This window comes from Elgaria multicarinata, chromosome 5 (genome assembly GCF_023053635.1).
Source record: "Elgaria multicarinata webbii isolate HBS135686 ecotype San Diego chromosome 5, rElgMul1.1.pri, whole genome shotgun sequence".
Classification (NCBI taxonomy): Eukaryota; Metazoa; Chordata; class Lepidosauria; order Squamata; family Anguidae; genus Elgaria; species Elgaria multicarinata.
The window spans coordinates 136,263,276-136,407,454 of record NC_086175.1 but is presented as its reverse complement, the minus strand read 5'-3'; the positions used below and the strand labels follow the sequence as shown (position 1 = coordinate 136,407,454).

Here is a 144,179-nt window from a genome sequence, read left to right as displayed (position 1 = left end):
ATACATAATGAAATCATGGAATTGGCCACCCCAGGAGGTCGCAGAGGCCACCAGCTTGGACACCTTGGCATTAGGCAAATCACAGAATCATAGAATAGCAGAGTTGGAAGGGGCCTCTAAGGCCACCGAGTCCAACCCCCTGCTCCATGCAGGAATCCACCTTAAAGCATCCCTGACAGACGGCTGTCCAGCTGCCTCTTGAAGGCTTCCAGTGTGGGAGAAGAGCCCACCACCTGCCTAAGTCACAGGTTCCATTGGAGGAAAGCCTGTCACAGGCCTCTCTGTAGACGAGTCGCTGGGGGACATGAGCAGGAGGCTCTTGTGCCCAGCTTCTGGTTGGGGGCTTCCTAGGGGCATGTGGATGCTGGATGTTAGAAGAGCCCTGAAGCTGAATCGGACCCAAGGTCTATTGTGGTCCAACATCATTTTTCTCTTCAGCACTCCTGTGCTGCCAGTGGTGCAAGTCGGCCATTTTAGGCCCTGTTCTTAATGGCCTTATGGGGCCCACCCCTTCTTTAGATGGTCACGTGCCCCAAGGAGTTCAGTGTGAGCTGCTTAGGAGGGATTGTGCAGAGGAGTGCAGCTCTCCCACCCACCCACCCCCCACACAGAAGAGGCATAGATACATATTTAAAGGGCCTAGTCTAACCAGGCTGCTCCAAGAGACCCTTAGGCTTTAGGCTTAAGGTTGCAAGCCTGGCCATAGAATCACAGAATGGTGGAGTCGGAAGGGACCCCAAGGATCCTCCAGTCCAGCCTTTCTAAACCTGGGGCGCTCCAGATCTGTTGGACTACAACTCCCAGAATGCCCCAGCCAGCTCTGCTGGCTGGGGCATTCTGGGAGATGCAGTCCAACACATCTGGAGTGCCCCAGGTTGAGAACCACTGCTCTAGTCCAACCCTCTGCAATGTGCAGGAAAACTCATTAAACCACCCATGAGAGGTGGCAGCCACCTCCAGCCTCTTAAAAACCTCCAGAGATGGAGAACCCACAACCTCCATAAGTAGACCGTTCCACTGGGGCAGGAACGGAGTCTGATGAACCAGGCTGCCTAGGGCTGTGCTGTGACGCTGTTGTCAAAAGGGGCCGAGGGGAGCCTGCGCTTCCGGTCTCCCGCCGGAATCTTGCCCTTTCCACCACATGTGCTCTTTTGGTGGCCTTGGGCAACCTGCCACGTGTCTTCTCTTGGGCTCAGTCCCCGCACCTGAACTGAATAAGGGTTAAGGTTCTCCTGCCTGCAAGTAGTGTCAGTAAGAACGCGCACGTTCAGTCTCAGCATTGGTTTTTCATACCAGAACGGAAGCTTGGATTCTGTGAGCTAATGCGCCTAGTCCCTTTCCCTCAGCAGCGTGGAGTCTCCAGTGGCTGATCCCACACGCGCTTTGGGCCAGGGAACGGAGCCTTCCTTCCAGGGCAGGGAGGAGGGACCGCTCCCGGGCAGGCTTCGGCCACCGGCACCGCTCTCTTCGTGAGCCAGGGAAGGGCTCCCGAGACAAACGCCTAGCTTATGTGTGTCCCTGGATTCAGTCACAGGTTGGAAAGGCCAGTAAATGGCCGAAGCCAGAGGTCGCTTCACACGTTCAAATTCAGCACCACTCCCCTTCTCCTTAGAAAGTAACCAGCTCTAAACACAAAGCCATCGGTTCTGGTGCCCACTAACTCCCCACTAACCTAGAGAAAGAAAGAAAGAGCGGCCATGTTTGCCTGACCCCACCTAGAGCTGTGTGTGCACACATGCGTCCCCACCCCCTTTGCCAAATGTCATGTGCCTGCAACCACACTGGGCTGCTTTGCTCGCCTTTAAATGAAAAGGCAAGAAGGGGTTTAACCCCTGGCATACTAGCTTTGGTCCTGTTTCCTAAAAAAAAGAAGGGGGAAAAAAGCCTGCTCCGTTCTGACTCAAAAGTCCTTCATGTAGCAAACTGCTCCTCTACCAGAGAGGACAGGAGGCAAAGGGCAGAGAATGTAGTTAAACCTTGGAATTTGCTACCCCAAGACGTAGTGACGGCCACTTAAGCATCTCCTTTGCGCCGTCCTGAGATGCACAAATAGCGAAGGAGGGTGTGGCAGAGGTGGGTGCTGTCCTGATGGCTGGCTTTGGGGCAGGAGTGGAGACATGGAAGGGTGGAGCAGCGCTTCCAGATGTGCCTCCATCATCCCAGTGCCTCTCTGGGGTTATGTTTGCCCCCCCCCCCGATGCTGCACTTCAGTAGCATCAGGAAAAGAGCCAGCGGCTCGATGACCCCCCCTCCCTCTGAGCCTGTCAAGGGGCCCCCACTTGGACCTGGGGTTGAAAGCCTCTCCAGCCAGGGCAGGTTGGATCAAAGCGTTCTGGGGCTGGTTCACAGTCCTTTTCCTTGTTGGCTAAGCGTGGAAGGACGGACAAGTGAGGTTGTCACAGCTCATGAAGGGGTGTGTGTGTGTGTGTGTGTGTGTGTGTGTGTGTGAATGCTTTATTTGGTCCAAGGGGCAGGGGCACGGGAGGTGAAGCAGGCACAGATTGGGAGCCGCCGCTTGGATCGCTTGGGCCTCGGCGGACAGATGGGTCTGGGCAAAGCTGGGTTCAGTGGACGCAACCAGCGGCGGCTACTGACAGTCGCTCCCGCTGTGCCCTTCTTCAACCTCTGCCTAGGTACTCGCACACGGCCCATGTGCATCATGGGAAGTTGCTACTGGTGGGCGGAGTCTGGCTCCATGCGCCTTCGGTGCCTGGCGTGGCTGTGATCGATCTGGCAACGGGACTGGCTGTGGAGTATCGCATCGACACAGTGAGTTGAGCTGCGGCAGAGCGGAGAGACGGGGACAAGGCGAGGGAGGGCCGTGAAGGGGAAGGCAAGACGTCGGTGCTGGCCTCCGAGTGGACCCGTGGCCATCTCCGCGCCCCTTTTGCCGGCCTGGATCCTGATGCCGACGCTTCCTCCTCTTCCCCTTCTTTTGCAGGCGTCTCTCCCAAGGCCTCTGATGTTGCACAACCACAGCAGCATCTTCCTGCCAGATGAGAAGGAGGCGCTTCTCCTCGGGGGCGGCGGCAACTGCTTCTCCTTTGGGAGCCACCTGAACTGGCCACCTGTCTGCCTGGCCCTGGGAGGCATCTGGAACGGGCATTGATGCTTATGGCCGGGGTGGGGCAGGAGTGGAGACATGTAAGGAAGCCGGATGCTGAGCTGCAGGAGGAGGAGGAGCCCCCCTCCGGGTAATGTGGCTGTGGGGTGGGGCCCTGTCCTTTCAAGGGTGCTTCTCAAGGCTCTGGAAAAGAAACCACATCTTGCCAGTAGGCCAGAGGGCTGTGGTATTGGGAAGAATACGTTCTAACCTTTCGGTGCCCCAGAGTCACGCCTGCGGGTTACAAGATGTGGACTTTGGGCTCTGCGAAGAGAGGACCGATGGCTGCAGGATGTTTGCTCAGGCAATGAGCACAGCGAAGCGTCTTCATGTCTTCTCCAGAGCTGAGGGAGCCACAGAGGACTAGTAATAGAGTGATTCCTGCAGCTTCGACCAGGACTCGTAGCCCCCTCCATGAATTTGTTTAATCCCCTTTCAGAGCTATCTGCTTTGGTGGCCATCACTGCACTTGTGGTAACAAATCCCACAGTTCAGCTGTAGCCGGCCCACCCACCCCCGCAAGAGCACGTCCTGTTAGCATCCCCCCCCGCCGCCCCCAACTAGGAGGAGAACAGAGGGGGGCTCTTGAGACCGTCCCGCCCACCCTTGTCCTCGGAGCGCTGCTCGCCTTCCCTTCCCTGGCAGTCCTCCCTTCCGCTTCTGACTCGGTGGCCGAGGCGCTTCGATCCTGATGGCCTGGCAGGGTTTCTGTTTCTCCTGCGGCTCCTGCTCCCACCACCCTGCTGCCAAATGCTGGTTTGCTCACAGCTGTCGCTTGCTGCCCAGAGATGGCAAACGATTGCCAAGCCAGCAGCCATGCTTTGCGCACGGAGGACCGAGGGCACGGGCAGCCCTTTCTGCTGTAGTGCAAAACCACTCTTGGCTTCTGCCCGATACAGAGGCGGCCTCCTGCAGGCAGCGCCTGGCTGCTGCTGACCCCCCCCCCCCTTTCACCGTACCCTGGGATCTGGCAGAGTCTCCCCCATTTGGTTGATGGCCGGGAATCCCTGGCCTCCACAGGGTAGGTGAGGTGCCCTGTTGCTGTTTTGCTGAACCTCTTTTGAGGTGGGGAGAGAAGGCTGCTGTGCTGATATCCTTCACTTCTCTTTCTAGGGAAACAATGCAAGCATTGTTCCTCTTTATTTTTTCATGTGACTCATGATATTTTTTTCATTGTACTCCCTGGGTACTATTGATTTGTCATGTGTTAAAATATTTACAAGTATTCCAATAAAAAAAATGTCTAAAAAACAACTCTGAATCTGTTTGAACATTAGCTTTTAATCCACACTATGTGTATTTAATTGCATTTATTTCTCAAACAAGTATTTCAGTTTGGGGGCTATTTGAAATACTTTTGCGATAGTTGTACAGGATTTAGAATTAGAATTATAGAATTGAAAACTCGTAGAGTTGGAAGGGGCCTAAAAGGCCATTGAGTCCAACCCCCTGCTCAGTGCAGGAATCCACCCTAAAGCATCCCTGACAGATGGTTGTCCAGCTGCCTCTTGAAGGCCTCTAGTGTGGGAGAGCCCACAACCTCCCTAGGTAACTGATTCTATTGTCATACTGCTCTAACAGGAAGATTTTCCTGATATCCAGGAAGTTACTGGCTTCCTGTAACTTGAGCCCGTTAATCTGGGTCTTGCACTCTGGGATGATTTAACACAACATGCTTTTGGGGGGCGGCTGTTTACAGTAAAGCATGCTACATCAGGCGTCCATCAGTTCATGGCAGAGGTGATTTTTCCAGAAAGTTTTCTGAGACAGATTTTCCCAGAAAACCTGCCAGGAAATACAACGGGACTCTTTTGGTGGGAGGAAGGTTCCCCCAGCTCTTCCATTTGGTTTCTTTGTTTTCTCAACATTATCCTGTGCAGAGTATTGCCTTGATCCAGATGGGGAGGACGGTAAGAAATTATTGGTGTGTGTGTGTGGCTTCCCAGTGTATTGCACTGAGTGCCACATGTAGGATTATCTGTCTGCTGGACAGAAATCATGGGTGTGTGCTCGGTGTAATGAGCTCCTGGCTCTCGGGGAACAAGTCTGTTCTCTTGAGGCCAAGGTTGCTGACCTGGAGAAGCTAAGAGAGGCAGAGGTTGCTAGATGAGACCTTCAGGGACCTAACGGTGACGTCCCACTCCTTTGGTGACAGCTCCTCTCCAGTCATGGAGAATGAGGGTCTCAAGGAAGGAGGGCGTCACTCTGAGGAAGAGGGACATGATCCATTAGAAGGGACCCGTTCCTCAGGAGACGTGCCTCCGAGGGGAGGGGGGCTTGTGGTAGTGGGAGATTCGATCGATAGACACGTACACAGCTTGTTTTGTGACAGGCGTATAGACCACATGGTAAATTGCCTGTCTGGTGCAGAGGTTGCAGATACCACGTGATGTCTATTTATTTATTACATTTCTATACCGCCCAATAGCCGGAGCTCTAGCATAGTAGACAGCCCCGCTCGTGCTCTTCGCTCCTCTGATGCCATGTTTCTCGCCTGCCCAAGGGCCTCTACTTCCCTTGCTCGGCTTCGTCCATTCTCTTCTGCTGCCCCTTACGCCTGGAACGCTCTTCCAGAACATTTGAGAACTACAAGTTCAATCGCTGCTTTTAAAGCTCAACTAAAAACTTTTCTTTTTCCTAAAGCTTTTAAAACTTGATGTTGTGCGGACTTTATACTGTTAGTTTTACCCTACCCTGTACCTGCTTACCCTACCCTGTGCCTGTTGGCACTCTCTTCCCCTCCTTATTGTTTTCTATGATTTTATTAGATTGTAAGCCTATGTGGCAGGGCCTTGCTATTTACTGTTTTACTCTGTACAGCACCATGTACATTGATGGTGCTATATAAATAAATAATAATAATAATAATAATAATGGTCTATGTTGGTACCAATGATGCGGGGAAATGTCGTCGTGAGGTCCTCGAAGCCAAATTTAGGTTGCTAGGCAGGAGGTTGAAATCCAGGACCGCAAGAAGGAACGTTTCCCCTATAAAACGTTAGCCTTAAGGGGCCATAGCACAGGTGATTCACCTCACCCTTTATGCCTTTATAAATAGCCCCACTCCAAACTAGCTTTCAAACGCTTGTTACGAACCTACAGGAGTTGGGGCAGTCAATGATTTATGTAAGTAGATATCAGCAGTTAGAGCTTCAGTTTTAAGTTTGGCATTGTGCCTAACGATGAGATGCCTTCTGGGCTTTCTTGTTTTTTAAAATAAAAAATATTAGCTACAAACTTATTTCATTCCAGGAGGCACCACTCGCCGTGTTATAGGGAGTGACAGACATCTTTATATATTCCCTGAATTTGGGATCAACTGAGTCAGCCCGCATATATTTTCTTTTTGGGAAAAAATTACCTGAACTGAAGTGTTTAACAAACTATGGTATGTTCCCTTGATTGTATGTATTTTCAAAACTGATGAAATTACCAATCCCATGGCTATCTCTGAGACACATGATTATTATTGTCTTGCGCATGTTAGCTTTATTTTCCAAAGATGCACATTGTAATTTCTGAGAGAGTCCAGTAGATGGCAGAAGAGCATTGCGGATATTTTCGATCCAGTCAGGAAGAAGCAGGCTTTCCACATGTGGCTTGGCTGGATCTGGATCTGGGCACAAAACAGGGCAGCGCTGGGCATTTCCAGGTCTGGGTAAGAATTGGGCCTACAGCTCACACAATGCAGAATGGTGGAGGTGGGATGTGGACCAGTGGATGGACCTTCTTTTCGTTGGTAGGCGGTTCCCATGGTCATTGCAACGTTGGAATTGCGACGGGCCTTTCCCATCCCTGTGGTGTCGATGGGGGAAACATTCATGCTCAAGGAAAACAAAAAGCCATATGAACCCCGAGGGCTGAAACACGCATCTGCCCTTCCTTCCTCCCTCCCTCCCTCCCTCCCTCCCCAGATTAATCATAGAATCATAGAATAGCAGAGTTGGAAGGGGCCTATCCCACTTGGCTCTTTACACAAGTGGAACCTGAATTTTTCAGGCCACACCTGTTGAGTCACATTGAGGCAGTTTCTGATGGCATCTAGAACTGCGGCTTTGCCTTGTGGGCAAGTCAGATTTCTCGTCACTTTGCAACCAGCATGCAGCTACAACCCCCACAAAAGAGGGGCGGTGGGTGTGCAATTCCCCTGAGTTACGACCATCGTGGTTCAGCGCATGGCCAACCATTTCGACAAGGATGTCACAGCTCTAAAGAACGAGGCAGCGTCAATGATGCTCCCCATGACGCATAATCAGCCCCACTAGCCCTACTTGGGAAGGGTTTTGCCTTTAGCCTGCGGAGTTGTGGGTTGCCTGGTCTTGGGGTCTGATGTGAAGATTCGGGGCTTTAGCATTCTGCTCAAGATCTCCACGCAACCCCGTCACCCCTCGTTCCACAGCTCCGTTCCCTCGGGATTAAGCTGCAACCTGAGAGAGATGGGGAGGAATGTAGGCCTGATTCTGGGATGCCATCACTGGGCCTCGGGCCTCTCCTGAACTTGTGCAGGCTCCTACCGCCTGTGCTATTTGTGGCAGCTGTACTGCCTGCTGGCCATTAATGACTGAATACTCTTTAGAACCCTGGACTGCATTGCAGGGTTGTTGTAAATCACTATTTCAGCCTCGGGCCAGATCTACAGGAAATGACACTTTGAAAGCGGTTTGAGAATTGTATATGGAGCGTGTCCTGGGCCCCATCAGTTGTCAATACCGTTTTAAACGGTTACAAAGCAGTAGTGTAAGGGAACAATTCTATGCTCCCTAGATAGCATCTGGGGGCCACAGGAGATTGAGGATTCCAGGATCATGGAAGGCAGCACTCTGACCTCAGATCTGGGAATCAGTCCTCTGCCCCCCCCCCACCTCCCTTCTCCTTGCAGCCAACACAGAAAGAACCATGACTGATGCCTCTCCGAGGTCAGGAACTCCCCCAGTGGGCGGGGTGGAGGGGAGGGGATTGGGGAGGTCAGGATGGGGGTTATCTTGAGCACCAGCTAGAGACCCATTTCTTCCTTTGTACTGCAGAGCAAGTAGGCACAAATAACTCAAGCAAGCGAGCCAGACCACATACCACAGAGCATGGCTAAAAGCAACTGTCTATGTTGGGAAAGAATTTCCTTCAAGAGTCAAAATTCCTGATCCCAAGCAAGTATGATGACCCAGCAAAGATTTTAGGAAATCTCATTCCTATTGGCATAGGTTGAGATATTGTGCTGGTCAGAAGTTTGATCAGTAGGACTCCAATGGAAATACCTTAATGGGAGACTTGCCAGTGTGATACTGTGGCAATCCTATACATGTCTACTCAGAAGCAACTGCATGGAGCTCAATTGGGCATACTTCAATTGGCTAGGGAACTTAGGACACAATCCTATGCATGCATGTTCAGACAGAAAAAAGTCATATAGCTTCCAGAATGTCATGCATATGTTGTTCTATTCTGAAGTCCTGTCTAAATGCTAAGTTTTTATTTTAAAAATCAGCTGCTTGCTTAAGTTGCTCAGTTTCACAGGCATTACACTGCACCAGCTGTGAACTTTTTTATATATAATATACTTACAAAACCTTGGCTGAAGTTTTAGATTTTTTAAAACATTTTCGATCTATTGAACATCTAAACATTGCATCCCTACTCATTCAAAAGAAATCAACCCATATTTCTTCATAGATTTCATGACAATATGCTCAGATGCTTACATGAAGCAACTATGCACATGGGGTCACTTTTCATTTCAATGAAGGGATCCAATTGAGGTCTTCAAAGGAATGTGTATGTGGATCTAGTCCCTTCTTTGAAATGCATCAGTATGTTCTTGTAGTTAGGACCATTCTATGCCTATACCGGAGCACTTGGATCCATGAGCAAGGGCCTTGCTAGACGAGGCCTTAGCGCGCCTTCTGACCCGGTTTCCCTGCTGTGCGTCCAGATGACGCACAGGGGAATCCGGAGGCAGGCCACGCTGAGGCCTCCTCCAACGCGCCATAAGCGAATGCGCTTATGGCGCGCCTTTTCCCCAGCTCCGGCCTGAGGCCGGAGCTGGGGAACGTCTAGGGTCTTCCGTGGCTTTTTGCAGCTACTCGCTTACGAGTAGCCGCGAAAAGCCGCGGACCTGCCTGGCACAGTGCTCATATGAGCGCTGTGCCCATCGGCCCGGGGGGGGGGAAGAGAGGGGAGGGCGAAGGATGGCAGGGTGGGTGGCACGGGGGCAGGGCGGGTGCGATCGCGCCGCGTGCCGCCCGAGCAAGCAGGCGAGCAGCGCTTGCCCGGGCAATGCCGCCCCATGCCAGGCATTGCCCGGGCAAGCACCGCTCGCCTGCTTGCTCGAGCGGCGCGCGGCGCGATCGCACCCGCCCTGCCCCCGTGCCACCCACCCTGCCATCCTTCCCCCCCCGTAAAAATAACCCCCCAAAAACGGACTTACCAGTCCGCCGTCTTCGGGCCGCACCCGGCCCCTTTAACAACAACAAAAAAATGGCGGACGCCGCAGGGACTCGACGTCCCTGCGTGTCGTGCGTGTGGAAGCCTGGGGGAGGTGCGCTAACGTTAGCGCGCCTCGGCCCTGCCTCCCTGCCGGCGTAAGCCGGCAGGTCTAGCAAAGCCCCAAGTGTGAGTCTCAGGTCTCCTGTACTCATTCTCATGAATGTAATAAAACCAACTGTGCCTTTTCCCCTCATTGCCTCTACTTTGAATACAAGAGGACGAAGCTGGCCACTCGAAAGAGGGCAGGGCTCCTGCAGTAACACACTGGTAATGCAATCATCAGATTCTTACATACTCTGTGACTATAACCCATAAAAAAGAGCTTAAAGTGGAAATAACAACTACATTTCATACAAATTATTTACCCCAAGCTCTATATTTCAGACTATATATAAGTGAGAAAGGTGGGGGGGATGTTGTGCCTTAAAAACAGCCTGCCACTCCCAATGCTCCCTGCCTGGAAGGCTGCACTTGTGAGCGCTTCTGGCCTTGCTGCTGCTGCTGCTGCCACCAGCACAAATGCTTGCTTGCACGGTGCAGGAGGGGCAGTCCATGGAGGGGTCATCTTCACCACCCCACATTTCTCGAGGACCCCACAGCTGCCTGCTTCTCCAGAGAGCGCTCCTAAGCCTCAGTAAATGCAGCCCTCCAAAGCAGTGCATGCTGGGAGTTGTAGGCTGTCCATTGCCTGCTTCCCCTGAAAGCTCTGTATGAACATCCTACAACTCCCAGCATGCATGTCGTTAGGAGCAGGGGAGAGAGGGCAGGACTGGGGAGGGGGGGGGAGCTTCTCCAGGCCTCCGGAAAAGCGCCCCCCTCCCCCGGCCCCTGCATTGCGGGACTTCAGGAAGTGCCTCAGGAAGGGCCTGTTTGGGTGGATGCCAAAGGGAAGCCTTTTTTCTTCCACTTCCGCCATTTGAGCGGGAGGAAAAACAACTTCTTTATGGCATGTGCCCGAAACAGGCCCTTCCTGAGGCCCCGCGTTTGGGGCGGGGGGGGCGTTTCTCCAGGCCTCCGGAAAAGCGCCCCCCACCCCTGCATCACAGGGCCTGTTAGGCAGACACGGGGGGCGGGGCGGGGCGGGATCATGCCAGGAAGGCGGAGCCAAGCAGCCTCCAGAGCCGAGCCTCATCCCACCTCCGGACTACCACTCCCAGAATGCTCTCTGCTAGTCCAGAATGCAACATTCCTCCTTCCTTGGTCTCATCCGCGTCCAGGTCCTGCCACTCACCCCCCAGACTTCCTGGAAAAGCAGAGACGGAGCGTTTTCCTGCACATTTGAATAAATTATGAGATCTCTCAACCTGGATCTCTCAAATGGATCTCGTTTCCAGACATTTCCTGTCAGATGGTCACCTTAGGCTAGGGTGACCATATTTGGGAAACCAAAAAAGAGGACACCTAGTGTGTGTGTGTGTGTGGAAGCAGCTTTCTGAGTCCTGCAGAAAGTATGTTATTCCCCCGCCACCTTAAAGAACCCGATTGGAGTGGAGGAGGGGAAAGGATTTCATTCTGCACCACCACCATCCACTCCAATGGGGGCCTTTTCTATAATGTCCACGAATGACCCACTTACCCCTTTAAGACCTCAATTGGAGCTCGGGGTGGGGGAATGATGTGCCTCAAGAAAGCATGTCACTCCCTCCTGCCATGCTAATGGCAGCCTTAAAGAGGAAGGTGTGTCATTCCAGGACATTATTGAAAATTATAGAAAATCCCCCCTGACACAATGGAAAGAACAAAAAACAGGACAAATCCGGGGAAATCCTGACAGTTGGTCACCCTACCTTAGGCAGGAAGGAGCCCGTAAGGCTACGGGTTGGGAGCAGCAGCTGGCAGCAGACAACATAACCGGGGGGGGGGGGACGGGGACCAGGAGTGCGCCGGCCATAGAGGAGCTCGGGCCAGAGCGGCGGCGCCTCGCTTGTCCTCCCTCCCTCAAGTGGCTCATGGGGCAGGAGGGGCAAACATGGCAGCGGCAGATTAGGGCGTTCAACTGAACCCCTTGAACCTGTTGCCTGCACGCCAATGCCTGTGAGGTAGGTCAGGCTGAGAGTCAGGGACCGGCCCAAAGTTTCATGCCCGAGTGGGGAAACCAGATCTCCTGAGTCCCAGCCCAACACTCTAGCCGCTGCACCACACTGCCTCAATGCCCCTGGAAAAGACACTGGAATCTCCGCTGAAATGTCCAGCCTTAACGGCAGTGAGGGAAGACGTCGTTCTTCCTGCAGTCCTGGAGACATTCACGGCATCAGCGGGGAACTTAAAACCTTGCCTGCGTGAATGAGTAAGTTTATTACGGTATAACAACCAGCACTCCAATCAAACACCATACAATTTAACACATTACATTACATAACATATGTAGAACGTGCCTATATTATTATTGTCTCGCCTCTTTACGGCGTGAGACGGCTGCAGCACAAAATCTGGCTACTTTCACAGTAACTTGGGCATTCATGCCTGACAAAAGGTACTCTAAACAAAATTTGTCTGTTCTGCCTGGGAATTTTTTTATGCGTGGTGTTATTAAGGAAACTCTGAGGTCTTTATACAGGTGGCAGTAAAGTAAAACATGGACTATTGAACCTTGCCTGAGTGTTCAGAGCGCAAGTAGTGGATTCTGTGCAAGGAAATGCTTCATAAAACTATATGCAATATAAAAAAAAAACTTTGGAAGTGGTTTAAGCTGGTTCAGAATGCCAATCTAATAAATATCCCTGCCCTCTTTTAGACATATAGTAATAATGATTTATGAATTGATAAAATATAAGGAGGAGGCTTTTATTAAGGAAGGCTGGTAGGGAGGGTCATTCCTCACAAGAACTGGACTGCCGTATTACACGAACAACGTGGAAGGATTTTGGGGGGCTGACTTGCTCCCTCCATTGCTGGCCAATGGCCGTCTGTGATAGCTGATGGAATTAAGTCACTCATTGTGCCAGTGAAAAGCAACGCAGCCCAGCATATCCCCCACCCCACCCCACCCCATTAATTAAAGGTCATTGTTGAATGGTGGGCACCAGTATTGGCATCACACTATATTTACACTGAAGTGTCTGTGAAAAGCTCCAACAGAGTGGAGGGGGCAATATTTATTTATTTATTTATTTATTTTATTTATTTATCATACCCCGCTCCTCAGCCAAAAAAGGCTCTCAGAGCGGCTTACACTTAGGAAAAAAGACAGTCCCTGCCCTCAGGCTTACAATCTAATAAAGACATGACACACAAGGAAAATGAGTCAAGGAGGGAGGGAGGGAGGAGAGAGAAAGAGAGAGAGAGAGAGAGAGAGTCCAGCAGGAGCAGGCCCCGATGTTACTTCTGCCTGCTCCTGTCCCCTCGGTCCTTCTTCTTCCCCACAGGGCCAAGATGGCAGTTTGCCCTGTGGGGGGGGGGGGGGAGAGTCCAGCAGGAGTAGGCCCCGATGTTACTTCTGCCTGCTCCTGTCCCCTCGGTCCTTCTTCTTCCCCACAGGGCCAAGATGGCAGTTTGCCCTGTGGGGGGGGGGGGAGAGTCCAGCAGGAGTAGGCCCCGATGTTACTTCTGCCTGCTCCTGTCCCCTCGGTCCTTCTTCTTCCCCACAGGGCCAAGATGGCAGTTTGCCCTGTGGGGGGGGGGGAAGAGTCCAGCAGGAGCAGGCCCTGATGTTACTTCTGCCTGCTCCTGTCCCCTCGGTCCTTCTTCTTCCCCACAGGGCCAAGATGGCAGTTTGCCCTGTGGGGGGGGGAGAGTCCAGCAGGAGTAGGCCCCGATGTTACTTCTGCCTGCTCCTGTCCCCTCGGTCCTTCTTCTTCCCCACAGGGCCAAGATGGCAGTTTGCCCTGTGGGGGGGGGGAGAGTCCAGCAGGAGTAGGCCCCGATGTTACTTCTGCCTGCTCCTGTCCCCTCGGTCCTTCTTCTTCCCCACAGGGCCAAGATGGCAGTTTGCCCTGTGTGGGGGGGAAGAGTCCAGCAGGAGCAGGCCCCAATGTTACTTCTGCCTGCTCCTGTCCCCTCGGTCCTTCTTCTTCCCCACAGGGCCAAGATGGCAGTTTGCCCTGTGGGGGGGGGAGAGTCCAGCAGGAGTAGGCCCCGATGTTACTTCTGCCTGCTCCTGTCCCCTCGGTCCTTCTTCTTCCCCACAGGGCCAAGATGGCAGTTTGCCCTGTGGGGGGGGGGGGAGAGTCCAGCAGGAGTAGGCCCCGATGTTACTTCTGCCTGCTCCTGTCCCCTCGGTCCTTCTTCTTCCCCACAGGGCCAAGATGGCAGTTTGCCCTGTGTGGGGGGGAAGAGTCCAGCAGGAGCAGGCCCCAATGTTACTTCTGCCTGCTCCTGTCCCCTCGGTCCTTCTTATTGGTCCCCATATATAAAATGGGGGGAGAAGAGAGAATCCAGCTGGCTATAGACCTATTCTCCTGGATTTGTTGGAAACAGCTGATTCTGACAAGACTAATCCATCTGTCTTAAGACAATGTAAGAGGTCTTATGATGAAATGCAAATGACAGGTGTTTAATGAGAAATAACTCAGAATATGAAAATGTAAATAAGTAAAAAGTAGTAAAATTGTATGAAAGGGAAGGTACAGGCTCACGATCAACCAGATTCCTGTCGCAAGGGGTCTTGGGCCCCCTGAAAGAGCAACAAGTGTTGTATAGCATAAGAAACCTGGGCTTCCGGATGCACTTCATCAGCTGAATGAAGTGTTACCTTCAGACAGCAATTCCTGGACTCACTCATCAGGCAGCTGAATTCCATTCATTCAGGTCTGCATAGGGACTCCTGCAGATATTAACACCATCACCTTAGCAGTGCTGAAGAAATGACCACCGATCACTGCTGTTGCGAAGGGTTGCTGTGCTTGTGATGTCGGTGACTGCGTTGAATAATCAATGCAGCACCACTGCGCAGCCACTGCAGGGCAAAGAAGACGTATAGACAGCTAGGATTATGGCTCATGGGGGAGTGGGGGTGGGGAAGAAGGCCCCCTTCACCCCCCTGTGGTTGCCCATGGTGTTCACTGCCTATATCAAAATCCCATCCATTCCAGAGTCGGATTCTCCACAATGCCGGAGTTCTAGCAGCCATAGTGACGCAGGATTCCAACCCCGAGAGACCGTTGGTTTCTTGAGAGCAGTGTGGCGGATTGGCGTGGGAGTGTGGCGGATTGGCGTGGGAGTGCGGTTGTTTAGCGCTAGCAGTATTTATTGTTCATTTTTCTTACTAATTCTAAAGCTAAAGTTTAATATTTTAATAGGTTATTAGTTGAGAACTTCATAGTTTAATAGTTTAGCCTTCCCTTCCCTTCCCTCCCCTCCCCCATCCCAGAGAGCCGACCCCCTTCCCCCTCCCCACACCGTCTTCCACCCACCGCTGTCCACGATGAGCAGCAACAACAACCCAACGCGGCGCAAGGTAAGAAGGGTCCCATCTTGGTGGTTTAAGTTTTTTATTTCCCCCCAACAACATCTAAGCAAACATCACACATGGTGCATACAAACAAGGGTATACACATCACAACTACAATTACACTAAAAACACGTAAGGGTGAGGTTAAAGTATATTTTTCTTTTGCCCTCTTCATGCCAAAAATGCGGATTAATTTCTTCATTACCCTTTATAGATCCAATTCAATTTTTCTTATAATCTTATAATTTATCTAAATCTCCTACATTGGATTCACAGAGTCATGCTTCTTTCTGTTGGATCCTGGATTGGATCCTGGTTTTTATTTTTCCACTGTTTTTACAATTACCTGAGGACCTGGAAGAAGTGAGGAGTCAGCAGAACATAATCACTTAAAGGTCAACATTTCAGCTGGACACTTAATGAGTTATTGAATTATTGTGGGGAATGTATTTCAGTAATTAATCAATTAGTGATTGCATCAGTGTACAGGTCTGCCTATATAAGTAGCTGTGTTTTGCATGTTTCTTACTTCCCTCGTCTTACCCCAACTTGATGTATGCTGTATTGATTGATCGTCTGTGAGTATTTGTATATGTGCTGCCATAACTAAATTATTACAACTGTCAGTAAAGGATTTGCTTTTAACTTACAAGGAATCCTTTGCCTCATTGGTGTTTGCTGCATCCTAAACTGAGAGCCGCTGCTACTACTAGTCACTGGTTCAGCCTGTGATTTTCCAACACTTTCCTCCCTTTCCCCACCTTAATACTAAAATCCACAAACAAATCCATCATTTTTCTCAGTCTCTTTCAAATATTCTATCAAAGGTTTCCATTCCAACATAAACATAGCTGTTGAACTTTCTCTCATTATTGCTGTACGTTTTTCCATCTCTGCAAGTTCCAACATCTTCAACATCCATTCATTCATTGTTGGTGTTATTTCATTTTTCCAGTTCTGTGCAAATAGCAATCTTGCTGCCTTCACCATATACAAAAACAACATTCCCCCTTCTCTTTTATTTGTTAGAAAGTTTCCGGTTTCATTTCTATGTTTGTCTTTAATATTTTTTGGATTAAGGAGTGTATTTGAGTCTTGGCTTTTTTACAAGTCCACCAATGATGATAAAAGGTTCCTTCGTCTTTTTTACATTTCCAACATTTACTTGAAGCCCCTATAAAGATTTTAGCTAATTTTACAGGTGACATATACCATCTGTACATCATCTTATAAAAATTCTTTTTAAGATTTGCACTTTCTCCACATATTTTCCCATTCTTCCATTAAGATATTATGCCCAATATTTTGTGCCCATTTTGTCATACAGTCTTTTACTTGTTCATCTTCAGTCTCATATCGTAACAACAATTTAGGGTCCCATCTTGGGAAGTGTCAGCTGGTGGCTCTGGGGAGAGAGGGCCAGCAGGGAATTGGGGGCTTTGCTTCTCCCACAGGCATTGGATTTTTATTTATTTTTTTGGAAAATAATTTTATTTATTTTTCCAATATATATATAAACAAATGTTCATAAATAAATGAATGTGCATTATACAGTAACGTTTTTACCACCCAAAGTTATAAGCATAATTACTTTCCATTTCAGGTTTTATCTTTTAGCCCTTTTAGCCTGTTCCCTCCCCCCAGCCTGGTACATTTCTCATAAATTGTCTCATTTCTTTTTCTGGGATGTTATATCACTTCTGTTTATCTCTTCCTTTATTGTATTGATATTTATTTACTAACATTACTTCTTTTCAGGAGTCACAGAGTGTCCTATAGGCCTCTGCCAGAGTTGTTCTGTTCATCTCTTTCTTCATATATTCTATATATTTTCCCCAATGTCTCTTAAATATATCTTTTTGTTTTATTCCTCTTTGCAATGGTAATTTCTGTGTCAATTTTTCACTAATTGCTATTTCCCAAATTTTCCTTTTCCATATATCTACTGTTAGCATCTTTGCTGTTTTCTAGTTACTTGCTCTTAATTGCCTTGCAGCTGTGAGCATACATCCAATAAATGGTTTTTCTTTTATCTCTTTATTTTCTTTGATAAAAAAATTCAATAATGCCACATATATATATATATATGCAGTATTTCCCCCCGCAATTCCTCTAAAGAACCTGTCCCAAAATTTCTTTATTTTCCCACAGTCCCACTCATTGGCGTGCAGACAGGGGGTTCAGGGGGTTCAGCTGAACCCCCTAATACGCTGCCTCCGCCATGTTTGCCCCGTCCCTGCCAAAATACCGGGGTTGTGGTTACTGGGCCCGCAGCAACCACAACTCCAACTTACCGGGCTTAAATTTCTCCCGTGAGTGGTGGCGGCCATCTTGAATCTTGCCCGAACTCACGCGAGATCTCGGCAGCTGGCTGGGAACTCTGTGAGACCCAGCCAACAGCCGAGATCTCGCATGAGTTCGGGCGAGATTCAAGATGGCCGCCGCGAGGGGTCAGCAGTGAGAGTGAGGTGAGGGGTTGGGGGCTGCGTGCAACAATGCAGCCTCCAGCACCCCACCCCCCAGCTCAGAAGAAGCAGAAGCAGCAGCAAGAAGAAGCAAGCAGGAGGAGGAGAAGATAGAGGAGGAGGCAAGACTGAGGCTTGTGTGTGAGAGAGAATGTGGGGGTGCATGGGGTCTTTGAGTGAATGCATGTGTGCATGCATGTGTGTTTTTGGAGTGAGTGATGCTGAGTGTGTGTATGTATGTGCTGACAGTGTGAGTGTATTGATGTCTGAATGGGATGCCTGGTTGTTTGACTGAATGAATGCATGTTTGTAGTGGGGGTGGCTGTAGTTTTCTGTGAGTTGGGGGGATGATTTGGAGACAGAAAAAGTCCTACAGCTCCCAGCATGTCTTAGCCAGCATGTTTACTTCTAAGTAGACATGCATGGGGTTGCACAGGGCTCTTTTTAGGGTTAAGGTTAGAACTAGGTCCGAGAGAAGTCAGCTTGAGTTAGGGTGCAATCCTATATACAGAAAAAGTCCTACAGCTCCCAGCATGTCCCAGCCAGCATTTTTACTTCTGAGGAGACATGCATGGGGTTGCACAGGGCTCTTTTTAGGGTTAAGGTTAGAACTAGGTCTGAGAGAAGTCAGCTTGAGTTAGGGTGCAATCCTATAGACAGAAAAAGTCCTACAGCTCCCAGCATGTCCTAGCCAGCATGTTTACTTCTGAGGAGACATGCATGGGGTTGCACAGGGCTCTTTTTAGGGTTAAGGTTAGAACTAGGTCCAAGAGATGTCAGCTTGAGTTAGGGTGCAATCCGATAGACAGAAAAAGTCCTACAGCTCCCAGCATGTCCCAGCCAGCATAGATGGCTTGGGCATTCTGGAAGTTGTAGGACTTTTTTTCTGTCTGAACAGGCAGAGAATTGAGCCCAAGGATGGTAACAATATATCATAGAATCATAGAATAGCAGAGTTGGAAGGGGCCTCCAAGGCCATCGAGTCCAACCCCCTGCTCAATGCAGGAATCCACCCTAAAGCATCCCCCACAGATGCTTGTCCAGCTGCCTCTTGAAGGCCTCTAGTGTGTTAAGGTTCCTATGGACAAATAAAAGAGGACGTATTAAAAAAGGGAAGAGTGGCATGAAGATTGCAACCCTAGTTGCTTTTTATATATGTATATGGCCTGTATAGGTTGGTCTCAAGGTGGCTTACGTCTGCACAAAAGCAAAACATAGAATATCAGAGTGTAATTGGCACTAAAGTTATCAAAAAAAAAGCACCAAAATACAGAGACCAGTCAGGGGATAGTCTCATTGAAATTGGTTGGGCTTTCTTCTGAGGAAGCAGGTGTAGGATCACTCTATAAGTCTTTGCAGTGCAATCCTGGAGTTGTCTAGTAATCATTGATTTCAGTGAGACTTAATCCCAGGTAAATGCATATAGGGTGTTCCATGTTGCTGTCATGACTAGTAGCTGTTCACAGATTCCTTCTCTTCCATATCTATATTGAATTCCTTTTTAAAGCCATCTAAGCTACTGTACTTATCACTCACTCCCAATATCTAACTATTTTTGCCTTTTTCATACTCTTCCTCTTCGTCGTCATCTTTCACTTAACCCCCCCCCCAAATAATTAAACAGTTGTGGGGGGGATGACCCATCAGTTGAAGATGAGTGGAGGCAAAGGACTGAGCAATTTAAAATAATTTTAAAATAAATTTAGCTGTTTTAAGTTTTGTGCTTCTTATTTTTTCTACAAAACAACTGTTCTTAAAAATCGAAGTGGGCAATTTTGGGGTGTGTGTGTGTGTGTGCAAGTAGCTCGCCTTGCCTAGGGCGCAAAATAGTCTGGCACCAGCCCTGCAGCAGTTCATTGATCGCACTATGGTGCTGATTCTCTAATGGTGTATTTTTGCTGAATGAAAATATTAGCTCAGTGTTGAACTCTTCTTTATTTTTACTGTTTCAGTGAGCAAGGATGGTGTAATGCTTTAAATCTGGCCTCCAGTATACATTTAGTGGCCTCTGCTATTGGTTGACTGGCAGACTACAGGAGAAACCTTAGCCTGCATGCATAAGGCCTGTCAACAGCATTGTTGTCACATCGGGTGTCAGTGGCAGCTTGTCTGATGCTGGCTTGCTTTACGCCTTGATGTCTCCACCCATTGGATATGGTCAGCTCCACTTTTGGATGTGTGTGCATGCATGTTTATTTGTCATTAGAGGTGCTTCTTTCATTGGTAGAAGTTGAGAAGTGGATATGTTAGGGCGTATCTACATCAGCAGGTGTGTGCTTCTTGGTGGGATGCCACATTAACATTGGGTACAGTGTATTGATGTCTGAATGGGGTGCATGGAGTATTTGAATGAATGGATGTGTGCATGAGTGTGTTTTTGGAGTCGGTGATCTGAGTGTGCGGGTGGGAGTGCACGTGTGGGGGTGCTGGCAGTGTGTGTATTGATGTCTGAATGGGGTGCATGGGGTGTTTGAATGCATGTGCATGTTTGCAGTGTGTGGTGGGGGAGGGCTGGAGTTTTCTGTGTGTGAGTTGCGGGGGATGAGCTGGAGGTGATATTCCTATTAAATAATGCATTTTGACTCATAGACCTTCCTCTCCAATTTGTTTGCTATAATTGGCATGACGTATATTTTGTAACAATGGCTGTTAATTGTTCATCCTTCTTTAAAATCTTTTTTAAAAAGTTACAGGGTAACCATTACTATTATTATCATCATCATCTATCTCTCTTTTCTTGCTCGTGGTGGTTTTTCTAGATGAGCATGATGGGCTTCGCCAAGTCATGCTGTCTTTTATTGATTCAGAAGTTTCCTGACTACTGAACATGTTTCAAGTAAGATTGCTTTCTGGATGTTGGTGTGCATGTAGGTTTTCTCTAAAAATAATAATAATGAAGTGATGCTGGTGAGTGATGTGATTAATGAAATAATTGTAATTTTTTCCTCTTGCCAAAGTTCTTTAACTTCCATAGCCAGTGGTGTATATTTTCCTCTCTTTTCCTCTTCCCTTTCTGCAACATTTTTGTCATCAGGTATTGCTATGTCAATGAGGTAGGTGTGTTTTTCTTGGTTGTTTCTGACTGTTATGTCTGGTTGAAGCTGAAACAAGCTAAGAGATGCTAGCCTTTAGTCCATTTTGTTCCATGGCTAATGTTTGCAGGGTAGTAGTAGTTTATACTATTTCTGAATGCTTCGTTGCTTGTTCGTTGTACTAGATTTTTCTGTACTTGTCAACTACTTCATTTGTCCAGTGGTAGCAGTATGCTGAAGACGGAGGCAGCTTTGTGCCGCAACGGCTACACTTTTTAAATGGGGCCTTGGGGACCATGCGGGCGGATAGGAGAAGAAGAGATTTGAGGTAAAGTAAGAGGGATAGTGATAGTAATAATTTCTTTTTTTTCTTTTTTTTTTCCCTATATAGGAGAAGTAGAGAAGAAGGAAGATACGTGAAGAATAAGAAGGATAAAGGTAAGTCTTAGCTATATACGTTAATTTGTTAAGAAAGCGTTCCCGACGAGGCTGTCATTAAGACGGTCGAAGAAGAACTGAGGGAATCTGGGCGGGAACCCCTCTGCAGATGCGCAGTAGAGGGGGAGGGGTTCCCGCCCAAAATGCCTCTTAGCTATAGAAGATTCCCGAAGCGGGGCTTCGCGCAGGCGCAGAGCATATATGTGTGATGCACAGAGACCACGAAGAAGAACGAAGAAGACTTTAGAGTTCGAAAAAATAATATTGGAATGGTTTGTAATTTTCCACAAATAATGCCTTTTTAAATTAAAAATAAAGTTAAAATTTTCTGGAATATTACCAAAACATTCTCATTTTGTTTCAAAATAAAGTGCACTGATTATTCCCAATTTAACAAAACTGAACAGTACTGAATAACAATCTTGTATTAACACACACACAAAAATGATCAACAACATCTCATAAATATTCTAGGCCACAGTCTTTCATTATTTTAATTATGAGATGCCTTACCCAGAATTAATGAAAGCATTATTAATTAGCACACACATTTCCACATATGACATACAAGGTTATTTGAAATAAAAAAAATATAATCACATTTTCAAACATTTCTACGTCACTATAATAGCTTTTTTTAAAAATCCTATTTTAAATTCACATTGAGGTTTTATGATTCACCAGCATTCACAAGTCAACTGTACTAAAGAATTACTATTTATAAAGTAATATCTATATACATAGCACTCTACAAAGAACGGGTAAGAGAGGTCCTTATGCAAGGGGCTTGCAATATAACATAAGACAAAGGAAAACAACAGAAGACGAGAAAAATGGAGACGTGGATATGCAGGGAGAGGACTTGTGATATATTTGATTACATATACTTTGGCTTAGTTACAATAGAAATTCTACTGCCTTGCATCTATATTACATCATATTTTGCTTGATGAGAAAAGCCTCTCTTGAGATATTAATGACATCACAGAAGCTTTTCTTATCAAGACCTGGAGCTCCTTTATGACATCACAGAATCTTTCAACAGCTGATGGACCTATGATATTGCTTGCCTTCAAGTCTTCCCAGTGCTCAAGCCAGAAGCTTGGTTACGATGGAAGGATTTATTTGAATAGAAATCTTTTGTGACAACCAGTATGAACTTCAAAGGCCATTTGCTGCAATTCCTTCAAAAGGAACATCAATTAATGGGAGGCATTTCTGGCTGAAAAATTCAAAAAATGTTTCTTCAAGGTCCTCACAGTTTTGTTCTCTTGGGGACTCTCTTGCTGTTGCACAATGTTCTTGGCTTTTGCGAACGACCAGCCTGGACAAGAGTTGGTTGGGATATGACTCCAGAGGATCTGGAGCAACTAACGACTAAAGAGGAATCCAATTATCTTCATACCTCGATGTGCCAAATATGCCATTGTTTTACTGGCATGGGACTATCCAAATGGTGCCTAGAAGTTTTACATGCCAGTTGTAAGGTGGCATTCCTTATAGTTGTAGGTTTATCTATAAACTACCTGTTATCCAAACTGAAACTGGCAAAAAAGACGAAGGTAAGATTCAGATACCAGTTGTGTAATAAAGAATATTGTCCACCTACTCCAAATAAGACTATTATCTGTCCCTAGCTTTAGGGTGGATTCCTGCATTGAGCAGGGGGTTGGACTTGATGGCCTTGTAGGCCCCTTCCAACTCTGCTATTCTATGATTTCCTACCCTAACTCAGATTCCTATGCATTCAGGGCAAAAAAACCAAACCATGCATCTGGTGTTCCCTGTCAGAAGTACAGAAGTAGACAGGCCAGTGTGATTAAATCTGCATTACAAACCTATTGGTTTTATTCCACTTGATTACCTCCACAGAATCCTGAGAATTGTAGTTTGGCGGTTTTGGTGAGAATTCTGTTAGAGATCATTACTCAGTGTTCGGAGAACCACAATTTCCCTAGTTAGGACAGCGAAACCAGGTATAGTGAGGTATAGATATGCCCTGTATGTATTTTGCAACCAAAAAACTAAATTATGATCAAATGAATCCAAATCCTACACTTTAAATTTGCAAAAGTGGCTAAATATGTGCCAATTTGAATTCTGAGAAAAATACATACACATAGCCTGTGTATGTATGCTTAGATCGCAGTTGACGAAAATTTTCAATTAAAGCTGCCATTCTGTGTAGAGGCACTGATTAAGGGACTCCTTGCTCTACTTTAAAGACTTTCACATCTGCACTAGGGTTGGCTCTCAAGCACCAAGGCAACAGATGACAGAGGACCAATCTGCAGATAAGTGGAACGCCAAAAGCGAGGAGCGGATGATGTGATGTTTTCAAGCCAAATCCAGGACAGCAGTCTAAGACTGGAGAAAGAAAGGAGAACTTTGGGGTGAAGCCAGGGGCACAATTGGAATCAGGGATTTTATGTGGAAATAATCAAAAGTAGACTTAACAACCAGGAGATAGATCTAAGAAAGATGGGATGAGTAGAATCAGGAAATGAAAGCATCAGTCACCAAAACCTGATGTTATAAAGTTATCATAAATATAAATAAAATAAATAATGCATAAAGACAAGAAATGGGATACTGCTGGTATATCAGTAGATATATATTGTTCCTCCAGGTATAGAGGTAAGAATAGTATAAGAGTGCCTAAGGCAGCCTTCCAATAGGGCTTGAAGATAACTCTTTGGGCATGAAGTTCAAATGTTATTTGAAAAGTGGTATATATACACAAATAAATAATAACTGTGAAGGACCCAGAGGCTGCCTTCATAGCACCGAGCTGGTGCCACTCTGTCACCAAACCCCATGGTATCACTGGTGTGGGGTGGCCGCAAATAATCCCCACTTGGGGAGGCAGCGTGGGCTTTCTAATGTATTTTAGGATATTTAATTTGGGTAGTTTTTGTTCATAGAGTTCAAAGAGTTGGTTCTTTTGACAGTGACGTGAGCACTCTCTCTAAAGGGTGCATTTTGAGACTTAACATGTATAATTTCTGTCAGATTCTTTAATAACCTGTGGGGTTTGGGGATAGGGAGGATATAATTGTTTAGCAGGTTGTGGCTTTGGTATAGACATCCACTTCCAAAAAGGCTAGGAATACCACAGTTTAAAACATTATAAGGCACAGTGTTTTGTGTTTTAAAACAGAGCTTTCTTCATAACAAAAAACAAACACACATCCCTTGTCCAAGGAATGTAAACGTTTGATACACAGACTTTACTAACAGCGTAACAATAAATGCTTTTAGAGAGGGGGAGCCATAAAAAGTAGGGCTTGCCAGATTGCACTCTGTGGAACAGTCAGATATCGGTTGAAACTCATTTAGATGTAGCAGCAGACAATACAGCTGCAGCTCACCTCTCCCCTGCCCAGGACTGTCATTCACCCAACCTGCCCTGCAGCATGCCTGCAACCCTGGTCTCTACAGCAGAAGGGTGGTGCTGGATTGCAGGATTGAGGAGGGAACGGCTGACAGATGTCATGCCTCCTCGCCTCTTTCATTAGGGGATTTCAAAGTATATCACCAATCTCTTGGTTGCAAACTGGCAGCCCTGCATGAAACTAGTGGGTGAGCTAGCTTTTAGTAAGAGGATGCTGCCCCATCGCCCTCCCATGGCTTTTGGTGACCGATGGGAGGTTGCTTTCCACCCAGAAACACCCTCAGTGCAGTGCTGGAGCCAGCCAGGTGGCGGAAGAGCTACGCTGACCTCACTCGGGCAGAAAAGTTGGGGTAAATCCCTGATGTTTCTGCTGCGGCTCTTCAGATCTTTGCCCCGAGGTGGCTCTGAATAGGTGGCTGCATCCTACAACTGCTGCAGCGCTGATTCAGAACCACCCCAGGGCAAAGATGACATTTAGACAGCCCCCAGTTTCAAGATATAAACACTGCAACTATTAAGGTTGACACCATTTTTACTGGCCTTGCTCCTGTGCTTTTAGTAACAGCTTGATAGCAAGAAATTAAGTAGAAGAGTTTCCCATCATTTTTTATCTCTGTGTGAGGAAAAACCTCTCCTGCTTAACATGTACACATCTAGCTCCTGTTAAAAGACAATACAAGCACGGTCAATAAAAAAAGATGCTTAACCCCTACTTATTTTTTGTTACTCTTGATACAGAACGTTAACCTTGTTTTGCCCTTTTTCTCAGCCCTGTCAGGCAATGCTCCAGACATCTACAGTTTCAATTCCTACAGAACTGAAGGATGAATACACCTACAACAGGAACAAAATGCTCTGCAGACTGGTAACCAATACCTCCAAGATGATGAAGTACATGAAGCGTGTTGCCCACCATCAGAAGAAAGAAGTCAAATACCATAAATTAAGCAAAAAGAGAAAAGGTGATGACAATGATGAGGACAAAGAGCTCTTCTCAATTTGTCCCCATAACCACAGCTCCGGTGAAGACACCGCAATGCATGAAATCTAAAAAGCCCCCAACAAGATTTTTTTCTTCCCATGGTCACCCTTTCATAATAATACTTGTAAAGACACTGTTAACCCAAAAGGGTACAAAAGGCTAAATATGGTTGCTCAATATGTTTGAGATGGATTCTGTGGAGAATCTTATGGATAATTAAGGTGAAAGAGGCACAAAAGAAGGTGTTTAAATGTATTTTAAAAGCCTATCCAAAGTGATTTGCATTTACAATATCAACAATTAAAGACTGCATTTGGTAGATAATGCTGTGATTCTTCCATGTGAATCTGGTATATAGAGCTACTTCAAGTATACAAAACGGGTAAAAAATAAATACATTTGTCACAGCCTTCCTCAACCTGGGGCGCCCCAGATGTGTTGGACTACAACTCCCAGAATGCCCCAGCCAGCATTCTGGGAGATGCAGTCCAACACATCTGGAGCGCCCCAGGTTGAGGAAGGCTGGTAACAGAAGATGCCTGTTTCATAAGTAACAAAGTGCTGTGTTGTAGCAGCTGTACACCAGGCCTTCTCACTATATTTCAGATCCAGTCTTTCCACTAATGTTGTACTACTATGGCAACAGAAGATAAAAAGAGATGTCCCATCTTAGTGGTATCTCCTGAGGAATAAGAGGAATAAAGGAAGTTCAGAGGGCCTGATAGAGAGAAAGCAAGGGTTGGCAAATAGGCAAGTGATCCCAAGAAAAGTAGAGGGCAGGCAAGGGGGTCAGTGGTTGAGGGCCAAGCTTATCTGAACTGTTATTCACTAAAGAAAAGAGTGGAAGAAAGTCAGGGAAGGAAAAGGATCCCTTAGCAATCAAGCAAACCCCGATCCTGATACATTTGCTTTCCTCTTAGGCCTCCCTCCCTTTCCTCGGAACAGCTGTGCCTGCTGCCGACTGCTTCAGAGCTCCTGCATGGCAGGCAATGATACTTCTGACAGCCCTTGTTGAGGACACCATGACAGGAAACAAGGAGGACCTCTTCCCTTTAGTGCAGATGCAGCCATGCAAGCTTCCCATAGAGTAATAAAGTGATAAACTCATCAAGAATTGTGTGTGTATGCATTAGGAAGAAGGGTTTACTACATGGCGTCTCAAGCCATGCTAACACATGTGGTTCAACTCTTCCTCTAAAGCTAATACAACAGTAAACTCAAACTAAACAATATCCAAAACATGGCCAAATGCATCTCTCAAGAACTAGAAAATAGCAAGTTATCCTGGCTCAGCTAAGAACGGAACATGGGTTCCAAGTTATCTGTACTGCTGAAGGTGGACACTCTGCAGTGCTCCCTTCACTGTTAAATGTGTGTGTGGAGAAACTAAACAGCTGCTGAACACCCTCTCTCCCCCTTCCCCCAGGCCCTCATGTCCTAAGGCAAAGGATGACTAGCTCTGTCTCCATGGAGCAAGTTCTTGGCCTGTCTCCCATATTCTGCACTGGCCTTTACGGTACCATGAATGCACACTCAGTCAATATCACCCCTCAGTCGATACCAAATTAAAATTTATTAAAGATAGGTTGGGATTACAGATAGATTTAGATTAAACAGACAGCTTGCAAATAAAACAAAGTGTAAAGCTCTAATTTGCCTTGTAAAATAATTCGAAGCAGTATCTAGTATTAGAGTCCAATATCCACTCACATCTGATATGAGGGATAGTCTCAGGTATTCTGGAAAATGCATATCTGACATTTCGAATGGAGAAAACCCCTAAATTTTAAGAAAACCCCGGGTGACGGAGATACTGATTGGGTAACTTGGTAATCAACTAGCGTATGAGAGGGGCGAAGAGACTTTCAGACAATATTCAACGGAAGGGAGTTCAGGGTCTGTTTTCCTATGACCATGTGGGATTGGACACAACTCTTGGGGCAGAGACTGATTGCTCAGGTTTGGTATTTAAGTCATAAAGGTGGCTATAGATAAAGAGTAGAGAAAGTTTTAGCTATCTCCTAGCTAGACAGAACAATGATAACAGATTTTCTGTTTGAGATGCATGTCAGACGCTTGGATGGGAGAGATATACTAATGTCAAAATGTTGAACCATTTTGAGAAGAAAAAAATGTGTCTTAAAGAGAAAGGCACTAGTTAGAAAACACATTCTCTGCAACATTTATTATTATAGAGTCAAAAAAGTGAGAGGAAATGAGCACCTGGGAGGGAAGGGGATGTTTATGTTATTTTATACTGCAATGTTAAAAATGTATGAACTTTTCCTTAAATAAAAAGTATTTTATAAAAGTGTTGACTGTCCACATTTTTAAAAGCTTTCCATTTTTAAATGCATTGGCATCTCCCCACTTCCTCTAACACTGGACATATTCCTATGCTAAGATGAGGGTAGTTTAGCTGAGCAGGCACCTGGTCTTATCTTTGCCTGCCTATTTGTCTCTCCAGGAATCCTTCCCGCAGGGCAATTAGTGGTAGATGGCCCTGGGGAGTAGAACAGCAGTGGGAATGACAGCCCAACTGGAGCACTCTCTCTGATGCCTTTTTTGGCCTTCCTTTCCGGCAGAAATGTTTGTTTCTGAAGCCATGCTATTTACACCTCTCTAGGACTACAACTGCCTAATATGTGGCAGAACATATTTATCATGTTTTAATGACACGAAGCATAATGGAACATATTGTCGGATCTGCCCCACCAGGCTTACATTGACTGTTCTTACTGGAGCTCTGGGAAGTTCATTAGGTAGCAGCTGGGCTCCAGCCCCAACCTAGAATAGGATAGATCTATACCAGGACAGGTTAACTGATTAAAGGGCTGCAAGAAACAACACTTTGAGCTATATTAAGATCAGCAAGTTGAGGATCTATGGCCTATGATGCAACTCAGTTTTTGTAGCTGATATGAGAGGCAAACCTAGCTTTCCCTAATTCACATCAAGCACTGGATTCACTGCATCACATTAACATGATCTTCACGTGTTTCAATTCAGTGCTGTACTCATGGTCATTTATACCTTTTCCACATCTGGCTTAATGTAAGTAAGAACAGGTCTACATCTCAAAAAAGGCTCCGGAGTGTGTGTGTGTTGAGAAAGAAAGATGAGAGGCTTTGCATGCTTTATTTGCACTTCGTTTCTTTTAAAAAATGTACTTTTAATGTGTTTTTATTCCATTTGCCTACTTCTCCAAAATTCTTGAATGGGGAGCGGAAGAGAAGAGAAGATTGAGGGGAGACATGATAGCACTCTTCAAATCCTTGAAAGGTTGTCACTCAGAGGAGGGCCAGGATCTCTTCTCGATCCTCCCAGAGTGCAGGACACGGAATAACGGGCTCAAGTTAAAGGAAGCCAGATTCCAGCTGGACATCAGGAAAAACTTCCTGACTGTTAGAGCAGTACGACAAAGGAACCAGTTAACTAGGGAGGTTGTGGTCTCTCCCACACTTGAGGCCTTCAAGAGGCAGCTGGACAACCCTCTGTCAGGGATGCTTTAGGGTGGATTCCTGCATTGAACAGGGGGTTGGATTCGATGGCCTTGTAGGCCCCTTCCAACTCTGCTATTCTATGATTCTATATAAAAATTGTAAATAAAAATAAATAAAATAATTGCTGCATTCAGTAACAAATTGTGCCTTTGTACTGTTCTCTGAGACGCTCATGCTTCTCATTTCCCCTTCTGAATCGGACGTTTTGTTCTACAGATGAACCACTGAGGCAGCTTAGGGCAAGGAGAAGCAGCATAGCAAGTCTTGTAGAAACACCAGTTCTTCTGCACTTTATCACTCCTTCTAATGGTGCATCCAGGTGCTGTGTGCCGACAGCCCAGGACAGGGCCACTGAAAAACAAGGGGGATTGACAGCCTGTTCATAGCAACGCTCGAGGCCTGCAGATGTATTAAAGCAACCTTGCTCAGTGGTCAGTGAATGATGGGCACCTGCTGAAGTTGGGGTGGTGGCGGCAGATATGGAATGGAGAATGCCAGAAGAGAGCCTTGTTAGTTGGCCGGCTGGAACACTGAAGAATTTGTTGCAGGTTCTACTTGTAGCCTCTTCAGGTACTGAGGCCACATGCTGGCACCCAGTTGGGCCTGGAAACATAAGAAGCGCCCTGCTGGATCGGAACGAGGGTCATGGAATCGCAGAGTTGGAAGGGGCCCATAAGGCCATCCAGTCCAACTCCCTGCTCAATGCAGGAATCCACCCTAAAGCATCCCTGACAGATGGTTGTCCAGCTGCCTCTTGAAGGCCTCTAGTGTGGGAGAGCCCACCACCTCCCTAGGTAACTGATTCCATCGTCGTACTGCTCTAACAGTCAGGAAGTTTTTCCAGATGTCCAGCTGGAATCTGGCTTCCTTTAACTTGAGCCCATTATTCCGTGTCCTGCACTCTGGGAGGATCGAGAGGAGGTCCTGGCCCTCCCCTGTGTGACAACCTTTTAAGTATTTGAAGAGTGCTGTCATGTCTCCCCTCAATCTTCTCTTCTCCAGGCTAAACATGCCCAGTTCTTTCAGTCTGTTTTCATAGGGCTTTGTTCCCAGACCCCTGATCATCCTGGTTGCCCAACTCTGAACACGCTCCAGCTTGTCTGCGTCCTTCTTGAATTGTGGAGCCCAGAACTGGATGCAATACTAAAGATGAGGCCTAACCAGGGCTGAATAGAGAGGAACCATCTAGGCCAGCACTCTGTTCGCACCATGGCCAACCAGCTGTCAACCAGGAGCCCACAAGCAGGGCACGGGTTCAGCAGAAACTTGGAACCAGCCTAGTTGTTTAAGCACCATTAAAACGTGTCCTCTTGGCCTGGTCCCACTTAGCAATTTAGCAGCTGTGTTTTGAACTAACTGCAGCATCCAAACAGTTTTCAAAGGCAGCCCAGCGCACAACCCATTACAGTAGCCCAATCTGGAAGTATTGCGTCCAGTTCTGGGCTCCACAATTCAAGAAAGACGCAGACAAGCTGGAGCATGTTCAGAGGAGGGCAACCAGGATGATCAGGGGTCTGGAAACAAAGCCCTATGAGGAGAGACTGAAAGAACTGGGCATGTTTAACCTGGAGAAGAGAAGACTTAGGGGAGACATGATAACACAATTCAAATTCATTCTGTTTGTTTCCCATGCTCTGGGCATTAGTATATAGACATCGAAGACCATGTGTTTTATAGTCTGGGTTTGTTCCTACATTGTTGCGGACACTATTTTGGGGAACTATTGGAGGTGTTCTCTGTACTGTGGTGTATCGGCCTTCATCCATTGTTGCCTCGAAGTTTACGTCTCCTGCCCCCGTAAGATTCTTATTATATATTATATTATAAAATATAATAAATAAATAAATAAATAATAAGGAAGAATGAGTTTGCTGTTTGTACATAGGATATATAGGCTGGGTCTATAGTAATTTGCCCAGAATGTGTGTTAACAGGGCAAGAAAAGGAATTTTAGATACAAGCCTCCCTGCAAAAAACCCACAATGAAATCTTCTTATTTAAAAACAAGATTCCTTTAATCATCATCATCATCATCATCAATATTAGCTATAAAGTCATGATTAATGTTCTAAGGGTAAAGTGATTAAATAAATTTAAATCTCAAAAAGCCACTTTATTGCAAAATAATAGTATATATAAGCATCATTCGTTGACAAGAGTCTGATAGAAATATTTTAATATAGTATAACAAAATGCTTAAACATTGTTTATTACAATGGGTTTTATATACAGTTAGCTGCTGTTTCGTGATACAGCCACACAGTATGTTCACCTGTAAAGGATTTTTTTTTAACGTCAATAAACCCACAGTTTAGAACAAATAAAAGTGTTAACAAAAAGCTTGGTCACTTTACACACACAAAAATATCCCATATCCCTTATGGCAGGCTGGGTCCATTTCCGTTTCACATGGCAAACGCCACATTAAAATCAGTGCATTAAATATGCTCAATAATCAACATTCATTTGGCAGGACAAGATAAAAGCAATAATAGTTTAGAGGACTTTGTGAAGGGGTATGTCTAAAGAATGCTCCCAACAGTCTACAGGTCTTACGCGCACGGAGCAGCTGACATGGCAGTGGTGAATGGCACCGACGAAGAGCTGGTTTTGGGGTACAGGAGGAAAACTGAAAACAGCAACACCTCTAATGCAATACACTTTGCACATCAGGAAGTGAGGTTCATCAGACGAGCGTTTTATCGCACGCTCACTACTGCTCACTTACGGATGTGCGAGTATCCTTGAGACGCTGCCGTCCGGCTACCATTCGTTTTTCCGTTGCGAAATAGACCCTTTCAAATCCGACCTTTTTTTAAAAAACACACACACACGAAATGTGCCATGTTCTCCTGCTGTGTGCAGGAAAAGCATCGCGATAACAACAGCCCCTGAATGGGCCACGTAATCTTTGTTTACTTCCTCTTTCCCCTCCGGGCAGAAAGAAGAAGTAATGAAGGACAAAAGCGGGGGCAGACAAGCGGCAGTAAAGGAAGGTGTTTCCTCCCCATGTGATGACGCTCAGTGTTGCTAAAAAAGAAAGAAAAAGGTAAGTGAACAGCAAACACAGATCCCAAAGACCAGAGCGTTACATTTGTGGAAAGAAAAGTTAAGGCAAGCGGGAAAAGTTCAGAAACCAAGGTTAGATTCAACACAAAGAGCAGAGAAGTTAGTAGCTACCAGGGTGAATTTGATTTAAATCATGATTTAAATCACTACTCAGAAAGACTCGATTTAATCATATGACTTCCCCTTCCCTCAAAAGTGCACTCTATTCATTGATTTTTTTGGAAACTTAGCACTTAAGAGGTAAGGGGTTGATTCTGTGTACATAGATTTGCAAAGGAACAATAGGATTGTGAACTCTGCGGGCACAAATTCACAGTTTCGGGAACTGTAAAACCAAGCATCTGTGATAATATCTTCTAGATAGAAAAATTGCCCAATAACCTTACAGACACCTCCGGAAGAGCATGACGTTGTGGATGGATTAATGGAATTCATTTACCCAAAAATTTAAACACTGCATAAATATACAACCTCATGCTACATAATTAAAAACTAATCCTTATTTTATGATGAATAACCTTTGGACTAAAATGTACCTTAAATAGAAAACTATCTTCAGATAGATTTTTCCTCAAAAAGCATTTTATCAAAAAAATCCGATTTAAATAATAATAAAAAATCCGATTTAAATGAAAAAAAAACCTATTTTTTTATTTTTATTTTTTTAAAAAAATCGTTGATTTTTATCCGCCCTGGTAGCTCTGCTCCTGGATTGTTATTACTTCAGCCTCTGAGTGAGGAATTTGAATAGCTGAACGCTTCTCCATGGAGAAATGGGAGAGATTATTCTTTCCACATAGAAAAACTCCCTGTCCGGGAACAGGTTTGCCAACTCAGCTAATGTTTGGGCATTTCGGCACTTCACTAATCCCCAATCTCCTTTTTTGGGGGGTGGGGGCACCCGTCGATCCTAAGCACCCACTCAGCTATTGACTTTTACCAACCCACCTTTTACTTCACTGCACAAACCTGATCCGCCATCACTGGCACATGCGCTTGATTTTATTTTTATTTTTTTGAAAACCTGCCAACGGCAGCTTGGTTCTCCTTGGAGCAGAATTAAAAACGTTTAGCTAAAGGCGTGCATAAGAAGTCTAGACAGAGCAATTCAAGAGGGAGGCCTCTCTTTAATACTGTTCAGTATTCAAATACCAAGAAGCCAAGTCTTGCTTTAACCACTTATATGAATCTGCCGATAATTACATGGATGTCCAAGTCTGACTCATGGTGCATGCTGCCGCAACGGAGATAGCCTCTTCGTAAGAAACGGCGTTTGCACACTCACTGGAACGCTGCCCCTATACTGACACAAGTCACACGCACAAATTGAAGCGATGTGCTATCTCCAGTAGCAGAGGCAGTAAGCCAGTGGACACCAGTTGCTGGAGAACATGGTCAGGGGAATGCTATGCCACTTGTGTCCGGGGGGCTGTCTTCACATCGCCCTCTTCGGTGCTGCACTTTCTCTCTCCCGACACTGAGGAGGGAGTGCGGGGTCCCAGAGCTGCTCCCATTCTTCCTGGTGGAAGGCGACCAATGGCTGGTCGCCTTCCACCAGGCTCCGGCCCCTGGTTGATCCCGGAGCGACGTCACAGGGCGGAAGTGCCGTGTTGGCATCGCTCCCTTTGAAAAAGTCGGGGTAAACCCCCGACTTTTTCCTTCTCGCAGTATCGCGGGGAAGCCCCCGCCGTGACTGTGAAGCTGCACCTGCGTCGTCTAACCAATGCAGTGCAGATCCATAGCGACCGCGGGGCTTCCTCTGCGTAGAGACGCCCAACCCCCTGCTTGTGGGTTCCTGGTTGACAGCTGATTGGCCCCTGTGTGAACAGAATGCTGGACCGGATGGACCCTTGGTCTGACCCAGCTGGGCTCTTCTTGTTCTAATACACTATAAATTAGGAGAGGGCAGACTTCAGGTATATGGGATCACCTTCTTTACTAGAAGTCTGAGGTCAGATGTAAACTGATGGCTCAGGAAACTGAGTTGTCAGTTACCTACTGCGCTCCGGGGGATAACCAACCCAAACAGAGACACATCTAGAGGTATACAGAATTATGCATGGTATGAAGAATGTGGACAGGGAGACATTTTTCTCCCTCTTTCAAAATACTAGAACCCAACGGGGTCATCTCATGAAGTTGGTTGGTGGGAGATCCAGGTCAGATAAAAGGAAGGACTTCTTCACACAGTGCAGAGTTGAACTATGGAACTCACTCCCACAGGATGCAGTGAATAGCTTGGAGAGAAAAATCAAACACTTTGTAAGATCTTAAATTAAAGCCACGTGATTAACCTCATGTATTTTGGGCCCACAGTTCTGGCATTTATTCATTCATTCCACTTCTCTTCCTTCTGGGTGAAGGCAGACTGGCTTTCATGAGAAACCATTTTCCAAACAGACACAATATGCGGCACTGCACAATTAGAATACAAAGGCCGCAGAGAGGCACACGGTGTAAGAAGTACAGTCTTGTAAGTCTAAAAAGTACAGTCTGTAACAATGAATCAGGAACATACACGGGCGCCTTTGACTTGGAGAAGAGACGGCACACCCCACGAAACGTTTGCGTTGCCTAGCGGTAGACGGTGACTCCTGTAGAAAGGGTTGGCAGCCGAGACCGGGCGCAGTTTTTGAAGATCTGAACGTTTCACTCCGACACCTCACCCCAGCACAAAAGGGTTTGCTTTTGCTGAAAACGCCTTGCCCGCAAAAGAGGACACGCCCCTCCCTGCGGTCGGGATCACATTTTGGACGCACCTTGCGAAAAAGACCAGCTCGGACTTGTGCAATCGCACCAACTCGAGGCCACTTCCTTGGACAGAGGGCAGTTCTGCGACATCCCCCATTTGGAGAGCCATCGGATACTCCCAGTCGTGCCCCAAATGGGGAGATGGTGAAGAAGTGCCTGCCTCCAGCAAAGGCTGGCTAGGAGACTGAGCCAGAGCAGTGGCTCATGCAGAGATGCAGCAGGCAGGCTCACGAGAGTGCCTTGGCTTGTTTCACGAGGCTGTGGCAGTCATCTCACGGCAACTGCGTGATCTCAGAATTGCCTGCATGAGACAAAAACGTAGGAAGGAGGGAACAGCCACTCAGACGCTCCTGTACCATCGTAGGTGGTTTGAAGAGTCACGGGATTTCTCTCGACAGAGCTCTGAATGTCACCTGTTTCTCCTCCTACACTGCTGCAACGCACAACCGAGGAATGCCCAGGGGTTCCTCCCAGTGTATGTGTGTGTGTGTGTGTGTGTGCGTCCCCTTCTCAGATGGCAAGCGGCTTCATCAGCTCCAGAAAAATACAGAGGTTTCTACCTACAGTGGCTGCTTCTGCAACCGGACAAGCCCAGCTTCTGCAAAGCGAAGAGAAACAAGCTGGAGATAGTTTTGCTTGACTAGTAAATTGCCCCTGATTTTGCCATGAGCAGAGAGCAGCCTTCCCTTCTTAAACATTTAAACACGTTAAGACGTTTATAAGGAAGACCGACGAGCTTTGGACAAGCGGGCAAAGTCGCCTCTGAACCCCTTCCATCCCCTACGCAGAGAGAAAGGGCGTTTGCAGGGTGTGGTGGGGTTCTCCCTGTCAAACAAGACCCCAAACTAAACCGGAGAGAGAAACACGAAGACTCTTCAAACCGCTTGCGAGGGCGGAAGATCTGAGCGGCTGTGGAGCCCTTCCTGCACTTCTGTCTCATGCAGACAACCCTGAGATGCTCCGGATTCCTCGAGTGACTGCAGCCTGGGGCAGAATTTGCATTCTGGGGGGAGGGGGAAACCACTTTTAGAATCATGGTGTTTATTCTATGTAGCTTTGTTAGGTAACCCCCAAAAGCTACTGGTCTTGCAAAAGGATTTCCACTCAACGGCTTTCTACTAGTAAGTACATCTGGGGGAGGATGGATGGAGCGCCACAATCCCTCCTTTTGCCAGTCACTCTTATGGGTAAAAAAGGAAATGCTCCTTGCCTTTCACATGGTTTCGATGCTGAGCATGTGGGAAGAGGCTTCGCCCTCTGCACATCCAGGACAGAAGCTCAGTGGGCGGCTCTGTCCCATAGAAACATGGCTAGATGCTCAGGAGGCAAAGTCCTGCCCTGGGCATCCGGCATGGAAACGCAGCGGGCTCTCAGAGGAAGACCAAGTGCTCTGCACCTCCACTCTGTGTGTGCGTGTGTGTGTGTGTGTGTGTGTGAGAGAGAGAGAGAGAGAGAGGGAGGGAGGGAGAGGGAGAGATTATATACCGTATTTCTTCGATTGTAAGACGCCATCGATTGTAAGATGCACACTAATTTCAGTACCACCAACAGAAAAAAGCTTTGATTCTAAGAATAATAATTGCACCCGCGATTCTAAGATGCACCCCGTTTTTAGAGATGTTTATATGGGAAAAAAGTGCGTCTTAGAATTGAAGAAATATGGTATATAATTACACACAGGGACCTGGTTTGCATGTCAAGACAAGTCATTGTGAGTTAATTAACCCTCAAGATCATAGAATCATAGACTAGCAGAGTTGGAAGGGGCCTACAAGGCCATCGAGTCCAACCCCCTGCTCAATGCAGGAATCCACCTTAAAGCATCCCTGACAGGTGGTTGTCCAGCTGCCTCTTGAAGGCCTCTAGTGTGGGAGAGCCCACAACCTCCCTAGGTAATTGGTTCCATTGTTGTACTGCTCTAACAGTCAGGAAGTTTTTCCTGACGTCCAGCTGGAATCTGACTTCCTGTCACTTGAGCCCATTATTCCGTGTCCTGCACTCTGGGAGGATCGAGAAGAAATCATGACCCTCCTCTGTGTGACAACCTTTTAAGTATTTGAAGAGTGCTATCATGTCTCCTCTCAGTCTTCTCTTCTCCAGGCTAAATATGCCCAGTTCTTTCAGTCTCTCTTCATAGGGCGTTATTTCCAGACCCCTGACCATCCTGGTGTGTGCCAGCCGCCATTTTGAATACGTGAGCTCAGGCCGGTGATAGCAGTGGCTTGTCATGGTGTGCAAACCCAGGCGGCGAGGGTTAAACACAAGCTTGCGTAATCCACAGTGGCTTGTGGTGCCGTGCGAATTGGCTCCGTGTGGGTAATGGGCAGAACACATCGTTTGCATGCAAAAGGTTCCAGGTTCAATTCCGGGCATCTTCAGGTAGAGTTAGGGAAGACGTCTTTCCAAAACCCTGGACAGCTGCTGCCAAGCCGTGTAGCCGACGCAGAGTGAAATACACCGGCAGCTCCCTATGTTCTCAACATTACAAATCAAGGCTGGGAGTGGAGGGAGACCTGGATTTGGGGGCTAGCAAGTCTAGGATCACAGGGAGAAAAATGCCATTTTGCCCTGCAGGATCATATCACATTCTTTTGAGATGTAGTTCAGTGCACGGACGAGATATTCTGCCACAAACAAATCAAGCTAGAGGAAAAACAACAACCCAGGGGACACTCTCCCTCAGAACTGAAAGAGGGGCGATTTCGAACCTCTACCATAAGGATTTCCCCTTCCAAGACTTTCCTTGACACACAAATATGGGAGCTGGGAGGGTGGGGGAGGAGAAAGCCTGCCGTTTGTGAGACTTCTGCTTTTAAGTGGTGGCATGAATTGAGAAGAACACGAAGGCAGCAAATGAGTGTATGGAGGGAAGTTAGCAAAGAAAAATGAATGACTCCGTTTTGATGTTTTGATCACAGGGCGGGGATCCAAATTAGAAATGGGTTGGACTGTTTTGTTTAGGAGAGCCTTCCCTGCTCAGGTGCCGTCCGACTGGCCGTGCAGGCTCGGTGATGGGAGTTGTAGTCCAACCCATCTGGGAAGCCCATTAAGGAATGTGGATATGTTGGGTATCAAAGCAGTTCATGGATTTCAGCATCAAAAGATGGGGGAGGTTACCTGGCTTTTGAGAGGGGGCTGGGTCACCTTGTGGCAAAGTATGCAGGAGGGCGCATGGAAAATAAGTTGCGCGTGCAACCACGTTTTCATCGCAATTAGACAGAAGTCCAACAGGCTGCTTTGAAGCCACTTCCAACGGAAGCAATTACCAAGAGCAAACATATCAGCATCTCTTCATATTCTGGGATGCTTACTCAACTGCAAAATACACACACACACACACACACAATCAATCAATGTGCAGGGTGTGCGCCTGCAGAATTAGACGCACGTCAGCCAAGAGGTGGTCAGACCATCACTTCTGGGTTTTGGGGCGGTGGTGGTGGCTGTATTTGTTTGCTTTTTAAGAGAAAGGCACAGGCCTTCTGGATTTATTTTGTACATTTCAACCTCGCCTATCCTCCAAGGAGCTCCAAGTGGCTCACATACCTATCCTCTCAACAAGCCGGCGAGGTACGTTAGGCTGAAAGATAGCGACTGCCCCAGGTCACGGGCACACCTTCCATAAGACATGACACATATTTTGTACTCTGGCAAGCAAGCAGGAATGTAAAGTTGTTGCTTTTAAAGAAGCGCTAGACCTTGGCTGCTTCCGAGTCGCTTGTTCAGACTGGAAGTCTGCCTCCAAAGTTCACATCCCAAACTGGTGTGGCTAAGGCAGGCGTGTCCGTTAGGGAGTGGGTGTAGCCGGCGTCGTGGCTCAAGCGCTTTCCTGCTGACACAGCCTCCAGGCTGGCCCCAAATGTCCCCACGGTGCCTGCGCAGAGAGGTCAGTGGAATGTGTCCCAGGATCTTCCTCTACACTGCCAGGGATCTTGGGTTATATCTCTCGAGTTAATACTGTTTCATCGGTGCCCAAGTAACTACTGGACAACTGGCCCTCCATTCAAGGCAAGAGTATCTTAGAAGTGAAAATGCATTTTAAAAATCCTGGGGAGGTTGTTACTTATTTGCACATGGAGCAAACCTGCAATTTACACCCGATATTCTGAACAGAGATGGGACACGGTACTTGTAACAAGGACTAGCACTTTTAACCACCTCCCTTTCATCTGTGCAAGTCACTTAAGAAGCCAGTTTTGAGAGAGTGACAAAATAAAGCCCGGTTACGATGTACCAGCGGCCGCACAGAAGGCATTTCAGAACATGGGAGGTCTCCTATAAATCAAAGGGGCCGTCCTTCGTAATTTGGCTCCGGCGTTTTGCACAATTCAGTTACAAGCATTTAATTTTCAACCACAGAGGAGAAGCCCGGTTGACCGAGCGGCAGCCCCGGCGACTCGCTTCCAAAAGGAATGCGTATCTGGCGTTCGGGCAACGGTGGGATTCTGCCCGCCCCGGCATCTCCAAGCTACACAACATGTATGCAGAAAGATGGCGCTCTCGTTTTGACACCTCGGACACGGGAGGGGGAAAAACCTCTAGCCGTGGTTTCCGTAGACGCGTCGGCCGTTGGTTCTACGTGATCCTCCACGGCTCCAGGAGTAGAGAGAGAGGAAAAAGAAATCCCTTCGCAGAGCCGAGAATTTCCAGCGTGTCAGTCAAAATGGTTGTGGAACATCTTTAGGCATCCAGGGTAGGTGCTCCCCTCGTCATTGCTTCTTGGTCGATTCTACTAAGAGAATAGGCCAAATCCCAAAGATAAACTATTGGAAGGAAAGAAAAAGAGGGTTTGTTAGACTGCTGGGTAGAATACAGAAACACACACACACACACACCCCTGGCTCCAGTGTGAACAGAGTGCTGGACTAGATGGACCCTTGGTCTGATCCAGCATCAGGGCACTTCTGATGTTCTTAGGCTTTTAAGGTGGATTCCTGCATTGAGCAGGAGGTTGGGCTCAATGGCCTTATAGGCCCCTTCCAACTCTGCTATTCTATGATTCTATTAGTGATTTAATTGGTTATTTCTAAACTTCCCCCCATAGAAGCGAAATAATAATAGTAGTAATAGTAGTAGTAGTAGTAGTAGTAATAATAATAATAATAATAATAATAATAATAATTTATTTCTTACCCGCCTCTGATTGGATTGAGGCAGGAAACAACAATAAGCATAAAATACATAAAATGCTGATTAAAAACATAAAAGCATCCTAAAAACATCCTAAAAGCACCCTAAAATTCTACTGGATAGGCCTGCCGGAAGAGATCAGTCTTGACAGCCTTCTTGAATGCTAAAAGACTGTCAAGCTGACGAGTCTCCTCCGGCAGGCCATTCCACAGCCTGGGAGCAGCATTCCGGCTGGACATCAGGAAAAACCTCCCGACTGTTAGAGCAGTACGACAATGGAACCAGTTACCTAGGGAGGTTGTGGGCTCTCCCACACTAGAGGCCTTCAAGAGGCAGCTGGACAACCATCTGTCAGGGATGCTTTAGGGTGGATTCCTGCATTTATTATTATTATTATTATTATTATTATTATTATTATTATTATTATTTATTTATTTATTTATTTATATAGCACCATCAATGTACATGGAGCTGTACAGAGTAAAACAGTAAATAGCAAGACTCTGCCGCATAGGCTTACAATCTAATAAAATCCTAGTAAAACAATAAGGAGGGGAAGAGAATGCCAACAGGCACAGGGTAGGGTAAAACTAACAGTATAAAGGATTGAGCAGGGGGTTGGACTCGATGGCCTTCTAGGCCCCTTCCAACTCTGCTATTCTATGATGCTATGCTAGGCAAGAGAGAGTAAGGTATAGGGTTGCCAACTGACTAGATAACCTGGTCTGCTCCTGTGCTGTTAAAAGCGGCTTGATCTGTAAAAATCAGTGTGTGAGGCTTTTCACAGCACAGAGGTGATCATCATCACCTACTAATGTGCTAAAGACATAGAAGCCACTGAAAAAAATGTTGGCAATGCTAGGAAAGAATAATTCAAGTTTATTGTGTGTTTAGAGTTTTAGTTAGGTGTTGTAAGCCAGTTGCCATCCGTGGACATTTCCGCTTGGATACATGTCTTGCATGTTATTTCAGAACGGCATCTGGGGCAGGGAGGGCGTTTCTCAACACGTAGGACCCAGTGAAGCACTTTTCCGTCCCACTGATATTACCGGCAGAAAGTTACACAACTATCTTGCTAAGGCTTAACAGTCATTTCACTTTGGCTGGGTTGTGGACTTCGTGTTTTAAAGTGCACAATCTGTTTTACGCTTGCTGTAAAGCCACCCTGAAAAGCAGCCGCGAGACCTCTCGAGAAAAAAGTCGACACGCGCAGGTATGACTTTTGCCCACCGGAGGGCCTTTTTCTTAGTGCGCAGTTGGCCACAAAATGTGCAGTTGTGGGGGGAAAATGTGCAGTTGTGGGGGGAAAATGTGCAGTTGGAAATCTGATAACGCGCAGCTGAAAAAAGGGGTGAAAAAAATAAGACACGTGTTATGTGTTACGTGTATGGGTTTATTAAGAACTTAACAGCAGACAAAGTCAGGGATGGCATGTAACACAAATTATAGAAGGATGCAGGCGAAAGAGCCCTTGATGGTGTTGTTGGGTCCTGTGACAGTGTTGCCTGAACAGATGGGGGGGGGGGCAGAGCTGTCCCTTGGGTCTGTTGCATGGTCTGGTCCCTCTGTCTGTGTCTCGGTCCTGTGTACTATTGCTGGTTAGCATCCGCTTCAGGTTAGGAGGTGGTCTGTAGGCCTTCAGGTCTGCCTCCCACGGCTTGTGAGAGAGAAGTGTCTGTGGTGATGATGGGCTGGAGTCCACTGATGATCCATTGCCGTGGTTTCAATTGGGGGCTGTAGGTGGCAACCAGTGGTGTACTTCTCTTGTGAACCACCCAGAGAGCTTCGGCTATTGGGCGGTATAAAAATGCAATAAATAAATAAATAAATAAATAAAAATCTTTCCGCATGGCCCTGTCAATCTGTCTTTAAGTTTAAGGTGCTACTAGTGTGGGTGATCATCTGTCCAGTTGTGAAAGAGAAATAGTGCGCTTAGCTTGAGCCGAGCGGGACGTGTGTGTGTCCGACAGGGCATTTTGGACCACCAAGTCACCTTGCTTGCTCACCATAAGCACTTTTTAGGGCGCAATCCTAGATACGTTTCGACAGTAAAAAAAAGCCTCACAATTTCCAGCATTCCCCAGCCAGAATGCTGGGAGTTGTAGGACTTTTTTCTTGTCTAAACATACATAGAACTGCACTTCTAGCCTGGTTTTCTGAAATTATGCCTAGATATGTGAAGACCCCGGGGGGGGGGGGGAATGGAAACATTTGGCAGGAGGGAAATAATTTTTCCCACCGAGGAATGTTTTTCTCCCCCCCCCCCAAATTTTTTTTTAAAAAAAAATTGGAAAAATTCAACGGCCTTGGATTACAAAATATTTCCTTTTAGAATTTAAGACAAAAGTATTTTTATATTGTTACCCAGCCTTTATTCCCCCAAAATGATTTCTAAAAACTATGCAACGAGAACACTTTTATAGAAAGGCTAGAGATGTAAAATGCCTGGAAATAATGAAGCCATGGAGGGAAACTTTTTTTTTTTAATCCTTTCTGTAAGATTCCCAGCATGGTTATTTCTTTTATTCCTTATTAAAATGATTGACCTAAAGTATATTTTTCTGATACACATTTATGCTCAGTTTCCCAACACGTGGGTAGAGTCACCACTGCCAATCTCGACAGTAAATGTGCATTCTTGACAATTTGGGTTTTGTTCTATGGCAGCCTTCCTCAACCTGGGGCGCTCCAGATGTGTTGGACTGCAACTCCCAGAATGCCTCAGCCAGCTGGCTGGGGCATTCTGGGAGATGCAGTCCAACACATCTGGAGCGCCCTAGGTTGAGGGAGGCTGTTCTATGGAGACCTGTGTTTCTGGGCTTGTTCTGGTTAGATGCTGTAGCAATCATTTAATGCAGTTCTAATTTATTCAGACAATAACTACAAATTTACTGCGTTTTTAAAGTTCTAAAATATAACCAAAAGAGCATGAGCAAGCGAAGTTATACATAAAATAACTTTAAGAACAGAAAGCTTTCTCTTCCTAAGTACCAAAATGGCTTTAGATCTGTAATGAGCGTTAAATTTTTTTTGCTTCTTTTTCCATTTCCCCCCAAACTTCTGTTTTTAACCCTCTCATGTTCTCAAATTTTCTGAAAAAGTTTACATCTCTCATTGTGCCCTGAGATAAGTTTTAAAATCTACAGTTGCTGGATTTTTTTATATATATATTGTCTGCCTTAATTTGTTTCTTTTAAAAGGCTTGTTTTGAAGACATCTTTTAGGACCAGACCAGATGTGAAGTTAATTGCGTGAATGCAATTAACATCCAATTTTACTTAACATATTATTGTTAAATAGTTAGCAGCCTCAGGGTAGTTTAAGCAGTCTTGGGAAGGTGGAGGTAGGGAGAAGTTTTGTATTTTCATAGCCTATGTTAGAGTTTAAAATGCTGCAGTCTTTATGGAACGGAAGAAAAATGGCATGGTGTGTGTGTGTGGGGTTTAGTGTGGAGGGAGAGAGCTGCCACTTAATTCTATTACTGTCCATTGATATTAAGAAAACAGTCATTTTGAATAAAAAGCCCGCCTCTTGTTTAACGCAACAATGCATGCATCTGTCCCAGCATACACCCTCAGAAGAGGCATTCCCTGACAGGAGAAGAAGCAAGAGGAACACCTCTTCTCAGATAGCAAATAACAGCAGTTAAGATCTGTTGCCTGATTAAATCAGGTGCATCTTTTTAATTGATCAAAAGATCTTGAATTGACTATTTTCGTTGATTCACTGATGAAAGGCAGCCCAAGCGACAGAGAGAGCAAGGTGAAGGAACATGCAATCCACGCACGAGGATCAAGGTGCTGGTTTTGACCTATAAAGCCTTACACGGCTTGGGACCACAATACCTGACGGAACGCCTCTCCCGACATGAATATACCCGGTCACTACGTTCAACATCTAAGGTCCTCCTCCGGGTGCCTACTCCGGGAGAGGCTCGGAGTGTGGCAACGAGGGACAGGGCCTTTTCGGTGGTGGCCCCCAGACTATGGAATGATCTCTCTGATGAGGCTCCCCTGCGCCAATGCTGCTATCTTTCCGGCGCCAGGTTAAGACTTTCCTCTTTGCCCAGGCATATGGCGGCACATTTTAATCACCCACATGTTTAGGTTTTTTAAAACGGTTTTTAATGCTTTATGTGTGTATGTTCTGTGTTTTAGAATTTAAAATTTTGTATACTCGTTTTTATCTCAATTTTAGAATTTCTGTAAACCGCCCAGAGAGCCCTGGCTATGGGAGCGGTATATAAGTGCAATAAAATAAAATAAAATAAAATAAAAAGATTTCCAAGGAACTGTTTCACATTTGATCAATTAAATGGCTGGTTACTTAATACCGGAAAAAAGGGGGGAAAGGCACCACAAAAACTTGAATCATAGAATCAACTTTCCCCAACCATGTTTCTACAGTGGTGGTGGTATTATTATTATTATTATTATTATTATTATTATTATTATTATTATTATTATTATTTAAATTTACACCCTGCCTTTTTCCCTCTCTTGCAAAGAGCTCAAGGTGGGTACATAATCTTCCTTAAAGAGACATGAGAGCACTCTTCAAATACTTAAAAGGTTGTCACACAGAGGAGGGCCAGGATCTCTTCTCGATCCTCCCAGAGTGCAGGACAAGGAATAACGGGCTCAAGTTAAAGGAAGCCAGATTCCGGCTGGACATCAGGAAAAACTTCCTGACTGTTAGAGCAGTACGACAATGGAATCAGTTCCCTAGGGAGGTTGTGGGCTCTCCCAGACTAGAGTCCTTCAAGAGGCAGCTGGACAACCACCTGTCAGGTATGCTTTAGGGTGGATTCCTGCATTGAGCAGGGGGTTGGACTCAATGGCCTTGTAGGCCCCTTCCAACTCTGCTATTCTATGATTCTATGATTCCTCCTCTCCTCTACCTGTGAGGTAGGTTAGGCAGGGAGTCAAGTGCATGGCCCAAACTCCCCCCAGTGAAAAGCTTTCATGGCCAAGTGGGGAATAGAACCCGGGTCTCCCCAGTCTCAGTCCTCCACTTCTAACCACCACAGCACACCGGCTCTCCAGAATCATGCTGGCCGGGGATTACGGGACTTGCAATCCAAATCATCTGGAGGGCACAAGGTTAGGGAAAGCTACCTTATAGTAGCTTTGCTGTGCTCCCTTCACAGATCAAGTCGTAATAAAGCTCCTTAAAGAAAACAGCTAACTGTGAAAAGCCTCAAACTCTGAACTTCTGGTGTGGACTATTGTGCGCTTGACAAAATTAACTTGCTACGAAATGACTCAAGAGCGTTTACAACTTTATTGAGTGTGTGTGTGAATCGTAAATGTAAGTAGGTACACAATTATAAAACTTTGAATAAAATAACATAAATAGATTTCAGGATCCTGTGCACCCTTTAAATCTTCTCCTCAATTTTATATTGACATTGCAAGTTTTAGGTATGTGGCATGTTTTGGTTTTTTCTGGAATAAAGAAAGAAACGAAACGAAAAATATATATGGGCATCGCTACCACTGTTGCTTGCTTTGCTTTAACAAGCCCCAGTCATAAAAAGGGCCCTAGTTCTGCTGCACAGGAGTCAAATTAAAAGTCCCAGTGGCTTACCTTGACCTTTGGCCTGTACTTCAAGTAAAGGGTCCTTGAGTATAAGCTAGAAGAGGGGGGAGAAGTGGAAAAACAATTAGAACAAGCATTCCGGTAACTTGCAACCTAGTCCATTAAACACAGCCCTACTAAGGAAAACGCTTAAGCCTCATGTTTTTGCCACCTGAGATCTAAATTATTAAGTATTTATTCATTATTATTATTTCTCTTTCTTGGTCATGGTGGTTTTTCTAGACGGACATGACGGGCTTTGCCAAGTCATGCTGTCTCTTACAGATTCAGGAATTTCCTGACCACTGAGCATGTTTTAAGTATGACTGCTTTCTGGATGTTGGTGTGGGTGACTTTTTGGTAGGCCCAATTTGTGAAGGTTTTCTGTACAGTTTTTTGATGTGATGCCGGCGACTGATGTGACGATTTTCTGCCTTTTTCTAACATGGCTTGGGACCACAATACCTGACAGACCGCCTCTCCCGACATGAACCTACCCGTACACTGTGCTCAACATCTAAGGTCCTCCTCCGAGTGCCTGCTCCGAAGGAAGCTCGGAGGATGGCAACAAGGGAGAGGGCCTTTTTGGTGGTGGCCCCCCTGACTGTGGAATGATCTCCCTGATGAGGCTCGCCTGGCGCCAACATTGTTATCTTTCAGGCGCCAGGTCAGGACTTTCCTCTTCTCCCAGGCATTTAACAGCATTTAACAATGCTAAGTTTGTTTTTTAACGGACCCTGGAACTGTTGTTTTCAAATGGATTCTGCTGGTTTTATACTGTTTTTTTTTAAAATGTTTTTGACCGTTTTAAATTTTGTATACTTTTAATGTTCACTGTTTTTAACTTTTGTAAACTGCCCGGAGAGCTTCGGCTATGGGGGCGGTATATAAATGTAATAAATAAATAAATACTGGGCCTCAAGGAACCCGGAATGCTGCCGAAGGATCACAAGACATTATGGAGGTCTCCAAGCCCAGCACCTGGCGATGGGGAGGGGGACATTGTGGCGTTACATGTCAGTTCCCAAATGTATGTCTGGAGTTTGTAAGTCTGTGGTTTCAATTGTTATTGGACGGCAATATTCCAAAAGCTCCTGCATAGTTGTCATCTCTCTGAATTGAAGTTTGTTCTAGCCATGGATAAGAAGCAACTAAGGGATTGGTGGTTTTGGGTAGATTCCAGGAGGGACCTGCAACTTATTAAAAAATCTAAATTCTCTCGGTGGTTCCCTCTTCTAAAAACAGAACACTATAGAGCATGTTATCTGTCCAAATTGAGGCCACTGCCCCTGAGAAATGCTTTCATTGAATTGAGGTTTCAAGTGATGCCAACTGCAGTGCTGGATGGATGCTACCACAAGGTACCATTTGAATCGAGATTATGTATCTGTGGTCAACAACAAGTGGAAGACATGGCACACTACATGTTAACTTGCCCTCTGTATAGGGACGCAAGAGAGAGACTCTTGAAACCGCTGTTGACATATGGAGGCATGAATGCCCAAGCAGAAACAGTTCTCTTCCTCCTTAGCGATACCAACAGTTATGTCACTCATAAAGTGGCCCTGTTTGCACTGGCAGCGAAAAAGATTAGGAAGAGAGAACTAGATAAAATTGCTATAAACTGCCACAGAGACTCAGAGTGCGGAGCGAAATGAGAGCTTTAGTCACAGTAAATTTAAGGTGGTCTGTATGGTTCTCTTGGTTATTTTAAACTGTTGTGTACTTTTATAGAATCATAGACTAGCAGAGTTGGAAGGGGCCTACAAGGCCATCGAGTCCAACCCCCTGCTCAATGCAGGAATCCACCCTAAAGTTGTATGCTTTTCTATGGATGTATTTGTCATGGCCTTCGGCTAGCCCAATAAACTGATGATGATAACAAGTCTGTGGTTTTTAGAATGTTGGCCTGAATGTACGGGGAGGAGGGATATATAAGGGAAGGACTGAGGGGATTGAGGGAGACTTTTTAGGGGCTCTTAGGGCTCTCTGTGTGTTAGCTCTTGAGGTTTAGAGTACTTGGGTCTGGAGAATTTGAGGTTCAGTGTAGAGAGTGGTGTCTTTGGAGTGTGGTGTGCACATAGTTTCTATATAGTTTCATAGTTTCCTGAGAGAGCGCCTTCTCCCTTACCAACCTGCCCGGTCACTGAGGTCATCCGAGGGTCTGCTCCTGGTGGTCCCACATAGATCCATCCTCCGGTTGGAGCCCACCAGGGGAAGAGCCTTCAGCGTGGTGGCCCCCCTCCTGTGGAATTCCCTGCCTCTGGAGGTCGGGCAGGCGCCAACTTCGTACTCCTTTCGGCGCCTCCTGAAAACATCTTTATTCCAAGAAGCCTTTCTTTAACACGCAGCCTTGGATTTCTGTTTTTGCTTCTTTTAAATTTTGTTCTAACTCTTTTATTCTGTTTTTATTTTCATTTTACCTTGTACGCCGCTCCGAAATTTTTCAATGGGGAGCGGTATATAAATTTTCTAAATAAATAAATGAATAAATAGTTGATGTATATTAAACAATACTGATAATAAAGAAAGCTCAAGAGTGATTGTGTGAGAGAAAGGAAAGCGCGTATGTGAATGGGTGGCAGGATTGGATGAAAGGTTTCAAAAAGGTTTTTAAATGTTTTAATTTGAAACAAAGCTTGTGAACTTTTAAAAAATAAATGTTAATTATTTTGTTTTTAACTACCACAAAAATCCCACGTGTCTGTTTGGCATTTATCATCTGAAGATTATATACATTTAGCACCCACTCTGACAATAATTCACCTCAGCACATATAACTCACAGTGTATTATTTTACATATTGAAATCCTTCTCCATTTTAAACCCCTTTCTCCACACAGTTTGGAGGAAGGTGGTTTTTATCCCTCACCTCAGGCGTATCAAGCAGTGGTGCTTGGCTTGAGCAGGGAGTGTCCGCAGCCAGGCCTGGTGTTCAGAGCCTGTGTCGTAGCAGACATTGTAGGGCCTCTTGGGTGGTAGCAGTGAAGAGGAACAGCATTAGCTGCTGCCCACCACCATCTCATATCCTGGACTGAGCCCAGATGGAGAGGGCAGTACACAGCCACCTACCCACTCACCCCAGCTGGGGTTGGCAAGGAGAAGCCCAGGACGTAGCTGCAATTAATAAATGGGAACAGAACAATTTTTTTTTACCAAGCAACTGGAATCTTCTGGAAGGAAAATGGCATACAGGTAAACACCTGGCACAGGCAAGAATCCCCCCCACCCAGAGCCCCACAGGAAAGGAAGGCCGTCACACCTGAACAAGATATGAAGGTAGGAGCCGAGGCCTGTAAAAATGTGCCACCAAGCGTGAAACTGAGTCACGACGCTCACAATCGGAGGTAGCCTCTCGCGTAAACCCCTGTGGAGAGAAACAACACAAACAAAGTCACACTCTTCCCCTTAGAAGCCGCCCAATTATAGACTTGCCAGACCAGAAATGACACGTTCCAGTTCCCCGGGCTTCCACGTCAGCTTTCTAGGAAGCCCTGGTAATTCGAACTCAACCTTTTCTTCGCTCGACCGCTCGCTGAACTCAACCTTTCAGGCACTGAAGCCCAGTTACGCCATCAAAATGTGACCTTCAACAAGCTGCGCGCTCAGGGAAAAGTGAATCCGCCTTACAGGCGAGGAAGTGGCAAAGTTCTTGGATGGCTCACCCTGACGACCTTCCAGTGCACTAAGGGGCTTTGGCAGGGCGAGACAAGCATCGCTTTTTGCAACTGCGGGTCAATTTGAGATGGAAGGAGTTTGTCCTGGCTCCAAGGCAGTTTCTGCGCTAGTGGCTATGAAGGAGACCGCGGAAACGCGCTCCGGCTGCATCTGTCCAAAGACATCATACCGTCCATTTGCAGGCCTACGCGGTGGCCGTGGTATCAGTGAAGCAATCTCATCCAGCTAAGCTCTTCTTGGGATGCGCTGATTCAGGTGCTCAGATTCAGTCTATCCTGGACTTTGCCGTAAACACTGCTGCTATAGGCACAGCATCAATGACACCCATCTTCTCAGAACTGCTCAGTGGGTTTCAGGGTTCAGTTTTGGCCAATTTTGGACTGGCCAAGGGAAAAACTGCACTCAAGAGGTTCTTGATCCATTTCCTGGCTTGGCTCTGGAGCAGGAAACCTTGCTGGTTTGGCCCTTTGTGGCTGAGGAGCTTTGGCTGCCTCGGCCATAAAGCTGCCAAACAACCCCGGCCTTCCTCCCAAGGATCGCGCACGGATCGCTGCACAACCGCGAGGAGGATCCCAGCCGAATGCTGCAGCTTCAGACTGAAAGGGAGGCGGGCTGCTTGTCGCATTTGCCAAAGGCGGGCCGGCACTCGCCACCGTACGCAGGACAAGTGGCAACGTGGGTGCTTGGTCCCTTTAATCTGCTCTTCCTGGACAACATATAGCCAGGGTCCTTGAGACTGTGATGGTGTCCATGTACTAGATGTATCCGTGCCCGTCATGCCTGGTTCCATCTAACTGAGAAGAGCTTCCCTTATTCATTTCCGATAAAATGCGAATAGACGGGAGAAAATCCAAATAGAAATATATAACCCAACATAAACAGACAGAGCAAATATAAACAGAAGGTCCACATGTACATTTGGGGGAAGGTGGGGGAGGGTTACCTTCGGGCAAAGTAGGCCAAATGCCTTTGGTTTGAGCATGAAACTGCCTTTGGTTTGAGCATGAAACTGCCTTTGGTTTGAGCATGAGTCAAACTGACAAATTTAGGGCTAAAACAAAAACAACCGCCCCCCCCCCCCAGCTACAATACTGTAAATTTATGCTGAATGGGCTTTTGACCAGAATTGTCAATGCCTCCTCAAAGGGGGTTAGACTCCTTCACATTGTAAGAACATAAGAACATCGGAAGAGCCCTGATGCTGGATCAGACCGAGGGTCCATCTAGTCCAGCACTCTGTTCCCACAGTGGCCAACTGGCTGCCGACCAGGGACCAACAAAGCAGGACATGGTGCAACAGCACCCTCCCGTCCATGTTCCCCAGCAACTGGTGTATATGGGCTAACTTGTAGAGGCTGCTGTGCTGTGTGTCCACTTTTTGAAGTCATCATTGCTAGCTGCAGGCTGGAGAGTGCATGCACACAAATAGACGTAGCACAGACTCCTAGCAGACTTACTCAAATTGCTAGAGCAGACTTCCCCTAACCTGGCACCTGCCAGATGGGAATGATGTGAGTTGCCATCCCAACACATCTGGAGAATGCCAGGTTGGGAAAGGCTGCTGAGGTACGTCCACCAGAGCAGGAGCTGCACCTAGCTATCTGGGATGGGTGAGATTAGGGACAAGATGCCCCATAACATGCGGAAATGGTTCCAGTACCAACGTACTCATAAATTTGGAGGAACTAGCCTTCATATTGAGCCTCGTGTGGCGCAGAGCGGTAAAGCAGCAGTTTCTGCAGCTGAAACTCTCCCCATGGCCTGAGTTCAATCCCAGCGGAAGCTGGTTTCAGGCAGCCGGCTCGGGTTGACTCAGCCTTCCATCCTCCCGAGGTCGGTAAAATGAGTACCCAGTTAGCTGGGGGAAAGGTAATAATGGCTGGGGAAGGCAACGGCAAACCACCCCGCTATAAGGCCTGCCAAGAAAACGTCAGCGAAAGCTGACGTCCCTCCAAGAGTCAGTAATGACTCAGTGCTTGCACGAGAGGTTCCTTTCCTTTTCAGCTTTCATATAAATATGCCCATCAGGTTCTCATCACCACCAAAACGGAAATGTTCGAAATGATTTTTCAACCGTTTTGAGGGTTGAAAAAGCAGTTACAAGAGTTCTAAAAGAAATTTAAATGTGAGAGTCGTAAACTGACCTTTTAATTAAAAGCTGCTTTTGGCATTCAGGCCTGTGCAATGTGACTGGGTACAGTTTGCAAATACGGCTACAGCAGAACCAAAGAGGCAGTGCAAGGGTTGCCTATTTGACCAACGGGCTCTGAGAGGTAAATCCCCAAAGGATCAGAAGATTGAAAACTAATAATAACCTTACTACAATTCACTCACCTCAATTTATCGCAGAAAATGTTGTCTATGTTCCAAAGGAAAAAACCCAGCAAAAAAACGGTCAGGGACGTATAGCCCAGCCCCCTGAGCCATGGGTATACCCTAGATTGAGGCAGAATGAAATCTTAAGTACCTTACAGCACTTTACAGGTTAGTATATACTCACCACATCTGCACCGTTAACGCTAAGGGTGGAATGGAGGAGAAACTGAGGCTGTATTGCTCAGTAATAGCCACTACACCAGCTGTTTTGCCCCGCTAAAGACTCTGACTAGATTCAGACAATCACGGGGGTCAAAGAAGCCATTGTGGCTTCCCCCCCCCGCCCCCCCGAGACCACAATGTGCATAATTACCTGTGGGGCAGCCCCTCCTGGTAGGAGGAGCGTCTTACTCATGCTACAACCCAGGGCTTGTAGTAGGGCTTGTGGCGTCGGTCAGAAGCCACCCCTGCCACAGACTGTTCCGGGTTCAGATGACATGGCAACCCGCGCTGCATCGTGGGTAATTATGCAAATTGCAGTCGCATGTGCGGGGGACGGGGAGAAGCCACAATGGCTTCTTTGGCCCCGGTGATTGTCAGAACACAGCCACTGGCATTTTAGCCCTGGGGATGGCTGAGTCATTTGTATTTCACGCGGTAAGTGCGGACACAGGTCAAAATGAGGTTCCGGTTTGTCGTGCAGAGTGCACACCCCGGCCAGGCTACCCCAGGCCGAAGGCTGTACAGGCAGGCAGGGAAAGAGCTGTTTTAAGACACCAAAATTGAGCAAGAGTTTTTACACAGTCACAAGATGCAAGTTCAAAAGCCGAACCAGCTTTCTTGTGGAAAACTGGTCACAAGTCAGGCCTCAGCAAAAAAATTCCTTTCCTGTTTCAGTTTTGATACTTGTGAGATTAGTGACGTTCCAGTCAAAGCACCACATGTAAGGGGGTTGCAGCAATATAAGTAGGCCAAAGGCACTCTCCATTTCTCTCACTTCTGCTGGAAGGTTAATATTATGTTCTAACTCAGCCGTCCCTAGCCTGGACTACAATTCCTATCACTCCCAGCCAGCTTGGCCAGGCTGTTCTACTAATCACTCCACCCACTAATCACCTGTGTCCCGACCATTTCCTGTGATTTAAAAGCCTCATCTGCACCCCTGTCGTCTGCTTAGTCTAACTGCTCTTACTTGTGAACAAGCTCTGTCTAAACTCAGGGTGGGACTTCCATATGCAGGATTGGGGCGTAAGTGTCAGCATCAGTCTTTTACTATACAAGGTAATAGTCCTGGCTACTAACAGGGACTGGCCAACGAGACCACATCACGCCAGTCCTTTTCCAGCTTCATTGGCTGCCAGTCCAGGTCCGGGCCGATTCAAAGTGCTGGTATTAACATTTAGAGCCCTAAACGGCTTGGGGCCAGGCTATCTGAAGGAACGCCTCCTCCCATATGTACCTGGGTCATCCTCAGGGATCCTTCTCTATGAGCCCCTGCCAAAGGAAGTGAGGCAGGTGGCTACAAGGAGGAGGGCCTTCTCTGCTGTGGCACCCTGGGTGTGGAATGAGCTCCCTAAGGAGGTTCGCTTGGCACCTACATTATATTCTTTTAGACGCCAGGTGAAGACCTTTCTATTCTCCCAGCATTTTAACAGTCTATAAATTAATTTAAACTTGCTGTTTTAAATTTGTATTTTTGCATTGCTGCTGTTTTCATCTGGTTGAGCTTTTATATTGTATTTTATATTATGGTTTTATACTGTTGTTTTATACTTGAATTGTCTTAATTTTGTGAACCGCCCAGAGAGCTTCGGCTATTGGGCGGTATAGAAATGCAATAAATAAATAAATAAATAAATAAGGCCAAAATACATGATGCCAAAGCAGTGAAGCTATTTTCTCGTAGACTGCAGAAACATGCACAGACAGGTTCATTTGCCGAGCGTACGGGACTCAGTATGGGGGTCAACAACACAGTTGCCGGGGGGCAGGAATCCCAGCAGAAATTGTACCCTGGCAGTAGCTTGCCACAGGGATCACGAAAATGCTTCTCTGCGAACCACAGGAGTGGCTGTTGCTAACGACGGCGGTGGTGCGTGGACACACCATTGCTCCTGCCCCAAATCTCCCAAATCAACAACACCAGAGAGACTCCAGAATCCAATATAAACTTCTCCTGCTGACCTTCAAAGCTTTTCAAGGTCTAGCTCCTGTCTATCTCTCCTCTCTCATCTCACACTATTGCCCCGCTCGTGCTCTCCGCTCCTCTGATGCCATGCTTCTCGCCTGCCCAAGGACCTCCACTTCCCTTACTCGGCTTCGTCCTTTTTCTTCTGCTGCCCCTTACGCCTGGAACGCTCTTCCAGAACACTTGAGAACTACCAACTCAATCACAGCTTTTAAAACTCAGCTAAAAACTTTTCTTTTCCCTATAGCTTTTAAATGTTGAGTTTGTTCTGACTCTATACTGTTAGCCTCACCCTACCCGGTGCCTGTTTACACTTCCCTGTGCCTGTTTGCATTCTCTTTCCCTCCTTATTGTTTACTACAACTTTATTAGATTGTAAGCCTATGCGGCAGGGTCTTGCTATTTACTGTGTAATCTGTACAGCACCATGTACATTGATGGTGCTATATAAATAAATAAATAAATAAATAAATAAATAATAATAATAATAATAATAATAATAATAATAATAATAATAATATTAATAATAGAAGTCCAACGGCAGTTTAGTGTACGAGGACTTTGGAAAGCCAACAGCAATTCCAGCTGATTTACCCGCGGATTAGTTGCAAGGGCAACCTGCCACTTCAAAATTAACCCATTACTTACCATAACACTATATATACGGACCGTAGTACCAGAACAGCCACCAGCGCCCCATACATCACCTGTGGGACAGAGGAAGAGAGGTGTGTGTGTGTGTGGGTGGGAGAAGTGTTACATTTTCTCTCTCTAGTTGAGCCCGCGAGGCGCCGTTCCCCCCCCCCCCCTTTTTCAACAAGCTACGTTACGTGTCCTTGTATGGAAGGTGTTCCGCGTTAGGCTAACGGATTCAAGGCTATTGAGTTTTGCCTCGATGTTCTTAAAACGATAGCGACAACAACCTTGAATAAATCGTGGCATGAGGGCTGAGGGAGAAGCCAGGCTGACAAGGGGAGAGAAAGATGAATGGGAATACGTTGACCTGGATTCTTTGCGGCCTGTGAAACCACACACACACACACACACACACACACACACACACACACACGACGCCTCCTCGGTTCAATTCAAGCATCAGATGGATTTCGCTTACAAAACCCCCTAACGTTAGCCTTCAAGTTACACGGGGGGTCTGCTGTTTGACTTCAACTGTTAGCACACATTTTCTGTACGTTTTCTTATGGTATAATGTATCCTAGGAGCGGCTGTTAAGGCAATATTCCAATTCTCCGCCGCATGCCATACAGCCAGGTAAAATATTTTCTCCCATTCTTTTTTGGACCTACTTCTAGCTCTACCTTTTTTGTTCAACATCCCCTTCACCCCTAAAGCTGCAGAATAATAATAATAATAATAATAATAATAATAATAATAATAAAAAATTTATTTATTTGTTACCCGCCTCTCCCTCTGGATCGAGGCAGGGTACAACACAAGTTTAGATGATCATCACTTAGTATCTTTGTTCCACAAAGGCTTCCCAGCTTTTAACCCCATGACACACGCTGCATTTGTTCCCCCCAAAGCTACGAAAGGAGACCCTAATATCTTCCAGAGCTGCTAGACTCTCTTTTATTTCCTCCGTACACAATACATCACACTCTGTGGAACAAACTACCGAGGAATGCAAATTAGCCCACACATATACTGTATTTCTTTGATTGTAAGACGCCATCGATTGTAAGACGCACACTAATTTCAGTACTACCACCAACAACAAAAAACAACCCTAAGACACACCCACGATTCTAAGACGCACCCCATTTTTAGAGATGTTTATATGGGGGGAAAAGTGCGTCAGAATCGAAGAAATAGGGTAAAGTACCAAAGGGCAAGTAAACATATTGGTGATTGGTAGCAGATCATGGGGGACCTTTTTTCAGCCACAGTTCTTCACAGCTAAGTTTCCAGCGCACGCATGCGCACACACACAGAGACCCTGTTCAGACGACACGCTAAGCCATGGTGGTTAAGCATTTTGAGCTAAACGTTAAGGCTTAGCGTGTCATGTGAACCATGAGTTAGTGTGTAGCGTGAACCATTCCTAACCACGGTGGCTACACAGCCATGGTTTAAACACCCTCACTAACCATTTCCTGCAAAAGGGTTAGCAGCCTAACCGTGGTTTAGCATGGTTTAGGCCCAGACTGTCAACTGGGCAATCACCAGAAAGATACCCCCCACACCCTGCAGCCAGGGATGGAAGGGTTAATCCTCCCGTCCTGCTGCGATCCGCCGCCACCACCAATGAGGCTTGAGAAAAGCCTTCCATTGGAGCCAATGGGAAGCTATTGCCCCCGGGGAGGGCACTCTCTCTTGAGATCCTTTTCTCTCCAGCTGCAGTCTTGAAGATCTCCCACCTCCCAGCGCAGCGATTGCGATTCCCCTCCACCGTCAAAGCCTAATGGCCATAGAGGAGGGGGAGGCGATGGGCCAGAACTGACGGCACTACAGAATGGATCCAGGCCCTTGAGTTGCCAGTGTTCCACCTGTGTTTTATCATCTATCTGTGTGTTCGCACCAATATCGATCACACCAAAGGAGACTTGACAAACTAGGAAAAAGAGGAGGCAAAGCAACCAGCAGCAGAAGCCGGCAGAAAGCAAGGGGAAAAAGCAGGTGCCAGGTCTGGTGTTCATTTATTTGCACGTACTATTGTGCAGCCAGGTGCTGAAATCCTAATCCGCAGAAAAAATACACAGGCATATACAGCTTCAGGAGAGACCTGTATTAGCCTGCACATTTTTTCATGATCTTTTGGCTGGCCCAATAAAGGTTATTACACCAACATGGATTTCGGACTTTATTTATTATATTAAATCAACCTTCCCCAATGATGCCCTCCAGATATAGACTACAACTCCCATTGTTCCCCAGCTAGCATGACCTACGGCACTGCTGGCTGGGGAAGATGGAAGTTGCAATCCAACAAACCTGTAGGGCAGCAGGAGGGAATCTTCACGTCGTACTGAAGGCGCCTGCGTGCGCCTCCAGTGCGCCCTCAAAACGATGGTGTAGGCAGAGAAAGAAGAGGCGGAGGAAGAGGCGGAGGAGGAGGAGGCTGGGGAACCGGCCGCGTCCTTGCCGCCGCCGCCTCCCCGCCGGTCTCAGAGCCACCCAGGTCGGAGAGCTCGGCTTCCGCTTCCGCCAAGCTCTCCAACCTGGGTGGCTCTTACCCCGGCAGCAGGAGGCCGGCGGGGAGGCGGTGGCGGCGGCAAGGACATGGCCGGTTCCCCAGCCTCCTCCTCCTCTGTCTCTTCTTTCTCCGTCTACACCATCATTTTGAGGGCGCACTGGAGGCGCACGCAGGCGCCTTCAGTACGACGTGTAGATTCCCTCCAGGTTGGAAAAAAAAAACCCTGTACTAAGTAATGAGAGACTGCAAAACTCTTGGAACGCAGTCATGACGGAATGTGCCCTAACTATTGAGCGTGGAGAACGGGGAGTGTTTTCTGCCCCAGTCTGTTTAATGAAGTTATTTATACCGTGCTTGGAACAAAGGGCTCGTGGTGTAAGAATACAATGTTGCCGCAAGGCTAGAATTTACGAGCGTTTAATCAGGCAATGACTCCTACCTGCCCTACAGCCTCTAATGAGGCTGGAAGGTGGATACCAGACTGCCAGAGCCTTGCCAAGACAGGCAAGATATTGCTCAATATCATTTGAATTTTAATACCTTCCAAAAATTGCCACCACCCAAAGGCACAGGGAAACAAATAATCCAGATGTGCAGGGTGAATTGGGGGATGCAGGAAGAGGAGATAAAACAAGCGAGTAAAGGGAGAAAAAGGTCCAGCCAGCTGGTTGCCTTGGTGTATTAGAAATCTGATACAGGCACCAGATTTTCTCAGAGTGCAATCCTATGCCTATCTACTTTGAATCAAGTCCCCCCTGTATCTAGTACAGGCTGGCAAGCATGTTTAGGGTTGCGCCCTTAGTCTGGCACGAAAAATGGGATCTCCATTCATTTTTCATACTCCTTCATCTCAAGGCCTAAAGCTATTGGTATTTTATTTTTATTTTTTTGCTCCACCAAACATAGATGCACCAATATTCTCCACTGCAATATTAGCATGAACACATGCGTCCCCCACTGCCCTGCGGGTACTGCATCAGTTGAATTGGCAGGGTTGAGAGGGTTTAAACCATACTTCTACCCTGAGGAATTCAGAAATGTCTAACATCTGGTTCCCAGACGATTTCATCAAGGCAGCTAACGGGACAAGACTGGATTAGACCACATCACGCCAGTCTTTTTCCAGCTTCATTGGCTGCCAGTCCAGGTCCGGGCCCGATTCAAAGTGCTGGTATTAACATTTAAAGCCCTAAATGGCTTGGGGCCAGGCTATCTGAAGGAACGCCTCCTCCCATATGTACCTGCCTGGACCCTAAGGTCATCCTCAGGGGTCCTTCTCCGTGAGCCCTTGCCAAAGGAAGTGAGGCAGGTGGCTACCAGGAGGAGGGCCTTCTCTGCTGTGGCACCCCGGCTGTGGAATGAGCTCCCTAAGGAGGTTCTCTTGGCACCTACATTATATGCTTCTAGACGCCAGGTGAAGACCTTTTTATTCTCCCAGCATTTTAACAGTCTATAAATAAATTTTAACTTGGTGTTTTAAATTCCTAATTTTGCATTGCTGCTGTTTTTAGCTGGTTGAGCTTTTATATTGTATTTTATATTATGGTTTTATACTATTGTTTTATACTTTGAATGTTTTAAATGTTGGTGAACCGTCCAGAGAGCTCCGGCTATTGGGCGGTATAGAAATGTAATAAATAAATAAATAAATAAATAAATAAATAAATAAATTAGCTTCAGGGGTAGATTTACTACATCATATGCTTGAGTCCACCCTCTCTCAAAGGTTATTAAAGGAAGGGGAAACAGGAAGGAGAGAGGTGGACTGAGAGGTGGGGTTCCTGGTCATAGATTTCAGCCACAAGAGGTTTGCTGTATTCTGACCACCAACTTTTAGCCACCCTTAGTATAATGAACTTGGCAGTGACATACAACGGGGCGGGATTTCTTTGTTTCAAGGTACGGATAATCAATTCATGGCCTGCGGGCTGGATCGGGCCCCAAAAGAATACCTAACTCCTGGCATGCCTACTCAAATCTTACTCACAGGATGATGAAATGTTTGGCTAAATGTGTGCGAGGAAAAGAAAAACGTTGTAAGAAATAAAGATATTCCGCATTTGAATACCGCACTTTCTTTTTTGATTTTGTACACAATGACGTGGTTTGCACGTAACGACAACCCATCAGTTAAAGAACCCATGGACTGTCGTACACGAGGGGGGGAGAGAGAGCGCGCCGCCCGCAGTGCACCCACCACTTCTGCTTGTACCCCACAACCCACAATAAGCTCCATAGTAGCTTGTGGAGTGTGACGTCTGAACCCAGACTGTTGGATTGTTTAGGGGCTAATCAACCCAGCAGTTAGTCCATGTTTTTTTGTTGGGTTAACCGCTTAGTTGTTTATCCCCGAAACAACCCAGCAGTCTGGATTCGAATGTCACACTCCACAACCTGTGAAGGAGCCAACCGTGGGTTGTGGAAGTGGCAGCGCCTGTCACCGACAACCCATGGTTTATTTAACCAATGGGCTCTTGTTACATGTGAACAAGGTCACTACATATAAGAAATTTTAATGTATGTTTTTGTATGCAAAGTTATGCCAGAGCACATCTGCGCTCCGTAACTGCAAAGCCCTTTTTAGGATGACACCAGTCCACTTGTGAGGAGACCGGGTTGTGCGGCAAAACATGAAAAATATGCTTCCACCCACCCACCAAGAATACAAAAGCGTCACCAGAAGTGCCTAGGAAATGCTCCCATGATAATCAATTACACCCCCTATGTTTAAACTGGGAAAAAAAAAGGAGCAACAATTACCTGATGAAACACAGGCTGTTTCCAGTTTAGGTATACCTGCAGACAGTAAACACAGAGAATTATGTAGAGGACATCGCTTGCTGTCTTAGATCACAGGGAGCCCATCTGTGGCAGGAGAGCCACAAGCGGCCCAGCTGAAGATGAGGCCGCTTTGGATGTTCGTACGGGTGCAGCTACAGTAGCTTGCAACTTTAAAGGAACGTAGGAAGCCGCCTTGCACGAGTCAGGCCATTGCTGCACCACTGTCGGCAGCGACCCGCTCTCCAGGGTTTCAGGCAGGAGGTTTTCCAGCCTTATCCAGAGATGGAAGGGATCAGATCTGGGACCTTCGGCATGCAAAGCGGGGGCCCTATCACACTGAGCCACACCCCCACCCGTTCTGTATTGTGCCATTTACACTACAGTGCAAGGGTTACGTTACCCTGAAATTTAGGGGTGCAGTAAGCTATGGACAATTAGATGAGCAGCAGCCCGCTTCCCCTGATGCCTATCATAGAATCATAGAATAGTAGAGTTGGAAGGGGCCTACAAGGCCATCGAGTCCAGCCCCCTGCTCAAGGCAGGAATCCACCCTAAAGCATCCCTGCAAGATGGTTGTCAGGCTGCCTCTTGAAGGCCTCCAGTGTGGGAGAGCCCACCACCTCCCTAGGAAACTGGTTCCATTGTCGTACTGCTCTAACAGTCAGGAAGTTTTTCCTGATGTCCAGCCGGAATCTGGCTTCCTTTAACTTGAGCCCGTTATTCCGTGTCCTGCACTCTGGGAGGATCGAGAAGAGATCCTGGCCCTCCTCTGTGTGACAACCTTTCAAGTATTCGAAGAGTGCTCTCATGTCTCCCCTCAATCTTCTCTTCTCCAGGCTAAACATGCCCAGTTCTTTCAGTCTCTCTTCAGAGGGCTTTGTTTCCAGAGCCCTGATCATCCTGGTTGCCCTCCTCTGAACACGCTCCAGCTAGTCTGCATCCTTCTTGAATTGTGGAGCCCAGAACTGGACGCAATACTCTAGATGAGGCCTAACCAGGGCCGAATAGAGAGGAACCAGTACCTCACATAATTTGGAAGCTATACTTCTATTAATGCAGCCCAAAATAGCATTTGCCTTTCTTGCAGCCATATCGCACTGTTGGCTCATATGCAGCCACAATGTTATTTGTACCTTTGCCACAATGTTATCCTTCTCAGGGCCCGGAGGGTGCCCCGTGTTGCGGCGAGGTTCACGCCAGCGAAGCCTGGTGGCTCCAACATCAGTGGGGTGGTGAATCCGCTCCAGGTTTCAGCCAGAACTTTAAAGCAGCTATCACAGCTTGGGTAGCTCATCTAGAGTTCTGACTGGCTCTGACCAAAAACCCGGAGCGGATTTACTGCCCCACTGACATCGGAGCCTCCAGCGGTTGACTCATTTGCAATTGGATGCATAACTGTGTTTGTATGTGCACTGGATGGAAAGGGAGACAGCGGATAAGCTGAAAAATAATGCTAATGGCAGAAGGGAAAAGGATAACTTACTATGGTGACACCAGCGCTGTAGGCTGTTAGTAGGAACAGGAGTGGATAATTGATCGTTTTCTTGTACTTGAAGCATTCGGACCTGAGAAAGACACAAACGTGAAAGGAGATGAGGCACGGGAGCGACAAAAGAAATTAATTAGGCAGTTAACAACAGACGCTGAATTTTTAACTGACCCCAGAATAGTTGTTTTTAAATCGATCTTGTTTTTAAATCGATCTTGTTTTTATTATGCTTTTGATGGTTTTACATTTTTGCATATCTGTTTTTAATGTTCATTGTTTCAGGCTTTTGTGAACCGCCCAGAGAGCTTCGGCTATGGGGCGGTATTTAAATGTAATAAAATAAATAAATAAATAAATGAGACAGACACACGCATGAAAGGAGATGAGGCACAGGAGGGACAAAATTATTATTATTATTATTATTATTTATTTATTTATTTATATAGCACCATCAATGTACATGGTGCTGTACAGCGTAAAACAGTAAATAGCAAGACCCTGCCGCAAAGGCTTACATTCTAATAAAATCATAGTAAAACAATAAGGAGGGGAAGAGAAAGCAAACAGGCACAGGGTAGGGTAAACAGGCACTGGGTAGGGTAAAAAAATTAATTTCTTAAAAAGAAATTAATTACACACTTCGTCTTCTGAGGATTGCAAACAGGTTACTAGGAGGACTGGAAAGAACGCAGAAGCTCCATGTGCTTGGACCGGTTCAGTGGAACTTAGAACCACAGAGCTCAAAAGACCTCAAAGGTCATCTAGTCCAACTCTGCCAATGCAGAAACTGTGTGGAAACTGTCTCAGGACAATCTGCTAACTTCGGGCTTTCTTGGACGCCAGTCCTTTTCCAGCTTCATTGGCTGCCAGTCCAGGTCCGGCCCGATTCAAAGTGCTGGTATTAACATTTAAAGCCCTAAACGGCTTGGGGCCAGGTTATCTGAAGGAACGCCTCCTCCCATATGTACCCGCCCGGACCCTAAGGTCATCCTCAGGGGTCCTTCTTCGCGAGCCCCTGCCAAAGGAAGTGAGGCAGGTGGCTACTAGGAGCAGGGCTTCTCCGCTGTGGCACCCCAGCTGTGGAATGAGCTCCCTAAGGAGGTTCGCTTGGCACCTACATTATATGCTTTTATACGCCAGATAAGACTTTTTTATTCTCCCAGCATTTTAACAATCTATAAATACATTTTAACTTGGTGTTTTAAATTTGTAATTTTGCATTGCTGCTGTTTTTATCTGGTTGAGCTTTTATATTGTATTTTATATTATGGTTTTATACTGTTGCTTTATACTTCGAATGTTTTTAATTTTTGTGAACCGCCCAGAGAGCTCCGGCTATTGGGCGGTATAGAAATGTAATAAATAAATAAAATAAATAAATAAATGTCAACCCAAGATGGGAGAGAAAGGATAGGGTTCTACTCCCCACGTCCAGTTTAAGATGTTGTGCAACCCACCTTGGGGTCCTGTGGATCTGAAGGGCTGTTCATAAATAGTCAATAAATGATTTGAAAGAGGGACGGTTGCTCACGCTGTGCACACTCATTACACTTCCACCTCTGCCAAACAGGTGTGGCAGCTTGGTGTTTCCAAAAACATGCCAAACGTCTTTCACTTTTGTGCCGGATCAGACCGATCAAACCCACAAACATAGGGCTAAAAGAAACCCACCCACCCCAGCTAAAATGGATTGTGTAATCCATCTCCGTTTATAAAATGGTCCACATCCTTGCTGTACGATACTGTAAATTTATGCTGAATGGGCTTTTGACCAGAATTGTCAATACTTCCTCAAAGGGGGTTAGACTCCTTTAAACTGTAAGGACATAAGAAGACCCCGGCTGGATCAGTCCCAGAGGGCCCAACTAGTCCAGCACTCTGTTCACACAGGGGCCAACCAGTTGTCGACCAGGGACCAATAAAGCAGTCCACGGTGCAACAGCACCCTCCCGCCCATGTTCCCCAGCAACTGCTGTACACAGACTCACTGCCTCGGATACTAGAGGCAGCACACAACCATCAGGGCTAGTAGCCATGGGTAGCCTTCTGCTCCAGGAATTTATCCAACCCCCTTTTAAAGCCATCCAAATTGGAGGCCATCACTACATCTTGTGGTAGTGAATTCTATAATTTAACTATGCAGGGTGTGAAGAAATCCTTCCTTTTATTTGTCCTGAATCTCCCACTAATCAGCTTCGTGGGATGACCCCGGGTTCTAGTATTTTGAGAGAGTGAGAAAAATGTCTCCCTCTCCACATTCTCCACACCCTGTATAATTTTGTACGCATCTATCATGCCTTTCCTTTTTTTTAACTTTTTATTAAACATCAATATAAATCAATACAAATCAATACATCAATACAATAAAACAATACTACATAATACACAAGAATATAAAATAAACATTTGATAAGATATATTCTAGGTTAATTCTATTAACATAATCATACTTAACATAAAAGTGCTCCCCACACCCACAGGATCTTATTCATGTTTCCAGAATCTCATTGCTTCCTCTGGGGGTGTTTTCCCTCTCCCCTTTGATAAAACAAATTCTAGGAACTGTGTCCATATTCCCTCAAAATCATTCGTTTTTATCATCCCTCTTCTAACTTTTATATTACATGTTAATTTATCATTAATAGCAATATCCCATATTTCTTTATCCTCAATCATGCCTTTCCTTAGCCTCCTTTTTTCCAAGCTAAACAATCCCAGCTGTTGTAACCTTCCCTCACAGGGGAGATGCTCCAGACCCTTAATCATTTTAGTTGCCCATTTCTGCACTTTTTCCAGCTCTATAATATCTTTTTTTTAAAAATGTGGTGACCAGAACTGTACACTGTATTCTAAGTATGGTCGCACTTGAGATGGCCGTGTGACAGCGGTGTGAACTGAATGCTGGACTGGAACGCTGGTCACTGTAGGAACAGAACTTGGGACCAGGATACCTGAGAGAGCGCCTTCTCCCTTACCAACCTGCCCGGTCACTGAGGTCATCCGAGGACCTGCTCCTGGTGGTTCCCCCCAGATCCATCCTCCCATTGGAATCCACCGGGGAAGAGCCTTCAGCGTGGTGGCGCCCCTCCTGTGGAACTCCCTGCCTCTGGAGGTCAGACAGGCTCCGACCTTGTATTCCTTTCAGTGCCTCCTGAAAACATCTTTATTCCAAGAAGCCTTTCTCTAACATGCAGCCTTGGATTTCTGATTTTTGCTTCTTTTTACATTTTGTTTTAATTGTTTTATTCTGTTTTTATTTTCATTTTACCTTGTACACCGCTCCGAAATTTTTCAATGGGGAGCGGTATATAAATATTCTAAACAAATAATAATAATAATAATAATAATAATAATATACGGGGTTAAGAATAAATTGGGCAAAATCGGAATTGATGTTATTTAACTATACTAAAAAGGAAGAAAAGGAGTGGGAAGGGAATGTTACAGATTTGAAAAGTAAAGAAAAAATTAAATATTTGGGAATTAGGATTACTAAAAATTTAGAAGATTTAGAAAACGAGAATTTATGTGGTTTGAAAAAAGAGATATTAGAAAAAGTAAAAAAATATAAGAGATTGAACCTTTCTAAGTTTGGAAGAATAGCTTTAATAAAGATGAAGATTTTACCTAAGATTAATTTTGTTTTTAGGATGCTACCAATAAGAATCTCAGATTTAGAGTTAAAAAGTTGGCAGAATATTATAAATAATTATTGTAATGCAGAGAAGAAATCAAGGATTAATAAAGTAAATGGTATTTAAGCCAAAGAAAGGGAGGACTGGGACTCCCAAACATTAATTCTTAATATGTAGCAAATAGGTTAAGACATATTGTTGAAGCAATTTTAGGTGTAGGTGATTTAGATTGGATGAAGGAAAAAAGCACAAGTAAATAGACCCTTGGGGAGTGCTAGACTTGGCCAAGTGATAGACCCTTGGCCTGATTCAGCATGAACTCATGACAAAAGAAATGCATGTGCACACGCCATGGAAAGCAAAAGCCTTTTTGAGCCACTCTCAAAAATTGTCATCTTTCCTTATCCTAAGTGATCTATTTCACAATTTCCCTTTTAAAAAATTATGTCATTACCGTAACATAACCCAAAGGCAAACATATAGCAGAGGAAAATCCACTTTAGCAAAGGAAGACACTTGGGATGGTACAAAATATCTTGACTCACCTCACAGGGAAAGCACCTCTAAACTACTACAAGGTGTGCTTGTGCGGTTGTTAAGGTGGAGGCGGGAATGCTCAATTACCTACTATGCAAATTATGCTGGCAACGTAAAAGGAGGCTATAATTGTACTTTGTACGGCCAGGCAGAAGCTCTGCGTGGAGTCTGGACGCAGCAAGTTTTGTTCCAAAAATAGACAATGGAATCTTTTCTAAGAAATGCACGGGCTCTACATGGCCCCAGGACTGCTATGAAAGCACAAGACTATATAGTACCTTGCTGAATTCAGCGTCTGAGAATCTCACAATCTATTTAAGGAGAATTCTCCACCCAAGTTATTCCATTTTATCGTTAAAGGGAAAATGTGCTGTACGAGGCATCTGCACAGGAATTACTGGAAGCCAGAGGGGTTGGACCAGATTTCAGTGCTATTGACAGACTCTTGTTCCTCTCTTATTATTATTATTATTATTATTATTATTATTATTATTATTATTATTATTATATTTATTTATTTATTTATTTATTTATTTATATAGCACCATCAATGTACATGGTGCTGTACAGAGTTCATCTCTACTGCTACCTGGCTCCAGCCTACAGCCCCGTATCCATTTCTCTTTTCAGGAAAGCTCCCTCTCCAAAAACCCGAATACAGAAAATTAAGAATTCAAACTTTGTCTTGCTTGCAGAATCTAGATTCCTCTTTGCTGCACAATACACACAGCCCTATTGGTAGCTCTAAGAATCCCTGCTGCCTATGCTGAGACCAATGCCTCTGAAAGGCTGGATTTCCTTAGGTTAAATTACATCAGTCCATTAACCACCTTCATTGACTGATTGCAGAATTTTCCTACCAAGTGGAATGGGGATGGGGATGATGGTATAGGAGTACAGAGAGTTGTTTTCTACCAAACCAGACCATTGATCCATCTAGCTCAGGTGTTGTCAACTGGCATAGCTTTGAAACAACATATTCTCCCTTATGAGCCTGCCCGTGCTTTGAGATCTTCTGGAGAGGCCCTTCTTTCACAGGCACGCTTGGTGGGAACATAGGAGAGGGCCTTCTCGGTGGCTGCTCCGGTGCTCTGGAACTCTCTTCCTGGGGAAGCTAGGCTGGCTCCCTCCTTGATGGGCTTTCGGAAGCAGGCTAAAACTTTTTTGTTCCAGCAGGCCTTTGGAGAATAGTCTGGCCCTCCATCTATGTTACTGTCTTATAATTTTGTTGAGTGTTTTAAACATTTATGGTTTTGTTTCCCTCCCACCCACCCCACGTATGTTTTAAACTTTGTAAGGCCGCCTTGATATTTATATTTATACAAATAAATATAATAATATAATAATAATACTCAGACAGGACTCCTTCTCAGTCCTAACTGGAGACGCCAGGCAATAAAACTGGGACCCTCTGTATGTAAAGGGGACACTCTACCATCTTTCTGAGATATAATACAGAGGCATCAGGTGCTTTGGAGAATGTTGCCCTGGGGTAGGGAGAAAAAGCAATACACAGTTGAGATTAGGAGCCAGGGCTGTGCATACTCTGTGCTAAACAAAAATGATAGGAGGTGGGCATTTATCCTTTCAAGCTTGGAGTATAAGTCTCTTTGCATCTGTAATGGTTCTCAGTATCCACATTTGCTGGCCATCTGTTAATCTCCACATTTATTTATTTATTTTAGCATTTTTATCCCGCCTTTTAGCTAAAAAGGCTTCTCAAGACAGCTTACAAAAATATTTCTTAAGACATCACAGAATCATAGAACAGCAGAGTTGGAAGGAGCCTACAAGGCCATCGAGTCCAAATTACATCGTAGGGATGTAATTTAAAAGTGCATAGACACCTGCTATTCTCACATGTTTTTCAAGAACGAAGTGGCTTCCAATCAAATTTTATTTAATTTGTTTATTTATTACATTTATATACCACCCCATAGCCGAAGCTCTCTGGGCGGTTTACAAATGAAGCCACAACAGGACACGCCCTCATCATATGCCAACTAGGCACTGCCTTCATTACACTGCAGCATCTGGCAGAGATAACCAAGCCTCTCCAATGTATGTGAAACATCTTTTTTTGGGGGGGGGGAGGGGAGGAGAGGAATCAGCCTCAGGTTTCTATCTACAGAAATAGTACATATGGAAGTTAAGGCAACTTCCCATTGATTGAAATTGTATAGAGCAGCCTTCCTCAACCTGGGGCGTTCCAGATGTGTTGGACTGCATCTCCCAGAGTTGTAGTCCAACACATCTGGAGCGCCCCAGGTTGAGGAAGGCTGGTATAGAGCATTTCAATTCCTTATTCCATCACTTTCTAACAATCTGAACATCTACTTCACTACATCCCAAAAGACTTTATAAATATCTGTGGTAGGCTTAGATTTCTATAAAGAATCACTTGATTCTTCCAACAGTGTAGGAAGCTCGGAGTCACTTATTGCTAATGGCCCATGGAGAAGACTCTAACCAATACATAGACTCCAACGAAGGCTGTAGCTGAACGTACTGCCAACTTGCACTTGCCAGTAAAGGACATTGAATTGGCAATATTGAAAATGATAACGCTGGTCATCCGATCCTATTAACTGATCTAAAGCATAAATTCCACTATCAGCCCAAATCCTAATGGTAGCCCTGTTAGCACTGATATGTGGGAAAATGTAATAGCAACCCCTCCCCACCAAAACTGAAAAATACCAAACTGAGGTGATTATTAGATGCATTTTTTAATAATATGCTGCTTTTAATAATGTATTAGTTTAAAATGTTTTAATTCGTTATATGTATTTTATGGTGTTTGTATTTGTGTTGTACCCCGCCTCGATCCAGAGGGAGAGGCGGGTAACAAATAATAAATAAATAAATAAATAAATAAATAAATAATAATAATAATAATAATAATAATAATAATTTCAAGCTGCTGTGCACTGCCAAACCTGAGTTTACCATCATGAGCTGATGCAAGGAGGGAGGGCACAGAGGGATCCTATGAAAAGCCCATCTCGTCTAGGGTGACCATATGAAAAGGAGGACAGGGCTCCTGTATCTTTAACAGTTGCATAGAAAAGGGAATGTCCGGTCAATAGGGCAGGGTTCCTACAGCTTTAACTGTTGTGATAAAGAGGGTATTTCACCAGGTTCTGCCTGCATACAAACAATACCTACCAAAATTCCCTTTTCTATGCAACTGTTAAAAGATACAGGGGCCCTGCCCTCCTTTTCATAGGGTCACCCTACTCTAGACCAACAGCTGGTTTCCCATGGCTACCAAACAGATGCAGCCAAGAATCCAACGAGCAGGACATGAAGACAATAGCCCTTTCCTGCTGATGATCCTCGTCGGTGCTGGCTCCAGACTTTTGGGGGCCCTTCTGCAGAGGCCTCCAATGAGGGAGGAAGCAGCAGCCAGACACCTCTCCATCATGCCTGGGTCCAGCTCCAGCTGAGAGCCCCCTCCCTCCTGCTACCAACTGTCACTGAAGAGGCCTCCAATGAGGGAGGAAGCAGCAGCCAGGCACCTCTCCATCGTGGCTGGGTCCAGGTCCAGCTGAGAGCCCCCTACCTCCTGCTGCCAACTGTCACTGCTGAACTTTACAACTAAGATTGTAGTGCCTGAATTTACTTTCCTTTCCCCCCTCCTCCTCCCTCCCAAACCCCTTTCCTTTTGTGTCATGTCTTTTAGATTGTAAGACTGTGGGCAGGGACTGTCAAGAAATACTTTTGTAAGCCACCGTGAGAGCCTTTTTTGGTTGAATGGTGGCATAAAAATGCTTAAATAAATAAATAAATAAATAACAAATAAGGCACCCTCCCTGGGCCTCCTTCCTCAGTGAGTCTACCTTCTCGCTGCCATTGCCCCCAGCTGCTACCGCCCCTCAACCTCTTTTTCATCATTACCCCCTCTTGCTTGTTTGACAGGCAGAGAGAGCCAGAGATCAGGCAGGCGGTGGCGTCTCTCCTGCTCACCACCGCTGTCTGGGCCAGAGCAAGAGGCAGGTGAACAAGCAGGATGCAATGGTGAAGAGCTGGAGCGACTCCAGGGGGGTGTTGTCAGTGGGCCTCGGATCATTCAAAGTATAAAACAACAGTATAAAACCATAATATAAAATACAATATAAAAGGCTCAACCAGATAAAAACAGCAGCAATGCAAAATTGCAAATTTAAAACACTGAGTTAAAATTTATTCATAGACTGTTAAAATGCTGGGAGAATAAAAAGGTCTTCACCTGGCGTCTAAAAGCATTTAATGTAGGTGCCAAGTGAACCTCCTTAGGGAGCTCATTCCACAGCCGGGGTGCCACAGCAGAGAAGGCCCTGCTCCTAGTAGCCACCTGCCTCACTTCCTTTGGCAGGGGCTCATTTATGAAAAAGAACCATGAGACTATATTTTTATATATGACGACAGCAGCAAGATTACTATATGCCCAAAGATGGAAGGGCAAAATAGCGCCCACAACAGAGGAATGGCTACTGAAGATGTTTGAGCTACCGGAGATGGCGAAACTCACGGCAATAATGAACATTTTATTTTTGTGTTTTTTGTTTGTTTTTGCTTTGTTTGATTTTTGTGTGTGTCTGCTTATATGTATTATATTTGGCACTGTAGTGTGTTTTTTTAATTATTTATTGTAGGGTGACCCTATGAAAAGGAGGACAGGGCTCCTGTATCTTTAACAGTTGTATTGAAAAGAGAATTCCTGCGGGTGTCATTTGTATATATGGAGAACCTGGTGAAATTCCCTCTTCATCACAACAGTTAAAGCTGCAGGAGCTATACTAGAGTGACCAGATACAAAGGAAGGCAGGGCACCTGCAGCTTTAACTGTTGTGATGAAGAGGAAATTTCACCAGGTTCTCCATATATACAAATGACACCTGCTGAAATTCCCTTTTCAATACAACTGTTAAAGATACAGGAGCCCTGTCCTCCTTTTCATAGGGTTGCCCTATTTATTGGTGTTTGGAAAATAAAAAGATTAATCCCAGAATATGGAAGTTTCACTTCATCATCACGACTAGCAGACATCAGCAGAACTATCCACCATAGGAGAAAATCAACAATTCAGGGATGCTTGACCCCTCCTGCCCTCTCAAATACCCTTTGCAAAGGCCCCTCCCAAACTTTACCCCCCCCACCATGTACATCCAAAAATAGTTTAAATAGCAGGGGGTTGGGGGAAGAAAACGATACTGCAGGGAAGAATCGATGAGCAGGGAAGGTGTTAAGAACTCTTTCTGTTTGTCAATGCTCTCTGCAAGTGGCTTCAACTTCCCGCATTCGCCTTATGAAAAACAACAACACATGGTTTGGAATCCCAAATGTTCTTTTAAATAGGTAGTTAAGAACATTTGTAGCACTCGGAAATGGCCCGCAATCTGATGCTGGTATCGTGAACATTGCAGGCTGTATGCCCAAGGACGATTTTAGGATCATTTCTTTTCATGTAAGCAAGATAAACATGTCTGTAAAGATGAATTAGGCCGTTTCAGTTATGGAAACGAGACTAATGACAAATACTTACAGGCAGTAGACAAACATGCAGCAACTATAGATCATGGGTAGCTCATCCAACAGCTGCAAAAGGCAGAAAAATAAATATGTTAGAATTTCATATCTAGAGGATTCAGAAGAGAAGCTGACTCAGGGCTGCCATTTTCAATGGCAACCCTGAATCAAGTGTCCTATTTAGTTCTATGTGAAGGGATCTCAGAGAGGTCACAGAGACGGGATTATCTCCCGCACGGTCTGCATTGTAAAGACACAGCCAAGTCTTAATTAACTTAATTTAACTTAATTAAAAATCTGATAGATTTTTATGCCATCCTTCACTATACAATTATCAGGGTTATTTACAGACGTTGAAATAAGCGTACAAATACAACAAAATGTCAACAGAATAATAAAAACAGCAGGATAAACTCAGCAGTAAAAATGCATGAAAAAATTCCCTTCAGAAGGTAAAAGCCCAGGAAAATAAAAGGCCTTTGCCCAATTCAAGAAAGATGCCTTACAACAACCCTGCAAGGTACATCAATGTTATCCCCCTACTATGGAGGTGTGTGTGTGTGTGTTGAGGCTGAAAGAGCACCAAATGAATTCGTGGCACAGGATTCAAACTAGAGATTTCCACGCAGCTCATTTTCTTGGCTGTTCTTGGTACGTGACATATGAAGCATAACTGTTGTCAGGTATAGGCCTTGTACCTAGTGGGTAGATTTCTTAGGAAATGGTTTGAGAATGTCAGATGTTCTCTGCAAGCTTATCTATGTAAGAAAAAGCTACTCCCATGGGAACATCTTATATGCAGAGAACATTCTCAAACTATTTCCTAAGAAATCTACCCACTAGGTACAAGGCCTATACCTGACACCTGTGGCCCAACAAATTTCAACAGGACACCCTCTTGCCTCATGTTATGTGCTTGTATCCCTACTGTTCACATTTATTTATATTCTTGGTTTGTCTAGCCTTCTGTCTTATTTCTAGGACTCCTGAATGTACTTTATACCAAGTACCTTTTATCATCTGCTGCAGTTATTACTTTGCATACTGGAGCACAGATATTTCCTTGGTTAAGATTCGTGAATCGTACAAACATAACTAAACCCAAAAAGAACTCCAGGACCAAGACACTCAAATAAAAGATAACCATAAAAAGTTGTGTGCGCACTTAAACGCACGCTACTGACCTGCATTTCATACTTCAGGGTCATGTGAAAGCACCACGAGCCCAAACCCACAGCTAAAATCCAAGTAAGAAAGCATTAGCGGAGGAAGCCACGTTATGGGATACCAAAAAACAGACAAATCCCACCCAACCCATTCCCCTACCACATACACACATAGATTTCACATTCTGTTAATGTATGACATTTACTCTGAACAAGAACAAACTCCGCTCATGACCTATGCTAAGGGATCTACCATGATTCCTTTTAGTGCCGGTAGGCCACAGTTCCATGTTCCCCAAGAGGCAGCCGGACGAATTTCCAAGTCGCCCGTGTATCCTTTCCTATTTTGTACCATACAATCTCCCCTTGGAGCGGGGCCGCAGCTCAGTGAAGGTCCCAGGTCCAACCACAGCAATGCCAGGTAGGGCTAGGAAAGAATCCTGCCTGAAACCTTGGAGACCCACTGCTGCCAGGGCCTGACTCGGTATACAGCAGCTTCCTATGTTCCTCCCTCCCTTCCTTTTGTAGCCAATGGTGGCCAACAGGGCATGTGCAGATTCCCAGGGCCAATCCTTGGCTTCTCCAGGGGAAAGGAGTTCAGGTCGCAGGACTGGAAGACCCTGGAGAGGCACTGCTAGTCAGAGTAGACAGCATGGTGCTAGATGGTCCAATGTTCTTTTTGTTGTTTATTCGTTCAGTCGCTTCCGACTCTTCGTGACTTCATGGACCAGCCCACGCCAGAGCTTTCTATCGGCTGCCGCCAACCCTAGCTCCCCCTAGGTCGAGTCCGTCACCTCCAGAATGTCATCCATCCATCTTGCCCTCGGCCGGCGCCTCTTCCTTTTGCCTTCCACTTTCCCTAGCATCAGCCTCTTCTCCAGGGTCTCCTGTCTTCTCATTATGTGGCCAAAGTACTTCAGTTTTGCCTTTAATACCATTCCTTCAAGTGAGCAGTCTGGCTTTATTTCCTGGAGTACGGACTGGTTTGATCTTCTTGCAGTCCAAGGCACTCTCAGAATTTTCCTCCAACACCACAGTTCAAAAGCATCTATCTTCCTTCGCTCAGCCTTCCTCATGGTCCAGCTCTCGCAGCCATAGGTTACTACGGGGAATACCATTGCTTTAAGTATGCGGACCTTTGTTGTCAGTGTGGTGTCTCTGCTCTTAACTATTTTATCAAGATTTGTCATTGCTCTCCTCCCAAGAAGTAAACGTCTTCTGATTTCCTGGCTGCAGTCGGCGTCTGCAGTAATCTTTGCGCCCAGAAATACAAAGTCTGTCACTGCCTCCACGTTTTCTCCCTCTATTTGCCAGTTATCAATCAAGCTGGCTGCCATAATCTTGGTTTTTTTGAGGTTTAACTGCAACCCAGCTTTTGCACTTTCTTCTTTCACCTTTGTCATAAGGCTACTCAGCTTAAAGCTGCTTTCATATGTTCAGATTCATGTGAGTTTCAGGTTAGGTCGCAATCCTAGAATGGCTGATCAGGAAACAAGCCAGGTCAACCTGATAAGGTAATGGAGAGACACCACCTGCATTGTAAGACAACTGCGGCGATTTCCCCCACAGTTGGTCTGCCTCCAACAAATCCTCTTAAGTTATTCCCATGAGGGCTTTTCAGTCCAGCTAACTCAGAGATGAACAATTTGTGGCCTTCCAGATTCTTTGGCATGCAATTCCCACCAGCCCTAGTCAGCATTGCCAATGGTGAGGAAGGATGGGAGCTGTCAGCCAAAGCATTTGAAGAGCCACAGGTTGCCCACCTCTGGGCTAGATGGATTGCCCAAAGCCTCATGACGTTGATAAGGGGTCCAGGAGAAAGGTTTGACCAATTCCGTCAGACGTGGACCACGCAGGAACCCCACGCAGCCCAAGAGCGGATTCTGCGATGCATTGAGGGCCTTGGACAGAGCAAGGCATGGAAGATGGATAACCTGAAGGTGCATGGCACGGGGCTGCTATGGAAGCCAACTGCTGAACTACTAGGCAAGAAAACTGTCTTGGAACCCAAGTGCTCCAAACCCTTTGGAGGAAGTGTGGGTCACAAGTGTGGATCACAAGTGTATATATGGGATGGGAATGAGCATGAAGAGAGATGCAATCAGGAGTCAACCAGGTTCCCTGTGACAAATGTAGCACCAGCCTCTGCCAAGTACTAGGAGTGACCCTAACTTCTGAAGTTGAAGAGGTGGGCAGGGATCATGGCAATCCCCAGTCCACCCCAGCACCCACATTAGGATGAAGGCTGGGGCTTCTCTGGCAGCTTTACTCCCAACTGTCTCGGTTGCACAGGGGGCCTCTTTGTTTGTTACATTTATAACCCGCCTTTCCTCCAAGGTGCCCAAGGTGACGCACATGGCCTTCCCCCTCTCCATTTTATCCCCACAACAACCCTGACTGGCCCAAAGTGAACTTCATGGCCGATCTTCATGGCTTCACAGGGCCAGAGCAGGAAGGTCCAGTGGGGAGAAGGGCTTACATGGGCACAGTGGTGCCCAATCTGACATCCTCATCTTGAGGCTTGCAGGGAGAAGGGGACAGTCAATTACAATTTCTGACCTTGCTAGCAAGACCAGCCAAAAACTATAGAGCTTGGGATGGGATGTGCTTTAAGGTGGATTCCCGCGTTGAGCAGGGGGTTGGACTCGGTGGCCTTATAGGCCCCTTCTGACTGTACTGTTCTATGATTCTATGATGCACATACTTTAGGCAAGCTTGTCCATCACACTACATTGCAGCGCAAATTTATTTCAACTCTCTTCTTTGAGCAAGAGTTGGCTTTGGAGTTAAACAACGTGCACCGTCCTGCACTCCAGCCCCCACTTCCACTGTGTTCTGGAAAATAAAGCTGTGATTGTACAAAAGGATAATTAGTTTGTGAAAGTACAAAGTCTACAGCTCTGATCCAGAATGCCCCCCCCTTTTTTTTTTGCTTCCCTGCAGCAATTCAGAAACAACATGTAGTATCTCAAAGGGGTCTAGAGTATGTTGAAATGTGCTCTTTAAAAGTTGGGGTCTTAGTCCTACAGCAAGGCAAGGAAAAGGCCGTGGGGAGAGACAAGCTGGGGAGAACAGCTGCTGCCAGGTCTTCCTGCTCATAGAATCATAGAATAGCAGAGTTGGAAGGGGCCTACAAGGCCATCGAGTCCAACCCCCTGCTCAATGCAGGAATCCACCCTAAAGCATCCCTGACAGATGGTTGTCCAGCTGCCTCTTGAAGGGGTCTAGTGTGGGAGAGCCCACCACCTCCATAGGTAACTGATTTCATTGTCGTACTCCTCTAACAATCAGGAAGTTTTTCCTGATATCCAGCTGGAATCTGGCTTCCTTTAACTTGAGCCCGTTATTCCGTGTCCTGCACTCTGGGAGGATCAAAAGCAATGGTCAACAGAAGGTACCTAATGAATTTCTAATAGACACCAAATACATTTTGAGTGAGGGGCTGTTCTTCAGAAGTAACCATTCAAAGTGAGGCTTGCTACCTTTATGGATTTCCTAACGTGTCACATAGAAATCTTCCAGTAAGAGCTGTTAGGTGCCAAAGAGACTTTAAGAGCTCCCACTGGGTTACAGAGCAGAGCATTTAACAATGTCTCACAATTTCAGAGGTTTTCCTTGAGCTACCATATCAGAGAGACACAGGCGGGTGACGGCAAGGCATTTTAGCCACTGACAATCCCACCGAACTCCAACTTGGTCTGCTACACAGTGTGGAAGGGTAAACACAGGATTAAAAATTCCACCACTTCACCATTACAAGGTTATCTGAGCTCCCCATAAAATCAAAGGGGGAATTAAAAAAAAGACCACTTACCTGTGACACATAAATAAGCTATTATGTACCGTTTCTCAAGGCCATCTCTATAACTCTGAATTGCACCATAGATGGGAGGTAGAATGAAAATCAGGTTACTAACAGTGTTCCCTGCAAGAAAGAAGCCAAAGCAAAAAGGGATTAGTAATGACTAACAAGCAAATTTTACATGATTTAAAATTGACTAAGCAAAACAAGACTTTGAAAATTCTGAGAGGAAAGCAATTGAAGTTATTCCAAGCTTTACTTTTCAAATAATTAGCCAATATGTAAGAATTCAAAACTATTAATTACTCATCTGTTTTGGTTGTCTAACATAGCAGCAGATAAGTAGCTCCAGGTTAACTTTCATGACATAATATTTGCTCTTAAAGTAAAGGAAGGAATTGGCCCTCCCAATGATTAAAGATGAAACTCATGTAGGTGGTTTTTTAAAAGGATAAAGCAGTTTCATGGATATCGGTCTCTCAGTGACTACTAATAATGACAGCCAAAAACACAGCCTTCCATATTCAGTGACAGACAGACTTCCCGGGGGAGGTAACAGGACCTACCATTGCCACCTTTCTGTGAAATTAATTAGGATCCAGAAATAGATTTTGCTTGGGACAGAACCCTGAACTCGACCAAGAAATTCTTACAAGAACGTAAGAACATAAGAAGAGCCCTGCTGGATCAGACCAAGGGTCCGTCTAGTCCAGCACTCTGTTCACACAGCGGCCAACCAGCTGTCGGCCAGGGATGAACAAGCAGGACATGGTGCAACAGCAACTTCTCACCCATGTTCGCCGGCAACTGGTGCACATAGGCTAACTGCCTTGAATACTGGGGATAGCACACAACCATCAGGGCTAGTAGCCATTGATAGCCTTTGCCTCCAGGAATTTATCCAACCCCCTTTTAAAGCCAACCAAATTGGTGGCCATCACTACATCTTGTGGCAGTAAGTTCTATAATTTAACTCTGCACTGTGTGAAAAAGTCCTTCCTTTTATTTGCCCTGAATCTGCCATCAGTCAGCTTCATGGGATGACCCCATTGGGTTCTAGTATTTTGAGAGAGGGAGAAAAAGGTCTCCCTGTCCACATTCTCCACACCATACATAATTTTGTACACCTCTATCATGTCTCCCCTTAGCCTCCTTTCCCCCCCACATCTTAGCCTCTGTTTTTTCTAAGGTTTTTAAAGACAACAGTAACTAAAATTGCTGGGTGAAATGTCCAGTTCCAAGCCAAACTTTTAAGCTTACAAGACACTTGTTTTTTCCCCCAGTTGTGATAAACATTTTTTTCATATGAACACACTATGGCCACATAACCTCTGTGGCAAACATTTCCACCCTGTCTTAATTACTAGGGGTGTGTGGAGGTGGGAGGATAAAGGCATTCTGGAACTGTTTGGAGGGAGTAAAATCAAGTCTAAATCTTTAATAGCTTACATGACATTCCACAAGGAGGTTTTAAGAGGAAGGAAAGCTCTTTCTCCATGTGTTAGCAGAAATCCATCACACCAGGCATGTATCAAAGGAAAGCTTTATGGCAACAGTAATTATTTGACTAAGCAATGAACTCTATTGTATAGGGAACTGTAGAACGTGCAAATCCCCAGCACAAAGAGGTGCCTACCAGTTTTCCATTGCTAGACAGGCTGCATCCCAGGAAGATGCCTCCATTAAGAGCCAAAAATTGCCATGATTCATGCTACCATAAAACCTTGAACCCTCCCTAGTAAATTTTCAGGCCCAAGAACACAGTCCGACAATAGCCACACAAGTGGTTTCTCATCATAAAAATGCCATTCTCCCTCAACACCGGAAAAAAGACCAAGCTATGGCCACATTGTTCCTGGAGGAAAACTTACCCAAGAAAACAATGTTATCAGATATCTACTATTAAAGGCAGAGAGGCATGGCAAACAAAACCCGCTTGCTGCAGCTTAGCTGAAACTGAAAAATTACATTGAGAGGATTGCAGTAGCTACAGAAGGGAGAGATCCTGCCCATGACTAACTACCATTGCTCAAACTTCCCTATAAAGTCGAATACCTCACCTCCCTTCAGCTACTAATGATGCCGAGTGTGTTGCTGCTTTTAAGATGTGGTGGACAAAAATATTAACTGCACATCAACACATGTTAAAATACAGGGAAAGGCAACATTGGCATGAAAAGGGCAACTACACATGGCAATGCAGAAGCATGACTGCATTTGACAGTGGTGGCCAGGAGTGCATTTGCACAGTTAAAGCTAGTGCGTCAACTGCACCCGTTCCTTGAGATGTCGGACTTGGCCACGGTGACACATGCCTTAGTTACATCCCGTTTGGATTACTGTAATGTGCTCTACGTGGGGCTGCCTTTGAAGACTGTTCGGAAACTTCAGCTGGTTCAAAGAGCTGCAGCCTTCCTATCTCTCCTCTCTCATCTCACACTATTGCCCCGCTCGTGCTCTTCGCTCCTCTGATGCCATGTTTCTCGCCTGCCCAAGGGTCTCTACTTCCCTTGCTCGGCTTCGTCCATTTTCTTCTGCTGCCCCTTATGACTGGAACGCTCTTCCAGAACATTTGAGAACTACAAGTTCAACCACAGCTTTTAAAGCTCAGCTAAAAACTTTTCTTTTTCCTAAAGCTTTTAAAACTTGACTTTGTTCTGACTTTATACTGTTAGTTTTACCCTACCCAGTGCCTGTTTACCCTACCCTGTGCCTGTTTGCATTCTCTTCCTCTCCTTATTGTTTTATTATGATTTTATTAGAATGTAAGCCTATGCGGCAGGGTCTTGCTATTTACTGTTTTACTCTGTACAGCACCATGTACATTGATGGTGCTATATAAATAAATAATAATAATAATAACAGCCAGATGGTAGACCGGGGCTGGTTACAGGGAGCATACAACGCCCCTGTTAAAACAGCTTCACTGGCTTCCAGTCTGTTTCCAGGCACAATTCAAAGTGCTGGTTATCACCTATAAAGTCCCATACGGCTCAGGTCCAGGTTATCTGAAAGGCCGTATTCTCCCATATGTAGAGCGACCATATGAAAAGGAGGACAGGGTTCCTGTATCTTTAACAGTTGTATTGAAAAAGGAATTTCAGCAGGTGTCATTATATATATGGGGAACCTGTTGAAATTTCCTCTTCATCGCAACAGTTAAAGCTGCAGGTGCCCTGCCTTCTTTTAAAACTGGTCAGTCTAGTATAGCTCCTGCAGCTTTAACTGTTGTGATTAAGAGGAAATTTCACCAGGTTCTCCATATATACAAATGACACCTGAGGAAATGCCCTTTTCTATGCAACTGTTAAAGATACAGGAGCCCTGTCCCCCTTTTCATAGGGTCACCCTACCCATATGAGCCTGCCCGTGCTCTGAGGTCTTCTGGGGAGGCCTTTCTCTTCGCCCCACCAACATCCCAGGCACGCTGATGGGTACACGGGAGGGGGCCTTCTCGGTGGCTGCTCCAAGGCTCTGGAACTCCCTTCCCAGGGAGGCCAAGCTGGCTCCCTCTGTGCTACACTTTCGGAGGCAGGCAAAAACATTTTTGTTTCAGCAGGCTTCTGGAGCTGCTCTGGACCTGCGTTAATTATTATTATTATTATTATTATTATTATTATTATTTATTTATTTATATAGCACCATCAATGTACATGGTGCTGTACAGAGTAAAACAGTAAATAGCAAGACCCTGCCGCATAGGCTTACAATCTAATAAAATCATAGTAAAACAATAAGGAGGGGAAGAGAATGCAAACAGGTACAGGGAAGGGTAAGCAGGCACAGGGTAGGGAAAAACTAACAGTAGAAAGTAACAGTAGAAGTCTGCACAACATCAAGTTTAAAAGCTTTAGGAAAAAGAAAAGTTTTTAGCTGAGCTTTAAAAGCTGTGGTTGAACTTGTAGTTCTCAAATGTTCTGGAAGAGCGTTCCAGGCGTAAGGGGCAGCAGACGAAAATGGACGAAGCCGAGCAAGGGAAGTAGAGGCCCTTGGGCAGGCGAGAAACATGGCATCAGAGGAGCGAAGAGCACAAGCGGGGCAATAGTGTGATCCAATAATGTATTGGATCCCTCCGCCCCCCTCTGTCTTTTAATCTGTTACTGTTCTTAAAGTTAACATGTTTTTAATTTTACTGTAGGTTTAATTCTATTTTAACTTTTGTAAATTTATATTTATATGTTTTAATTGTACATGTTTTAATCTTGTAAACTGCCTTGAGTCCCAGTTCTGGGGAAGAGGCAGGATATTAATAATAATAATAATAATAATAATAATAATAATGCTCAGCTTTTAAGGTTACGGCAGCTTTCCCAACCTGCTGCATTCTAGATGTGTCAGAGTACAATTCCCATCACCCTATCTGCCAACATGCTGTATGGGGCTGATAGCAGCTGTAACCTAACCCAACACACCAGGTTGGGGAAGGCTGGTTTAAGGCCTAGTTCTGGGTATCTACAAAGCCTTTAGTGCATGTATAGCCTGGGTTTTGGTCCACAACAGAGAATTCTGACATGCACCTCATCTTAGGCCCTTTCTACACCTAAGGGTTATCCCGGGAAAATGGCAGGATAATCCCTGCCTGCTCCTGGGGTCCCCTGTGTGTGACTTGGATGCGCACAGGAACGATCCGGGGTGGTCCTGGGGGTGGGGTGGGGTGGAAGGCAGGTGTAGAAAGGGCCTTAGTGAACTAGAAGGATGACACCCGCCACGAGCCCTTCCACTCTTCTCTCAGACACCACCCCTGCATCTGCACAGGGAACCTGACCGCTCCCCTCAGCTCCATGTGGAATTGGCTTGACTTATTCTGATCCGCAATTTAGACCCAGTTGCACTTCCAATGACATAAACAAGAGCACAAATGTGTGTGTTGTGTTGTGTGTGTGTGTGTGTGTTATGCCCTTAAAGGTAGCTTTAAGATAATTGTAAGCAAAATTAAATTAATAAATGAAATGGGCTCTGAACACCTCCTCCGGCAGTCCACGCGCCTCTGATTCCTAGTCTGGCAGAGGTTGTGACAGCAACAGCCACATCCTCCCCTTGTGCCTGCAGGAACACAACCCTGGCTGCAACTCAGGGTCAAATGACATGATATGTGCACTTAAAGTGCAGTGTATAGCTATGACTGGGTTCGGACGATCAAAGCATGGGGAGCGACCACTGTGGATGCTGCCCCTGCCGCGTACGCCTGCCATTTGAATTATTCTTTGCTCTGGAGCACAGGTTGGCAAGTCGTCTGAACTCGGCCCACAGCATGAAGGGGGGGTTGGTACCCACCCCTACAGCCTATGATGTGCAGTAGACGCTGGAGGGTGGGTATGTTCCTTCCCCCTGCTGCATGATGGGTTCAGTCTTCCTGACTGTTAGAGCAGTACGACAATGGAATCAGTGACCTAGGGAGGTTGTGGGCTCTCCCACACTAGAGGCCTTCAAGAGGCAGCTGGACAGCCATCTGTCAGGGATGCTTTAGGGTGGATTCCTGCATTGAGCAGGGGGTTGGACTCGATGGCCTTGTAGGCCCCTTCCAGCTCTGCTATTCTATGATTCTATAAAACACACCAACCCGTGCTGCAGCACAGGGAATAATGCAAATAGCGGTCTTAAAATCTCCACTGGCTGCCAATTAGTTTCTGGGCGAAGTATAAAGTGTTGGTTATTATCTCTAAAGCCCTACATGGTTTGGGTCCAGGCTACCTGCGGGACTGCCTTCTCCCGTACAATCTGCCCTGCACACTCAGGTCCTCTGGGGAGAATCTACTTCAGTCAGCAAAGACTAGGCTGACAACCATTACCCAGAGGACCTTCTCTTCTGCTGCTCCCAGACTGGAATAGCCTGCCGGAGGAGACTCGTCAGCTTGACAGTCTTTTAGCATTCAAGAAAGCTATCAAGACTGATCTCTTCCGGCAGGCCTATCCAGTGGAATTTTAGGATACTTTTAGTATGTTTTAACAGTGTATACTATGTTTTTAATCAGTATTTTATGTATTTTATGCTTGCTGTTGTTCCCTGCCTCGATCCAATAATAGAATCATAGAATAGTAGAGCTGGAAGGGGCCTACAAGGCCATCGAGTCCAACCCCCTGCTCAATGCAGGAATCCACCCTAAAGCATTCCTGACAGATGGTTGTCCAGCTGCCTCTTGAAGGCCTCTAGTGTGGGAGAGCCCACAACCGCCCTAGGTAACTGATTCCATTGTCGTACTGCTCTAACAGTCAGGAAGTTTTTCCTGATGTCCAGCTGGAATCTGGCTTCCTTTAACTTGAGCCCGTTATTCCGTGTCCTGCACTCTGGGAGGATCGAGAAAAGATCCTGGCCCTCCTCTGTGTGACAACCTTTTAAGTATTTGAAGAGTGCTATCATGTCTCCCCTCAATCTTCTCTTCTCCAGGCTAAACGGAGAGGCAGGTAAGAATTATTATTATTATTAATAATAATAATAATAATATTATTATGCGTGGGGTGGGAGCAGCAGCATGTTGGTTGTTTCTCTTGCCGCTACTGTCTGAACTCACCCTATGTCTTTGTCCTGGTTTCAGGTGTGTCTGTGTGTGGTGGTGGCCGGGGGGGGGGGGGCGGATGATTTGTATTACAAAGGCAGTGTGTGTGATAAAGGGAGATTTAACTCTTCATGCAAAGCAGAAATGTCACCCACTGTACATGTGGCAAAAGAACTTTTTAAAAAAATCACACTAATGCCAATGTCAACTCCCCCCCCCCAAAGATCCTAGTTACATGGGGGAGATTTCTGTGTTGCACATGGCCGGGGGGCGGAGAGTGAAATCTCCTCACAAAGTGCAACTGCCTTTAGAATAGCCCCCTATACACACTTCTGCATCATCATGCAAACATGCTATTTCAACAGTAAAATCAGGATTTCCATAGTCATTTGAGTAACTGACTTGCTTTTTAAGCCATTTACTGCCATGCAGGGTACATAAAATACACTCAGAAGTTGTGCATAAATGAAAAAAAAATGTTGTAACATAAATGTGTCACGTATTTAAACACCAAATGTGTCACAGACCTTGAGACAATGAGAGGGATGGGGAAAGAGAGAGAGAGACAGAGACAGAGAGAGAGAGAGAGAGAAACAGCTTAACTGAGTTTCCAAAACAAACAAACCCAGAGCTAATTTTGGAACTGAAACTGACAGAATAAGTGTCCCAGTTAGAAATGAATACTATTACGCAAGAGGGAATTAAAATTGTCACATGTTATGTTGCAGGACCCCAGAGTCTATGCTTAAGGGAAATAACAACTACACAAACTATCATCCAGGTCTTTTGGTAGGACACCCATAAAGGAAAGTTTGGGCTATGTTCAAATGTATGCAAAAATATGTAGCTTATCAGAGTCATTTCATTATAAATAGGGTCTTATACAGGAGCCATGCTTTCTCAAGGACTTTTAACTCCATTTTTCCCATCACATTCCTTCCAATAGTATAAAAAGAAAGAAAGAAAGAAAGAAAGAAAGAAAGAAAGAAAGAAAGAAAAGTCAGTGCAATTCTAACCAGCAGGGCACAGGGCCGTTGCCCCCAATCAAGATTTTTTCAACTGTTATGGTGTTCTGAAATGGTGTGAGATGTTTTAAACCAAAGATGGGCAACTGTGTCCTTCCAGATGCTTTGGCCAACAACTCCCATCATCTCTCACCACTGGATGATAAGGGCTAGTAAAGGCTGTTGGGAGTTGCAGGCCAAAACATCTGGAGAGCCACAAGTTGCACATGACTGCTTTTTTTTGCTTTTTTTTTTTGCTGGCCTCAGCACATGGCAACACATAGCATAGGCAGATAACTTGGGTGGACCTTGTTTAGAAGGCAAGACAAGGCCTTTCTTAATTACAAATGAAGAAGTGAATTCAATGAAATGAAATCCAAACTGGCATACCAACCCATGCAAATAGTCCAGTCACTCCACACAAGTATGCCAAAAATGTTTTCAACAGAGAAAAACCGACAGGGAATACTCCACAAACCGATTGCGGTTCAAGCAGTAAGCCAAGGATCGCTATCCGATTGATCTCCGGCACACTTGTGGTCCTGCCAGATTAGAGCCTTTGAGAGCCGCTCAAAGTTGCTCTTGAGCAATTAGATAGATGCAGAACTGTAAACAGCACTTTACTGCAATCTCGCATTGCTCCATCCCCACAATGAAGGCAAAAGTTCAACTCTCCAGATGTTTTGGCCAACAACTCCCATCATCCCTCACCAGTGGATGATAAGGGCTAGTAAAGGCCGTTGGGAGTTGCAGGCCAGAACATCTGGAGGGCCACGAGTTGCACATAAACGTTTTAACCTTTTACACATATTTGGCATTTGTTAAGAAAGTCTGGGCGGGGGGGATTCTATTTTCAATAGAATCAGAAAAAAAATGCTCCCTCCTTTTTTTAATTACTCTCACCCTCTACAACCCCCAAAGGCCAGAATTCTATAAAACTTTCAGAGATCGTAGTGCTTCCAAGTTAGCAGAGCTCTTGATTCATTAGCAGTTGTGCCACACCGCTAAGGCCTTGTGCTGGAGTTGGAGGAGGCTGCTTGCTTAGGCACAAACCTGAACAAGGCAGCTCTGCCATGCAACTGACGCCATTCTGGAGACACGACAACATTCGTTATTAAGGCAAAACGCAGAATCATAGAATAGCAGAGTTGGAAGGGGCCTATAAGGCCATCGAGTCCAACCCCCTGCTCAATGCAGGAATCCACCCTAAAGCATCCCTGACAGAGGGTTGTCCAGCTGCCTCTTAGAATCATAGAATCATAGAATAGCAGAGTTGGAAGGGGCCTCTAAGGCCATCGAGTCCAACGCCCTGCTCAATGCAGGAATCCACCCTAAAGCATCCCTGACAGATGGTTGTCCAGCTGCCTCTTGAAGGCCTCTAGTGTGGGAGAGCCCACAACCTCCCTAGGTAACTGGCTCCATATAGAAATCAGTTGCGCACATAGAAATCCATACAGAACATGGTTATTATTGGGTGGTAAAATCAGGAATATAACCTAAAAATGCAGTCTTATCTCGAAAAAACTTTGGAAAAATTACACTCATGTTTGGATCGGACAAAAAAAGTCAGTCTACTTGAGGATTTAGTCTGTAAGAATAGTTAGCCAGAAGCATTACATTAAGAACATAAGAAGAGCCCTGAACATCAGACCGAGGGTCCATCTAGTCCAGCACTCTGTTCACACAGGGGCCAACCAGCCATCGGCCAGGGACCAACACAGCAGGACATGGTGCAACAGCACCCTCCCGCCCATGTTCCCCAGCAACTGGTGCACACAGGCTTGAATACTGGAGGTAGCACACAACCATTCCAAAACCCATTTATAAATAGCTCTTGTAGCTTTCTGTAAAGACGAATTAATTCTGCCAACAGTATAGGAGGTGCTGAAGCCCTCGTCACTGATGGCCCGCCTCCGCTGCTACTCCTGCGCCCGCCTATTTTGTCACACAAGCAGCCTCTACAAGGAAGCTCCACTGACCTTTCTCCTTCCGGGAACGAGTATTTCTCCCATTTCCAGGATTCCTCTATGAAGTGCTATATCTCCCTTGTGGTGGGTCCCATGTGCGCAACAGATTCGGCAGAACCCGCCAATTGCGGAAGGGAACTGATGGGGTGGAAGGGAATTGACGGCATAATCACTCCACCAGATTCTGCCCGTAGATGCCAAAAGGCGCTGTACTTAAATATATTGCCACCCACTACTAGATGGCAGGTGATGTTTAAGCCGCAGTACTGAAAATGGTAAAAAATCGTTGTCCTATCCTATTAACAGATCTAAAGTATACATTCCACTATCAACCGAATTCCTCCACACACAAAAAGGCTGTCTCGATTTTCAAATCAGGACTCTCTCATACAGTTAATTTAGCTTGGGAATATGGATCAAACTGCAGCTGATGAGAGATTGACATGCCACGTTTCTTTAGTCACTGAAATTGCAAGTGAAGCTATTCCTTGCTTGCTAATGTGCCTAGATACTAATGACATCTACCCAAAATGACGTGTCAAATCAGCTGACTCCAACACAATTATTATTATTATTATTATTATTATTATTTATTTATTTATTTATTTATTTATTTATATAGCACCATTAATGTAGATGTAATGTACAATTCATGAAGAAGTATTAAAGGGAAAAAAAAGATATCTTCTAATAATTGGTTACAAGGTAAGAAATAAACCTGATGATATAAACTAAAATCTGGAAAATTCAATCCTCCCTAATCCCTACAAGGCCATCGAGTCTAACCCCCTGCTCAGTGCAGGAATCTACCCTAAATCACCCCTGACAGATGGCTGTCCAGCTGCCTCTTGAAGGCCTCTAGTGTGGGAGAGCCCACAATCTCCTTAGGTAACTGATTCCATTGTCGTACTGCTCTAACAGTCAGGAAGTTTTTCCTGATGTCCAGCCGGAATCTGGCTTCCCTTAACTTGAGCCCATTATTCTGTGTCCTGTACTCTGGGAGGATTGAATGGCAAGTACATCCTTTTAAGCAAAAACCAGGGAGGAGAAACCTGCCACTCTGCCTCCAATAAACATTCAAAATTATGCAAAGACTTCTTGAAAATATGTTTGAGGAATATAAATAAATAAGTCCAAAACGTCTGGTCAGCAGCAGGCTGTGGAACACTGGTATAGACTTTAAAACAGTGTCACTGTTCAGCCTCAAGTCTCACACAATTTTTTGTTGTTGGCCTCAGCATATAATAATAATATTAATAATAATAATAATTTATTTCTTACCCGCCTCTCCGCTTGGATCGAGGCGGAGAACAACAGTGAATATAAAACACATTAAAAACTGATTAAAAACATAGCATACATCAATAAAACATCCTTAAAACATCTATGGCAACGATAGCATAGGCACAAGGAAAACTTGGGTGGACCTTGTTTAGCTGGCAAAACAAGGCTCTTCTTCAGATAATTACAAATGAAGAACTGAACGCAATGAACTGAAATCCAAGTTGGCATACCAACCCATGCAAATACTGCAGTCATTCCACACCTGTATATCAAAAATGTTTTCAACAGGAAATACTCCACAAATCGACTGTGGTTCAAGCAGTAAGTCAAGGATTGTTATCTGATTGATCTCCGGCACATTTCGGTCCTGCCAGATTAGAGCCTTTGAGAGCTGCAGAGGTGTTGCGCTTGAGCAATTAGTTAGATGCAGAATTATATTTTATTTATTTATTTATTACATTTATAAATAAATAAATGTAAATGTAAAAATAAATACATTTATAAATAAATAAATTTTATTACATTTATAAATAAATAAATTTACATAGCCGAAGCTCTCTGGGCAGTTTACAAAAGTTAAAATAGGTGAACATTAAAAAGCATAAACAGCACATTAGTTAGATGCAGAATTGTAAACCACACTTTACTATTATTATTATTATTATTATTATTATTATTATTATTATTTATTTATATAGCACCATCGATGTACATGGTGCTGTACAGATAACACAGTAAATAGCAAGACCCTGCCGCATAGGCTTACAATCTAATAAAGTTGTAGTAAACAATAAGGAGGGAAAGAGAATGCAAACAGGCACAGGGAAGTGTAAACAGGCACCGGGAAGGGTGAAGCTAACAGCACTGCAATCTTGCACTGCTCCATCCCCACAATGAAGGCAAAGGTGTGCAGGCAGTACTGGGTAGGGATTGGCCACCTTCCAGCCAGAATTCCAGTATGTTTACTCGCCCCATTCAGTGGGACTTTCTTCTTGGAAACTGCTTAAAATTGCAGGCCTTCTGTCATCAAACGTTTAGCCTTTGATGTGGCTTAAAGGGGCTCTGGCCAAATTGTTGAAATAAAGCTACCCAGCTCTTTAATTCCTCCTCCTGGCCCCCTTTCTTTCCCCAATGCACAGCTGAAGAATCAGCCCACTATAGACTTTCATTGTGGAATTAATTGCCCTGCCTTATTCATGGAATTTTTCAGGGGCCCCAGACAACGCTGTCCTCAATTTTTCACCTCTCCCTTGTTTACCCACTGCTCCTTCCATCTCTTCTTACCAGAAAAAAAGATTTCCATTAAGGAGGAAGAGACGGACAATGCCTTTTGATTGGGGATGCTAGGAAGTCCTCAATCTGGAAGCATTCTTGCAGTGGTTCCCAAAGTGGGTGGTACCGCCCCCTTGGGGGCGATGGGATTGCATAGGGGGGTGTTAAGAGGCAAGGGGCTACAAGGGGCGTTAAGAGGCAAAGGGGCGGCAGGGGGGCACTCGAGGTGGTCTTTTCCGAGAAGAACTTCTCCAGAAGGTCTTAAAACCCAGGGACATTTTTATGGGAGAAGGTCATTTGGTCCCAAGCCATATAGGGGAAGAATCCACACATGTATTAATACCATTTAAGAAGGGTCCTTTTAATGGTGAATTGCTATCCTGCACTATGGAGAGTGGTTCAGAAGCTCCTGGTTGTATTTCCAACATCATATTTGGTGGAGTGTGGTTTTAGTGTGGTCTGCTTACTTCTCTCCAAGCAAAGAAATCGACTCCAGATTACTAAATGTAGTGATTTAAGACTCATGTTAAGTGACTTTAAACCAGACATTGAGAAACTGGTATCACTTCATCAAGCCCATCCATCACATTAAGAATGTACAGAATAGTGAGGTACTCTACCCTGGTTACTAAATGGGATATCTAATATTCTTGCTAAATGACTATCAGACTTTGAAAATATGATATCACTGGATCAAGTTCCTCAATTATGTTTAACTGAATGAACTAAAAAAATGTAATTGGATTTTGAATAAATATTCAATTAATTGTTATTGTTTGAATTTTATTATTATTATTTTCCTTAGTGGGTTGTTGAAAACCGCTATTCTGAATAATGATTTTTATAGGGTAGGGTGGGGCGCTGGGCATGAGTTTGTGGAACCAAGGGGGCGGTGACCTGAAAAAGTTTGGGAACCACTGGACTAGAACAACCAGGACACTTCTGGTTTCTGTGCAGAAGGCGAACTCAGTCCGGGGCTCCATTTTCCCCAGCTAGAATTTTATCCTAGCAGAGCACACGTCCTTTCTCCTGGTCTTTTTCTTGTGCGGGTGCCTTGAGAACATTCTGTTGAGTTTAGGTGGCTTTAAAAGGGGGATTAGACAAATATGTAGAGGAGATTCGGCCAATCAACCCCTACAAGTCTGTAAACTGCCCAGAGAGCTTCGGCTATGGGGCGGTATATAAATATAATAAAATAAATAAATAAATACAAGTCGAGATGTATTTATTTATAAAATCATGGATGATGGGTGAGGTGCCGGATGACTGGAGGAGGGCTAACGTTGTCCCTATCTTCAAAAAGGGCAAAAATGAGGAACCTGGGAACTACAGACCAGTCAGTCTGACATCCATCCCTGGGAAAATTCTGAAGCTGATTATAAAGAAGTCAATCTGTAAACACCTTGAAATCAATGCGGTGATCACTAGAAGCCAACATGGATTTGTCAGGAACAAATCCTGTCAGACTAATTTGATCTCATTTTTTGATAGGATAACCTCCCTTTTGGACTGTGGGAATGCTCTGGACATCATATATCTTGACTTCAGCAAAGCTTTTGACAAAGTGCCCCATGATATTCTGATTAACAAACTAGCTAAAAGTGGGCTAGATGGAACAACTATTAGGTGGATCCACAGTTGGCTACAGAATCGGACTCAAAGAGTACTTATCAATGGAACCTTCTCAAACTGGGGAGAGGCAACGAGTGGGGTGCCGCAGGGCTCAGTCCTGGGCCCAGTGCTCTTCAACATTTTTATTAATGCTTTGGACGAGGAGGTGCAGGGAACGCTGATCAAATTTGCAGATGACACAAAATTGGGTGGGATAGCTAATACCCTGGAAGACAGAAACATACTTCAAAGTGATCTTGATAGGCTGGAGTGCTGGGCTGAAAACAACAGAATGAAATTTAACAGGGATAAATGCCAAGTTCTACATTTAGGAAATAGAAACCAAAGGCACAGTTACAAGATGGGGGATACTTGGCTCAGCAATACTACAAACGAGAAGGATCTTGGAATTGTTGTAGATCGCAAGCTGAATATGAGCCAACAGTGCGATATGGCTGCAAGAAAGGCAAATGCTATTTTGGGCTGTATTAATAGAAGTATAGCTTCCAAATCACATGAGGTACTGGTTCCTCTCTATTCAGCCCTGGTTAGGCCTCATCTTGAGTATTGTGTCCAGTTCTGGGCTCCACAATTCAAGAAGGATGCAGACAAGCTGGAGTGTGGTCAGAGGAGGGCAACCAGGATCATCAGGGGTCTGGAAACAAAGCCCTATGAAGAGAGACTGAAAGAACTGGGCATGTTTAGCCTGGAGAAGAGAAGATGGAGGGGAGACATGATAGCACTCTTCAAATACTTAAAAGGTTGTCACACAGAGGAGGGCCAGGATCTCTTCTCGATCCTCCCAGAGTGCAAGACACAGAATAACGGGCTGAAGTTAAAGGAAGCCAGATTCCAGCTGGACATCAGGAAAAACTTCCTGACTGTTAGAGCAGTACGACAATGGAATCAGTTGCCTGGTGAGGTTGTGGGCTCTCCCACACTAGAGGCCTTCAAGAGGCAGCTGGACAACCATCTGTCAGGAATGCTTTAGGGTGGATTCCTGCATTGAGCAGGGGGTTGGACTCGATGGCCTTATAGACCCCTTCCAACTCTGCTATTCTATGATTCTATGTCCAGAGCAAAGGCTTTTTAAATCTTGCTGCAGACTTTTAAAACCATTTCACTTCTTATGTTTTGTTCTCCGGGCCTCAATTCTAACCTTAATTTTGAGACCGGTTCTTCTGCTGCATCACCTTGTATTATTGCATGATTCATTCTACTGTCATAGATTTGAACTTGCTTTTATTCTGTAAACTGCCCTGAGAATGTCTTGTTATCGGGCAGCCTATCTATTTCATAAACAAATGAAATAGGCAAACAAAGAGGTTGACGATGGCAAGCCCCAGAACACCAGTGGCTGGAAGGCAAATGCCAGCAGGCCACTGCCCTCATGCTCTGGTCAGTCACTGTGGAACGCTGGGTGCTGGACTAGATGGACTTTTAATCTGATCCAACAAAACTCTTGTGTATTTATAATGGGGAACGAAATAGAAATGAGATTTATTTTTTTATTGAAAATAATACAGAGCATCAGCATAAAAATAAAAGATTCAATAAAATATTTAACAAGGCTGGAAGAGGGGGGGGGGAAAAGCTTAGGACCCCCCAAAACCTTGAAGGATTTTGTAATAATGATACACACACATGGGCTGTTGTTGCCTTGCAATAATTGGTAACACTTTCCCAATGCTGGAGTCCTGACATTGGATTGTAAACTAGGTTTTCATTGTGTCAAAGATCCGAACAGCTAGAATTACCCATTGCTTTAGTTTTACAAATTATTTTGAATAATATTCATGGCGCACAATCAACATTATACACATTCTACGGTACTAGGGACAGCTGCTAAAAAACTTGGTTAATACCACTCCCATCAGTGAGGACCCAGGGTTGTGGAAAGAAAGTGCTGCATGTTGAATAAGCCACAAGGACAAACCTCTCAGCTATGGATGAGACTAATACTATATCTTGGACAAATTCCAGCGTGGGCGATGGGGTTTTTTTCACCATTCAAGGTTCTTCCGCTATATCAGTCAGACACAGGCCCCATGACATTTCCTGACTAACCCTTCATATTGTACACTGCTGAGTGCAAGATGCATTAAAAACCAAACATAAAATGATAAAAATGCGGGGAAGAAGAGCTACTGTCTAGCACCAAGAGGAACCAAAGAGATTACACAGAAAGCATCCTGGTGAATCAGACCAAGGGTCCATCTAGCACAGAGTTCGATTTCCAACAGTGGCCAGCCTGGTGTTGCTTCTGGAATGACCCAAAACAGGACATGATGGCAACATCTACACCCCACTCCATTACCCAGATATCTGTGTAGCTATCATGATTATTAATTAATTACATTTATATTCCACTCCACAGCCAAAGCTCTTGGGGCTGTTTACAATGATTGCTTTAAAAGGAAATCCCTGGAAGATTGATCACTCTAACTTAGTGGCCATTACATCTTATGGCAACAAATGCCCCAAATTAATTATGCTGCATTGGGTGAAGAAATCCTCTTTTGTTTAACCATCAATTTAACTGGATTATTATTATTATTATTATTATTATTATTTATATAGCAGTGTACATGGTGCTGTACAGAGTAAAACAATAAAATAGCAAAACCCTGCCGCATAGGCTTACATTCTAATAAAATCATAATAAAACAATAAGAAGGGGAAGAGAATGCACCAAACAGGCACAGGGTAGAGTAAAACTAACAGTATAAAAGTAGATCAAAATCAAGTTTTAAAAGCTTTAGAGAAAAGAAAAGTTTTTAGCTGAGTTTTAAAAACTGCGATTAAACTTGTAGTTCGCAAATGTTCTGGAAGAGCGTTCCAGGCGTAAGGGGCAGCGGAAGAAAATGGACGAAGCCGAGCAAGGGAAGGAGAGACCCTTGGGCAGGTGAGAAACATGGCATCTGAGGAGCGAAGAGCACGAGCGGGGCAATACTGTGAGATGAGAGAGGAAAGATAGGAAGGAGCTAGACTGTGAAAAGCTTTGTAGGTCAACAGGAGAAGTTTATATTGGATTCTGAGATGAATTGGAAGCCAATGAAGATGACTCCAATATACCGTATTTCTTCGATTCTAAGACACCATCGATTCTAAGGCACACCCCATTTTTAGAGCTGTTACTTTAGGGAAAAAAGTGCGTCTTAGAATCGAAGAAATACGGTAGTCCCGCTATACACTTCCTCCACACCATGCAAAATTTTCTAAACTTTCTGTCGTGTTCTCTCATTTATCATCTTTTTCGCTAAACTAAAAGCTTTTCCTTATGGAGGTGCTCTAACCCTTTGATTCATTGCCGCCCTTTTCTGCATATTTTCCAGCTGTACATCACTTCACTTAAGATGAGGCAGCCAGGACTACACACAACATTCCGAAAGCAGGTACACAGGAAAGACGTTATTATATTGGCAGTTTATTTTCAATTCCTTTCTTAATATCCCTTTACCTAAACGTGCTGCTTTACAATAAGATTAAAAAGCTAGCATGGTACAGTGAACCAATATATTTATTTAGCTATAAACCACGAGCCGAAGATTTCTTTCCTGGGTGATCACAAGCAGTTCAGTTTCCATCAGTAAATGGAGTTAGTCTTCTCGTCCCCCCATGCAATGTGCATACTCTCCCACACTGGATGCATTCAAGAGGGAGCTGGAAAACCACCTGTCAGGGATGCTTTAGGGTGGATTCCTGCATTGAGCAGGGGGTTGGACTCGATGGCCTTATAGGCCCCTTCCAACTCTGCTATTCTATGATCCTACTTTTGCACTTACTTATATTGAACATTTTGCTAACATATTGCCCATTCAGCCACTTTAAACAGATCCTTTTGGAGCTTGAGTTTTCACCATCTTGAATTCTTTGGTATCATACCTCACTCCAGGCGATACATTCTTAAGTTAAACAACACTAGCCTCAATACAATTCACTGCTTCCTTCCTTCCATTGTAAAAACTGCCTGCTTATACTGTAACTACCTTCTGCTTCCTGTTCTTTAATGCATTATTTCTACATGTGAACCTGTCATAGAATCACAGAATAGTAGAATGCGAAAGGGCCTATAAGGCCATCGAGTCCAACCCCCCCACTCAATGCATGACTGCTAAGTTTGTATTTTACATTTTTAATGCATTGTACACTGCCCAGAGAATTCAGGTTATTGGGTGGTTTAAGGGTATAGTGAGTGAGTGAATGAATGAATGAAGTTTGTTCAAGAGCCTTTGGTGAGGGAGTTTGCCAAAAGGGCTTGGAAATCTATGTCTACTGGAAAATCTATTTGCTTCCTGACTCTCTCGAATAATTTTAAAAGGTTGGCAAGGCAGGACTTTCCTTTGCAGAAACCACGCTGAGCCTTCTTCTTTCGTGTTTAATACATTTAATAAATTTACCCCAGGCAAGTTATTAACAGGTTTGTAATTTCTTGGATTCTCCCCACCCAATCATTGTAAAGATATCACTGTTATACAGGCTACTTTTCAACCCTCTAATATGAAGGCCAATTTGTGATAGGTTGCCTATTTTATTAAAAGATTAATAAAGATCACATTTGAGTTAGAATTCTGGAGTTCATACATGCTGGTCCTGGTGACTTGTGAGTTTGTAATTTGTCAGGTAGCCGTAGAACTTCTGTCTCTTTACCTCTATTTGACTGAGTTCTTCAGATTCCTTCCCCCATTTCCCGCAAAAGGTTCAGGAAAGGGTGTTGGCCAACATCTGCACTGAAGAGCAATGCAAAGATTTAATTATGGGCGCAACCCTATCTGGATCTTCATCAGCTTCTGATCACAGAGACTGACAGGCATCCTATGTAGAGTGGGATTGTCTAGATGGGCTTTTTTTGTCTGTCTAGTTGGAGCTTTGTTGAGTGGAAGGGAAGGAGGTTGGGGAGGCAGGAGGATTCCTCGTAAGCTGGCCTCCCCAGACTCCTCCCCTGTCTGCCTGAGGGAATGCCCCCTTTACCTTCCCTCCAAGGTCACTTTTGCTACCTTAGAGAGGCAGATGGTATGGCTGTCTCCATGCTGGCTAAGTGGCGGATGAGGGGGCAGGGATCTCAGACTCCCGGGGCTGAGGTTGGAGCACTATCTCTGACCTCGGACCTAGAAATCCAAACTGTCTAGGGACCATAGGATTGCTCTTCCTGTTTCTCTTCAATCTCCCTATCCTCCTATAGTCTTTCTTTCACTCATTTATCTAACATTTCAACAGCCACCCACGACTGTTTTCTGTAAATGCATGTGAAACAAGGAAGTTGCGCTTCAGAAGTCCTGCTTTTCTGCCTTATCATCAAATTACAGTTGCATGCTTGAACTTGTGCTTTATAGGTTCCTCATGTAAGCAAAACTTCCATTATTAAAAGAAAACCTTTTGCCTAACGTAGGTACCTGGACATGGCTCATTGACCACACTGGCATCTTGCTGCACCTGTTTATAGCCTTCCTAATATAAGAAGTGCACTGAGGCAGGATCAGACCGAGGCTCCATCTAGTCCAGCACTCTGTCCACACAGGGGCCAACCAGCTGTCAGCCAAGGACCAACAAAGCAGGACATGGTGCAACAGCACCCTCCCACCCATGTTCCCCAGCAACTGGTGCATACAGGCTTACTGCCTCGGATACTGGAGGTAGAATGTATACCACGTAGAATTATGTGGCATATATTCTAGGTGAGCTCTTTTATAGTAGAATAAAACAACACTTTCAAAAACAAAATGGGGTAAAAGACAAAATAGAACGCTGGGTTGGGTTACTTCAATGTAATTTGGTGTTTCCGTTCGTTTTTGGGGTTTGCCCTGAGAAGCGCTATGTCATGACTGCTGACACGATCATGCCCAAGTGCCCTCTCCCTCTGAGCAGAGCCCGGCCATCTCCTTGGTATACACCTGAGCTGAGGGCAATGAAGCAAGGGAGGAGACAGCTAGAACGCAGGTGGAGGAAAACTTGTGCTGAGTCTGATCGAACACGGGTTAGAGCTCACTATCGAGCCTACTCTGTGGCAGTGAGGAGGGCAAAGAGACAGTTCTTTTCCACCAGCATTGCATCTTTTCAGTGTCGTCCGGCGGAGCTTTTCCGGGTGGTTCGTGGCCTGTTACACTCTGGGCCAGGGTGAGAGATGGAGGAACCCTCAGTAGCACGCTGTGACAAATTTGCATGGCATTTTGAAGATAAAAGCGCTCAGATTCGTCATGAATTGGACGCCGCGCTTAATGCAGCTCCACTAGTAGAGGTGTTCGGAGCACCGTCTGGTCCAGTTTTATTGGATGAGGCCCGAGGATGTGGACAAGGTGCTTGGCCAAGTTCGGTTGACCCTTGACCCTCATGGCTCATTACATCAAATAAGGGGGTGATCACTGGCTGGGTCCAGGAGGTTGTAAATGCCTCCCTGAGAAAGGGAGTGGTGCCGGTGTCTTTAAAAGAGGTGGTAATCAGACCACTCCTGAAGAAGCCTAATCTGGACCCGGAGGATGTTAACAACTACAGGCTGGTGGCTAATATCCCTTTCCTGGGCAAGGTGCTTGAGTGGGTGGTTGCAGGACAACTCCAGGCACTCTTGAATGAAACGGATTATCTAGATCCATTTCAATCAGGCTTCAAGCCTGGTTTTGGAACAGAAACTGCCTTGGTCGCCCTGTGGGATGACCTTTTCTAGGAGAGGGACAGGGGGAGTGCGACCCTGTTGATTCTCCTGGACCTCTCAGCAGCTTTCGATACCATCAATCATGGCATCCTTCTGGATAGGTTGTCTGGGCTGGGAGTTGGAGGCACTGTGTTGCAGTGGTTCCGCTCCTACTTGGATGGCCGATTCCAGAAGGTGGTGCTGGGAGATTATTGCTCTGTGCCATGGCATTTAGGCCATGGGGTTCCACAGGGCTCTATTTTATCCCCAATGCTGTTCAATGTTTACATGAAACCGCTGGGAGAGGTAATCCGGAGATATGGGTTGAGGTGTCATCAATATGCGGATGACACCCAGCTCTACCTCTCCTTTTCATCAAACCCAGGTGAGGCAGCACAGTAATGGACTGGATGAGGGCCAATAAAATGAGACTCAATCCAGGCAAGACAGAGGTACTGTTAGTGGGTGGTTCACCTTTCTGGCTAGGTGAACCGCCCAGAGAGCTTGTGAACCATCCAGACAGCTTCGGCTATTGGGCGGTATAAAAATGTAATAAATAAATTGCACACCCCCTAAAGGATCTTGGGGCTGCTCTTGGATCCATTACTATCACTTGAGGCACAGGTGAACTCAGTGGCAAAGAGCACCTTTTATCAGCTTAGGCTGATATACCAACTGCGCCCTTATCTGGACAGAGATAGCCTAGCTACAGTTATCCATGCTCCGATAACCTCTCGTTTAGATTACTGCAATGCATTATATGTGGGGCTGCCTTTGAAAATGGTCTGGAAACTTCAACTGGTACAAAGCAGGGCAGCATGTTTACTAATGGGGACTGGCCAATGAGACCACATCACGCCAGTCCTTTTCCAACTTCACTGGCTGCCAGTCCAGGTCCGGGCCTGATTTAAAGTGCTGGTATTAACATTTAAAGCCCTAAACGGCTTGGGGCCAGGCTATCTGAAGGAACGCCTCCTCCCATATGTACCCGCCTGGACCCTAAGGTCATCCTCAGGGGTCCTCCGTGAGCCCCTGCCAAAGGAAGTGAAGCAGGTGACTACCAGGAGGAGGGCCTTCTCTGCTGTGTCACCCCAGCTGTGGAATGCGCTCCCTAAGAAGGTTCGCCTTGCACTTACACTATATTCTTTCAGATGCCAGGTGAAGACCTTTTTATTCTCTCAGCATTTTAACCATCTCTAAATTTAATTTTAACTTTGCTGTTTTAAATTTGTATTTCTGCACTGCTGCTGATTTTATCCTGGTTGTGCTTTTATATTGTCTTGTGTATCATGTTTTCATACTGTTTTGTTTTATATTTTGAATGGTTTTAATTTTTGTGAACCGCCCAGGGAGCTTCGGCTATTGGGCGATATAAAAATGCAATAAATAAATAAATAAATGACAGCTAGCGTAAGGATCCTGCTCTAAGAAAAAACAGTCGAGACTGCACATACTTAATATGTACAGAGTTGGACAGCTAGGGAGGTGAAGCTGTAAACTAATTCATGTTTCCTGAAAGGAGATAGGAAAACAATAGGCACAACAGGAAATTCCCTTGTCCTGCATTTAAAACAGACACTTAAACTTTGTGACTAACAGCGCCGTCCTCTGCATGTCTCAGAAGTAAGTCCCACTGATTGGCTCACAAGTAATAACCACCCAGAGTATGGATTGAGTATGGTTTGTTGTTGAATCGTGGGTTGTTGCTACATGCAAACCCTGCACTATGGTTTAACTACGGGTTGTTAACCACAAACAACTCAAGAAGAGAACCCATGCTTTGTTGTTATGTTGTGAACTTAATGGGAAGTACTCCTAGGCATGTGTGCATAGGATTGCTCCTTAAACCATGGAAAGCAGACCCATGAACTTCATCCCTAAAGTAAGTGTCACAAACACTTCACAGTGGAGTTTGATATGGGACCCGTTGTTGCAACAGTTTTCCACCTCTGCACATTCAAGAGAGTTTTAAATATCATGTTTGCCAAAGTTAGAGGCGTCTTCTCATGTCATCTGTCACATAAGCTCTCTGTTGAATGATGGGTGGAGAATTGTTTCATGATAGATTAACAACTGCTGCAGCACTGGGCCTTTCCTGTAGATCTTAATAACCGGGCATGTTCATATCAAGGCAGGTGGTCCTTTTAGGGCTTTAAAGGTTAAAACCAACACCCTAAAAGCAGCTAGTAACCAGCATAGGTCTTTCAAGACAGGGGTAATAGGAACCAAAGCACTGGTTACCAGTCTAGCTGCTCCATTTTGAACTAATTGACGCTTTATTTATTTATTACATTTATGTACCGCCCCATAGCTGAAACTCTCTGGGTGGTTTACAAAAGTTAGGCCCCACGTAAGAGAGCATTGCAATAGATCTCAATATGCAACCACATGGGAAGCTGAAGTACCTCCCTTGCACATTTTACTGCTTTCCACAAAGACAAATTTATCTTTGTGGAAAGATAAAACCATATCTGATGGTTTTTAAATTTTGTATGTTTTTAATGTTTACTGTTTTTAGCTTTTGTGAACCGCCCAGAGAGCTTCGGCTGTGGGGCGGTATATAAATGTAAATAAATAAATAAATAAATATACGAAAGGATACCCAGGGACTTGCTCCAATAGGAAACTACTGAGCAGGCCTCTTTAAACAAAGCCGAACTGTGTATTCATTTGCTTAACTCAATTATGTATTAGAAAAGAGCGGAAGGTAAGGTTTGGATGCAGAAAGTCATAAAACAATCAGTCTGAATTTAAGATTCCAATTTTAGGAACTGGTTTAAGAAGACTGCACCCCTCTTTAGAAGAGTGTGTTTGATTAACCCATGCAAACACGGTTTGTACTTCTAAACAAATGAAGCTTCTAAACATGCTTGCTGGGGAATGCTGAGAGTTGTTTAAACAAAAATAACATCCTACATGCAGAGGATAGCACCTGAACCTGGCTTATAGAAACGCTTTACAAAGATAGACAGATAGATAGCAAGTAATCTGGGCTTGTCTCTGCTGACCGAAAACCTCCGAGGTATTTGTTGTCCCTCACACTGTCTTCAAGAGGTGGTGCGAATACAACTCCCCAATAGTCTAGGTAATTCTTAACTAGGTAATTAACTTACTGATTTCACTTCACCCACCAGAAAACTGAGAAAAATACAGACAGAATAATTGCACGTTTTATAATTACATTCAATGAGATTTCATGATTTACTAGGAGTGATCCCTGTATCCAGCTAGATGACTGGCGGGTGTTTTCTAACAGGGTGGGTGTGACTCCCACTTTGGCAACGAAAGGGTTACTTTATTTCTTGACATTAATGAGGGTACAAGTCTTGAGGAACAGAGAACGAAGGAAAGGGAGGGGTCAGCCGCACTGGGAGTAAAGCAGAAGCAGCAAAAGAAAAGAAAAACTTTCAAAGCAGCAAGGTAAGTGAGCAAACAATGTCGCCCCTTCTCTGAATTCCAGAGATCTTATGGGGAGAGGTTGTGCTCTCACTTTATGCTGAGCTTTGTGGACGGCTACAAATAGGGCTTCCCAAATTGGAGGGAAAGCTGTGGCCAGAGAAGACTCAGGAAAGGGTAATAATCATTGGGTTTACACAAAACAAATAATCACTGGGTTTACACAACGCGGCAACCCACACTCAAGGTTGAGAGGGGTTGCATGTGGGTTGTTGAACTGTGTTGTGTAAACACAGATTGTAAGCCTATTAGATTGTAAGCCTATGCGGCAGAGTCTTGCTATTTACTGTTTTACTCTGTACAGCACCATGTACATTGATGGTGCTATATAAATAAATAAATAATAATAATAATAATAATAATAATAATAATAATCCGAACTTAACTAACAAACCATGGTTCGTTAGCGTAGCTGGATTCACACAACTCAACAACCCATGTTTCAACCACCACCCAAGATTCAAAGCCGATCACACTCAACCTATATTCAACTTTGAGAATAGGTTGCCGTGCTGTGTGAACCCAGCCAATGACTGGCTACTAAAACCCTCCAAAATTGGGCAGGGGGAGGGAGCTGACTTAAGAAGAACCATGCTGGATCAAATCAAGGGTCCACCTAGTCCAGCACTCTGTTCAAACAGTGGCCAACCAGCTATCAATGGGAAATCCACAAGCAGGACACGGTGCAACAGCACCCTCCCACCCATGTTCCTCAGCAACTATAGGCTTCCTGCCTCTGATACTGGAACTGGCATATATATAGGCTTCCTGCCTCTGATACATAGGCAGTCTGTTACAGTCTGTCTCAGCACACTCTGAAATATGTTTTTACATAGCAAAAAAAAATATGTTGCTCTTGCCAATACCTGCCTTGTCAAGGGAGGGGCCATATCTCAAGCAGTAGAGCAGATACTTTGCACACGGAACGTACAAGGTTTGATTCCCAGCATCTCCTGGGAATTGTGCCTGAAATCCTGGAGATCTGCTGACGATCACTGTTGACTATACTTGACTAAATGGATCATTGGTCTGATCGTCAGCAGATAATGCAGCTTCCTGTGTTCCTAGTAGGCTGGTCTCACAGCCCTTGTCCACGTGCTTGTGTTTCAAGACCCCTTTAATTAGTGTCACGACGACTACGGAGGTTACTTGCCTCATGGACAATGAAGTGTCTACTTAATCAAGCGAAGACCCATTCGATTTATATTTTACTGAGGAAAAGCACCATACCTCGTATGCTAGTCCTTGGCTACTTGCTCATTTGACTCTGGCAACTGATCCAGATAAGAAGGCAGGAAAGTTTTCAACGGGAAGAAAATGAGTTTAGTGTCCCGCTGTTCTCCAGCCAGGACTGAGCCAGAGAGTAAGTAATGACGGGCTAGATCAGCCTTCCCCAAGTTGGGGCCCTCTAAGTGTTTTGGACTACAACTCTCAGCGTTCCTAACCAGTGGACATACTAGGTAGGGCTGATGGGAGTTGAAATCCAAAATGTCTTACCTTGCAAAGGTAGCTTCTTGATTTATGCTGATATGCTTGGGCGGTGAAGAGGGGGAGGCAGAGGCATGTAACAACATAAATGCTTTTTATATTGTATTTTGTATTTGTGTTTTTAAATTGTTGGTTGTTTTAGTATGTTCTTCATGGTTTTAATTTTTGTGAACCGCCCAGAGAGCTTCAGCTATCGGGCGGTATAGAAATGAAATAAATAAATAAATAAATAAATAAAACTCACTCAGCCACTGCACCTGCAACATTTATCAAATGTTGTAATATACGTGGGGTCTTATTAACTGTTAGTCATATATAATGTATCATTTATGAACTGTATATTGTTTTAAAATTTTGAATCATAAATTTTAAGTAATGTCTGTTTGTTTTTAATGATTATGTGATTTTTTGAAATGGTCAAAAGACTTATTCAATAAAGGTATTCATTCATTCATTCATTCATTCATTCAGGTATCACTGGCCCACCAGGGCCTGGCTGCCCTGCATGGCATTATCAAAACCCGATTAATATTATATACTTGGTTTGCATCCCTTTCATTTCCCAAGCAGTCTCCCACACAGGTAGCACGAACCAGGCCCAGATTTTCTTATATTTAAAAATACAGCTATATTAGGTGCCCTGGAGTAAGGTGTCTAATACAATACACACACGATTCCATCCATCTTCTCTTTGACATCACTTAAATCTCCCTAACCATTCTCCCTGCCATTCATCCAATGCTATCTTCCCACCTGTAAAAAAAATCCACATGTGGCACCACATATGCCTGCCCCAACCTGGTGTCCTCTACCTGGGAGTTATAATCCAACACATTTGGAGGGCATCATGTTGGGGAAGGCGGATCTACAGCAACTATGTAATTGCACCAGCTAAAATATGAAATCAGAGTTGTTACACATTTCCTAATGAAGCCCATAACGCTGGACCAAATGTATACTTTCTAACATATAGCAAACCATCTATTCTTAGGACTCTTTGTAGCATGCAGTACTAGAGGTTTGCCTATAAGGACCTTGCTAGATCTACCTCAGAATCCGTGTGGGAGGAGCAGCCATCCCGTGTTAGAAGTAGCGCAGGCTGTCGCTCCTTTCCACACGTCAGACATGGCGGGGGAAGGAAAGCCACGTCGCGTCCTCCATTTTAAAAAAAAGTTAAAGGGGCCATGTGCGCAGGAGCGCACCAACGGAAAGGGAAGTCTTTTTTAAAAAATAAAGGGTTCCCCGCTCGCCCCTGCCCCGATTCCGCCACACAATGTCTGATGCTCCCCCCCGCTCGCTCGCCCCCCCCGGTCGCCGCCCCCGCTCACCATGTCCGATTCTCCCTCCACCACCACCACGGCCACGATTCCCCCCCCCCGGCTCCGCTTCCCCCCCCCCATCTCTCCTGCTGGGTCCGCTCTTCCCCCTCTGGCCTCCATCTCTCCCCCCCTCCACGATTCCCTCACCCCCGGCCCGATGGGCACAGTGGTCCTCTGGAGTGCTGTGCCAGTGCGCGGCTTCTCCCGGCTACTCGCGAGTAAGCCACGTTGCCTGGAAAAGCCGCGGAACCAGCTAGCCACAAGTGGATCCGGTTATCCCGGGTGAAGGGAGGGTTTAGCCCGGCTTGACCCCGGGATCCCCTCTGCGTCATCTGCATGCACAGGGGTAAGCCTGGGTTTCAGCCCAGGCTACACCCTCATCTAGCAATGGCCTAAGTCTAAAAGTCAGCTTGATTAACTTGTCCTGCCTGTTTAGTCCTCCATGGCAAGCTTTCATTTTCCCAAACTGTTCTTTGTCTCGCCTCCTTCCATAAACCGAATGACTCCGTTCAGATTCCAGTGCAGCCTACAGCCAAACTATTATTTGGCTTTCAGGAGTCCAGCATCTGCTTATGTGTGGATCCCCTCATTCTTTTACTGGTTTGCCCTAAGCAGTTTGCCCTGATGTCCAAATTGGGCAAATGGGGTCAGCGCTAGCCGGAAATTGCCTCCAAGCCATGACGTGTGTTTCACATCATGGCTTGAATGCAATTCTTTGTTCATGCTGACCACCTTTTGCTTGATTCAGCCATCACAGCAAACCAAGAACTGGACACTGGAATCTTTGCACAAGAGGAGGGAGCACACAGGTCTGGAGGGCTCTCCAAACATGATTTGACAACTCTCCGCTTGACATCTGCACCAGGCTATTTGTCTTCCCGAGGAAAAACAAGAATGTGTCACAAGTAACTGGACCGTATTTAAAGTGGAGATTTTCATATCCATCTGCTCCAGCATTTCATTTCCATTGATGGCCAGTATGATGCTGCCTCTTTGCCCTCCAAAACAGGAAAGTGGGAAACTTCTTATACATCTCAACACATGGGGTTTTCCTATCCCATAGTGCCTTCTCAGGCACAACAACTGGGACGCCACCACAAACAACACCCTTTGGAAAACATTCTTTGCTCCCTGATACAGGCAACTGTGATGCATTTTCACCCACAGCAGGGCATCATCTGTGTTCTGCAAGCTGAATCATCCACCACACAATACCAGTAAGAGTGAGATAAATATTGCATTGTCCCGTGAGATATTCCCCACGACCCTGAAAAGCACAGGGCATCCCAAACTTACATTAGAATCGGTCTAACCTTTGTATCTGCTCCCACCTCACAATTTTAGTAACATAGGAAGCTGCCTTATATTGAGACCATTAATCCATCTAGCCCAGTATTGTCGACTTACTGGCAGCCAGTGGCTCTTCAGGGTTTTAGTAAGGAATTTTTCCAGCCCTACCAGGGGATGCCAGAGATTGAACCTGAGATCTTCTGAATGCAAAGTATGTGCTCCACCATCTTTCTGGGGCTAAGAGGCATAACTCTTGTTAAATACTTCCTCTCTCCATCATCATCTTCTATGAAACAATCTCTCCCTACAACTACAAATATCACACAGAGCAACATTGGGCTGCCTTTTGCCTGACTCTGCATGTCTTCTTTTTTTCTAAAGACCTCCACAGTCCACAAGCAAGTGTGAAGTTTACGAAATAAACTTAACAATTAAAGCACAACTAATCTCTTAACTATTAAAGCACAACTAAGCTGTAAAAAGTGGTCCCAAGCACCGAGCCCTGTGTAATAACTGAAACGCCTGGCAGGATCAGACCAAGGTCCACCTAATCCAACATTTGTTGCAATTAAACATTACGTGTTTTGCTACTAATAGGCCAGGAGTCCACCACAAACCATGCTCCACTTTCTACCCACCCTTGATCTATGGTGGTAGCGTCCTGCTAGCACATCAGTTTCTCTGGACGTGGTTGCTTGTCTGTACATCCTTTTTATGAAACTGATTTTGGACTGCTGTTCTCTGCACCAATTGTGTTAATTGTAGCTTTAATGCTTTAAATATCTTTTAGGATTTTAATATTTTTTTTTTAGAAACATGAGATACAAATTTCAGCACTCTACAACATTCAAAGGTGGGGGGACATGTTAGCAGAGAATGTCCCCTCCAAAGTTTTTTTCTCTATTATGCCGTGACGTGTGTGTGTGTGTGTCCCCTATCAAATTTCCTAGGATGGAGTAGCTAATTAGTAATGTCCCCCAAATATCCCCCAAACCGTATGCAAAAGAACATCCCCCAAAGATCCCTGACAGCACCTGCAAAAGATCCCACTAAGCTCCATTTCATGACTAGGGCACACACACCCCACATCCCAAATGTGGGGGGACAGCTGGATACCAGTCTGGTCTTGGAGAGGTGGGGCACCCCAAACCCACAGACCATTGTGGGGTGCCACCCCGCTGCCCAGGGAAGACACAAGAAGGGGGGAGAATTATTTTGCAAGACCCTTCGCCCTCTTCTCTCCACCCCAGCTGTTTTTTGGGGGGTGGCTCTCCCACAGCCAGCTGCAAATTCACACCCTTCTATGCAACACGGGGGCGAAGTGGGAACAATCCTCACACCCGTTATGAGCTTCTCCCATCCTGCTCCTAACCGGGTAGCTGTGCTAAGGAACTGGGGAAGCCCAACCACCTTTACAACCTGGGAGTGGGAGAGAGAGAGAGAAAAGGGGGGTATTCTGCGTGTACGTGTGAACGCGCTGCCTTTCGGGTCCCCCGCTTCCCAAACGCCGCGAAACCCCCGGAGTGGCGTTAACTCACAGAACTCGGCGATGTAATAAGAGACGACGTAATTCTCCTCGCACCAGTCGAGGGTGGAAGTCTGCGGGCCCCAGTAGCCGTCTCGGTCGCCGGCGGGAGCCATGGCTTGTGCTGTTTATTGCCGGGCCCGCCGGGCCTGACTGGAAACGGGCTCGGCTGCCTGTCTGGCGGCTGACTCCGGAGGAAAGGACGGGGCCGGCTGCCAACGTCGCTCCCGGATGGGATCTTGGCCGAGCTGACCCCGCCTTCCCGCCGGCTCGAGGCGGGGCCGCGGCGAAGCGACGGAGGCCCGCCTCGCAAGGCCTGCCAGGCCCGGCCTCGGCGTTGCCATGGCGACCGGCCGCCTGCGGCCTACAACCCTCCGCCCGCCCGCCCGCTCCGCCTGTCCACGACGAAGGCGGGGATCTCTCCTCAGCTCGGAGAAGTGAAGCCGAGAGAGAACGGCAAAGGAACCTGGCCAGGCGAAATGGGGGAAAGCGCCGCCGATGCCCCGTTTCGGGCAACCTGCGACGACTCCTCAGGAGAATAGTCCTTACTGACGTGGGGCTGCACCACTTTAGGCTTCGGTGGTGGAGTCACGGGATCATAGAATAGCAGAGTTGGAAGGGGCCCACAAGGCCATCGAGTCCAACCCCCTGCTCAATGCAGGAATCCACCCTAAAGCCTCCCTGACAGGTGGTTGTATTGAAGGTAGGGTGACCATATGAAAAAGAGGATCTTTAACAGCTGTATTGAAAAGGACATTTCAGCAGGTGTCATTTGTATATATGGGGAATCTGGTGAAATTTCCTCTTCATCACAACAGTTAAAGCTGCAGGTGCCCTGCCCTCTTTTAAATCTGGTCACTCTAGTATAGCTCCTGCAGCTTTAACTGTTGTGATGAAGATGGAATTTCACCAGATTCCCCATATATACAAATGACACCTGCTGAAATTCTCGTTACTATGCAGCTGTTAAAGATACAGGAGCCCTGTCCTCCTTTTCATAGGGTCACCCTATTGAAGGCCTCTAGTGTGGGAGAGCCCACCACCTCCCTAGGTCATTGGTTCCATTGTTATACTGCTCTAACCATCAGGAAGTTTTTCCTGATGTCCAGCCGGAATCTGGCTTCCTTTAACTTGAGCCCGTTATTCCGTGTCCTGCACTCTGGGAGGATCGAGAAGAGATCCTGGCCCTCCTCTGTGTGCTTATTTATTTCAACGTTTTAAGGCTGCGTGTCCGGGCTATCCGTTTCCAGATGCTTCAGGTAGCTGATAAACACACGGAAAATCCTATAAAAGTCGAGCTGGAAAAAGTGCAGAAAAGGGCAACTAAAATGATTAAGGGGCTGGAGCATCTCCGTTATGAGGGAAGGTTATATCAACTGGGATTGTTTAGCTTGGGGGGGGGAGGAGGCTAAGGGGAGACATTATTATTATTATTATTATTATTATTATTTATTTATATAGCACCATCAGTGTACATGGTGCTGTACAGAGTAAAACAGTAAATAGCATGATAGAGGTGTACAAAATTATGCATCGTGTGGAGAATGTGGATAGAGAGACATTTTTCTCCCTCTCAAAATACTAGAACCCAATGGGGTCATCCCATGAAACTGTTGGGAAATCCAGGACAAATAAAAGGAAGGACTTCTTCACACAGCACATAGTTGAATTATGGAACTCACTACCGCAAAATGTAGTGATGGCCACCAATCTGGAGGGCTTTAAAAGGGGGTTGGATAAATTCCTGGAGGCAAAGGCTGTCCATGGCTGCTAGCCCTGATGGTTGTGTGCTATCTCTAGTATTCAAGGCAATAAGCCTGTGTGCACCAGTTGCTGGGGAACATGGGTGGGAGGGTGCTGTTGCACCCTGTCCTGCTTGTTCGTCCCTGGCTGATGGCTGGTTGGCCACTGTGTGAACAGAGTGCTGGACTAGATGGACCCTTGGTGTGATCCAGCAGGGCTCTTCTTATGTTCGTAATGCAATGTAAAGCGGAGTCACTATAAAAACCCAGATGTAACAGCAGTTTAAAGCAATACCAAGCAGTGCTATGTTCATGAAAAGCAGCTCTCAAGGGAGCATTAGAACAGCAACATCAGAAAACAAGCCAAAGTGTTAGTTATGTTAGTTAAAAGCAGCTTGAAAAAACACTTTCAAAATAATGAAAGTAAAGGCCTTGTGAGCTTTGCTAGGGAGAGAGTTACAAAATCATAGGGCCAACACTGAAAAGGCCTCGTCTCTCTAGTACTAGCCAACCTAATACATCTTGATGGTGGGCCCACCAGCAGGGCATCCAAGGCTGATCTTAAGGCCCAGAACATTCCTTCAAATAACTTGATCCCAAGCCATTTTCAGCTTTAAAGGTACTTTCAATTGATCCAGGAAATGAACAGGCAGCAATGGTAGCTCTGACTGCTTGGGATCTTAGCTTCTGCATTCTGTTACTAGCTGCGCCTTCCTTTAACGTCTTTCAAAGAAGCCCCATGCAGCGTCTTGTCAGGATGGAATGTATAACTGGCACATAAATGAACATGCTCCTCAATGCAAAATAATTCCCCGGTTCTGGAACACTAGGGCCAGATCTACACGTCGTTGCGAAGGCGCTTCCGTGCGCCGTTTTTAAATACGTACCTAAATGAAGCGCCTCTTTCTTTACTGCCTCATGCGCCTTTTCTTTCGTTTCGTTTCGTCGGAGCGGTTCACACTCTTCTAAATTTCTGTCCCTTCCGTCCCAAGTGGGCGTTTCTTAGAGGCTGGCTTTGGTGGATGCTTGTGACGTTCTCCCTTGCTCCCCCCCTTTTTTTAAAAAATCCTCAAATCCCAGAATTCCCTGTTTGGGTCGTTGTGTTCATTGTGGAGAAGATGGAGTCCATGGATAGTGGTAGGTTATGGACGTTCTTTTCTCCCTTTGTCCCGAAGTTCCCTGTCCACGTGTGTATGTGAGACGAACGAACGGGGGTTTTGTATATGAAGTTTTTTTCTCCCTTTGGCCCGAAGTTCCCTGTCCACGTGCGTATGTGAGACAAACCTACGGCGGGGGGGGGGTTGTATATGAAGGTTTTTTCTCCCTTTGGCCCGAAGTTGCCTGTCCACGTGCATATGTGAGATGAACGAACGGGGGGTTTGTATAGCAAGGTTTTTCTCCCTTTGGCCCCAAGTTGCCTGTATACGTGCACATGTGAGACAATTGAACGCCTGTTATGAATATAAGGTTTCCCCCCCCCTTTGGCCCGTAGTTGGATGCGCACGTGCGCATGTGTGATGAACGAACTATTATTATTTATTTATTTATTTATTTATTTATTTATATAGCACCATCAATGTACATGGTGCTGTACAGAATAAAACAGTAAATCGCAAGACCCTGCCGCATAGGCTTACAATCAAATAAAATCATAGTAAAGCAATAAGGAGGGGAAGAGAATGCAAACAAGCACTGGGTAGGGTAAACAGGCACAGGGGGGTAGAACTAACAGTATAAAGTCCAAGCAACATCAAGTTTTAAAGGCTTTAGGAAAAAGAAAAGTTTTTAGCTGAGCTTTAAAAGCTGCGATTGAACTTGTGGATCTCAGATGTTCTGGAAGAGCATTCCAGGCGTAAGGGGCAGCAGAGGAAAATGGACGAAGCCGAGCAAGGGAAGTAGAGACCCTTGGGCAGGTGAGAAACATGGCATCAGAGGAGCGAAGAGCACGAGTGGGGCAATAGTGTGAGATGAGAGAGGAGAGATAGGAAGGAGCTAGACCATGAAAAGCTTTGAAGGTCGACAGGAGAAGTTTATATTGGATTCTGAAGTGAATTGGAAGCCAATGAAGAGATTTCAGAAGTGGAGTAATATGGTCAGAGCGGCGAGCCAGGAAGATAATCTTAGCGGCAGAGTGGTGGACAGAAACCAATGGACTGATGTGAGAAGAAGGAAGGCCAGAGAGAAGAAGGTTGCAGTAGTCCAACCGAGAAATAACCAGTGCATGAACAAGAGTCTTGGCAGAAGAGACAGACAGAGATGTGTCTCCCTTTGGCCCCAAGTTGCCAGTACACGTGCGCATGTGAGACGAACTGCTATGTGTTTCAACTTAAACATTCCTGTTGGTTTAAACATTGTCTTTCAATTTTTAATACAGGTAATGGACGGCTTTGCAGCTTTGGGATTTCGGGGATCCTGCGGAGCCACAGATGGAATGCATAGTTGCAGTGTTGTTGCTGTATATTCCTCACTCTCTTCGCGGCTTTATGTTTTGTGTTACGTTGTTACATATTGAATAAAAACCTTTTGTCTTGGCATCTGTACTTCCCTTATCAACCAGTAGTCTCCAAAAAATGAAGTTTTGTTTAAAAAATAACTTTATTTAAATTAATAATGTACATAAACAAAAAAATAGCACTTCATTAAAAAGAGAACATGCATTCATCAGCAGACATAAAAACATCAAAATTAAAGGGTAATCTAAGGAGGGGTGGGTTGGGTTTGTGTGTGGAGGGGAGAAACTTAACATTATTTACATTCCAACATGCAGAAATGAAGTGAGCTTGACCAGGCAGCAAAAGCAGTTCTGCTTAGAAAAATTCTGTGCAAAAGTGCAGGTTTTGAAAAGGGCGGGGGGGTGGGGTGACGAAAGTATCTGTTCTTACTTTAAGAAATTATGCCATGAGGCAGGGGGAAGAATACATTAAAAAGAGAACATGCATTCATCAGCAGACATAAAAACATCGGCATTTTCTTCTAAAGAAAAAAGTTAATGAGAACTCAGCTCCCCTCTCCTCGCTCGCGGGAAAGGTGAAAAGATGGATTTGTGGGATGGCTATAGACTTTAAAGCACAATTGAAGCAGCTCTGTAAAGAGCAGATTAACCCTAACCGAACAAGCACATATGCGCATCCCTATTAAGATCTAAAAAAAAATTAAAATTGGGAAAGGCAACAGAGGAAAGCAATGAGGAAAATGGAACCCACCCACCTCCCCTCTCCTCGCTCATGGGAAAGGTGAAGAGTAAAGATGGATGCTTTTTGCACCGGATTCGTGGGTTGGCTATAGACTTTAAAGCACAATAGCCGCCGCTCTGTGAAGAGCAGATTAACCCTAACCGAACAAGCACATATGCGCATCCTATTAACTACTAAAAAAAATTAAAAATGGGAAAGGCAACAGAGGAAAGCAATGAGGAAAATGGAACCGACCTCACCTGTTCTCACACGCAGGAAAGGTGATGATTAAAGATGGATGCTGCTGTTCGCACTGGAAATGGTACCAGAAGTCGAAAGGCAACAAAATAAGTCTGGGTGGAGCGGGGCGGGGAGGAAAGAGTGAATAATTGTTACACATGTTGGAAGAAGGGATGCCTTAAATTCACTTAAGACAGACTAAATAACAGCGCCCAAAAGCCGGGAAAATGCGCTTTGAAAGTAAGCCTGTGTGTTTCGATGAGCTTCGTGGCGCACTCCAGACGCACGCAAGCGCCTTCGCAACGACGTGTAGATCTGGCCTAGGATGTTGGGGAGAAGGATTGTAGCCTAGACTTCTCTCTGACATGCTAGTTCTCTGTATGCAGCGTGTACCTATGTTGTAAGTACATTCCACTGTGTGAGCCTCACCCTTTAGCAATACGGCCCAGACACACGCTTACCACTACAGAACAAGGCCCAAACTGGTTTTAACGCAGTATAAAAGGAGGATTGCAACAATGGCTCCCCACATGTGCAGCCTCAGTCTATGCATATTTACATCGAAGCTTACACTCAAACATCGTAATTATTATTATGCCATCCATATGCATTAGGCTAGGGTGACCATATGAAAAGGAGGACAGGGCTCCTGTATCTTTAACAGTTGTATTGAAAAGGGAATTTCAGCAGTTGTCATTTGTTTATATGGAGAACCTGGTGAAATTTCCTCTTCTTCACAACAGTTAAAGCTGCAGGTGCCCTGCCCTCTTTTAAATCTGGTCACTCTCCTGCACTTTAATTGTTGTGATGAAGAAGGAATTTCACCAGGTTCTCCATATATACAAATGACACCTGCTGAAATTCCCTTTTCTATGCAACTGTTAAAGATATAGGAGCCCTGTCCTCCTTTTCATATGGTCACCCTACATTAGGCTTTACAAAGAATGAGAAGATAGGTCTGTTGCCCAAGGGAGAAGACATGCATATGATTGCAACTTTACTATCGGGAAGTCATGCATATGATTACAAATTTATTTAAATCTTTAAAGTAAGTATCATTAGATAAAGTCAGACATGTCTGAGGAAATGGTATAGATCTAGGATATACTGCAGGGCGATCCATGCATGTTTAGGAAGGTGAACCCAGTGAGTTGGGTGGGTCTTACTCCCAGGTAAGAGTGCAAAGGACTACAATCTTAAAAAGGCTTCCCCAACCTATCTATCTAAGGCAGAGCTTTCCAAACTGTGTGTCGCAACACGTTAGTGTGTCAGCTGCAGTGTGTAGGTGTGTCATGCGAACGTAACGAGAAACCTCTCGAGTCTATGTGAAATAAGCAATACCAACTTGCATGCATTTTTACGCAGCAAAGGTGCCGATTAGTATGGTGTGCTAGTATATTCCCCTTCCGTCGTATCCGTGCATGCACACCGCGGTCGAGGGATCATACAGGTACTGCGCATGCGCAGTATGCATAATCGGGTCAAAACAGCTGATTCCACGTCACCTGAAGTGACGCATTCAAGAAATTCCATGGGTCCAGTTTTTTGATAGAACACCGTCTCAACCGCTGCTCGATCGCAGCTTGACAAAATTGGTTCAATGTGAAAAGTCTTGGAAATGTATGTTATTATCTTGCAAACCATATATTTTTAAAAATATAAACGAAAGGTTTACATGAGATATGTTGTGTCCCTATACATTTCATTATTACAATTTATGTATGTGTCCGTATCTCTTATAAGGAGTTAGTTTAATCTTCGGTTTGCTAGTAAAACTGAATTACTATGTCGCTAAATGATGCATGTCTAAAACGTGTGTCACCAACATGAAAAGTTTGGAAAGCTCTGATATAAGGCCTTAGCTAGACCTAAGGTTTATCCCAGGGTCATCCCTGTGTCATCCCTGTTCATGTAAATGACACACAGGGGATCCCGGGAGCAGGCAGGGATGACCCAGGGACGATCCCAGGATAAACCTTAGTTCTAGCTAAGGCCTAATTTATATTGTACACATTTTATACTGTTTTATGCTGTACTTTATAGTTTTAATTTTTGTGAACTGCCCAGAGAGCTTCGGCTATTGAGCGATACAGAAATGTAACAAATAAATAATAAAACCTAGTGCGCTCCTGTGTTAGACTACAACTCCCAGCAACCTCCAGCCATCTTGACTGGCTGGGCAATGCTGGGAGTTGCAGTCAACACACAAGGAGGGCACCAGGTTGGGCAAGGCTGACTTTAATTATAAGGAAATCAACAACTAAGGATCCAGTCCTAAGCATGTTTAGACTGGGGTTGTAGCTAGACCTAAGGTTTATCCCAGGATCATCCCGGGTTCATCCCTGCCTGAACGCTGGATGCCCTCTGTGGCACTTAGATGAACAGGTTTGACCCCAGGACAATCCTGGGATAAACCTTAGGTCTAGCTACAGCCAGAGAAAAGTCCTAAACTCCTTGCATGGCTAGCTAAGGGATGCTGAGAGTTGTATGACTTTTTGCTGTCTAAACATTCATAAGATTGTGCCCTAAGAAGCTTCTAGCACTTTAAAGCCTGACAAATCTATTGTGGCAAATTTATAGGCTTTATTAGATGTTTGTGTTAACTTCAGGAAGTCAAGCAGGGTTAACAACGGAGGACAAGGCTATCAAGGGCTACTAGTCCTGATGGCTATGTGCTGCCTCCAGTATCAGAAGCAGTAAGCCTATATACAGCAGTTGCTGGGGAACATGGGCGGGAGGGTGCTGTTGCATCATGCCCTGCTTTATTGGTCCCTGTTCGACAGCTCGTTGGCCCCTGTGTGAACAGAGTGCTGGACTAGATAGACCCTCAGGGACTGATCCAGCAGGGCTCTTCTCTTGTTCTTATATTCTTAAGGAGAGTTCAAGAAGGAGGCAGCTATTTTTTATTATTTGGGGGGTGGGAATGGCCTTTCCATTGTGACCACCTGCCTATTTTGTATTTTAGATTTCTTTTGTTAGCCACCTTGAGTTCTTCTGGTGATAAAGATAGAATTATAAGTTAAATGAATTATTATTATTATTATTATTATTATTATTATTATTATTATTACATGGCTATTAAAACATTTTTATCCCACTCCTCAGCCAAAACGTAGAATCATAGAATAGCAGAGTTGGAAGGAGCCTACAAGGCCATCGAGTCCAACCCCCTGCTCACTGCAGGAATCTACCCTAAAGCATTCCTGACAGATGTCTCCTGTCTCCTGTTGTGGCTTACATGTAATCAGTAAAACCAGACAGCCCCTGCCCACAGATCTACAATCTAAAAAACAGCAACATGACACTGAAAAACGGATGGGTTAGGAAGAGCAAAAACTGAAATAGTCTTTTAGTAGGGTCTGGAGGAATGGCCCTGCTCCTCCTCTGATCTTTTTCTGTTACAATCTGCTGGAATGGCTTCTGGTGCTTTCAGCCACCAGGTACACCAAAACGCAGAGCCCAGAACCTGGTCCCTGTGCCATGGCATATGTGTGATGTATACATAGTCCTTTCTTAAATTGCTGTTTTAATTCACTCTGCTTTTGTTGTTACAGTTTGCTGTACATTTGTAAATTTTTATGGAAGTAAGCTGCCTCCCTTTGCGGGCCAAAATATGGGTTTGAAATCATGTTTTAATCGACATAAAAGAGTAATTAAAGAATAATTGAAGTGGAGTGGAGGCACAAGTGGAGTGCCTTTCCTTTTCGGACAATCACAAGCAAGTATGGGTTGTAAGTTTCTGTATCCAAAAAATCTGTCTTCTTCAGCCAAGTGACCCCGATTTTAAGCATAAAATAGTTTTTAATATGTTTATCAAGCACCAGAGTTGATTTCTCTTTTTAGCATCTAAGAGTTTTGTTCACCCAAGAGAAAGGAGGGTGTTTTTTATTATTAAAAAGGGGGCTCTGAACATGTACAGTGTGCTTTCCTTTGGGAGGAAGGAATGCTTCCTTGTCCCCTCTCCTAAGTTAGTGTTACAAAGTCTGTCGTAGGTTGTACCCTGACCTCAGCCTGTGTGACTGCCTGCAACGGGGCAGACATGCCGTGGGCATGAGATGTCAGGCAGTGCCGAGGCTGAGCAGGATGGACTTGGCGTAATGCAGAGAGGAGCAGGCTGGATTCTCAAAGAGTGTACATGAGACAGAGTTCATGCAAGGCATGCAGCTTGTTTCACCCGCAAAGCAAGGTTCCCCTGAGCACATCCTTTATTAACGGTCCACCTGTATTCAGCACTGCTTAGGCCTCATCTTGAGCATTGCATCCAGTTCTGGGTATCACACTTCAAGAAGGATGCAGACAAGTTGGAGGGGGTTCAGAGGAGGGCAACAAGGATGAACAGGGGTCTGGAAACAAAGCCCTATGAAGAGAGACTGAAAGAACTGGGCATATTTAGCCTCGAGAAGAGAAGACTGAGGGGAGACATGATAGCACTCTTCAAATATTTAAAAGGTCGTCACACAGAGGAGGGCCAGGATCTCTTCTCGATCCTCCCAGAGTGCAGGACATGGAATAACGGGCTCAAGTTACAGGAAGTCAGAGTCCAGCTGGTCATCAGGAAAAACTTCCCGACTGTTAGAGCAGTACGACAATGGAACCAATTACCTAGGGAGGTTGTGGGCTCTCCCACACTAAAGGCCTTCAAGAGGCAGCTGGACAACCACTGTCAGGGATGCTTTAATGTGGATTCCTGTATTGAGCAGGGGGTTGGACTCGATGGCCTTGTAGGCCCCTTCCAACTCTGCTATTCTATGATTCTACGTTTTGGCCGAGGAGTGGGATAATGCAGAGTGCAGGACATGGACTAATGGGCTCAAGTTACAGAAAGTCAGATTCCGGCTGGACATCAGGAAAAATGTCTTGACTGTTAAAGCAGTACGACAATGGAACCCATTACCTAGGGTGGTTGTGGGCATTCAAGGGGCAACTGGACAGCCATCTGTCAGGGATACTTTAAGGTGGGTTCCTGCATTGAGCAGGGTGTTGGACTCGATGGCCTTGTAGGCCCCTTACAACTCTACTATGCTATGATTCTATGATTATCACCCGTATAAGTGAACCAAAATGTAAAAAGAGTCTTGCTGGATCAGATGAAAGGTTTATCTTGTTTCCAACAGTGGTCAACCAGATGCCTCCTGAAAGCCCACAAGCAGGTTTTGAAAGTAATAGCTCTTCGCACTGTGCTCTCTAGTATACTGCCTCTGAACAAGGAGGTCCCATTGAGCCATCCTCACTCCTTCTAATAGTGAACTCAAGCAGTGAGTGCCAAGCCAAAGGATTATAGCCAAAACAGGATTACTGAAAAACAAGGGGACAATTGAAGGAAATCTGAAGCACATAAAGTATATAACACACACACACACACACACCAAACCTAAGCAGACAAAATCCCCCAACAAAACCTGAAACCCACCCAGTGAGGATTGAGCATGTTCAGTAGCCATGGGATCTAGAGTAACAGTTGAAAAAAAACATGTGTGTGTTTGTGTGAGAGAAGGAATGGCTTGCTGGACAAGGATATTTTTAAAAAAATTACATTTCTAATTCGTCCAATAAATAACGTTCTCTAGGCGGACATGGTGGGCTTTTGACCTCTTATCAGGAGGTAAGAATATGTTGTAATATTTTGCTATTAGTTTCACTAGTCATGCGAATAGCCCTTTTTTTTTTGTCCTCATGAATTTGCCTAAACCCCTTTTAAACCCTCCGAAACCAGTGGCTATTGCCATTAGCATTGTCTGAAGAAATCTTCTGGCTTGTCCTGAATCTATTGCCAGTCAATTGCATCACCTGACATCTAGTTCTAGTATCATGGGAGTTTTTCTCTACTTTCACTACGACATGCATCATTTATAAACCTCTGTCATTCCCCCCCCCCCCCCACTTAGTGGTCTTTCCCTAAACTTAAAATTCCTCATGAGAATGATCTACCCACAAGCGCATCATTGATGAAAAAAAGAGAACTGTTCAGAATATCAGGTTGTCTTTTATGGCTTATTTTCATAATTGATGACAGCTTTAGTGAAGGTGTTAAATTGTTAACTGAGAATGTGTTTTGCTGCTATGCAAATCTCTGAGACTTGCTGTATCTGGATGAGATTTCAAATATATATGTTTCTCCTGAGTCTTATGTTGCACCTTCTTATCATAATGCATATGCAAACTGTAACGATCTATTTTTGTGTTTCTTTTAAAGTCCCCAATCGCTTTAGCTTTTCCTCATAGGAAAAGTTCTCTAGCCCCCAATCACTTTAATGGCCATTTTCTCCACAATTTCATGTTGGCAACACCCCTTTTTTATTTATTTATTTTATTTGAGGATTTTTATGCCGCCATTCAGCCAAAAAAGGCCCTCACGGCGGCTTACAAAAGTATTTCTTGACAGTCCCTGCCCACAGGCTTACAATCTAAAAGACATGACACAAAAGGAAAGGGGATTGGGAGGGAGGAGGAGGAATGGGGTAATCAGAACTGTACATGTGGGAATGACTGCTGGCCATTGACTCCTATGGAGTAAAACACTGTCACAGGCATGTTTTGGTGAGAGCATAGTTCGTTGCCTGGATGACCTGCTCGACACTAGGGTGGATTGATTTAAATTATGATTTAAATCAGATGGGGTGCAGGTGGGGGTTGAACGACCAGTTTAAAATAACCAACTTAAATCAAGTTTCCCATGGATACTTCATATATTTTGTAAAATGGTGCAAATCTGACCACTAAACTCTTAAAACCAAGGCTACAATTTTATGCATACCAGAATAAGTCCCATTGAACGCTGTGGGGATTACTTCAGAGTAGAAATGTATAGGATTGCATTGTACTGTTGTTCCATTCTTACAAGCAAGTTTTGCATCTCTTTCTTGCAGTGTATACATTTTGCGTGCTTTCCCCCCCCCCCCCCCCGAGGGAATGGCTTTACGCTCTCCCCATATAGGATCTTTCTTAAAACCAGAACCAATAAATCCCTATGAAGAGAGATTGAAAGAATTGGGCATTTTTAGCCTGGAGAAGAGAAGATTGAAGGGAGACATGAGAGCACTCTTCAAATACTTGAAAGGTTGTCACACAGAGGAGGGCCAGGATCTCTTCTCAGTCAACCCAGAGTGCAGGACACGGAATAACGGACTGAAGTTACAGGAAGCCAGATTCCGGCTGGACATCAGGAAAAACTTCCCGACTGTTAGAGCAGTACGACAATGGAACCAGTTACCTAGGGAGGTTGTGGGCTCTCCCACACTAGAGGCCTTCAAGACGCAGCTGGACAACCATCTGTCAGGGATGCTTTAGGGTGGATTCCTGCACTGAGCAGGGGGTTGGACTCAATGGCCTTATAGGCCCCTTCCAACTCTCCTATTCTATGATTCTATGATAACCATTTGTGAGGTTAAGTACAGCAATATATGGAATTACACACTGGACAATGGTCTCTTCTTTTTTTCCAGTGTTGCTCCTTTCTGCTTCTCTCTGCCTGGATCCAGCTTTACCTCCTCCCTCACAAATACGTATTAGCAAACAAAAATAGAAGTCAGGCAGGGGTAGCCAACCTTTTTGGGTTCATGGGCACATTTTGCAATTTGGGAAACTGTCCTGGGCATCACTGCAAACTAGCTGCCTTGGGAGGCAAAGGACAGTTGACCTGCCTAAAAGACTGTCGTGTTCTTGCTTGTTCCCTCTGGCATTCACACGTGCTGGCAAGCTGACACGAGACACTCACACCAGTGAGACTTTTTTTTACTGTGGAAATCACATGATAGACAAGCTTAATGGTTACAGAGTCTCCAAAACACACTTAAAACTGAATGATGGTTAGGAAGCTTTAGGCTTTTTTCCCCTGAAACGATCCTTAAGGCAAACGCTCGGAGAGGGGTTGTGAACAGGGTACATCAATAACAGCTTTGAGCTTCTCCAGACGCCACATACGCTGGTACCTCACAGGGACATGGCCAATCTCCTAAAACGAAGTCCCAGGAAAGGTTGCTCTGAACCACCAGAGCTGGGCAGAGAGGTCCGTCATGCACTTGTCAGTGTCAGCCTAACACTACTGAGCTGACCCCATTACCATGAGCCTCATGCTCAGGAGTCCCATCCTTTTGCTAAGGACTGGGAACTCCCTGCCACCTGAGTCTGGGCACAAACACAGAATCCACAGCATATGCAAGTCAAATGTATATGAAAAGCCTCACTACTTTTCATGGCACTGTTCTTAGATATCCAAACTCCAAATAGCAAAGCGTCCAGGTGCAGAGTGCTTTCAAAGCCCCAAGCGGAGATGGAACCCAAAGCAGGAGGGAGATCAGGTGTTGCGTCAAGAGATGAAACCTAGCCAAGCTTTTTCAGCTTTGCACCAGCCTTTAAGGCCTCTTCCAAGCCACTTGGCAGACAGGTCCTCTGCCCTGAAAACCATGCCCACGTGCCAAGAGGGCAGGGTGTTACAACCCACTTCAAAGAGCGGCCCCCACCTTTTCCAAAACTCTCTGAAGTTCCCAGAGAACCAAGTGCTTCAAGGCTGAGAACAAAGGAGTGAACAGGCTATTCCATGGGAACTTCTTAAAGAGATAAGCTTGCAATGAATATCTGACATTCTCAAACCATTTCCTAATAAATCTAACCAGGCTAGCCTTCCAACCCAGAGAACCTAATCCCTTCACCCCACCCTCATCCGCCTTGGGAGCTAGGAGGTGCTGGCAAAAGGGGTTGGTTACCGAGGGAGCATACAAAAACATTGTCCAGGGTTGGGAACTAACTATGAGTCCAAATGGGAATAGGAGAAAATTTTAATCAAAGCTACAATTTCAAAAGTTGCACATTACAAACATTCAGCATATGGCTAGAAACTTTAAAGACAGATTTAGGGCAAACAGTTTGGTACAGAACTAAAAAAAACCCAACCAATAAAAAATTTCAGAATCAGAGTTAAAAAATTGGCAGAGTATTATAAATAATTGTAAGCCTATGCGGCAAGGTCTTGCTATTTACTGTTTTACTCTGTACAGCACCATGTACATTGATGGTGCTATATAAATAAATAAATAATAATAATAATAATAATAATAATAATAATAATAATAATTGTAATGGGGATAAGAAAGTGAGGATAAATAAGAACAAATGGTAAATGGTATTTTGATAGGGCTTTTAAGACTGTCTCTCTGAGACAGTTTGAGGACAGCCGTAGCAGCTCTTCAGCTATTGGTAGGGTTGCCAGTTCTGGGCATCACACTTCAAGAAGGACGCAGACAAGCTGGAGCGTGTTCAGAGGAGGGCAGCCAGGATGATCAGGGGTCTGGAAACAAAGCCCTATGAGGAGAGATTGAAAAAGGGTAACCATGAGGAAATCTACACGTCGATTCGAAGGCGCACTCCAGACGCAGGCAAGCACCCCGAAGCTCCACGTGTAGACCCTGGCTTTGAGAGGTGGGAAAAGCCGCCTTTTCTATTCTCAGTTCTCAACGGGGAGATTCCCAGCTGCTCTTGATCAGCTCGGGATTCTAATACTGATTTACACGCGAGTAAATCCTGTTGAACCCAATTGGGCTTCTGAGTAGACATGTATATAGGATTGCCTTGCTTGTGCTGCCGCTGCCTCCCTCTCTCCCTCTCTCCCTCTCTCTCTCTCTCTCTCTCTCTCTCTCTCACACACACACACACACACACATGCTGTTCGACCAGCTGCCGCCTCCCCTCCCACGCCCTGGTCTCTTCACGGTAACAGCATAGCAGCAGCGTTGCCGGACGAGCAAGGCAATCCTATATACAGGGGGGGATCTGCACGTCGCTCCCAGAGCGCTTCCATGCAACCCCAGTGCACCCCGAAAACGATAGTCTGACTTCCCTGTAAAAGAAATGAGGAAGAGCCGTCCATGCCGCCGCCGCCGCCGCCGCCGAGGAGAGCTCTCCGCCGGCGAGGAGAGCTCAGCAAAAGAAGGTGGGGTGATTCACCCCACCTTCTTTTGCTGAGCTCTCCTCGCCGGCGGAGAGCTCTCCTCGGCGGCGGCGGCATGGACGGCTCTTCCTCGTTTCTTTTACAGGGAAGTCAGACTATCGTTTTCGGGGTGCACTGGGGTCGCATAGAAGCGCTCTGGGAGCGACATGCTGATCCACCCCCAGCTGCCGCCTCCCCTCCCACGCCCTGGTCTCTCCAGGGTAACAGCAGAGCAGCAGCGTTGCCGGACGAGCAAGGCAATCCTATATACAGGATGGTCGAACAGCGTGTGTGTGTGTGTGTGTGTGTGTGTGAGAGAGAGAGAGAGAGAGAGAGGGAGAGAGGGAGGGAGGGAGAGAGGGAGGCAGCGGCAGCATGAGCAAGGCAATCCTATATACATGTCTACTCAGAAGCCCAATTGGGTTCAACAGGATTTACTCACGTGTAAACGCGCTCAGTATTAGAATCCCGAGCTGATCAACAGCAGCTGGGAATCTCCCTGTTGAGAACTGAGGAGAATAGAAAAGGCGTCTTTTCCCGCCTCTCAAAGCCAGGGTCTACACGTGAAGCTTCGGGGCGCTTGCCTGCGTCTGGAGTGCACCTTCGAATCGACGTGTAGATTTCCTCCATATGGAAAAGAGGGCAGGGCTTTGCTTTCATTGGAGAGAGTTTTATTACCATGATGTCTGACGTCATCATTTTTGTCTCCCCCACCCCCTTGTGAGAAGAGGGGACACAATGTCAAATGGGCCACATCTCCTGAGAATACCATACAAACATGGATACTGGCATCAGTACCTTGATGGGGACACGTACAACCAAGATCACTGTCATTGAGACCTATACACAGGGCTCAGCTGTTACAGCCACAATGCGTCAGTACAATTACTTAGCTCTTCCCCATTCCACCCCCATTCCATTGGAATATCAGGAGATCAACTTGGGGAAGATGAGTTGGAGCATAAGAATAGACCTGATTCCCCTCAATCCTTTGAGGACTGTCAGTCGGTCTCAACATTGCTCTCGTCCGCATCACCTCATGATGTAGTGCCTACACAGGGCAGAACCTCCTTCGGAGGACTTATACCACTTCCCGATCATTGAGGATGACCAGGCTCAGTATCGAGACACATTACCCTGTAAATAAAGGGCAGGATTTTGTATCTCATGCTGTATTTATTTATTTATTTATTTATTACATTTTTATACCGCCCAATAGCCGAAGCTCTATGTTCTGAGAAGCCAACTCCAATGTCGATATTTTTCCTTCCAACACTGCTTCTGACAGTTAAAAATTCCTGGAAGGCCCCTTCTTTGATGGCTCTCACATTGGAAAGAGCAGAATCTGAATCAGCTCTGAATCGGCCTCTGAAGCGGGCAGGGGGTGGTGGTCTGTGCAGAGCCCTAGCATGTGATTACACAGCCCTAGTACGTGAAGTACTGGTTCCTCTCTATTCGGCCCTGGTTAGGCATCATCTAGAGTATTGCGTCCAGTTCTGGGCTCCACTATTCAAGAAGGACGCAGACAAGCTGGAGCGTGTTCAGAGGAGGGCAACCAGGATGATCAGGGGTCTGGAAACAAAGCCCTCTGAAGAGAGACTGAAAGAACTGGGCAGGATCTACACTACTGCTTTAAAATAGCTTATAACAGTCGTGACAACTGTTGAGGCCCAGGACACACTCCCTATACAGTCTTCAAAACGTTTTCAAAGTGTTATATCCTGCTTAGTGTAGATCTGGCCCTAGGCATATTTAGACTGGAGAAGAGCAGACTGAGGGGAGACATGATAGCACTCTTCAAATACTTAAAAGGTTGTCACACAGAGGAGGGCCAGGATCTCTTCTCGATCCTCCCAGAGTGCAGGACATGGAATAACAGGCTCAAGTTAAAGGAAACCAGATTCCAGCTTGACATCAGGAAAAACTTCCTGACTGTTAGAGCAGTACGACAATGGAATCAGTTACCTAAGGAGGTTGTGGGCTCTCCCACACTGGAGGCCTTCAAGAGGCAGCTGGACAACCCTCTGTCAGGGATGCTTTAGGGTGGATTCCTGCATTGAGCAGGGGGTTGGACTTGATGGCCTTATAGGCCCCTTCCAACTCTACTATTCTATGATTCCATGATTCTATGTGAGGGTTTGCTCAACAAGAGAGATGAAATTTCTTCATGGCGTGTTTGCACATTTATTTATTTATTTATTTATTTATTTATTTAATTACATTTATATACCGCCCCACAGCCGAAGCTCTCTGGGCGGTTTACAACATTTAAAAATAGTAAACATTAAAAGTATACAATTTAAACACACACACACACACACACACACACACAGTATAAAAACAACAGTATCCATTTAAAAACAACAATTGTACATTCCTACTTTGTAGGCTGTGGGATAGTAGCACGTATTGTGCCGGACTGATTTTGAGCTTTATCACACTAGCGTTATACTGTGCAATCACTGCGAATTGCATACAAAGGACTCAGAAGTTTTCCACCTTATAATCTGCTTTGATTGTGAAGTACTCCCAGGCATCCTGCCTTCATTGTGTAATAAAGCAAAAATATTTGCTGTATTTAACCCCTACATTTTGAGCGTATCTTCTGAGCTGCCGCTGGGGTACAGGAATTGGGTCATCCGTTGATTTTTTAATGATTTTTTTTACATTTCCCCCCTTAAACTCACTTTCTGGTATGCAAAGGATCGCTGTTGCCTGGTAGCAAAAACAACAATAACCACGAAAGCTTAGTACTACGGGGATAATCTGAGGGAAGCAGGTACGTGGGATGAAGCTCTTAACATGGCTGCCTCATGAAAGTTGCAGTCACAGTAACAAATCAAGAGTGCAGTTCTACGGGGCTGCCGCTCTATAGAAAGAGCACTCCAAAATGAGAGTCCTCCATCTATCCTATGCAGTGCCAAGCAGGGCAAGAGGAACAGGAGACATTTTTCACTTTGTTGTTCCTCCTGTTCCTCCTGTCAATGATTTTTATCCGGTTGGGCCTCTAAACCCGTCTAGCTGGCTGGCTTACCTAGGTGTGTGGGCCAGGAACACAGAGGCATGCAGATCCTGTGGATGCACGCCCTCTCTATTCCCTCCCCTCCCACTGGCACACCTCACTCCTACACTCCTGGACCTTATTCCAAGATCACAACAAGCCACAACAGTGATCTGGGAAGAGAATCTGCCATGGACATTAATGTGGTGGGTGTAAGACATAGGAGTGGGGGGAATCTCTGTTTGAATTCCCCTTCCTGGGGTCGCAGCAGTGTCTGTAGTCTTCAGAAGGGATATCCCCGCTATCCTATGGTTCATAGTATTGCTCTGCCCCCAAAACACGTATTTATTAATTAATTAGATTTTATTACCATCCAGCTGGCAAATGCCCATGGGGTACTTTGCAGTCATAGAATAGTAGAGTTGGAAGGGGCCTCTAAGGCCATCGAGTCCAACACCCTGCTCAATGCAGGAATCCACCTTAAAGCATCCAGTGTGGGAGAGCCCTAGAGCAGGGGCCCCCAACCCCCGGGCCACGGACTGGTACTGGTCCGTGGCCTGTTAGGAACCGGGCCGTGCAGGTGAGCTGCTTTCACTCACCCACCCACCCCAGCGTACCTGGGTGCGGGGCGCCATCTCGCCTGCCCAGCCGAAGCGAAGCCGGGACGCTGGGGTGGGGTGGGTGGCTTCACAAGAGCGACTTCCAGGCACGCCATTCCGAAGCCGCCCACTCTAACGTCCTGGCTTTGCTTCGGCTGGGCACCCACCCAGCCGAAGCGAAGCCAGGACGCTAGAGTGCGGGGGCGTGGGGGCGTGGCTTCCCCAAACCATCCCCTCAACCCCCCCCCCAGTCCATGGAAAAATTGTCTTCCATGAAACAGGTCCCTAGTGCCAAAAAGGTTGGGGACCACTGCCCTAGAGGCCTTCAAGAGGCAGCTGGACAACCATCTGTCAGGGATGCTTTAGGGTGGATTCCTGCATTGAGGAGGGGGTTGGACTCTCTCATCTCACACTATTGCCCCACTCGTGCTCTTCGCTCCTCTAATGCCATGTTTCTCGCCTGCCCAAGGGTCTCTGCTTCCCTTGCTCGGCTTCGTCCATTTTCTTCTGCTGCCCCTTACGCCTGGAACGCTCTTCCAGAACATTTGAGAACTATACGTGCAATCGCAGCTTTTAAAGCTCAGCTAAAAACTTTTCTTTTTCCTAAAGCTTTTAAAACTTGATGTTGTTCGGACTTTATACTGTTAGTTTTACCCTACCCTGTGCCTGTTTACCCTACCCTGTGCCTATTTGCATTCTCTTCCCCTCCTTATTGTTCTACTATGATTTTATTAGATTGTAAGCCTATGTGGCAGGGTCTTGCTATTTACTGTTTTACTCTGTACAGCACCATGTACATTGATGGTGCTATATAAATAATAATAATAATAATAATAATAATAATAATAATAATAATAATACCAAACAACAACATAACAAAAATTGCATAACAAAACCTATAATAAAAGTATCAAAATCGAGAGCCAGTGTGATGTAGTGGCTAGAGTGTTGGGCTGGGACTTGGGAGATCCGGGTTCTAGTCCCCACTCAGCCATGGAAACCCACTGGGTGGCTTTGGGCCAGTCAAAGTCTCTCAGCCTAACCTGCCTCGCAGGGTTGTTGTTATGAGGATAAAATTGAGAGGAGGAGGATCATGTAAGCCACCTTGGGTTCCTTGCAAGAGGAAAAAAGGTGGGATATAAATCTGATAAATAATGAAATGATACAATATTAAACATTAAAAACATTTTAAAATATTGAAAACATTGTAGACCCAGCAGTAAAATTAATAATCTAGAAACAGATTAAAGACTAAGTGCCTGTTTAAAGAGAAAGGTCTTCACCTTGGCCAGATTTATACCTTGTGTCAAATCATTATGACCTCATCATGGTAACACAATATCTTTCTTGCACATTTATACCTCATAGGACACACCGTGACATTTGTTGCTGTATTTTAACTTGTTGGTTGTTTTATGATGGTTTTAATTTTTGTGAACCGCCCAGAGAGCTTCGGCTATTGGGCGGTATAAAAATGTAATAAATAAACAAAATAAATAAATAAATAAATAAATAACGTGGGATAAAAAGGAGGAAGTAAAACTATGAAAGTGGTATATGGAATATGCAATGTGCTCCCACAGTTCTTCTTTGTGGTCTCTGTGCATCACACATATGGGCTCTGCGCCTGCACGGAGCCAGCTCCGGGACTTCTATAGCTGAAAACATTTTTGGGCGGGAAACCCTCCCCCACCGTCTACTCCTCAGTTCTCTTCAACCGCCTGTGGGTCAACAGCTCATTTTTCTTCCTTCTGTCTTTCCTTCTCCAGTTTTTTCTAGCTTTCTCTCTCTCTCTCTCTCTCTCTCTCTCTCTCTCTCTCTCTCCTTGTTAATATTGTTAGTTAGCTTAGTATGTGCCTACGGCACTAACAACACCATTTAAGAAGTGCACTACCTGTGGTCAGAAAATCTCCATCACTGACGGACATTCGTTGTGCCTATTGTGTTTGGGAGAAACACACGCGGTGGAATCCTGTGCATTTTGCCTAAAATTTTCTAGGCAAGCCAGGAAAAACCGCTCAGCTCGCCTTCGAGCGATTCTCTGGGAAAGGGCGCTGGCGGCAGTAGATACTCCGAGTTCAGCTCGAGTTTCTAGTTCTCCAAATCGAATGGAGTCATTGCCTCAGCCTCCTCCTACACGGACTGAAGCCCTATCAGTTCCACCTGCTCCAGCTCTCAGTTCTTCCACTAAGGTGGCGAAAAAACTTTTTAAGAGAGCTAGGGAGCGTGACGGAGGAGACAAACCGCTCAAGAAAAAGAGCAAAATTAAGGCGAAACATATCAAAAGGAAACCATCGCATTCGTCTTTATCGGTACCGAAGAGTCCGATACCGAATCCTTCGCTAACGAAGTCTCCATTGATACCGAAAAACCCGATACCATCGATACAGAAGAGCCCGATACCATCGATACCGAAAAACCCGATACCGAGGCTTTCGCTACCAAAATCCCTTTCGATACCGAGGCGAACAACACCAACCTCACCCCCAATGTTGTTGCTACTGACACCGACGTCTCCAACGCATGAGGCAGCAATGGACTCTCCGATACCGTCTCCTTTCCAAATAGTTACGGTGCTGGAGGAGGAATTGCCCATTAGGGCGTCAATCTCGGAAGGGGAACTTCGAGATTCTTCTCTGAATAATGTTGCGGAGTTTCCAGGACAGCCTCTTTCTCGACAAGGGCTTTCCTCTCCTCGATACCGCGAGTGATCGCAGCCTCGGGTTGACAACAGGGACCATCGGTACCAAACGATGTCCCCGTACCGACTCCCTTGTGATCGTTCGCCGACTTCGATCGCGTCGGGATTTTCTAGACATCAGCGATCCTACTCACCAAGATACGGCGATCGTTCCCGTTTGCCTATTAGAGGACACGACTACTATGCCGACTGGTCACCTCCTCCATACTGTCCACAATATTGGGACGACTGGAGGTACCGTAGGGATCAAGATTACTATTATGAGAGACAGTATTACCCTCGGTTCCGACAACCTCCATCAGAATCAATCTCTCGTCCGCCTCTCGCAGAGGAGGGTACATCTATGCCACCACCGCCTCTGCCGCAACTGGCACGCCGCTCGCAACCGACACAAGCAGCCTACCGCACGCAGCCATCCTCATCCCCTGCGGTACCGATCGTCTCGGTACCGACTGCTACAACTCCACTGCGGACAGTGCCCCCTACTGGGGGAAGGGGTAAAGAAACTCGAAGACTGGAAGTACCATCCCTCCAATCTGAGGAGGACTACCAATCAGATTCTTCACAAGACGCCTCCCCAACTCCATCAATCCCATCACCCGATGGCTTGGCGGCCACTTCAGACACGATCTCGCCGTCAGAGGATCTAGCACATTTCGCTGAACAAGTCCAGAGAATGGCTAGATCCTTGGGAATCAAAATGTCCCAGCCTCTGGAGAAACTAAACGATCCAGTTTACGATGATGTCTACTGTGAGTCCTCTACTCCAGCTGCCACCCCGTACCTACCTGTATTGCTGAGGATGGCCCAACAATCTTGGAAATTGCCCTCCTCAATGCCACCGACATCCAAGAGGCTGGAAAACTTGTATAAGATACAAGAGAAGATGGCATCATTCCGATTTACTCATCCTAAACCTAATTCTATTATTGTTGAAGCCTCTCAGGGGCGTTCTCAAAGAAGGCATAACACACCCATAGATAAAGAGGGATGTAGGTTAGACGGTCTGGGCAGAAGAATTGACTCTTCTACTGCACTGTCATTAAGAGTACACAACTACGAAGCCACCATGGCAAAATATCAACTTTTCCTATGGGAAAAGATGGCATCACTGTGCGGCTATCTCCCCGACGACCAAAGGGAACTAGCCACCATTTTTTATACTGAGGCAATGAGACTGTCTCGCCAAGAGATGAACACAGCTCGCCATGCCACAGACAGGTTGCCTCCATCGCACTTAGAAGGCACGCATGGCTACGGTCAGCGGGATTGTCCCAAGAGGCGCGCACCCGTATAGAAGACCTGCCTTTTGATGGAGATGGTTTATTCAACTGTTCCACAGATGAATCGATGGAAAATATCCAAAAAGCCAAAAATACAGCCAGGAAAATGGGAATCGGGCAACAGCAATAGCAGAGACCGTTTTGCCAGAGACGTTGGTTCAGGAACCAACCACAGTATTTTCCCAGACAGCAACAGACACAAGAGCGTGTGCCACAATACCAGCCTCAAGCGCAATTAAAAAAACAACAGTTTACGGGGTGCTTCAGGCAAAACAAAGGCAAACCGGACGGAGCCCAGAGACGCCGTCTTTGACTGCCTTACCGTCCCTACTTTTCTCCCCTACTTTGGAGACATTCTTGCCCCCTTTTTCCCTATGTGGACTACCGTTACCACCAATGCTTGGGTCCTAAATATCATCCTTTGGGGTTACAAAATAGAGTTTACTACCCTCCCTCCGCTCGGAACCGTAAGATTTTCACCACCCACAGACGCCCTCCTACAAGAGACTGCTTCTCTCTTACACAAGGGCGCCATAGAGCAGCTATCTGCAACAACCCTAAACCTGGGGTTTTATTCCCGTTATTTTACGGTTCCGAAGCGGGACGGGGGTCTCCGCCCTATTTTGGACCTCAGAGAACTAAACAAGTTCATCAAGCCAAAAAAAATTCGGATGAACTCTTTAGCAACCATCCTTCCTTTCCTCTCTCAAGGGGATTGGTTTACAACAATCGATCTCAGAGACGCATATTTCCACATCTCAATCCACAGAGATCATTGTCATTTCCTACGCTTCCTAATAGGGGAAGAGATCTTCCAGTTTAAAGTCCTACCCTTCGGCCTCTCCACTGCTCCCCGATTCTTCACAAAGTGCATGGCACCGGTATGAGCTTATCTCAGGACTCGTGGGGTAGAAATATACCCTTACCTAGACGATTGGCTACTAGTGGCCAATACAAGGCAAGAGGCCATTCACAACACCAAATTCACATCCAATCTTCTCTCTGCACTAGGCCTGTGCATCAACGAAGAGAAGTCCACTTTCGAACCCACCCGAAGGATAAAATTCCTCAGAGCTATTCTGGACAAAACTCTCTCCAAGGCTTTCCTTCCAGAGGAAAGGGCTACCACGTTGCTGACTCTGACACTCAAACTCCATCGGTCACGCAGCGCCTCCGCAGCCGCCCCTGCGAGGCAGTTTACACAGCCGGGCAGGAGGAGAACGAGGGAAGCAGTTGGAAGTGGCCACGCCCACCCTGCCCTCCAGGAACTTCAAGGCAGGCTGCAGTCCAACTGAGCAGCCGCCCCTGCGAGGCAATTTATACCACGGGGCAGGAAGAGAGCAAGGGAAGCAGCTCGAGGCACCGCGTCTCTGAGAACATCAAGGTGACCTGCAGCTCAGCCAGGATAATGTGTCCGGGAGCAGCAATATGTGTTGTGCAGGGCAGAGGGAGATATGGTGATAGCAGGGCGACGTGCCATTATAGGGGAAGGAGAGATAGATATTTAACACCCATCTTTCCTTCCGGTCGCTCTTCCACCCCGGGGAACTTGGAGAACGAACCAGGCCACCCACAGAACCTCTCCTTGCTCTTATGCGATGCCAAGTCAGTTAAAAATAAACTAAATATCATCTATGACCTCCTTTTGGACGAGGAGGCTGACCTGGCATGCTTCACAGAGACCTGGCTGGGAAATGACAGCGGCCCGACATGGGCCCAGGCCCTCCCAGCTGGGTATTGTGTTAGTGAGCAGGTGAGGGAAAGTGGGCGGGGGGCAGGGGGCAGAGTAGCTGTGGTCTATAAGGATCATCTCAACCTGACCAGGCTTCCAGTCCGTGAATTGAATCACATCGAGTGTGTGTACCTGAATCTAAAGACCAGGGATAGCCTGGGGATTCTGTTAGTGTACCGGCCACCCCGCTGCCTATCAGACTCCCTGGCCGAGCTCATGGAACTGGTCTCGGAGCTGGTGTTGGAGTCGCCCAGGCTTTTGGTCCTGGGCGACTTCAACATCCCATTCAAGGACAGTTTGTCAGGTGCAGCTCAGGAGTTCATGGCATCCATGACAAACATGGGCCTATCCCAATTGGTCTCTGGACCCACAAATTCAGCAGGTCACACTCTCGATGCTGTTTTCTGTTCTGAACAGACAGATCTGTGGGCAGAGGTGATAAATACCTCTGTGTTGTCATGGACAGATCATTCTCTGGTCAGGGTTAGTATCGCAGCTACTATATGCCCCTGCAAGGGTGGCGGACCTATTAGGATGGTCCGCCCTCAAAGGCTGATGGATCCTCTTGGATTCCAGAAAGGCTTAGAGGGTTCTATGGCTGGTATCGTCGACGATCCTGTTGAAGCCCTGGTTAACAGATGGAATCAGGACCTAACTAGGGCTATTGACACGATCTCCCCCAAATGTCCTCTCCGGCCCGTTTTTAACCAGGCACCCTGGTATACAGAAGAACTCAGGGAGCTGAAGTGGGAACAACGACGACTAGAGCGCCGATGGTGGAAAACTCGACTTATATCCGACAAGACACGACATAGAGAACATCTTCGTTCCTATGGGGTGGCAATACGTGCAGCGAAGAAAGCTTTCTTCTCTGCCCGCATTGCGTCTGCGAATTCACGTCCAGCTGAACTGTTCAGGGTGGTGAGGGGTCTAACGCAGACACCTTCACCCCTGAACCTGACTTTAGAGCCTTCGGTAGTTTGCTGTGATGCCTTTAATGGTCACTTCACAGATAAAATCTCTCGGATAAGAGCCGACTTAGACACACGCATTATAGCAGAAGCTGACAATGGAGTGTCCAGCAACTCCGCAAGCAGGATTACACTGGATCAGTTTCAGTTGGTGAGTACCGAGGACGTGGACAAGCTGCTTGGAAGAGTGAGGAAGACGACTTGCCCTCTCGATCCCTGTCCTTCTTGGTTGGTCGCCCAGGGAGGAGATGCAGTTAGATTACAACTACAATGTATTATTAATGCATCTCTCAGGGAGGGGAGTTTTCCATTATGTTTAAAAGAAGCGGTGGTATGGCCACTTCTAAAAAAGCCCTCCCTGGACCCTCTGGGAGGGGATCTACACAGCGTCGTGAAGGCGCTTGCGTGCGCCCTGAAAATCATTGTGTAGATCCTGCCCTGGCACACTGCGCTCCGTCTCTGCACGCTGCAGCAGGGCGAGGGGCTGATGCTGCCGCCGCAGAAGCCCAACGAGACCGGCCGGCCAGCTTACGCTCAGCCTGCGCATCTGCTGGGTGGGACGGCGAGGCGAGGGGGCCCCGCAGGAGGAAGCTGCCTGAGCCACGTCCACAGAGGGAGGGAGGGAGGGAGTGCTCGATAAGCGAGGGGCGAGAGGTCTTAGCACTGGCGGAGCCGCCGGGTGACCTTGGGCTCGTCAGCCCTCCTTTCTCTGCCAAACCTACCTCGCTGGGCTGTTGTGAGCAAACGGGTGGGAGGGCGCGAGGAGAACCACCCGGTGGCCTTGAGCTTCTTGGAGGAAGGTCAGCTCAGAAAGAAATAACGGGGGAGGGGAGCGGCAAAGAGCGAGCGGGCGAGCGGGCTGGGGAAACGGTTCCCTTTCCCAGGGATCGGATGCTCCAACAAAGGCTCGGGGAGACCGAGACCAGGGCAGGATCTACACAATGATTTTCGGGGCGCACTGCAGGCGCACGCAAGCGCCTTCATGACGCTGTGTAGATCCTCCCTGGATCTTAACAACTATCGACCAGTATCAGATCTTCCATTTCTGGGCAAGGTGATCGAGAGGGCGGTTCCTCACCAACTCCAAGCAGTTTTGGATGACACAGATTTTCTAGACCCATTTCAAACCGGCTTCAGATCAGGATACGGAGTTGAGACCGCCATGGTCGCCTTAGCGGATGATCTACGCCTGAGCATTGACAGGGGGAGGGTGTCCCTGCTGGTACTCTTGGACCTCTCAGCGGCTTTCGATACCATTGACCATGGTATCCTTCTGGATCGCCTGAGGGGATTGGGAATTCGAGGCACTGTCCTTCGGTGGTTTCAGTCCTACCTCTCGGGCAGGTTCCAGATGGTGATGCTTGGGGATAGCTGCTCCTCAAAAAAGGAGCTACTGTGCAGTGTACCGCAAGGTGCCATCCTTTCCCCAATGCTATTTAATATTTACATGAAACCGCTGGGAGAGATCATCTGGAGGCATGGGGCAGGGTGCTATCAGTATGCTGATGACAACCAAATATATTTCTCTATGCCTTCAATAACAGCGTCAGCTAAGGATAGTGTGTCTCCTCTGAATGAATGCTTGGAGGCGGTAATGGGCTGGATGAGGAAAAACAAGCTGAATCCAGACAAGACGGAAGTGCTCGTTGTCAAAGGCCACAACCTAGGTTTGGAGGTGTGTCAACCGGTTCTGGATGGGGTTACACTCCCCCTGAAAGACTGTGTTCGCAGCTTGGGGGTGCTTCTGGATCCGTCGCTCCAAATGACAGCCCAGATAGATGTGACAGCCAGGAGTGCCTACTATCAGCTTCGGCTGATACGCCAGCTGCGCCCCTTCTTAGAGTCAGAAGACCTAAAGACGGTAGTGCATGCACTGGTAACTTCGAGGCTTGACTTCTGTAATGCGCTCTACATGGGGCTACCCCTGTGCCTAGTCCGGAAACTTCAATTACTCCAAAATATCGCAGCCAGGCTGGTCACTGGTACACCTAGGGGTGACCACATTAAACCAGTTTTAAAATCTCTTCACTGGCTGCCGATTAGTTTCCGGGCAAAGTATAAAGTGTTGGTTATCACCTTCAAAGCCCTACATGGTTTGGGTCCAGGCTACCTGCGGGATCGCCTTCTCCCGTACAATACGCCCCGCACACTCAGGTCCTCTAGGAAGAATCCACTTCAGCTAGCAAAAACTTGATTAACAACTGTTACCCAGAGACCTTCTCTTCTGCTGCTCCCAGACTGTGGAATGGCCTGCCGGAGGAGATTCGTCAACTTGACAGTCTTTTAGAATTTAAAAAAGCAATAAAGACTGTTCTATTCCGGCAGGCCTATCCAGTGAAATTTTAGAATGTTTTCAGGATGTTTTAATCATGTATGGTATGTTTTAATTCGTTTAATGTGTATTTTATCTCATGTTTTTATACTGTTTGTTTTACACTTTGAATTGTTTTAGTTTTTGTGAACCGCCCAGGGAGCTTCGGCTATTGGGCGGTATAAAAATGCAATAAATAATAATAATAATAATAATAATAATAATAATAATAATAATTCCAAGGGCAGAGACTACTTGGCTTCATGGCAGCAACAGTGAACGTTGTACCGTGGGCACGCCTTCACACGAGGACCCTGCAGTTATGGCTGCTGCGGGACTACGACAACACCAATGGACGCCGATCGGGTCTGACTGTCGATTCCTGTGGCCATAAAGAGGTCCCTCCTATGGTGGGCAAACAAAGCCAATATCATGCAAGGCCTGGACTTTAGACCTCCGTTGCCATCCAAGACGCTGGTGACGGATGCATCGTTAATAAGCTGGGGCGCCCACTGCGGAGAGATGAAGATCCAGGAGCGTTGGAACTCAGCCAACAAACTAAAACACATAAATGTGCTAGACTTACTGGCTGTGCAGAAGGCACTACATGCCTTCCAACAATCTCTTGCAGGGCATGCAGTTCAAATTTGCACGGACAGCATGGCAGTCGTCTGGCAGGTCAACAAGCAAGGGGGAACCCGTTCCATGGACCTGATCACCCTGACCCTAGAAATCTTTCATTGGGCTATCACTCAGGGCATGGTTTTGTCCGCCCTTCATATAGCAGGTCAAGACAATATCCTGGCAGACAATCTCAGCCGCAACTTCATGGACACACACGAGTGGCAGATGTCAAAACCTGCACTCACAATGATCTTCCACGCATGGGGGCGCCCAGCGATAGACCTGTTTGCGTCGCCGGAGAATGCCGTTTGCAACCGTTCTGTACATGGGCAGGCCACGGACTAGCATCCCTGGGAGATGCTTTTCAGATGACTTGGTCGGGGCAACTGTTTTATCTGTTTTCCCCAATACCCCTCATTCCCAAGGTTAGAGTGAAACTACGCAGGGACAATTCCAACGCCATACTAATAGCCCCCTGGTGGCCAAGGCAACCATGGTTCACACTGCTTCTCAAACTGTTATCAGGTTGCCTCAATGTCACAACCTGATCTCCAAGGAGAAAGGGTCTATTCTCCACCCGGATGTGCATTCCCTGAATCTCACAGCCTGGAGGATATGGGGGTGCCAGATCAGCAATCCTTGCCTGCAGACATATGGAACATGATGCTGGCAGCTAGAAAGCCAGCAACCAGAAAATCGTATGCTACCAAGTGGGGGTCTTTTTCGGCTTTTGTCTTGGCAAGGAACGAGAATCCTATTTCAGCACCCATTTCCACCATCCTGGATTTTCTCTACTCTCTCTTTAAGAGAGGCCTCAAGTTTTCCTCACAGAGTCCATCTGGCAGCAATTTCTGCCTCACATCAATGGGTTCAAGGTTGCTCTGTTTTTTCTCACCCGTTAGTTAAATGTTTTATGAGGGGAATGAAAAACACCATTCCTCCCGTACGTTCCTTCGTTCCCCAATGGAGCCTCCCCGTGGTGCTTAAGGTGCTATCGGGCAAGCCTTTCAAACTATTAGCAACCACTGACCTTCGGTTATTAACATTTAAAGTTGCATTTCTGGTTGCCATTACGTCAGCTAGACGCTCGTCGGAATTGGCCGCACTTCGTATAGACCCCCCATATACGGTCTTTCATGTGGATAAGGTGGTCCTTAGACCAGACCCGGCTTTCCTTCCCAAGGTTGTTTCATTGTTCCGCCTTAGCCAAGATATCACCCTTCCAAGTTTCTTTCCCTCACCGGCCTCTCCTCTGGAATCAACCCTCCACACACTGGACGTTAGACGTGCCCTCGCTTTCTACCAATCCAGAACGGCTCTCTTCCGGAGATCTCAATGACTTTTTGTTTGTTACGGGGGGAAACAAAAAGGCCTTCAGGCTTCTTCGCAAAGAATATCAGCCTGGGTCGTACAGACTAGCAAGTTAGCCTATGACCTTGTGGCCTTCCTTTGGAGGGCAGAGTGCATTCCCACTCCACGAGAGGGGTTACTACCTCTCCGGCATTTGAGAAAGGGCTTGCCATTCAAGACCTTTGTAAAGCGTTTAGACATTCAAGCATGTCAGGACAGTGCTTTTGGGCGTGCCGTGCTATCGGCAATTTTTTGAGCTACACACCTCGTCTGACACCACCCTCCTCCGGTAAGTCAGCTTGTTATTCACCCATATGTGTGATGCACAGAGACCACAAAGAAGAAAGACACCTGTAACTGTAGTTCTTCGAGTGGTCATCTGTGCAGTCACACAACCCTCTCACCGTCCCCACTGTGGTGTCATACATGATTACGTAGTGGTTTACCTCAGGGAGACTGTTTAGACGGTTTACAAGAACTGAGGAGTTAGGGCGGGAACACCTGAGCATGTTCAGTAGACGGTGGGGGAGGGGTTCCCGCCCCAAAATGTTTTCAGCTATAGAAGTCCCGGAGCTGGCCCCGCGCAGGCGCAGAGCCCATATGTGTGATGCACAGATGACCACTCGAAGAACTACAGTTACAGGTAAGCAACCTGTCTTTCTCAGTGCTCTTCAATACCACTATAAAGCAGTAGCGTAGATCTGGCTCTTATGCCTAAACATATGCAATAAAGACGCCAGGTAGATCTCCTTCGGAAGGGCATTCTACAGGTGGATGAAGGTCCATTGTAGGTGGAAGCTAGTAGTAGTAGTTTATTACGGTCACAAGACCAGCAAAGCACCTTGAGAAGAGCCTCCACAAATGATCATACCCATCGGGCAGCCATTTATCTTTTGTTTTAAAAACAAAAACATATTAAAATAGACCAAACCTGGTAGCAGCGGTGAAATCCAGTTAATGAAAATGTATGGCTTCTGGACTACAATCTGACATGGTAGTAGAGTGCAGAATTCTACTACTACTACCTAGACGGAATGGTAGCGTTGCCTTAAAGGAGAAAGAAAAAGTGTCTAGCTGGACTACGGAGAGTGGCCAGTCTCCCCAGAAGTATGCATCAGCAAGCGGGGTGGGTGTAAGAAAAGTGAATGCTGAAGGAACGAGGGCCAGGATCTCTTCTCGATCATCCCAGAGTGCAGGACACGGAATAACGGGCTCAAGTTACAGGACAAAAACTTCCTGACTGTTAGAGCAGTACGACAATGGAACCAGTTACGTAGGGAGGTTGTGGGCTCTCCCACACTAGAGGCCTTCAGGAGGGAGCTGGTCAGCCACCTGTCAGGGATGCTTTAGGGTGGATTCCTGCATTGAGCAGGGGGTTGGACTCGATGGCCTTAGAGGCCCCTTCTAACTCTACTATTCTATGATTCTACAGCTGAATACTTGTCGTCAGATAATAACGAGTTGCTGGTGGTCGGTCGTGGTCAGCGACTGGCAGATTCAATGCAGCAGCTCGCAGAAGTTTCATTTTCAGGAATCCGACCGAGAATTGTGACTGAAGCGCGAGACCCGGGTGTCATTCTTGACCAATCCCTGACTATGTCATCGCAGGTGGGGGCTGTTGTCCGGAGCTGCTTTTACCAATTACATCTGTTCCGCCAAGTCTGCCCCTTTTTGTCATAGGCCGATCTTACAACCGCAGTTCATACTCTGGCTTGACTATTGTGACTTGTTGTACACAGGGCTTCCCTTGAAGCAAATCCAGTGCCTACAGGCTGTTCAAAATGTAACAGCCAGGTTGGCCAAGGGGCTTCCGAAGTGGTCTTCTACCACTTTGGTACTTCAAGAGCTCCACTGGCTGCCGGTGGCTGCGCTACAACGTATAAAGCCCTGCACTGCCTGGGCCCTGGTTCCTTGAGTGCTCGCCTCACTCCTGTGTCCCACCATTGGCAGACTTGCTTTCAGGAGCAGGGTGCCCTGATGGTCCCCTGCTACGATCAGGAATGTGTGGGAGCCAGGGCTTTTTCAGTGGTTGGTCCCTGGTGGTGGAACAATTTGCCTCCGGGATTAGACAGGCTTCTACAGTCAATTGTAAGGCGTTTTTACTTTCACAAGAGTTTTGGAGAGGGGTGATTTAAATTTTAATGTGGGTTGAGGGTTTTTAATGGAAATTGTTTTATGTTTTATTGTAAAGTGCCACAATACCAGAAATGGTGAGGTGGCGCTATAAAAACGCTCTTACATAAATACTACTACTACTACTAAATTTATTTCTTACCCACCTCTCCCTCTGGATCGAGGTGGGTAACAACATAGAGTACAAAAATATAAAATACATAAAACTGATTAAAACATGCAAAACTAATAAATTATTAAAATAACAGTCAGTCCTCTTAAAATTCAACTGGGTAGGTATTTCCTCATTCTGTATAATGGCTGGGCTTCAGGAGAGGCACACGAAAGGAGAATATTGGGTGTAAAGCAGTGCAATGAACTTTTTGCCATCTGCAATCTGGAAGTCACACAGATAGCTGGAATTCATTGAGCAATGTACTCCTCACACAGTGCCAGAAATGACCTCTGGGATTGGAGTGTCCTCATTTGGGGGCGTAGAACCATTTAACACAGTTGCCCAACAGAAAAAGTTCTGAATACTTTATAGCTTTAATAATGACCAGACAGAGAGAGTCAACCTATGCCTGTTACTACAAAAATAATAATAATGATTCCTTAAGTTCAAATACAGAGGTTACAAGATGATAACATGATGATTATTTTTTAAAATGTAAATTTTCATCCAGCTAGGCATATAAACATGTATTGCAATAGAGTATCAACCTTTCAGGACTTCTTCGGTTCCAGCATCAAATGGTCCAATGGTTCCTGTTTGTGGTGCTTTAATGTCCATAATTTGCAGGGATGTGCGCTAGAGTCAAAATACACCCATTACCACCCTATTCCAGATATCTGGGGGGTGGGTGGGGGTGACGACCTCCCAATTATGGCAACTGTAGTGCAGAACACATCATGCGACGTGCTGGGCTTGACGAATCCAAGGCTGGAGTTAAAATCGCAGGAAGAAACATTAACAACCTCAGATATGCAGATGATACCACTTTGATGGCTGAAAGTGAGGAGGAGCTGAGGAGCCTTATGACGAAGGTGAAAGAAGAAAGTGCAAAAGCCGGGTTGCAGTTAAACCTCAAAAAAACCAAGCTCATGGTAACCAGCTTGATTGATAACTGGCAAATAGAGGGAGAAAACGTGGAGGCAGTGACAGACTTTGTATTTCTGGGTGCAAAGCTTACTGCAGACGCTGACTGCAGCCAAGAAATCAGAAGATGTTTACTTCTTGGGAGGAGAGCAATGACAAATCTTGCTAAAATAGTTAAGAGCAGAGACACCACACTGACAACAAAGGTCCGCATAGTTAAAGCAATGGTATTCCCCGTAGTAACCTATGGCTGCGAGAGCTGGACCATAAGGAAGGCTGAGCGAAGGAAGATGGATGCTTTTGAACTGTGGTGTTGGAGGAAAATTCTGAGAGTGCCTTGGACTGCAAGAAGATCCAACCAGTCCATACTCCAGGAAATCAAGCCAGACTGCTCACTTGAGGGAATGGTATTAAAGGCAAAACTGAAGTACTTTGGCCACATAATGAGAAGACAGGACACCCTGGAGAAGAGGCTGATGCTAGGGAAAGTGGAAGGCAAAAGGAAGAGGGGCCGACCAAGGGCAAGATGGAGGGATGATATTCTGGAGGTGACGGACTTGACCTTGGGGGAGCTGGGAGTGGCGACGGCCGACAGAAAGCTCTGGCGTGGGCTGGTCCATGAAGTCATGAAGAGTCGGAAGCGACTGAACGAATAAACAACAAAAGTGCACTTGTGCTCACTGAAACATTTTCAGAAATCATACTCAAACTAGGGCCAGATATTTCCTCAGACACACAAACTATGGAATTCAAAACCACGAAACAGTGATGGTCATCAACGTGGATGGCTTTAAAAGGGGACTAGAGAAATTCACAGGGGATAAAGGTGATCAATGGTCAGTTGTCATGATTACTATATATTACCTCCAGTAACAGGAGCAGCATGCCTCTCAGAACCAATTGTTGGGGAACACGAGTGCTAGTCCAGTCCTGTCCTGTTTGTGGGTTTCCCATTGGGGCATGTGGTTGGCCATTTGGGGAACAGACCGCTGGGGTAGAGAGGCCTTCCGTCTCATCCAACACAACGTTTCTTATGTTCTAGGGAAAAGAAACCAAATGCACAGTTACAAGATAGGGGACACTTGGCTCAGCAATACTACAAACGAGAAGGATCTTGGAATTGTTGTAGATCGCAAGCTGAATATGAGCCAACAGTGCGATATGGCTGCAAGAAAGGCAAATGCTATTTTGGGCTGCAATAATAGAAGTATAGCTTCCAAATCACGTGAGGTACTGGTTCCTCTCTATTCGGCCCTGGTTAGGCCTCATCTAGAGTATTGCGCCCAGTTCTGGGGTCCGCAATTGAAGAAGGACGCAGACAAGCTGGAGCGTGTTCAGAGAATCATAGAATCATAGAATAGCAGAGTTGGAAGGGGCCTACAAGACCATCGAGTCCAACCCCCTGCTCAATGCAGGAATCCACCCTAAAGCATCCCTGACAGATGGTTGTCCAGCTGCCTCTTGAAGGCCTCTAGTGTGGGAGAGCCCACAACCTCACCAGGCAACTGATTCCATTGTCGTACTGCTCTAACAATCATGAAGTTTTTCCTGATGTCCAGCCGGAATCTGGCTTCCTTTAACTTGAGCCCGTTATTCCGTGTCCTGCACTCTGGGAGGATCAAGAAGAGATCCTGGCCCTCCTCTGTGTGACAACCTTTTAAGGATTTGAAGAGTGCTCTCATGTCTCCCCTCAATCTTCTCTTCTTCAGACTAAACATGCCCAGTTCTTTCAGTCTCTCTTCATAGGGCTTTGTTCCCAGACCCCTGATCATCCTGGTTGCCGTCCTCTGAACACACTCCAGCTTGTCTGCATCCTTCTTGAATTGTGGAGCCCAGAACTGGACGCGATACTCTAGATGAGGCCTAACCACCAGGGCCGAATAGAGAGGAACCAGTACCTCACATGATTTGGAAGCTATACTTCTATTAATGCAGCCCAAGATAGCATTTGCCTTTCTTGCAGCCATATCACACTGTTGGCTCATATTCAGCTTGCGATCTACAACAATTCCAAGATCCTTCTCGTTTGTAGTATTGCTGAGCCAAGTATCCCCCATCTTCTCTTCTCCAGGCTAAACATGCCCAATTCTTTCAGTCTCTCTTCATAGGGCTTTGTTTCCAGACCCCTGATTATCCTTGTTGCCCTCCAACATGCCCAATTCTTCCATTCTCTCTTCATAGGGCTTTGTTTCCAGACCGCTGATCAGGGCAACGAGGATGATCAGGGGTCTGGAAACAAAGCCCTATGAAGAGAGACTGAAAGAACTGGGTATGTTTAGCCTGGAGAAGAGAAGATTGAGGGGAGACATGATAGCACTCTTCAAATACTTAAAAGGTTGTCACACAGAGGAGGGCCAGGATCTCTTCTCGATCCTCCCAGAGTGCAGGGCACGGAATAATGGGCTCAAGTTACAGGAAGCCAGATTCCGGCTGAACATCAGGAAAAACTTCCTGACTCTTAGAGCAGTACGACAATGGAACCAGTTACCTAGAGAGGTTGTGGGCTCTCCCACACTAGAGGCATTCAAGAGGCAGCTGGACAGCCATCTGTTAGGGATGCTTTAAAGCAGATTCCTGCAATGAGCAGGGGGTTGGATTCGATGGTCTTGTAGGCCTCTTCCAACTCTTCTATTCTATGATTCTGTGATCCTATGTTCTAACACTGGACAAATGGGCAGCAAAATAAATTAAGGCTACAATCCTATGCACATTTATTTTATTTAAAAACTTCTATGCTGACCTTAAATTAAAACAAACATATCGCGTGCATAATATAACCACTGATACAAGAAATTAGAAATATGAAACAAGAACATCTGGGTGTCTCCCACTAAGCAGAGCCCATTTATAGATGGGAGATGAGAGGAGTCAGTCGCACAGTGCCATTATATAGCTCTGACATGGTTTCTCAGTTCCGAGGACAGCAAATTTGGACAGCAAATATCATGTCCTTTGTTTGGTTTCTCCGTCATTTTGGAACTTCTGAGTGGTTCCCAGAAATGTTGTGAAATGCTTTGAGGCTGGATATTATTGGCGCACTTCACCTAAAGCGAAACCTGAAGTGTTTGTCTAGGGTCCTGCTCAGGAGAAACATCTGAGGAATTTGAAGGAAAGCTGAGAATACTTTTGATAAGACAAGGAAAGAAATTCTAAAGGTGGCTCCCATTTCGTTGTGTTGACACTGGGTTCTGCCTGCACCAACTTTCCCCAAACATACGCCCTCAGGAAGTGTTGGAATAAAAATTCCAGCACCTTCGGCCAGCATGGGGAAAGATCACCTACACCAACGTTGGAAGTAAATGTGAAAGCTCCTCAGGAAAAAAAATAAGCGTGTAATAGGGCTATGCCCAGCTTCAGCTCTGGGTCCGAATTCTAAGCTTAAGGGGGCCAATTCGGACCGAATCGGTATGGGACTGAAGTGGGTCAGCTCTGGGCCGATTTGGTGCTAGTGCACTCCTGTAAAACAAAGGTATAATCAAGTACTCCATTTTTTATTTCAGGCTGCACTCTACCTTGGGGAGTGACATATAAACATCCCTAATTTGGGGAACACCTAAGTCAGACCCTTTTTTTGGGGAAAAATAGTTCTGAGTACTCTACAGCTTAGGTAGGTCCAAAGAAACCCCCTTTATGTTATTTAAGCACAAAAAGAAAATAAGATAAAATCCCTTTGCCTCTATCTAACGCCCTAACAAATGTCTTTCTGTATATTTTTAGTGATTGCGCCAATCACGGAGATGAAAGTCGAAACACGTATGGCCAGAGTCAAATGAGCCCTGTTTTTAGTTTATTACTTTATCTATAAATGTATAAGAGTGCTCTTTGGAAGTATTAATAATTTCATTTCATTTGTATTAAATTTTAATTTATAATCATATCCTTAGAATCATAGAATCATAGAATAGCAGGGTTGGAAGGGGCCTACAAGGCCATCGAGTCCAACCCCCTGCTCAATGCAGGAATCCACCCTAAAGCATCCTGGCAGATGGTTGTCCAGCTGCCTCTTGAAGGCCTCTAGTGTGGGAGAGCCCACCACCTCCCTAGGTAACTGATTCCATCGTCGTACTGCTCTAACAGTCAGGAAGTTTTTCCTGATGTCCAACTGGAATCTGGTTTTCTTTAACTTGAGCCCGTTATTCCGTGTCCTGCACACTGGGAGGATTGAGAAGAGATCCTGGTCCTCCTCTGTGTGACAACCTTTTAAGTATTTGAAGAGTGCTTTCATGTCTCCCCTCATCTTCTCTTCTCCTAGGGTGACCAACTGTCAGGATTTCCCCGGATTTGTCCTGGTTTTTGTTCTTTCCATGGTGTCAGGGGGGATTTTCTATAATTTTCAATAATGTCCTGGAATGACACACCTTCCCCTTTAAGGCTGCCATTAGCATGGCAGGAGTGAATGACATGCTTTCTTGAGGCACATCATTCCCCCACCCCGAGCTCCAATTGAGGTCTTAAAGGGGAAAGTGGGTCATTCGTGGACATTTTAGAAAAGGCCCCAATTGGAGTGGATGGTGGTGGTGCAGAATGAAATCCTTTCCCCTCCTCCACTCCAATCGGGTTCTTTAAGGTGGCAGGGGAATAACGTACTTTCTGCAGGACTCAGAAAGCTGCTTCCCCACACACACGCTAGGTGTCCTCTTTTTTGGTTTCCCAAATATGGTCACCCTACTTCTCCAGGCTAAACATGCCCAGTTCTTTCCGTCTCTCTTCATAGGGCTTTGTTTCCAGACCCCTGATCATCGTGGTTGCCCTCCTCTGAACACGCTCCAGCTTGTCTGCATCATTCTTGAATTGTGGAGCCCAGAACTGGACGCAATACTCTTAACTTCTTTTCTTTTATTTATCTGTTTTTGGTTAAGGTTAGCACCTTGTTTTTTGTGCTTACAGCTCACAGTGGTCCACGCCTCTTCAAAGGAGTTTCCATTTTTGTAATGGCAACTCCCCTGAAGGGGCCTATCTGGCTGTGGGCGCTCGTGACGGATCCAGGTAAAGGGCAGGGGGGCTTGTGTGGTCCGGTGCCCACTGAGCACCGAACCCCACTTGCATCCATGTTACACAAGCCCCTTCTCCTTACCTGGACCCGCTAAGAGCGCTGGTGGCCCTATGGGCCTCTTTCAAATGTCTGCGGGCACTCATGACGGGTCCATTTAAGGCAGCCTTCCTCAACCTGGGGCGCTCCAGATGTGTTGGACTACAACTCCCAGAATGCCCCAGCCAGCTGGCTGGGGCATTCTGGGAGATGCAGTCCAACACATCTGGAGCGCCCCAGGTTGAGGAAGGCTGGTTTAAGGAGTAGTGGACTCGCGCATCTGCTCAGCTTGTGGGATATCCGAATAATTCGGACATCCAAATCTTGCTCCAGATATGGGGCCTGATTCAGAAGCTCTGAATCGGCCTCTGAAGCGGGCAGGGGTGGTGGTCTGTGCAGAGCCCTAGCATGTGAAGGTTTTCTCAACAAGACAGATGGAATTTCTTCATGGCGTGTTTGCACATTCCTACTTTGTAGGCTGTGGGATAGTAGCACGTATTGTGCCGGACTGATTTTGAGCTTTATCACGCCAGTGTTATACTGTGCAATCACTGTGAATTGCATACAAAGGACTCAGAAGTTTTCCACCTTATAATCTACTTTGATGGTGAAGTACTCCCAGGCATCCTGCCTTAATTGTGCAATAAAGCAAAAAGCAAAGGTGATGTTTGCCCTGTCCTGGACGGGGTTGCACTCTCCCTAAAGGATCGGCTCAGTAGTTTGGGGGTGCTCTTGGATCCAGAACTGTCACTTGAGGCACAGGTGAACTCAGTGGCAAAGAGCACCTTTTATCAGCTTAGGCTGATATACCAACTGCGCCCTTATCTGGACAGTGATAGCCTAGCTACAGTGATCCATGCTCCGATAACCTCTCGTTTGGATTACTGCAATGCGTTATACGTGGGGCTGCCTTTGAAAATGGTCCGGAAGCTTCAGCTGGTACAAAACAGGGCAGCACGTTTAATAACAGGGACTGGCCGGCGGGATCATATCATGCCAGTCCTTTTACAACTTCATTGGCTGCCAGTCCAGGTCTGGGCCCGATTCAAAGTGCTGGTGTTGACATTTAAAGCCCTAAACGGTTTGGGGCCAGGTTATTTGAAGGAACGCCTCCTCCCATATGTACCTGCCCAGACCTTAAGATCATCTACAGGGGTCCTTCTCCGTGAGCCCCTGCCAAAGAAGTAAGGCAGGTGGCTACCAGGAGGAGGGCCTTCTCTGCTGTGGCACCCCGGTCGTGGAATAAGCTCCTCAGAGAGGTCTGCCTTGCGCCTACACTGTACTCTTTTCTTCGCCAGCTGAAGACCTTTTTATTCTCTCAGTATTTTAACACTTAATTTTAACTTAAATTTAAATTTTACTGTTCTAACTCTGTATTT

The 144,179-nt window shown here is 45.8% G+C and overlaps 2 protein-coding genes across 3 annotated transcripts in view; one reads left to right on the top strand and one right to left on the bottom strand.

Moving 5' to 3' along the window:
- Positions 1–4,364, top strand: part of LCMT2 (leucine carboxyl methyltransferase 2) — a 15,699-nt gene extending 11,335 nt beyond the window's left edge. Inside the window, exons 13-14 of the mRNA XM_063127238.1 lie at positions 2,634–2,769; positions 2,942–4,364. Coding sequence (XP_062983308.1) covers positions 2,634–2,769; positions 2,942–3,109 — 304 coding nt within the window. The 3' untranslated portion in view covers positions 3,110–4,364. The remainder of the gene's footprint in view (positions 1–2,633; positions 2,770–2,941) is intronic.
- Positions 4,365–30,776: 26,412 nt separating this feature from the next.
- ACER3 (alkaline ceramidase 3) lies at positions 30,777–105,140 on the bottom strand. 2 transcript variants are annotated; one of them, XM_063127290.1, is made up of 11 exons: positions 104,925–105,139; positions 75,589–75,699; positions 71,793–71,845; positions 70,625–70,677; positions 60,920–61,001; positions 59,416–59,451; positions 54,147–54,205; positions 51,329–51,430; positions 48,579–48,683; positions 45,326–45,371; positions 30,777–39,369 (listed from the first exon to the last, which is right to left on the bottom strand). In XM_063127290.1, the coding sequence occupies exons 1-11, from the start codon at positions 105,025–105,027 to the stop codon at positions 39,316–39,318; spliced, it is 804 nt and encodes a 267-aa protein (XP_062983360.1). In that variant the 5' UTR covers positions 105,028–105,139; the 3' UTR covers positions 30,777–39,315. The 2 variants fall into 2 exon arrangements, with proteins under 2 accessions (XP_062983360.1, XP_062983359.1); XM_063127289.1 differs by lacking the exon at positions 30,777–39,369 and adding an exon at positions 41,047–41,525 and having other exon boundaries at positions 104,925–105,140.
- Positions 105,141–144,179: the final 39,039 nt, after the last annotated feature.

Coding starts and splice junctions, on each gene's coding strand:
- ACER3 (XM_063127289.1), bottom strand. CDS start 105,027: ATGGCTCCCGCCGGCGACCGAGACGGCTACTGGGGCCCGCAGACTTCC. Junction 61,002..70,624: donor TGCATGTTTGTCTACTGCCT/GTAAGTATTTGT, acceptor TGTCTTTCTCAG/GTCCGAATGCTTCAAGTACA. Junction 45,372..48,578: donor TACCTTCATATCTTGTTCAG/GTGTGACGGCCT, acceptor CCCCTCTTCTAG/CTTATACTCAAGGACCCTTT.